Source organism: Podarcis melisellensis, assembly GCF_964234715.1.
Source record: "Podarcis melisellensis genome assembly, chromosome: 8".
NCBI lineage: Eukaryota > Metazoa > Chordata > Lepidosauria > Squamata > Lacertidae > Podarcis > Podarcis melisellensis.
This window is the reverse complement of record NC_138540.1, coordinates 13,187,275-13,317,149: the sequence shown is the minus strand read 5'-3', so window position 1 is coordinate 13,317,149 and position 129,875 is coordinate 13,187,275. Positions and strand designations below refer to the sequence as shown.

At 47.2% G+C, this 129,875-nt stretch overlaps 5 protein-coding genes across 6 annotated transcripts in view; 4 read left to right on the top strand and 1 right to left on the bottom strand.

Annotated features, from left to right (window-relative positions):
- LOC309375794 (protein-arginine deiminase type-2-like) overlaps positions 1 to 18,169 on the bottom strand; it is a 55,078-nt gene extending 36,909 nt beyond the window's left edge. The window contains exons 1-6 of the mRNA XM_081921719.1: positions 18,012 to 18,169; positions 7,486 to 7,669; positions 6,055 to 6,127; positions 3,299 to 3,360; positions 534 to 651; positions 6 to 61 (exon numbers count right to left, since the gene is read on the bottom strand). Coding sequence (XP_081777845.1) covers positions 6 to 61; positions 534 to 651; positions 3,299 to 3,360; positions 6,055 to 6,127; positions 7,486 to 7,669; positions 18,012 to 18,103 — 585 coding nt within the window. The 5' untranslated portion in view covers positions 18,104 to 18,169. The remainder of the gene's footprint in view (positions 1 to 5; positions 62 to 533; positions 652 to 3,298; positions 3,361 to 6,054; positions 6,128 to 7,485; positions 7,670 to 18,011) is intronic.
- Positions 18,170 to 53,464: 35,295 nt separating this feature from the next.
- LOC309375838 (protein-arginine deiminase type-1-like) lies at positions 53,465 to 79,590 on the top strand (the record flags this gene model as incomplete). The annotated part of the gene is made up of 16 exons (XM_081921756.1): positions 53,465 to 53,559; positions 60,002 to 60,242; positions 61,428 to 61,500; positions 62,233 to 62,294; positions 65,113 to 65,230; positions 66,061 to 66,186; positions 66,559 to 66,737; positions 66,918 to 67,021; positions 68,141 to 68,264; positions 68,686 to 68,793; positions 70,267 to 70,418; positions 72,190 to 72,334; positions 73,203 to 73,296; positions 73,509 to 73,588; positions 77,975 to 78,100; positions 78,753 to 79,590. The coding sequence occupies 16 exons, from the start codon at positions 53,465 to 53,467 to the stop codon at positions 78,984 to 78,986; spliced, it is 2,061 nt and encodes a 686-aa protein (XP_081777882.1). The 3' UTR covers positions 78,987 to 79,590.
- Positions 79,591 to 81,394: 1,804 nt separating this feature from the next.
- LOC309376873 (F-box only protein 44-like) lies at positions 81,395 to 109,854 on the top strand. 2 transcript variants are annotated; one of them, XM_081923787.1, is made up of 5 exons: positions 81,395 to 81,709; positions 83,282 to 83,462; positions 85,225 to 85,320; positions 85,874 to 85,988; positions 86,889 to 87,398. In XM_081923787.1, exons 1-5 carry the CDS (start codon positions 81,478 to 81,480, stop codon positions 87,363 to 87,365), a joined length of 1,101 nt encoding a protein of 366 aa, XP_081779913.1. In that variant the 5' UTR covers positions 81,395 to 81,477; the 3' UTR covers positions 87,366 to 87,398. The 2 variants fall into 2 exon arrangements, with proteins under 2 accessions (XP_081779913.1, XP_081779914.1); XM_081923788.1 differs by lacking the exon at positions 86,889 to 87,398 and adding an exon at positions 109,099 to 109,854 and having other exon boundaries at positions 81,402 to 81,709.
- Positions 95,112 to 109,092, top strand: LOC309376947 (F-box only protein 44-like). The gene is made up of 5 exons (XM_081923903.1): positions 95,112 to 95,269; positions 97,247 to 97,516; positions 99,104 to 99,269; positions 106,334 to 106,429; positions 108,557 to 109,092. Exons 2-5 carry the CDS (start codon positions 97,273 to 97,275, stop codon positions 108,675 to 108,677), a joined length of 627 nt encoding a protein of 208 aa, XP_081780029.1. The 5' UTR covers positions 95,112 to 95,269; positions 97,247 to 97,272; the 3' UTR covers positions 108,678 to 109,092.
- Positions 109,855 to 113,398: 3,544 nt separating the features above from the next.
- Positions 113,399 to 129,063, top strand: LOC309376970 (F-box only protein 6-like). The gene is made up of 6 exons (XM_081923931.1): positions 113,399 to 113,553; positions 116,661 to 116,944; positions 118,786 to 118,912; positions 124,367 to 124,462; positions 126,733 to 126,868; positions 128,836 to 129,063. Exons 2-6 carry the CDS (start codon positions 116,686 to 116,688, stop codon positions 128,980 to 128,982), a joined length of 765 nt encoding a protein of 254 aa, XP_081780057.1. The 5' UTR covers positions 113,399 to 113,553; positions 116,661 to 116,685; the 3' UTR covers positions 128,983 to 129,063.
- Positions 129,064 to 129,875: the final 812 nt, after the last annotated feature.

Here is a 129,875-nt window from a genome sequence, read left to right as displayed (position 1 = left end):
CCTGGAGGCAGCCGGTCGGGGCCTTTTGTTCTCAAGAACATACGGGACATGTCTTCCAGGTCTGTGGGGGTTCGATACCCGGGACAGAGAGAGGAAAGGGTGGAGAGGAAAAGAAAAGAGAAATGCACATCAGGATTTGGGAATTTGTGATGAAAATCTTGGAATACATAGAGGTGGCAAAACTGACGGCGCTGATACAAATCTAGACTCCTCTAAAGACCAGGAACCCTTTTCTAGCCTATATAAAATGTTATTTCCCAAATGCAAGGATCATTTTGAAGTGCAAGAAAATAACAGAATATAATAAGAAACATGTGAGAGAGGGTGAAATTAGGTAAGGCGGAACCTTAAGACACAATTGTATGTAATTTGAGTTACAAACATCAATGTCGGGTGAGCAGGAAGTCACTAGTTTTGTTGAATTAGAATGTAATTGCTGAGTCACAAACGTAACTTTCTAGATTGGAAAAAGAATAAAAAACTGTTACAAAAAAATTAAAAGGGATTTCGGGATTCAACAGACCCCCACCTACCATCCTTCGAGAAGACTTTGTCATCCTGGCAGTCCTCCTTTCCGGTGTACGGATTTTCCTTATCGCAGTTCACCAGCAGAACGGCACCCTGCCCATCTGGACCCCACGTCCACACCGCCTGGAATGGCAACACTTTCACTGCATTTCGATGGCACTTTCACCTCCAAGGAGCTCAAGGTGGCTCTCCCTCTCCTCATTTAATCCCCACGACAACCGTGCAAGGTAGGCTAGGCTGAGAGGGAGTGACTGGGCCCAGGGTTACTCCAGCATGTTTCATGGCCGAGTCCGGGGGGCCGGGGGCCAGATTTGAACCCTTGTCTCTCCTGGGTCCTAGTCCAACACTCTAACCACTACACCACCACCGCCTCTTGAGTTTAGCCAGCAGAATGGGGCAAAGGGTTCCCACTTTTTGCTTTTATCATTTGAACCAGTGCTGTGCCAATAAGATAAATTCTGTTCACCCACTGCCCGCTGGACATTCTCCATCAGTTAACTACAACCAATCTAGAATGGGACTGCCCAGACTGGTGACTGGGAGTGGCTGTCAGGACTGTCTAAACATTGGTCCTGAAAGACCTACATTGGCTCGCAGTAAGTTCCCCATTCAAAGTGTTGGCGTTGACCTTTAAAGCCCTAAACGGCCTGAAGGAGCGTCTCCACCCCCATCGTCCAGTCCAGACACTGAGGTCCAGCTCTGAGGGCCTTCTGGAGGTTCCCTCCCTGTAAGAAGCGAGGTTACAGGGAACCAGGCAAATGGCCTTCTTGGTGGTGGTGTCCTCCCTGTGGAACGCCCTCCCGTCAGATGTCAAGGGGATGAGTGACTATACAAAGCAGCACATTCCACTCTTGCAGATTTGTGACTCAATTACTGTGGGTTCGTCAATGACTTTCTGCATGCATTGGCCTTCAATGATTTTTTTATCATTATTCTTATGGATAATTGTATTGCTTTACCTTTGAGGTTTTTCCCCCCTTCTACAACCAAGCAATGTCCATTGTGAAATAAATAAGTAAATTTTAAAATTTTAATCAGTTGTCTCAGTGAGATTGACAATCATTTTGCAGACCCTCCAAGCGTCCCTATTTTCCAGGGACAGTCCTGGATTTACAGAAGCTGTCCCGGTTTCTGATTTGATCTCGGACTGTCCCCCTTTTCCTTAGGACATCCCTTTTTCCATCAGAGAGATGTTGGAGAGTATGGAGTTAATAAGTAACTATACAACCTTTAGAAGACATCTGAAGGCAGTGCCCTGTATATGGAAGTTTAAAAAATATTTATTGTTTTATTATGTTTGTGTATACAGTGGTACCTCGGTTCTCGAACGTAATCCGTTCCGGAAGATCGTTCAACTTCCAAAACATTTGAAAACCGAGGCGCAAAGAGTTGTCTGCCAATTCAGTTGAGAAAATTGAAAAACATGCAGCAGAAGCTATTGGACTTCCGAGGCGCGTTGGAAAACGGAAGTGTTTACTTCCGGGTTTTTGGCATTTGAAAACCAAAACGTTTGGCAACGGAGACATCCGAAAACCGAGGTACCACTGCATTTTGGAAGCTGCCCATAGTGGCTGAGGCTACCCAGTCAGATGAGCAGGGTACAAATAATAAAATTATTATTATTATTATTAGCCATTGGCCTGATCAGCATGGGGTTTTTCTGACGTTCTTCTCCTAAAGAGAGGCTGGGACACTCACAGCCACTTTTCCTTGGGAGTCAGATTCTAAGGAAGGCTCTGGGTTGCAGTTCTGTTGGGCACAGCATTCTGCCCCGATTGACCCCAGGGTAGCAAGAGGCTCTTTCCAGGGAGCGTTGCAGCCCAGAGGGATCACTGCCTTGCCTCAGCAGGGAGCCTGGAGGAATGGAGAGCCTCTGTGCCAAAGGACGGGTGGCAGGGCAGGGCAGAACAGAGCAGGAGGCTTCCCTTTCGTACAGAGTGTCCCAGCCTTTCCGTGGGAGCTTTTCATGGCAATTTAAATACCTCGCAGGGCAGAGGGCTAACCCCATTTGACTCCATCCTGCGCCCCCACCTCCCTGGGCGGCTGGTTGGAAAGGAGAGCTGTCCCGTTTCCGCAAGGCTTTGGGGACAGAAGCACAAAACCGGGATCAGGCATTGCAGGTGGGCACTAAGGAGGCAGATGACTCAGACCTGAAAGTTATGATATTACAAGGAAGCTGCCTTTCACCAGGTCAGACCACTGGTCCATGCATCTCAGCACAGTCTACTCTGACTGGCAGCAGCTCTCCAGGATTTCAGCATTCAGATTTCAGACAGGAGAGCTTAGTGTCACAAAGAAGAGTTTCAAATGATCTGCTCCCATCCTAGGAAGCCAGGGGCCAGCTCTATGCCAGGCCCAGCAAGTGACCTTAGTCCAGCTGTCACCCACCTGGGTGCCTCTCTAGCTGCAATGGACTACAACACCCATGCGCCACAGAGAGTGTGTTTCCGGTGGCACTGGATGATGGGAGTTGTGATTCCAAACAGGTGGAGAGCATCAGCCTCAGTGCTTTTTTTTCTGGGGGGACGCAGGGGTATGCAAACCCCTAAACATTTGGTAATCTAAGTTTGGCCTCATTGAGGGGCAGTAATTCAATATGAGTAGGAAAATGAGAGTACCCCATAACATTTCTTTAGGGGAAAAAGCACTGATCAGGCTGGTGAAGGGATTGAAAGCTGGGTTACCCGCCCCCCCCGACATTTTTTTAAAAAATCTCTTCACCACATCTTTGCAAATCTCTATGCAAACAAAAGCAGGAGGAAATGTTCACCTTTTTGGGGTGGTTCTTCTCCACCACCCCATCGCGGTCAGCATCGACATCCAGAGAAATCTCTAGAAAAATACAAAAGTCAAGTCAGCAAGCCCTTCCCACTTTGTGGCATATCCAGGACATTTCCTGAGCGCTGCAGCCCCAGAGCCTGCGACTGGACCTAATGGTCAGGGGTACCTTTACCTTTACTTTGAGAGAAAAGCCAGATATTGGGTAGTTTCCCAGTTTCCTGATCCATCTATAACAGTTCCATGCTACTACTGTGCTCTTTCCCTTAAGATGGGCTTATTTAAAAACCTAGGAAGCTGCCTTCTGCTGTGTCAGAGCTCTGGTCCACCTACCCCTGCAGTGTCTACACTGGCTGGCAGCAGCTTCTCCAGGGCTTCAGACAGGGAGTCTTTCTCCAGCTCTACCTGGAGATGCTGCTGGGGATTGAACCCAGAACCTTCTGCATGCAAAACAGGTGCTGCACCACCGAGCTACTGCCTCCTGCTAAAAATAATGCAAGGCGCTAGTCCTCAAGGAGCACGCAGAAGAGGGAGCAAGCTTGTTTTCTGCTGCTCCAGAGGGCAGGACCCAAATGGATGGATTCAAATGAGGATATTCCGACTAAACCTTAGCTGTGGAATGGACTCCCTCAGAAGGTGGTGGACTCTTCCACTGGAGGTTCTTAAGCAGAGGTTGGAAGGCCATCTGTCATGGATGCTTCAGTTGAGATTCCTGAATTGCAAGGGGTTGGACTAGATGACCCTTGGGGATCCCTTCCAACTCTACAATTCTATGATTCTAAAAGTAAGTAGGGACGCGGGTGGAACCGTGGTCTAAACCACAGAGCCTAGGACTTGCCAAACAGAAGATCAGCGGTTCGAATCCCACCGTTGCTCGGTCCCTGCTCCTGCCAAACTAGCAGTTCAAAAGCACGTCAAAGTGAAAGTAGATAAATAGGTACCACTCCGGCGGGAAGGTAAACGCCATTTCCGTGCGCTGCTCTGGTTTGCCAGAAGCAGCTTAGTCATGCCGGCCACATGACCTGGAAGCTGTACGCTGGCTCCCTCTGCCAATAAAGTGAGATGAGCGCCGCAACCCCAGAATCGGTCACAACTGGACTTAATGGTCATGGGTCCCTTTACTTTTAAGAGTAAGTAACAAAGCTTGTGTGTGTGTGGTAAGACAGTCCTCACTAGCCTGGTTCAAGAGTCCAGTAACATACACCCCACCCACCCATCCACCTTTCAAGGCGGGCCAACTATCCGGTTTCCCGACGGCATCCGGACCCATCATGTGAGACAACCCCGGCATTGCTGGAGAGCTGTTTTCGCTGCTGCCTTGGAGACCAGAGGGACAACGCTCACGGCTACGGTTTCTCTGGAGCGGCGGCCCCAAGAGCCAGCACAGCTGGGGTGGAAGGAGCTCCCTGCTTTCACAAAAAAGGCCAAAGCAAAATGAATGCAGCCGTACCTTGGTTTTCGAACTCCTTGTGACTCGAACGTTTTGGCTCCCGAACACCGCACACCCAGATGTGAGCGTTCCAGTGTGCAAACTTTTTCAGAAGCTGAATGTGCTCCTGCAGCCAATCGGAATCAGCGCCTTGGTTTTCGGAAGTCAAATGGACTTCCAGAACGGATTCCGTTCAAGAACCAAGGTATGGCTATAGATAAAAATTGCTCCACCGCCTCCACAACCAGCACTGGTAGGTTCTTCCAGATGCAGCCAGGAATTCCAGGGTGCCAGCTCAGAGTTGTTTTGTTTAGCAAGTGTTTAAAACCGCTTGATAGAAGCATAGCATAAGAAAGATCCTAAAAACAGCCTGCAGGATCAGGCCGATGACCCGTCTAACGCAGCATCCTGTTCTCACACTCGACGGCCAGATACCCCCATGGGAAGTCTGCAAACAGGACCCAAGCACAAGGGCCCTCTGCCCTCCAGCAACTGGGATTCAGAAGAATGGCAGCCTCTGACAGTGGAAGTTTCTTAGCTGTGTCAGATGACAATTCCTTGGTGGGGAGACAAAAGCTGCCTCTTTGCAGAGGACACCAAACTGGGAGGGGAGCTAATGCCGCAGAAGACAGAATCAGGATTCCAAATGACCGTAACAGATTGGAGAACTGGGCCCAAATTAACAAAATGAATTTCAACAGGGACAAATGTAAGGTTCTGCACTTAGGCAGGAAGAAGCAGATGCACAAATATAAGATAGGGAACACACCTGGCTTGCCAGTAGGACATGTGAAAAGGATCTAGCGGTCTTAGTGGACCACAAGCTTAACATGACAGTGTGATGCAGCAGCAAAAAAAGCTTATGCTATTCTGTTGCATCAACAGAAGTCTAGTGTCCCGATGTAATCGTACCACTCTGTTCTGCCTTGGTCAGACCACACCTGGAATACTGTATCCAATTCTGGGCACGGCAATTTAAGAAGGATATTGACAAACTGGAATGCGTGCAGAGGAGGGCAACCAAGATGATCAAGTGTCTGGAAACCAAGCCAGATGAGGAATGGTTGAAGGATCTGGGTATGTTTAGCACGGAAAAGAGGAGACAGAAGTGACAGGATAGCTGTCTCTCAAATATCTCAACATCAGGAAGAACTTTCTGACAGCAAAACCTTTAGAAAGTGAAACGGACTGAGGTTGTGGACACTCCTTCACTGGAGGTTTCTAAGCAGAGTTTGGAAGGCCATCTGGTCCTTCCCTACTCTATGATCCTAGGGGGAAAGACAGAGAAAGAGAGGGGGAGAGCACATCTTCATACTTACCAATTCCCGTCAGGAAAACGCCAGCTTGGTCAATGGGGTGGCCTCCATTCTCACCATAATAGCCCACAGTTACCTGAGGAAGGGAAGAACGTACAATGCAGAGTTAAAGTTTTGAAAGGCCAAAGAGACAATCTGGAACTATATTGACAAGCTGGAAGATTTGCAGAGGAGGGAGATGGTCTGGAAACCAAGCCTTATGAGGAATGGTTGAAGGAGTTGGGTATGTTTAGACTCAAGGAGACTGAGAGGAGATACAATAGCCATCTTCAGCTATCTTAAGGGCTGTCCCATGGAAGAGGGAACATGCTTGTTTTCTCCTGTTCTGGAGGGTAGGATCAGAACCAATAAATTCAAGTTACAAGAGCTGTTCGACAGTGCAATGGCCTCCTTTAGAAGGTGGCCGATTCCCCTTCCTTGGCGCTTTTAAAGCAAAGGTTGGGTGGCCACCTGTGATTCCTGCATTGCAGGGGGGTAGATGATCCTCAGGGTTCCTTCCAACGCTACAATCCTATGAAATGGAAAAGGGATCCAAGGATACGTTGTGCCAGGTAAGGGTCAGCTGCATCTTCACCGCCAGTCCTTCCGAGCTTAGAGCTCTCCAGTCTCTATGCCAGGAAAATAACTGCCCGCCTTGGTATTTTTGAGGATGCAGCTTGCAGCATTAGGGGACTGGCACAAAACCACAGCCCTTGCCACACACAGCCCCTTTAGAGACAGCAAGAGTGATTTCAGTTTTGCAATCAGCTGGAAGCAGAACTGAAACAATAGATTCACATGACCCTACCCGTTTGCCCCTCACAACTGCCAAGAAAACTGGTGCATGTTTACTCAGCGGCAGCTGATGCTCCCTAAAAGGTGAATTTAAACTGCAGTGTTTGCATTTGCAGTGTTTGCCCCCATCCCTGCCTCGCCATGTGCCTGGCTGCTTGGTACCTATCCTGATCAAGCTGTACATTTGTAAATAAAAATCCTGCAAGTCCTGATACTTGTGGAATACAGTGGTACCTCGGGTTAAGAACTTAATGCATTCTGGAGGTCCGTTCTTAACCTGAAGCACCACTTTAGCTAATGGGACCTCCTGCTGCTGCTGCCGCGCGATTTCTGTTCTCATCCTGAAGCAAAGTTCTTAACCCGGGGTACTATTTCTGTATTAGCGGAGTCTGTAACCTGAAGCACATGTAACCTGAGGTACCACTGTAACAGAATTGTACATTGGGTAGGGAATCCAAAGGGCCATCTAGTCAAAGCCTTTGCAGTGCAGTAATCACAGCTAAAGAATCATAGAACTGTATGGTTGGAAGGGACCCTGAGGGTCATCTAGTCTAACCCGCTGCAACGCAGGAACCACTGCTAAACGCTGCCCCTGCTTGGAATGCAAAACTGAGCCTACCAGGAGCTCAGGGAAGCAACGAGCGTGGGAACGTCTCTTACTTTGTTGTCGTTGGCCTCGGTGCTGGGACGCGTCATCTGTATACTCAAGGTGGTCTTGGGGTCCAGAGGCCACTGCTTCCCGCCATTGGCAGGGGCATGCTCAGATTGGCCGTCGCTGATGATTTCGACCTCAACATCATCCGAGTGCTTCACGGCAAAAGTGACTGCGTCGGCAGGAGCTGCTCTGTAAGGGAGCAGGCAGAAAGAGAGTGGTGATGTGAAACTGGGTGTTTGCAGATCCAGCACTGAACCCTGAAACTCCCCCAGTCTTTGCCCCAGAGAGCCTACAATCTACATTTGCATTGACTTCATTCTCTGGTCACAGCCACAACATTGTCCAAGCTTTGATTTTCCTCTTCTTCCTCCTCCATCCTTTTTCCCCGGGAAGCACCTGGTACCCCTGGAGTCTCTTGCTGCTTGCTGTGGTGCACAACAGGAAGACTCCGGTCCTCATGGTTTTTAAGGGTGAGTCAATTTAAATAAGAACAGAGGAAGCTGCCTTATTACTGAGCCAGCCCATCAGTCTACCTAGCACATGACTGACTTCACTGACTGGCAGAAACAGCTCTCTAGCTGGACTGGTGACTGGGAGCGGTCGCCAAGACCATATAACACTGGTCCTGAAAGACCTACATTGGCTCCCAGTACATATCTGAGCACAATTTAAAGTGTTGGTGCTGACCTTTAAAGCCCTAAACCATGGGTAGGCAAACTAAGGCCCGGGGGCCAGATCTGGCCCAATTGCCTTCTAAATCCGGCCTGCAGATTTAGCATGTTTTTACATGAGCAGAATGCATGTTTTTATTTAAAATGCATCTCTGGGTTATTTGTGGGACATAGGAATTCATTCATCCCCCCCCCCAAAAAAAATATAGTCTGCCCCCCCCCCACAAGGTCTGAGGAACAACCTCCCATCAGATGTCAAGGAAATAAACAACTATCTGACTTTTAGAAGACATTTGAAGGCAGCCCTGCTTAGGGAAGTTTTTAATGTTTGATGTTTTATTGTGTTTTAAATATTCTGTTGAGAGCCACTCAGAGTGGATGGGGAAACCCAGCCAGATGGGCAGGGTATAAATAATAAATTATTAGTTGTTGTTGTTATTATTGTTGTTGTTGTTGTTAGAGACAGGAAGTCTTTAGACCCTCTGAGGGGTCAAACCTGGGACCTTCCACATGCAAACCAGGTGCTCTCCCACTGAGCCATGGTCTTTTCTTTAAAAATAAAGCAAGCTTCTAGTCCTCATTGTTCTGACAGAAGGCTGATTTAAACAGGAGTATAGAAAGAGACTATTGGTCCATCTCATCTAGTGTTGTCTACGCTGACCGGCAGCTTTCCCCACTGCGCCTTTCATCCTCCACTCGCCAGCTCTGTCAGCTGGCATGGAAGGAGCAACCCTACTCTGGGAGAACTCAACCCTTGAAAGAGAGAGTGAATTTAATCTTGCACACATGTGCTGGAAAAGACTCCAAGCCAGGAGAGCCAAAGATGTCTCTGTTAGCGGGAGAGATTTACTGCCACCACAGCTGTACGGTCCGCGGCAGATTTCGCATGATGTGCAGAGCTCCGCCTCCTTCCTCGCCCTTTCCTATATATACCTGGCGGCAGTGTGAGAAACTCAGATACAGTATATAAGCTGGATGCCGAATGGCTCCTTAAACCAGAGTTACAGTTGCCAAAACAGAATGCCTAGTTGCCATTTTCTTCGGCCAGACGGCTCTAAAGTCACGTTTTTCAGTATGACTTTTTGGTTCTACACAATTGTGTTGCTAGTGTGAAAACAGGCAAGATCCAAGGATCCCCAGGCAGGCACCTCCAGATTGTGAAGATACTCGGGCGCTATCCTGGAGCCCTGGCATCTTCGCTTGGTTGCAAGTTGCCGATAGCCGGGTGCAAAATGCGCCTGGTGACTCCTGAAGCTTCAAGAGAGGCAGAATATGGACTCTAGCCCTCCCAACCGCAATAGAAACTGTAATAAATGAAAATCTGCCCTTGTTCCCTTATGGGGGACACAAGAGCCCTTATAGAGTCCTTTGTAGGTTCTCCATCGGTTGGAGAAAATAACAGAGGCCAACCAGAGAATATTGAGATGCAAAGCAGCAGAAATGTTGCAACAGGGTGCTCCCCTCAACTGCAGGAAAGGAGGAGGACCCAGAACAAAGGTGTGCTCGCCCTTATATAGACATTTTAAATTGCCCGCCCTGGAGTCCAAGACCACCCCCAGAAATATCATACCTACATCACAGAAGGGGTGTAGCGCAAGACCATCCCCCAGATACTTCATATCTACATCACAGAAGAGGCAGTCTACAACAGAAATCTGAGTGCAGAAATCTGAGTGTGTTGTTTATCTCCTGTCTGGCAGATTACCTGTTAATGGTCCCTTGATTGGATACCCTGGGGAGCCTGGCCAGTCTTTTGTAATGAGAAATACTTAGTTCCTGAGCCAGGTCACAGGCTCACCCTATTCATACACAGACATACCCTTAAGACAGGATTTGTGAAGGAAAAGACAATGGGGAGGCTTTTCCATTTTCCTTCGACCTTGCAGAGAAATTTTTGAGGTCAATGTGGGAGGGACAAAATGGTTTCAGGACTTTTTCAGACATGTGGTTTATATATGCAGTTATGAACATTTATTATATATATATAAGACCTTATTTTTTTTATTTCAAAACATACACCAACAACATAGAAATACCATATTGGCCCGAATATAAGCTGCACCTGAATATAAGCCACACCTTTAAAATTGGAGGGGGGGGGAAGAGAAAAGGAAAAAATACCCAAATATAAGCAGCTCCATTCCTCACTGCTCCTGACTGAATACTGGGGGGTGGGAGCCATGCTGCATTGCCGGCGCCCCACGCTCCTGGCTGCATACCGTAAGGTCATGAATATAAGCCGCACTTTAACTTTTCACAGTTGGAATTTGGGGGGAAAGTCAGGCTTATATTCGGGCCAATACGGTAATATTGAATTTTTTATCATACCTGGGGTGCTTTCCAACTCTACAATTATATGATTCCAATAATATGCCAGTTTCTTATTGTGTTTCTCTCTCTCTTTTTTTTAAAAAATAATATTTATTAAAGTTTCAGAGGTTACAAAAGGAAAAAGTAAAAACACCATATTAAACAAAAACAAAACAACACATCACAATAAAGAAAAAAAAGAAAAAGAAAAAGAAAAAAGAAAAATCAGAAAAATAAAATCCATTAAAAAAAACCACATCGAATCTTCCCATAACTTATCTTTCATTTGCTTGTTTCATTGACCTCCTCACACCTCCCTTTTTTGTATTCTAGTTCGGTTAACTATTTCAGCAAATCCTTTCCATCTTTTCCAATTTTTGTCCTGTAATTTATCTGAAAATAATGTAACTTTACTTTCCCTCCTTTCACCAATTGTCTGTTTTTTCCTAAACCTTGAAAACATTTCTGCTAAAACCACATAACTTCATTCCAACAACCTTCTAGCATTCATTAATTTTACAATGTTTCTGTAGATAGTCTTCTGCCAGTCATTTCTGCCAGTTCCATGTAGTCCATCTCTCTCTCTCTCTCCCCCACTCCCCCAGTTCTCCTGTGGATTGCTTTGAGGGACACATTCCTTGTCTGATAGACAGACTCTCCTTGCAAGACTTGAGATTTCAACTCTTCCTGGGCCCTGCCAAACCTGAGCTGCGACCCTCAAAGCAAGGACCCTGGCTCTGCTACAAATCAAGACAAGCTGTGTTGAACGTGAACCGCCAGACGACACCGGTTTAAGAAAATACGATCTCCGAAGAATGCGATTATCATTGTTAAGCATCCTGATTTCTACACACCCCAGCCTCAGGTTTGCTTTTGTAGTGCAGCCATGGGCTTCAAGGTCAGGGGAAGTAACCTGAACCCCTTCCTCTTTTGGATCTTTGGTGGCTGGCCAGCCGGCCCACCCACTTCACCCTTTTGGGAGCCATTGCATAACACCCCTAAGCTTCCCACATCTATTTTTAAATGCTGCGTCAACTAGACCCCTGACAGCGGCAGCTGGATTCTGCATTAGCAAGGGACCCGAGTGCCAGCACCTGCCCACTGCAACTCCTTGACGGGAGGAGAGGGGCAGCTGCAGCAGTTGACACAGCAGATTGAAGCTGATAATGAGAAACCCCAGGGCAGTTGGAACCCGCTGCTTGCAGCACACAGCTTCCTCCTTGGTTACACCCAGGACTGACGTCCTGTCGACATGCCCCAAAAGCTCTGGACAGTTGGCATCCTAGCCCTGCTCTCTGAAAAGCCAAAAAAAAAATGTAATTTCAGATGCCACCCAGAATCTTCCCCAATATATCACACATAAACAAAAGAAATTGGAGTATTTTTTTAAAAGGATTTGCATTCATTCAAGAACATTCCCAAACAGGCACCAAAACTATATTAAAGGTGCTCTTTGCACGACCTTCGATCTGACCTATGCAATCAAAGCAGTTCCTTTATGATTTGCACTCAATGCACAAACACATATAGGTAAAGGTAAAGAGACCCCTGACCATTAGGTCCAGTCATGGCCGACTCTGGGGCTGCAGCGCTCATCTCACTATATTGGCCGAGGGCGCCGGCGTACAGCTTCCAGGTCATGTGGCCAGCATGACTAAGCCGCTTCTGGCGAACCAGAGCAGCACACGGAAACGCCGCTTACCTTCCCGCCGGAGCGGTACCTATTTATCTACTTGCACTTTGACGTGTTTTTGAACTGCTAGATTGGCAGGAGCTGGGACCGAGCAACGGGAGCTCACCCCGTCACGGGGATTCAAACCGCCGACCTTCTGATCGGCCAGTCCTAGGCTCATTGGTTTAACCCACAGCGCCACCCATGTCCCACAAACACATATAAAATGCAATTTTTAAAATGCTGGAAATGCTGCCAGAGGGGATTGAAGCTGGGCGCACTGAGATGCAACCCTTGCCATAAAATTGAGCAAGATTCTAGTCCTCATGGTTCTGAACACAGGGCTCATGTAACTAAGAAGCTGCTTTTCAGTGAGTCAGGCTGTTGGTCCATCTAGCCCAGCACTGTCTTCTCTGGCAGGCAGTGGCGCTCCAGGGTTTCAGACTCAGGGGGTCTCTCTCAAGATGTGCCTGGAGATGCCAAGGATTGAACCTGGAACCTTCTGCATGCAAGGCAGATGTCCTGTCCCTGAGCTATGACCATGCCCCCGGCCAGCAAAACGTAATAAAGATTAACCACAGAAGTCTGGGTGTTTTTAGTATCGGAAAGGGAGAAAAATTATCCTGCAGAGACAAGCATTCTTTAAAGCCCTCTGAATTCCACTTTCAATGGCATAACTGACTTGGCAACTCCACTGCTTAAAACACACACACAGATCACACAAAGGGTGACGGTGCCATCTGCAAATGCCCCTGGCAGAAAGCCTGGCATAAACGCCTCATTCAGCGAGCAGGACAATGGACAATCAACTGCAAACAAGCATTTGCAGTGACAGGGGAGGCTTACAAAAGATTACTGGGTTCTCTCTGGGTGGATGACCGTTTAAAAATACAGACAGGCAATGGGTAAAGGGGCATCTCAATACAGCTCAGCCCCCAGAGCCAGTTTTCAAAGCAAGGGACGGAACCTCAAAACTGACAGCTAGTAAAACCGACCTCTGAACATGTGCAAACTGCCTGCTATTCTTAGCCACCAAGCAACCAGACTACCAGCTTCTACATCTAGGATTTGGGATGAGAGGTTACAGAGAATAGGTTTCAAGGCAACCTTGAGCCCCGATGTCTCTTCCCCAGTCTTAGAAACTTAGATATATAAGCTAGGCACCAAATGGTGCCTTAAACCAAGGTTGCAGTCGCCAAAATGGAATGTCTAGTTGCAAGTTTGGGGCAAGATGGCTCCTATTTTTCAAACGATGGACTGACTGTGATTGATTCTCAGTTAAACATCTGGCTAGTTAAGGTGACCATCTTGAGCTAGGTTAAGAACTTTGAGAATTTAAAAAAGAAAAGTCACCTGATCCAGGGACAGCCCACATATATATTAGCCAGTTCCGACCTCTTTTTCTTAATGGTGACACGGACCATTCATAACGTAGGGATACTCTTCACAACTGTGAGCAGGGCAGTGGAGCGGGGGAAGTGAAGACAAGCGGCAACAGTTAACTATAATGCCGTTCACTGCTCCTGCTCCAGCTGCACAGAAAAAGCATTTTGGTTCCTGAAATTCATTTTGACTGCGCAGATAAAATAGAACAGATAGAATTCTGCAGGAAAGAGCATTAGTGTGAGCAAACAGTCAAGATCCAAGGAACCCCAGGCATGCACCTCCAGGTGGTGGAGATGTCAGGCGCCATCCTGGCTTGGTTGCAAGTGGCCGACAGCCAGCTGCAAAATGCACCTGAAGTTCCCCACTTAGATGTAAGATGGTAATCTGAGCTTGTGCAAAACGCTTTTCTAGAGCCACTGAATGTTAAATGCTTTGAAGTCCTAGGACTGCAGGTTGCCCATCCTTGCATTAGAAGAAGGCATAGTGGTGATGGAGGTAGCTAGGGGCAGTGAAGACCAGCAAGGGCTTAGTTCAGGGATGGGGAGCTTGTGGTTTTCAAGGTGTTGCTAGACTCCCAACTCCTGCCAGCCTAGTCTATAGTCAGAGATGATGACAAGGATGGTGTAACTAGGGGCAGTAAAGGCAAGTGAGGGTCTAGTTTGCGGATGGGGAACCCAACACCCTTCAGGTGCTATTGGACCCCAGTTCCCAGCAGCCACTCTGGCCAACAGTAACCAGGGATGATGAGACATTAAAGTTGCCAACCTCTGCCTTTGGAAAGGCAGATTGGTGATGGAGGTAGCCAGAGGCAGTGAAGGCAAGTGGGAACCCGATGGCCCTGCAGACAATGCTGGTGGCGCTGTGGGTTAAACCACAGAGCCTAGGACTTGCCAATCAGAAGGTCAGCAGTTCGAATCCCCATGACGGGGTGAGCTCCCGTTGCTCGGTCCCTGCTCCTGGCAACCTAGCAGTTCGAAAGCACGTCAAAGTGCAAGTAGAAAAATAGGTACCGCTCTGGCAGGAAGGTGGATGGCGTTTCTGTGCGCTGCTCTGGTTCGCCAGAAGCGGCTTAGTCATGCTGGCCACATGACTCGTAAGCTGTACGCTGGCTCCCTTGGCCAATAAAGCGAGATGAGAACCGCAACCCCAGAGTTGGTCAGGACTGGACCTAATGGTCAGGGGTCCCTTTACCTTTATCTCTGATAAGCCTCAGCAACCAGTTTGGTTAATGGTCAGAGGATGGGAGGTGGAGGGCCACAGGTTGCCCATCGTTACGTTAGAAAATGGCAGAGCAGTGATGGAGGTAGCCAAGAGCATTGAAGGCAAGTGATGACCCTTCAGGTATTATTGCTGGATTTCAACTCCCAGCAGCCAGCCCAGTCAACAGTCAGGGATCGTGGGAGTTTTAGTCTAACAACAGTCATAGAATCATAGGAATGTAGAGTTGGGAGAGAACTCAAAGGTCATCTAATCCAACCCCCTATAAAGCAGGAATCTCAGCTAAAGCATCCATGACAGATGGCAACAAGTCCTCACAAGTCCTGCACTGGATGCATGCTGTGCTGGGAGTACGCCCCGCTGAACACAGTGGGATTTACTCAGGAGGAAAGCATGCACAGGATTGTGCTCCTTTGCATGTTAGAATTTAGCAGCGGAACCAAGCCCAAGGCTCTGTTCTGCTCCTGAAATGTACAACCTTACACCCTAAAGGAGGCGCACCCCTGAGCATATGCAGAGTGCTGCTCTCTCACCACTGACCCTCATACACCTGGAACCAACGGGCTGGTCATTTCCAGGTGGTTCAAAGACATGAAAAGCATCCTGGAGTCTGGAAAGTCTAAAGGGTTTTAAATATATATATATATATATATATATCCTGTATATATATTTGTCATTGAAAGCTCTGTGCTGAAGAGAGGGCTCTTGACAGCCCTCCCTCATCAGAGACAGAGATGACAGGTCACTCTCTCCATCTCTGGCACCCACTCAGGGCACCAAGAAACCCCTTACTTGAGCAGGAATTTGAAGGATTGAGATCTAATCTCAACACTCGCATGCTTGCTGGGGAAAGGATTCCCGGGTTGACCTCAAACAGCTGCTTGGCTTGGCTGAGCTGACCACAAGAGAAGTTTTGCCACAGGACAGGAGTAAAGGAAAGTGGATAATGGGGAAAAGATGTATGAGGAGCCTGTTGGATCAGGCCAGTGGCCCATCTAGACCAGCATCCTGTGGCCCAAACCCACAAGCAGGATTCAAACACATGAGCAACTCTCTCCTCCTGCCGTTACCAGTAACTGGGATTCAGAAGCTTGACTGCGTCTGAATGTGGAGGACAGAGCAAAACCATCGAGTATAGTAGTCATCAATAACCCCCTTTTCCATGAGGAGGGGGGGAAATCAGAGCCCCATTCTAGTATAGGAGGTATTCTGGTGCTGAGAACCACAGCTAAGAGTCCAAGGCAAAGCAGGCTCCAGTTTTTCAGGATGGATCACTCTTCTGTGGAAAAATACAGCAGGGGGATCTCCCCAATGAGGTGGAGGAATCAGCAGAACTGCAGGTTAACACAGGACGCTGCGTCACACCAGACATGAAGGTGGCTATCAAAAACCATAGGCTGTAACAAGTTCCATTCCTGCTCAAAGAGCAGACCAATTGAAGTTAATGGACATGGCCAACTCAGCTCCAACGGGCCTGTTCTGAGTAATACTTAACGGTAGTTGGCTAACAGCTGAACATACAAAGCGTCAGGTGTCAGCAAGGCATGCTCCGTTATTCACTTAAATTTATCATTGCACGTACAGCTCACCTTTCCTCAAGGTTTTCTCCTCCCTTGTGACCCTGCAACCTTGTGAGGTAGGCTAGGCTGAGAGACAGTGAGCAGCCTTTGAGGTCACCAGGTAAGCTTCACATGGCTGATCTGGATTTGAACTCAGGACACCCAGGTCCTAGCCCAACACTTGCTTTTGGCTACGTTAAGCCTCCTCTCCTACAGACACCTCATGGGGCTCCCAGTCATGTTAGTGTTTCATCAATGAGCCAAGTCACTTAAAGGAGCTGCAGACATTCCTAAGCACAGCTTCAAAGCTGCAAGGGAGAAATAGCTCTGTATAGCCAGAACCTTGCAGACCGCTTCACCAAAGACAGACTTTTCATACCACTACTCCTCAGCAAATAATTCTGAACAGTTTCCGAGAAGCCTTAAGGCTGCAGGGGTCAGCAAACTTTTTCAGCAGGAGGCTGGTCCACTGTCCCTCAGACCTTGTCAGGGTCGGACTATATTTTTTTTGGGGGGGGGGAATGAACGAATTCCTATGCCCCACAAATAACCCAGAGATGTATTTTAAATAAAAGCACACATTCTACTCATGTAAAAACACCAGGCAGGCCCCACAAATAACCCAGAGATGCATTTTAAATAAAAGGGCACATTCTACTAATGTAAAAACACGCTGATTCCCGGACTGTCCGCGGGCTGGATTTAGAAGGCGATTGGACTGGATCCGGCCCCCGGGCCTTAGTTTGCCTACCCATGCCTTAGAGGAAGGTGGAGGTCGAGGTTTCAAATGCAGCACATCGGAAGGGAGTTCCAGTGGCAAACCACCACCTTTGAAACATACATCTGTACTGAGCTCTCCAAGAATTTGGTGTAGGCAGTGGCGTAGCGTGGGTTGTCAGCACCCGGGGCAAGGCAAGTAACTTGCGCCCCCTAACCTGTGGATTTGCGCCCCCTAACCCTAACCTAACCCTAACCCCCAGATGTTGCGCCCGGTGCGGCCAGCCCCCCCTGCACCCCCCACGCTATGCCAATGGGTGTAGGGAGCCTCTCCCAGCCCTACCTGGGACCTTCTGCATGCAAGGCAGCTGCTCTGCCAATGAGCAGGGGGTTTCTCCAGACTCTGGAAATATCGGCAGCAGGGGGTGGGGTGCAGCTCCCAGATATAGGGAAATGGAAATTGGAGCACCGATATCTGGCAAGAACAGGTGATGCTAAAGGCTGTTTGCACCTAAGAAGATGGTGGAGAGACATTTTGCTGGGGGGGGGTGATTAGAAAGTGGGGGGGGGCATTGCCAGAACTAAAGAAATATGGGTGAGGATAGGCAGGTGTCAGCATGGGGTGGGTAATGGTGAGGGTCCGGCAGCAAAACCAATAGGTGGTTGGGGGTGTCAATATAGGAAGGGGTTGCTTTGAAAAGGATTTCTTGCTGGGGGGTGGCAGCAGATGCTGGGCTAAATAGAGGATGGGAATCGAAAAGAAAGGTGCTTTTCGGGAGGTGCTTTTATGCAGTGGCGGGGGTTCCCTTCGGACGATGCAATTTTGGGGGGTGGGCTATTTGGGAAGGAGAGATCCAAAGGACCTAAGACTTAGGACGCGCGCAGGAGAGTCCCCTGGAAAGTCGTGCTGAGTAGTGCGGCGCGGGGGGGGGGGTTCCCTTTCTGAAGATGCAAAACTTTTTTTGGGGGGGGGGAGATGGAAGTATAGGTGGCCTCACCCATAGACGTCGGTGCAGAGTCGGGTGCCCACCACGCAAACCACCTCGATCCGGTTCCCGAACTGCAGCCGAAGCGTCCGATCGCGCCCCATCGCGCCGGGAGGAACCGCCTCGGTTGGTCCCACAGGTGGCCACTGAGTCCCGCCGCCCGCCGGCCGCTGCCTGCCTAAGCCCGGCCCCGCCCCTCGGTGCGGGGAGGAGGAGGCTGTCAATCAAAGCCATTTGAAAAGAGAGAGAGAGCGCAAATCGCCCAGCTCTCCATTAAAGAGACCGAACTGTATTTTTAGCAAAGTCGGGGGCGGGGGTGTTAAGTTGTTTGCGGAGACAGAGAAGCGCCCGGCGTAGCGCCGCCTAGAGGTCACCTGGGGCTTAGCTCTCCCACCGTGCCTCTGAGCAAGTGCAGAGCGCATTTCTCTAGTTGCAAAAGCATTTATATACCGCTGCGTCGTAAAAAAAAAAAATGTGCCTCAGCGGTTTGCAACATGGTTTAAACATAGGAAAAGCTTTAAGCAGCAGGTTTGTTTTTAAGAAGGTGGGGGAGGTGAACAAATCCATGCAGGGGGAGAGGTTTATTTGTCAGGGACAACAGAGAAATAGATTCATTTTTGTCCCAAAAATATTTGCACTATTAAGTATGCTGACTGTGACATTTTATTATTTCTTTAACATTTGTTGTGTAAACAAACTGCCTGCTTTATTGCTCCCTATCCAAGAGAACCCTGTTTTTATATTCTTTCCAGGCATGCACAGATAAGGAATCACAGAATTGTAGGAGGGGCACCCAACGGTCATCTAGTCCAACCCCAAGTACAGTATAATATAGTTCGGAATGGATCAAGAGTTCCAAAGAAAAGTTACTTAGGCCTTAAAGCATTGCTGGTATTTACTGCTTAAGTCGAAAAAATGAATGTAAGTAAGAAATCAAACTGTGCTTTTGGGTAAGATGTAGACAATTTAAAAAAATAGATGCCAAGGGATGAATTCATACTTGGGCAAAGATGTGCATCTTGCTGGCCCTGTAGATGGCAAGATGCTTGGCCAAAAGGTTCTTCTGCAGGCCCATCCCTGGCTATAAGACATCGCAGAGAAGCAGAGCCTCCAAGTTCAGAAGAAGTCTACCTTGGACTGCCAAGCTCCTTGGGATGCTCAGCAAAGAGGAGGGCGGTTTCCTTCAGATGGAATCCTGGGAGATTCAGGAGCGCTAAAAGGAAGTCCATCTTTAGGCAATGGAGAGCTGAATGGGATTCGCTCCTGTAGGAGGGCAGTGAAGGCCATTGACTTTGATGTTTTCAAGAGAGCATTAGACAAATTCATGGAGGAGCTCTTGATAGTAGCTAATTCATCATGCGAAAGGCTGGGCTCGATAAATCCCAAACTGGAATTAAGATTGCCGGAAAAAATATCAACAACCTCAGATATGCAGATGACACAACCTTGATGGCAGAAAGTGAGGAGGAATTAAAGAACCTTTTAATGAGGGTGAAAGAGGAGAGTGCAAAATATGGTCTGAAGCTCAACATCAAAAAAAACCAAAGATCATGGCCACTGGTCCCATCACCTCCTGGCAAATAGAAGGGGAAGAAGTGGAGGCACTGAGCGATTTTAATTTCTTGGGCTCCATGATCACTGCAGATGGTGACAGCAGCCACAAAATTAAAAGACGCCTGCTTCTTGGGAGAAAAGCAATGACAAACCTAGATAGCATCTTAAAAAGCAGAGACATCACCTTGCCAACAAAGGTCCGTATAGTGAAAGCTATGGTTTTCCCAGTAGTGATGTATGGAAGTGAGAGCTGGACCATAAAGAAGGCTGATCGCCGAAGAATTGATGCTTTTGAATTATGGTGCTGGAGGAGACTCTTGAGAATCCCATGGACTGCAAGAAGATCAAACCTCTCCATTCTGAAGGAAATCAGCCCTGAGTGCTCACTGGAAGGACAGATCCTGAAGCTGAGGCTCCAATACTTTGGCCACCTCATGAGAAGACCCTGGAAAAGACCCTGATGTTGGGAAAGATGGAGGGCACAAGGAAAAGGGGACGACAGAGGACAAGATGGTTGGACAGTGTTCTCGAAGCTACTAGCATGAGTTTGACCAAACTGCGGGAGGCAGTGGAAGACAGGAGTGCCTGGCGTGCTCTGGTCCACGGGGTCACTAAACGACTAAACAACAACAACATTGATGTGGATATGCTCTTCCTCCACGGCCGGAGGCAGCAATGCTTCTTTTCTCCTAACTAAAATGAAACCAAATCATAGGGTTGTTGTAAATTCCTATAACAGGGTCGCCCCGTCCAACTCCCCCCAATGCAAGCATCACAACTAAATGAAGTGGGCGGGTGGGGGAAGAGGCAAGACCAGTCAGCTGGAAAATTCAATGAAAAAAGGAGGGAGCCCACCTAGAGTCTTTTAAGGTCGCTGTTGCCAGATATGCTTTAATTAAGATACGCAACTGAGGGTGGGCCTTTGCAAGCGGAGTGAGTGACAGGGTGGATTGCAGGAGAAAAATTCAGAGCTGGTGCCAGGGGATCTGGGGGAGAATAGCACATGCCACCGCTCAGCTGGGTATTCATCCACCTTGTCAACATTCTGGTGCAGTGAGCGTCTCCACTGGCAAGCCACAAATGTCACCATTAACTGTGCTAAATTGACAGCTGCCCTGAATAGAAATCTTTTGCCCCTGCCCCACCACCATCCAGTTCCCGCCCCACAAGTCTGTCTGTGGAGATTTGCAGGGTAACAAGAATTTCCCCAAATTTCCCATCAGTTCTAGTGTTATGAGAGAGGGAGAAAACCTATTATTTACCCACTTTCTCCATGCCAGGAATAATTTTATAAACTTCTGTCATGCTGTCTCTTATTCGCCTTTTCCCTAGGCTCAAAAAAATCCCAAATGCTGCAACCTTTCCAATCCTGAATTGGGTCCAGTTGCAGCGCCTTCGAGATCTGTGTTGGGTAATTCCATTTCACTATCCACACCTGCCGCCCCCCCCCCCCCAACAGCCAGGGAACCGCATTCTCTCCCAGGTATAGTTCCCTGGCTATCTTCAACGGAAGCCCCACACAGAGTGCATTGCAGTAATCTAACCACAATTGTTTGGAAGTTGATTTGGGCTCTTGAGAGAAGACAAACTCCTCTGGGAAATAGCTGCCCCCAGTGGACAGTCCTTCTCTGCAATTTGGGGAAATTTGGGGTACACTCCTGGAGTGCCCACCCATTGCAAATTTGTACAAGTTTTAGCTTCAGTTTAAATGCATTTGCTGTTTTTATGCTTTAAACCACCTCAGAAGGTGGTGGACTCTCCTTCATCGGAGGTTTCTAAACAGAAGCTGGATGACCATCTGCTAGGAATTCTGTAGCTACGATTCCTGCACTGCAAGGGGTTGGACTAGATGCTTGGGGGTCCTTTTCAACTCTACAATTATATGAACCTTAACTGTTTTTAGCCATCTGTTGTGTGCATTGCCTTGAGCCGGTTGTTGGAAAGGCGAAGAATAAATCAATGACAAGGAAATGTCAAGAAAGTGTGGGATGTAATCAGAGCCGTCTTTCCTATTGGTCTTACTGGCGCGTTGCGCCAGGGCACTGGCCTCTCAGGGGCGCCCCCAGTGAGTGGGGGAGCTGTGCGGCTTTGCCAGCGGCCTCCCCTTTCCCTGCACGCCCGCCAGCTGTGCCCAACCATATGGCTGTGTCAGCCATATGGCTGGCGGGCATGCAGCTTGCCTCCCAAGCCTCAGTGGGAGGAAAGCGATCCCTGCAGAGGCTTAGGATGGAAGCTGCGCCCCACCAAATATATGGCTGGCGGGAGTGCAACTTCCTTCCCAAGCCTCCACAGGAGGAGAGCAACTCTGGGAAATGGGTGTGTGTGTGCCGGAGGGTTCTTTGAACCATGGCGCCGGATATGCTTAAGACGGCCCTGGATGTAATCCACTGAGAGCAGTCAAGTACAACTTTCCTTGAAATGCTAGAGAAGACATGCGAGGGAATGTTTGGTCCAGCCAGTCAAAACTTCCTGTTCCTCCTGGCTGGAGCATCCTTCCTTTTGCATGTGATTGAAGGTAGGCGTGGCCTAACCTGTCCAGGTAACAAAAGGACAAGGCATGCTGCCACCCTCTCCCTCTTTTTCACTTCCTTCTTCATTTGACCAGCTTCTTAGCTAGGACTGCTCTGTTAGCTCTCAGCTAGCAGGAGCACTGGGATTATCCCCCCATATGGGGTAGATCCACATGCACATATTTGTGACTAAGTCTGCTTTCAGGGATTCAACTGTGAACTGATGTAAGTAAACTTCTTTTATTGACTTTGGCGTCTTTATTCTTTTAAGAGACATTCAAGGGAACTTACCAGGAACATACAATTCAGTCTGACACAATAGTGAGAAGCTCACACGAGCTTGCAACCAGCTATCTGCTGTGCATGTAAAAGGGGAATTTAAACTCTGCTAAGTAAAGAAAGTTGCTAGCGCAAATTAGGAAGGATATTAATAAATAATATATCCTCTCCGGCCACCCTGAACATTCCCACAGAAAGCTTGTTTGTTTCAAGATGTACAAAGCGGCATTCAGAAAGGCTTGTTTTCTTTTTGCAAAGTGCAGATTCTCGTGGGTTGGGTTGAAACAAACAAGACTGTTTATCTCTTCTAAGTGCTCCATTGTGGGGTTTTCGACGGTGCCAAAAAGGACTCAGGTTACCTCCTGCCGGGATTTGGAGGATCAAGCACCAGAATTTATAGGGACCTTGACTGTTCCTCTGAAGAGCTCATGGGGACAAGGGCTCCTAGGGACACTTGCAACGGGAACGCATTTGGGCTTCCAGAAGTCAGAGTCCCTGGGTGGCCCCAGCACAGCTGTGGGTAGGTTGCAAAGTTTTTAGGGCAGGGCTTGATTATCTGAGGCGGGTTTCACTCTGACAGCTGCTTAGAACACCCTGATGCAAACCCAGTACACATGGATCTATTTAAAAGCTGGTTGCCTCTGGGCATATGCAGAGTGTTTTTTTCCTTAGTGAGTTGCAGCTACATCAATGGATGGGTTTCTGGGTCTTTTGGGTCATTGTCCTGAAGTTTAGGACTAAAACTATATTTCAGATGGAGACTTCCTGTGGATTTCCTGCACAATATGGCTTTTGGATTCCCTTAAAAATGAAATGTTTCATAGAAATCATAGTATTGTAGAGTTGGAAGGGACCATGAGAGTCATCTAGTCAAACCCCCTGCAATGCAGGAATATTTAAGTGATACACTGGTTACATCTGCACCATACCTTTAAAACACTCTTATCTACCACTTTGGGCTTCCCCCAAATAATTCTGGGAACCATAGTTTGCTAAAGGTGCTGAGAGTTGCTAAGAGACCCTTAACGAACCATAGTTCCCAGGATTCTTTGGCTGATTTAAGGGTATGGTGTTGATTGTCTGGTGGCTTTTGTTATGCTACATGCAGTGGATAGGAATTTCCGTCCTCTTGTGCTAGAAACCTCCTCTCCTCTCCTGCAACTGCTCTGTTTACCTTCTAACCCAGGGGTCTCCAAACTAAGGCCTGCGGGCCAGATAAGGCCTGAGGGACTCGTTTATCCGGCCCATGGCAACCCCCACTGCCCGCTGCCAACGCCTGCTCTTACCAGCGCTGCGCTGCGGCTGCCCACTTCCGGTTCGGAGGAGCACCGGAAATAGCTTGTGTGCATGCGCAAGGGTTGTGTGCATGTGCAAGCATTGTTTCCCGTGCACATCCGGGTCGGAGGAGGCCCATGCACATGCGCACAAGCTATTTTCGGTGCTCCTCAACCCGGAAGTGCACCGGAAATAGTGTGTGTGCACGCGTATGGGCACGCGCTCCCCTGCCCTCCGGCCCTCTGCACGATCAGCGCTGGGGACACTGGCCCGAGGTGCAGTAAGTTTGCTGACCCCTGTTCTAACCTGATGAAGAGTTCTGGAGAATTCGAAAGCTTGCACAGCATTTCATGAAATTTCGGCTGATCCAATAAAGTCATTGCCCTAATGCATATACAGTAGTAGAATCTTTAAAATCTTACTTTTATGCAAGCCTCGTTTTACTGTATTTCATTTTTATAATTTTTTTCTGCTAGTTTATCTTCACTTCACTTACAGATCTACCCTCTGCTTGCCCCTGAAGGGCTAACAACTTACTTCCCTTTTCGCAGCAAGAGGCTGAGACCACGCCCTGATCCCTACCTACCCACAACACTTTGTGATTTCTAAACTTTGAAACGTTGCACTATGTGTTTTCATAAAAGCCAGAGCACTGCAAACCCAAGGGAAAGTTCTGAGGGTGGGTGCGGAATTTTGGAGGCCCCTTGAGCTCTCTTGGAAATGGATCCAGGTTTTTCTAAATAAATAAATAAATGGAATAGCATTGATGCTCAGTGAAGAACCTTAAAATAGAACAAGCACCTCAGCACCTTACTGCCTGTCAACGCCTCTGGCAGGGCTCACAAATCTTTTGTCCTGAAAAGGGTCATATGGCTTATTATTCCATAGATGGCTCCCTCTGTGGGGATTTATAGTACAGACCTCTGAGTATGTGCAGTTTTGCAGCTGAAACTCACTCACATCATTGCACCGTCACGACTGCAGGAGCAGAGCAGGGTGGCTGTGAGATTAAACACTGAAATAAATAAATTAAGGTCTTATGTAGATAATAAAGGTTCATAAATGTACCAAGCAAACACATACATAGATATATAAGCCACATGTCTGAAGCTGCACAGGAAAGCAGCCAATGGAGCCATTTTGACTCCCAGGCTGACCAGGTGTTTTCTCTGCAAGGTCAAATGGAAGAGCCTCCCCATTGTCTTTTCCTTCACAAATCCTGTTTTAAGGGTATGTCTGTGTATGAATAGGGTGAGCCTGTGACTTGGGCTCAGGAACTAAGTACTTAAGTACTTATCATTACAAAAGACTGGCCAGGCTCCCCAGGGTATCAATCCAGTAAACATCAACAGGTAACTTGCCAGACAGGAGGTAAACAACCCACTCAGATTTCTGCTTTAGCCCGCCCTTTCTGTGATGTAGGTATGATGTTTCTGGGGGTGGTCTTGGACTCCAAGGCGGGCAATTTAAAATGTCTATATAAGGGCGGACACACCTTGGTTCAGGCTCCTCCTCCTTCTCCTGCCTGTGAAGGGGACACCCTGTTGTAACAGATCAGGCTTACTAGCTGCTTTGCTTCTCAATATTCTCTGGTTGGCCTCTGTTTTTTTCCTCCGACCGATGGAGAACCTACAAAGGACTCTATAGGAAATGACTGGCAGAATCCGAGACCAGGGAGAAGAGTCGGTAGAAGAAGACTGGAAGAAATTTAAAGACTATCTACAGAAACATTGTAAAATTAAGGAATGTTAGAAGGATGCTGGAATGAAGTTATGTGGTTTTAGCAGTAATGTTATAAAGGATTAAGTAAAAATGGGTTGTCAACAGGTCAGAATGTAAGTTACAGTTACAGTAAGTTAAGATAAATTATTAAGATAGAAACAAAGATGGAAAGGATTTGCTGAAATAACTAATTGAACTAGAATACAAAAAAGGGAGGTGTGAGGAGGTCAAGGAAACAAGCAAATGAAAGATAAGCCATGGAAAGATTTACTTGTTTTTACTTGTTTTTATTTTTCTGTATTTTGTATTTTCTGTTTTTCTTTTTCTATTTTTGTATTTTTTTTGAAACTTCAATAAATATTATTTTTTAAAAAATTACAAAGGAATCTATAAGGGCTCTTGTGTCCCCCATAAGGGAATAAGGACAGATTTCCGTTTATTACAACACGTTTACTTGGAAATAAGCCCCATTTTGCACATAATGAATTAAAGAAGATATTTAAAATGACTGCTCCCAAGATGTCTAAAGGATTATAGGGGCAGAGATTCCAAAAGAGATGGTTAAGTTGTTTATGTATGCTACTGCTGCATCCAGAATCCTATATGTGCAGAAGTGGAAAAAAGATGTCCCAACGAAAGAAGTATGGATCTTAAAATTAATGGACTTTGCAGAGATGGCGAAGCTGACACCAAGAATAAGAGATCAAAAGGACAAGAACTTTGTCGAAGAGTGGAGGCTCTTTTCGGACTCTCTGAGAAAAAACTATATAGCCAAATAAAATCGCAAGCAGGACTTGAATAATGGGCAAGGGAAGGAGAATAAATAAATGATTGTTATAATTACAACAGAAAATAAATGGCAGTTATGGCAGCAGATAAAGGAATACAACAGGAACGTCACAGACATAAGGATGGGGAGTCAAAATGTAAAAAATGATTATATTGAAAATAAATTGAACAATGTCAAATGTTGCATAAAAAACTAAAACAAAGGAAAAAACCCCAATCTGCTAAAGTGAAGGTGTGTTTCTAAAGTCAAAACAAGAAAATGAGGACTTGCATCCATGTTAACTGACCATATGGCTTCTGAAAGATGCAGGCAATGAATCTTTGGACAAGAGAGTGGAATCTTTGGACAAGAAAGCGGATGAACAAACAGCCAAAATTGACCAAAATACAGCTTGCCTAAATAAAATAACTGGGCAGGTGGCACAGAACGTACAAGCAATTGGGCAGTTAACTGAGGCCACTGTAGAAAAGTTGAAAACTTAGAACAAAAGGTAAAACCATTCTGCAAACAAGTTGGAGAGCAGCAGATGTATTTGTCCATGTTAGAATTGCGGAATCGGGAAAATAACCTGTCAGGGAACTGCCATCGGAAAGAGAGGTGGTGCAGAGGCTCCAGCAGACTCGGAGAGATTCTGCAGCGGAGGAGGGAACCAGCAGGGGGAGAGCAGAAGCTCCGGCAGAAGGGGAGTCGGAGGAGGGAGGGCTCTGGGATACTTCTAGTGAGAATAGTGCAGAGGTAACAAGACCCCCGTTGGCAACTCCCAACCTTCGCCGGAAGCTGTCACGCAGAGAGTCACGAAGGCGCATGTCCGTGAAACAACTTTTATGTTGGCGTAAATTTCGTAGACGCCCACTGTCAGATTCTACCAGCGACTAGCGGAGTCACGCCTTGGGAGGCTCCGTTAGTGCCTCGGTTTGGTTGACCAGCCAAACACCAGAGGGATCAAGCTTTTACGCACAAGCAGCTCATTATCCCATCACAGCAATCTGACAGTCTTTGAAAGCAGCTTGTGCAAGCAGAGGGCATCATGAGCGAACCAGCCGGAACCGCAGGAGCTGGAGCTGGAGCAGGTCCATGCCTGGAGGAAAGGTACAGGGCGATGGAGGTCCAGCTCGCGCTGCAAACGGCGAGGCTTGAGGAGAGGAGGGCTCAAGATGCGGATAAGGGGAAAACCGCCCCACTTGCCAGAAAGGTGCCTGGATTGGTGCAGAGATTTGGGGGGGATCCCAGGAACTATCAAGCCTTTAGAACGGAGATGCAATATGCTCTCAATCTACTGTTTGATGACTTCACCGATGAGAACTCTAGAGTGGCGTACGTAATTAGCCATCTAGAGGGAGGGGTGAGGGACTGGGTTCGACCCCTGATGGCAGCCAATAATGATATCTTAAAGGACACGAGGAAGTTTTTTCGCGCCATGGACTTGATGTTTTCCAGCGAGATTGAGCAGGGGGTGGTGCGGAGGCAGTTGATGGGGTGCAAACAGGGGAGCCGATCTGTACGTGAGTACTGGACTGAGTTCACTATGCTTATTCATAGACTGGGGTGGGATCTAGCAAGTGAACCTATTCAAATGTTATTTGAAGAAGGGCTCTCTCCGACCGTGAAAGATGAACTTTCCCGGGCGCCCAGGGCGGAGTCTATGGATCAGCTGACTAAATCTGCACTGTCCATAGGAGCGCGCCAAGAAGCAAGAGCTTTGGAAAAGCGGGAAGGAAAGGGGGAACGTTGGAAGGACTTCCGCATTCCAGAGATTCCGGAGCAGTCTTTCCCGCCCGCAGAGCCGATGGAACTGGGAACAGCGCGCGCGCGCGCAGTTTCAAACACCAGTGAAGGGCGGAAGAAGGAGGGAAAGAGTGCCAAGAGATGTTATCTCTGCCAACAGCCAGGGCACTTTGCCAGAGTTTGTCCGCAAAGGAAGGAATGGCAGGGCATGGCGGGAACTGTTGGGGGAAAGGAGGAAGGAGAAATAGAGGAGCAAGTAAAAGCCAACGCCTGGTTGCCAACATCAGGGCACAGCAGCCAGGCCAGGGAGTAGTGAATGTGCCCACGCCGGAACCTCCAAGACCAGCGCTTGTGATAGAGGTGTTGCTGGAACTGTCAAACGGACACCCACTAAAGATAAAAGCGCTATTGGATTCAGGCAGCTCCTGTAATTTCATGAGTAAGGAGTTTGCTGCTGAACACCAGATACAAACTCTCCCATTAAGTAAGCCTTTGCAAGTAACCACGATTGATGGGAGGGAACTGTTGGGGGGAGAAGTGAGCCAACAGACTGTACCAATGATTATGAGGGTGGCAAGACACACAGAACTGATAGCGTTTAATGTAGCCACCTTGGGAGGAGCTCCCATCATTCTGGGAATGAGCTGGCTGGCACTACACGATCCGCTAGTAGGCTGGCATCAGAGGGTGGTTTCCTTTGGTTCAGCACATTGCCTAGAACACTGCAAGGAGGGAGAGGGTCAGGCAGGGGCCAGAGCCACTCTAGCAGGGATGGAAGTGACTGACAAGGGGAAGGTGCCACCACAATACGCTGATTTGATTGACGTCTTCAGTGAAAAGGAAGCAGATAAACTGCCCCCGCACAGACCCTTTGACTGTCAAATCACCTTACTCCCAGGAGCACAATTGCCAGTGGGCAAGCTGTATGCCATGTCAGACCGTGAGATGCAGGAGTTAAGGGAGTTCATTGACAAGAACCTCAAGCGAGGTTTCATCAGAGAGTCACGAGCGGTGGGGGGCAGCCCAGTGTTCTTTGTGGACAAAAAAAACACGGGCAAACCCAGGCTTGTGTGTGATTTCAGGGCCCTAAATGCTGTGTCAGAACCAGTGACTTTCCCTATGCCCAGAATTGATGACATTCTGACACGGGTGAGAAAAGGGAAGATTTTTACCAAGCTGGACCTTAGGGGGGCATATAACTTGATACGTGTGAGGAAGGGGGATGAGTGGAAAACCACTATGTTCACCCCCTTGGGGGCGTTTGAGTACCTAGTTATGCCTTTTGGATTACAAGCGGGCTCCGCCTGCTTTCAATCATTCATGAATCACGTCCTGGGGCCATTGCTTTACAAGAACTGCGTGGCGTTCTTAGATGACGTCCTGGTGTACTCAGAGAATGAGGAGCAGCATGTGCGAGATGTTAGAGAAGTACTGAGCAAACTGCGAGAAAATCGGCTGTGGGTGAAACTGGAGAAATGCCAGTTTCATAGCAGGGAGGTGGAATTCCTGGGGTACCGGTTGTCTGACAAGGGGTTGGCTATGGATCCCAGCAAGGTTCAAGCGGTACTGGAATGGAAAACACCAAAGACCAAGAAGGACGTGCAAAGGTTCCTGGGCTTCGGAAACTTCTATAGGAAGTTCATCAAGAACTTTGCCCATTTAACAGCGCCCATCACGGATTGTCTTAGCAGCAAGAAAAAATTTGCTTGGACGGAAGAAGCGCAAGGGGCATTCGAACGCTTAAAGGCAGCGTTTGCGTCGGAGGAGCAACTTTTGCACGTGGATCTACGGCAACCAATGCGAGTGGAGACTGACGCGTCAGACCGAGCGGTAGGGGCCGTGCTTCTCCAGCCGGGGAAAGATGCGTCTGAATGGAGACCGTGTGCATTCTTCTCGCGGAAGTTGAACAAATCCGAGAGGAACTACACAGTATATGACCGAGAACTGCTCGCCATTCATGAAGCATTCCGGAGATGGCGGCACTTGCTGATTGGGGCGCAGCACAAGGTTCAAGTCCGGACTGACCACAAAAATCTGGAGTACTGGAGAACAGCCCGAGTGCTGAACCAGAGACAAGTGAGATGGGCCCAGGAGTTCTCCAAATTCAATTTTGAGATTCGTTACGTGCCAGGGTCCGAGAACGTAAGGGCGGACGCTCTTTCCAGAAAGCCTGAGTACTTAGAGGGGGAGGGCGCGCCGGAAGCAAGGCACGTAATCCCTGAAGACCGCTGGGTGTGTGGGGCGGCTTTGGTGGGGCAGAAAGAACTGTTAGAGGGTACGGAGAACGACGAATACGCCCAAGAGAAACTCAGAGAACTCAGGAGGACAGAGGAGAACACAGGGGGGTTTGAAGAAAAGAGTGGGGCGTTGTATTACAAAGGGGCACTGTACATACCCGATGGGGAACTGAGGGGCAGAGTACTCAAGCAGTTGCATGATAGCCCCACAGCGGGGCATTTTGGACAGCACAAAACCATGTGGTTGGTTACCAGGGAGTTTTGGTGGCCCAAGGTGAGGGAGGATGTACGGGAATATGTCAGGGGTTGCGACAGGTGCCAGCGAGCGAAAGGGGAGAGGGTGGCGCCAGCGGGGCTCTTACAACCCTTACCCACACCAGAAAGGCCATGGGAGGCAGTCTCCATAGATTTTATGACGGACCTGCCAAAATCCAAGGGCAAAACGGCGGTCATGGTAGTGGTAGATCTATTAACTAAGATGTGTCATTTTATAGCCTGTTCACATGCGGTCACAGCGGAGGAAACCGCCAAGTTGTTCGTAGAGCATATTTTCCGGTTGCATGGCGCCCCCTTGAGGGTGGTCAGCGACAGAGGGAAACAGTTTACTTCCAGGTTCTGGAGGAAACTTATGAGCTTACTGCACGTGGAAATCAATTTCTCCACTGCCCGGCACCCGGAAACAAATGGGCAAGCGGAAAGGGCAAACGGGATTTTACAACAATACCTGAGGTGTTATGTAAAGGACCGAGAAAATGATTGGGTAGATAAGTTACCTCTGGCAGAATTTGCCTACAACAACGCTGAGAACGTGTCCACAGGGCTGAGTCCCTTTCTGGCAAATTATGGGTGTCATCCCAGGGCATTTCCAGGAGAAGGAGGGGAGAGGTGGAGTGTGCCGGCGGCGGAACATTTTGTTGAAGAGATGGAAGCCATCCACCGTCAGCTACAACTTAACTTAGAGAGAGCCAAGGAAGAATATAAAAAGCAAGCAGACAAAAATAGGAGGGAAGGTGAAACTATAAGGGTGGGAGACCGGGTGTGGCTATCCACCCAGGGACTACCTTTCAAGGGGGGTTGTAAGAAACTGAAACCCAAAAGATTGGGACCCTTTGAGGTCATACAGCAGGTGAACCCAGTAGCATTCAAACTCAGACTGCCCAGTCACATGAAATTGCACCCAGTATTTCACAGGTCATTACTGTCGCCGTACTGAGAGGGACGTGAATGGGGGGGGGAGCGTGAGAGAGAGGTCTCCCGAACGCCCGTGATAGAAGAGAGAGAACGCGACATGAACGTGGCAGGAATCATTGATTCCAGGTGGAAGGGGGATCAGGTGGAATATCTGGTAGAATGGGAGGGGGAAGTAGAGTCGGAAAACACTTGGGTACCCGCTGAGGTAGTCAATGACGAGGTTTTAATAGAAACATTTCATCGGCGTTTCCCAAAAAAACCGCAACCCGTGGCACGATTTAGAAGGGAACACTTTGGGACCACCGAGGAGGAAGGAGAGTTTGGAGGGTTCCCAGAGTCAGGGGTGGGTGAGGAAGCCGACTCCGACGAAGAAGAGGAAGACGGGGAGAGAGACGGTACGCCATGGTTAGAAGTGTTTGAATCCTCGGACGACGAGGAGAGTTCCTTTAGGGGCTTTCCGCCCTCACCGCCAGTGGGAGAGGAAGCGGGGGGTGAAGGGGGCCCTGAGGGGGAGGTGGATGTCAGGGAACTGCCATCGGAAAGAGAGATGGTGCAGAGGCTCCAGCAGACTCGGAGAGATTCTGCAGCGGAGGAGGGAACCAGCAGGGGGAGAGCAGAAGCTCCGGCAGAAGGGGAGTCGGAGGAGGGAGGGCTCTGGGATACTTCTAGTGAGAATAGTGCAGAGGTAACAAGACCCCCGTTGGCAACTCCCACCCTTCGCCGGAAGCTGTCACGCAGAGAGTCACGAAGGCGCATGTCCGTGAAACAACTTTTATGTTGGCGTAAATTTCGTAGACGCCCACTGTCAGATTCTACCAGCGACTAGCGGAGTCACGCCTTGGGAGGCTCCGTTAGTGCCTCGGTTTGGTTGACCAGCCAAACACCAGAGGGATCAAGCTTTTACGCACAAGCAGCTCATTATCCCATCACATAACCTAAGGTTAAGGTCAATACCAGAAGTTGAAGAAGGAAATTTAGTTGAGTTCCTGACTAAAGAATTTTCCAAGTTCTGGACTATTCAGGAGGAAAAGGACTTTAAAATTGTGTCGGCTTTCAGACTTGGAAAATTTGCAAAGAAAGACAAGCCCAGAGATTGTTTAATAATTTTGAGATCGAAGGAGGAAAGGGACAGGATATTGGGCCTACACTACGGAAAGTCACTGGACATTTTGGATAGAAGAGCTGAAATTTACAAAGATATCCTGAAACAGCTGCTGGACCTTAGATCCGCCTATTTTGAACTGGTTAGACTCTTAAGGAGCAATTCAATCATCTTTAGGTGGGAATTTCCTCAGGGATTATCCTTTACCTTCAGAGGGAAGAAGGTTAAAATCAAAACATTTGAAGATAGAGATAAATTTCTGACTGCCTACGGAGAGGACCTTCAGAAAGGAATTGAAACACCTTTGGGGCCTGAAGCTTCTGCTGTACCTTTACCCTCGGAACCTGAAGACTCAGAAAAAAAGATACCACCACCAGAACAATAACAGATTTACTCAGGATGTCTCTGCAACTTTTGAGTTGGAATATTCATGGTTGTAACTCCCCAGAAAAAAGGAGGAAGATATTTCACATATTGAAAAAAGAACAATTGGACATTATTTGCTTGCAAGAAACACATGTGACTAGGCTCCATAGAAAAGTGCTAATTAATAAAAGATTAGGCCAAGAATTTATTTCTTCGGATCAAGTGAAGAAGAGAGGAGTGGTGATTTATGCAAAGGAGAGCCTGTCACCTAAATTTTTATTTAAAGATGAGCAAGGAAGAATTGTGGCAATTGAGATACAACATCAAGGAGAGAAGTTCTTGATATTAGGAATATACGCACCAAATGAGGGGAAATCGGAATTTTATAAGAAGTTGCATGAAAGCATCCTGGACTATCTGGACTATGACAACATCATTACGATGGGAGATATGAATGGCGTGGTATCAACCAACATGGATAAGTCACAAAATCAAAATGTGTCAAAAGATGGCAGACTACCTAAGACTTTTTTTGAATTGACTGACAATATGGACTTGATTGACATCTGGAGGACAAAGAACCCCTTGGGAAGAGAAGGAACATTCTTTTCTGAAGCCCAGCTGACATGGACGAGAATCGACCAAATATGGATATCTAGAAGTCTGGCACCGAAGACCAGAAAAGTGGAAATCTGCCCAAAAACCTGCTCCGACCATAACGCAGTAAAGATGGATATGACGCTACTACCATCCGGCTCCTTTAGATGGAAGATGAATGACAATCTGTTTAGAGACCAGGAGATTACCAAAAAGGCCCAAAAAGCTTTGAAGGATTATTTCGAGATAAATTTGAACACTACGGTGGAAAAAAGAATTATCTGGGACGCAAGTAAGGCCGTGATGAGGGGGTTCTTGATACAACAGAATGCTGTTAAGAAAAGGACACAAAATGAGAAAAAAGATAAGATCTTGGAGAAAATTAAAGAATTGGAGAAGAGGTTAAGATTAAACCCGAAGTCACAGCCGATCCTGAGAGAAATTAAATTATATCAAGCACAATATTCTAAATTGATAAACCAGGAAATAGAGTGGAAAGTTAAACTAATGAAACAAAAAACATTTGAATCGGCAAACAAATGTGGGAAACTGCTAGCATGGCAGTTGAAGAAGAGACAGAAAATGAATACAGTTACAAATTTAGAGATTGAAGGAAGAAATGTTCAGAACCCTATGGAGATTAGAAAGTGTTTCCAGAGGTATTTTAAACAATTGTACACTCAAGGGCCGCAAGATGAGGCACAGATAGAAGAATTTTTGAAAAAGAATGGGCTACCAAAATTGTGATAAGAAAACAGATCAATCCTGAACTGTAAAATAACACGATTGGAGATTGAACAAGCCATTCAGAACATGAAATTGGGCAAATCTCCAGGGCCAGATGGGCTTACCTCCAAGTACTATAAGACACTGAGAGACTATCTGATACAACCATTGATGGAGGTTAGTAATGAAATTTTGGAAGGGAAGAAGGCGCCGGAATCGTGGAAAGAAGCCTTTATCACATTGATACCAAAATCGGAAACTGAAAAGACACAACTTAAGAACTACCGTCCCATCTCCCTTTTAAATGTGGATTACAAAATATTTGCAGATATTCTAGCAAACAGATTTTAAAAAGTTTTAAATGAAGTAATTCATAAGGACCAGGCAGGCTTTCTCCCAGGTAGGCATTTGTTTGCTAATACAAGGAATATTATTGACCTTTTGGAACTCTTGCAAACAAATATTAATACAAAAGCAGTATTAATTTTTATAGATGCGGAGAAGGCCTTTGACAATATTTCTTGGAAATTTATGAAGAAAAATCTGGAAGGAATGGGAGTGGGACGGGGTTTTGAAAACGGGATAGATGCAATTTATTCAGAACAAAAGGCCAAATTGATAGTTAACAATGTGATCACGGAAGAGTTCAAAATTGAAAAAGGAACATGACAAGGTTGCCCTATCTCCCCATTGTTATTTATTTCGGTCCTGGAGGTGCTCTTGAACATGATCAGAGGGGACCGGATGGTTGAAGGAATTCAGGTCGGAGCGAAACAATATAAACTTAAAGCGTTTGCAGATGACCTAGTTTTGACTTTACAGGAGCCAGAATCTAGCACGAAAAAAGTATTACAACTGATTCAAGAGTTTGGTCGGGTGGCGGGATTTAAATTAAATAAGCAGAAAACTAAGGTATTGGGGAAAAATTTGACAGTTACAGAGTCAGAAGGGTTTCAGATAGAGACAGAGTTAAATGTGGTGAAAAAAGTAAAATACCTAGGGGTAAACATAACATCAAAAAATCTGAGTCTATTTAAGGATAACTATGAGAAATGCTGGTTAGAAACTAAGAGAAACTTAGAAAGTTGGACAAGACTGAAACTTTCCTTGTTAGGCCGAATCGCCGCTGTAAAGATGAATGTATTGCCAGTAATGCTGTTTTTGTTTCAAACTCTGCAGATTGTGGACAAAACAGAGTGTTTTCAGAAGTGGCAGAGAGATATCTCTAAATTTGTCTGGCAGGGCAAAAAGCCCAGAATTAAGTTTAAGATATTAACTGATGCGAAAGAAAGAGGGGGCTTTGCCCTGCCAGACTTAAGGCTGTACTATGAAGCAGCAGCTTTCTGCTGGTTAAAAGACTGGCTGCTTCTCGAAGACACTGATGTACTAGATTTGGAAGGTTTTGACAATGCTTTTGGTTGGCATGCATATTTATGGTATGACAAGGTTAAGATTAATAAGGCTTTCAAGAATCATATTGTCAGAAAAGCAGTGTTTAATGTCTGGACAAAATACAAAGACTTATTGGAAAATAAAACTCCAAGGTGGCTATCACCTTTGGAAGCCAAGGCCCAGAAAAGGCTCAATATGGAAGCCAAATCGCCAAAGTATTGGGAAATATTAGAAAAGGATGGTGACAATTGGAAATTGCAGAGTCAGGAGAAAATGAAAGACAAAGTCCGAGATTGGTTACATTACGCTCAGATTAAAGAAGTCTTTAAACTTGACAAAAAGTTAGGTTTCCAGGTGGAAAAATCGAAGCTAGAAACGGAATTGTTAGAGCCCAAGACTAAGGTACTTTCAAGAATGTATAACTTGCTGTTGAAATGGAACACACAAGATGAAATGGTTAAATCGGCTATGATAAAGTGGGCACAGGACACTGGGTATAATATTATGTTTGAGGACTGGGAAAGGTTGTGGACTACTGGGTTGAATTTCACTGCATGTAATATGTTGAAAGAAAATGTAATGAAAATGATATATACCGTATTTTTCGCACCATAGGACGCACTTTTTCCCCTCCAAAAATGAAGGGGAAATGTGTGTGCGTCCTATGGTGCGAATGCAGGCTTTCGCTGAAGCCTGGAGAGTGAGAGGGGTCGGTGCGCACCGACCCCTCACGCTCTCCAGGCTTCGCGGACCTCTTCGCAAGGAGCGGGAGCACTCCGGCTCCTTGCGGAGAGTTGCCAGCATGCCGAAGCCTGCGCGCGCTGAGCTCAGCGCGCCCAGGCTTCGCGGACCTCTCCGCAAGGAGCCGGAGCGCTCCGGCTCCTTGCGGGGAGTTGCCAGCATGGCGAAGCCTGCGCGCGCTGAGCTCAGCGCGCCCAGGCTTCGCGGACCTCTCCGCAAGGAGCCGGAGCGCTCCGGCTCCTTGCGGGGAGTTGCCAGCATGGCGAAGCCTGCGCGCGCTGAGCTCAGCGCGCCCAGGCTTCGCGGACCTCTCCGCAAGGAGCCGGAGCGCTCCGGCTCCTTGCGGGGAGTTGCCAGCATGGCGAAGCCTGCGCGCGCTGAGCTCAGCGCGCCCAGGCTTCGCGGACCTCTCCGCAAGGAGCCGGAGCGCTCCGGCTCCTTGCGGGGAGTTGCCAGCATGGCGAAGCCTGCGCGCGCTGAGCTCAGCGCGCCCAGGCTTCGCGGACCTCTCCACAAGCAGCGGGAGTGCTCCCACGGCTTGCAGAGAGCTGCCTGTTTGCGGGCTGGGGTCGGGGGAAGCTCGAGCTTCCCCCGCCCCAGCCCCGCGCCTGGGGGGGGAAAATAATTTTTTTCCCTTTATTTCCCCCCCAAAAAATGGGTGCGCCCTATGGTCCGGTGCGCCCTATGGTGCGAAAAATACGGTAGATGGTACATGACCCCAGTCAAACTTGCAAAAATATACCACTTGTCTGATAACAAATGTTGGAAATGTAAGGAAAATGAAGGAACGTTCTTTCACCTTTGGTGGACTTGCCCTAGAGTGAAGGCTTTTTGGGAAATGATATATAATGAGCTGAAAAAGGTATTTAAGTATACCTTCCCTAAGAAACCAGAGGCCTTCCTTTTGGGTATTGTCGGCCAAGGGGTGTCAAAGAAGGACACAACTTTCTTTATGTATGCAACAACAGCAGCAAGGATACTTGTCGCTAAGCATTGGAAAACCCAAGATCTACCCACACTGGAAGAATGGCAGATGCAACTGATAAACTACATGGAACTGGCCGAGATGACTGGCAGAATCCGAGACCTGGGAGAGGAGACGGTAGAAGAAGACTGGAAGAAATTTAAGATTTATTTGCAAAAATATTGTAAATTGTATGAATGCTAAGCAGGATACTTGATTATAAACAATTTGGCACCATTAAAATAGATGAAGTAAATTATGAAGATAAGTTAAACTTAAGAAAAAACAATTTTTTTGATATTTATTTGGTTAAACTTAATTCTTTAAGGAGTGGAATAAATGTATCTAAAATTTGAAATATAACATCGGAGAATTAGACAGTAAGGATGGAGATAAGGTGATAAATTGCTGTTTTAATTTTAATAAACTGGAACGTAGGAGCGAAAGACGTGAGGAAGCCCAGAGGAGATAAAAAAACATGTTATGATATGTAATATTTTTATTTGTTTATTTATATTGTAATCAAAAAACCCTCAATAAACATTTATAAAAAAAAATGAAAGATGCAGGCAATGTTTTTTTTTCCAAAGGTCTGATTTCCATATAAGGTATATTTAAATCAGCCCTTAATTCAGAACCATGAGGACTAGAATCTTGCTCAGTTTTAAGAGAAAAGCTGTAGCTCCATGCATGCAGAATGCCCCAAGTTCAGTCCTCAGCATCTGGGAGGGCTGGGAGAGACCATCTGTCCAAAAGCCCTGGAGACCTGCTGCCAGTCAGTGTGGAAAATATTGAGCGAGATGGCCCCAGGGTGTGACCAGGTATAGGGCAGCTTCCTCCATTCTGTTAAGTTGTGGGCGAACATATGAGATGAGACAGTGATTCTTCAAACAGCTCTTCTTTATTCTGAGGCCAGAACTGAACTGAGCTGAAGGGCTCAGTCAGCCTGCTTATATAGAGCTCCAGTACCTTGTTACTGTAACAACCTTCTAAAACTATCCAATCACTGAATGTCACTTTTGATCCTTCATTTGCATACAAACTATCCAATCACTGAACACCACTTTCGATCCTTCATTTGCATAACTATCTACAGTATCCTCCTGCTGGCCCAGGGTGAGAACTTCAGTACATAACACGTTCCTCCTCAAATCAGCCCTTTATCCAGAACAAGGACTAGAATCTTGCTTCATTTTTAACAAAAAAGGACCCCAGCACAGTGCTAGAGCAGATGCTCAGCCTACAGAAGGACCCAGGTTCAATCCCTAGTGGCATTTCCAGGTGGGCGGGGAATTGTCCCTTGCCTGAAACCCTAGAGAGCCTTTGCTGCCAGTCAGTGTAGACAATTCTGGGCTAGATGGACCCATGGTCTGATTCACTATATATTTTTTTTTTTAATATAATTTTTATTAAGTTTATAATATACAAAATTCAAATTCCAAATACATGTTTCCATAAATCTAGTGGACTCCCCCCCTCTTCCGGACTCTGCATTCTCTGTAAAACCAAAACCTCAGCAATTTGTTGACTTATTTTAAACATAATATATATCTTCCATTTTATCGTGTTATCTGGTCTCTAGACATTTCAATCCGAACCCATTAATTTTTAGTTTCAACACAATAAAATTATTTCTTTACACCACTTCTGTCTTGTTGTACCTTATTTACCAATTCAAAGATTTACCGATACTGAAGCTATAATTTCCTAGAGAGAAGCATTTTTTAGCATTCATACAATTTATAATGTTTTTTCAAATAGTCCTTAAATTTTTCCCAAACTTCCTCCGTTTCTTCTTCTCCCGAGTCTCGAATTCTGCCAGTCATTTCAGCCAGTTCCATATAATCCATCAGCTGCGTCTGCCATTCTTCCAATGTGGGTAGATTTTGTGTCTTCCAGTGCTTTGCCATCAAGATCCTTGCTGCTGTAGTAGCGTACATAAAAAAAGTTCTATCTTTCTTGGCCACCCTCTGGTCTACCATGCCCAGGAGGAAGGCCTCCGGTTTCTTGGGTAAGGTAAGTCTAAGCACCTTTTTTAGTTCATTATGTATCATCTCCCAGAAGGCCTTCACCTTCGGGCAGGTCCACCAGAGGTGTAGAAATGTCCCTTCCTCCTCTTTACATTTCCAACATTTATTATCAGACAGGTGATATATCTTTGCAAGCTTGACTGGGGTCATGTACCACCGGTATGTCATTTTCATAATATTTTCCTTCAAGGCACTACATGCCGTGAATTTCATTCCGGTGTTCCATAACCTTTCCCAGTCTTCAAACAAAATGTTGTGCCCCAAGTCCTGCGCCCACTTTATCATGGAGGATTTAACAATCTCATCCTGTGTATTCCATTTAAGCAGCAAGTTGTACATTCTCGAAATTAACTTAGATTTTGGCTCAAGCAACTCTGTCTCTAGTTTCGATTTTTCCTCCTGGAAACCCACTTTTTTGTCCGCTTTAAAAACTTCCTGGATTTGAGCATAATGCAACCAATCTCGCACCTTGTTTTTTAACTTTTCCATACTCTGCAACCTCCATTTATCTCCAATTTTTTCAATTATTTCCCAATATTTAGGCCAGTGGGCCTCCATATTGAGTCTTTTACGTGCTTTGGCCTCCATCGGTGAGAGCCACCTCGGAGTTTTACTCTCCAATAAGTCTTTATATTTTGACCAGACCATAAAAATTGCCCTTCTGACGATATGGTTTTTAAACGATTTATGAACTTTAACCTTGTCGTACCACAAATATGCATGCCACCCAAAAGCATTATCAAATCCCTCCAGGTCGAGGACATCGGTGTTCTCCAACAAAATCCAATCCTTCAACCAGCAGAGGGCTGCAGATTCATAATATAACTTCAAGTCCGGCAGGGCAAACCCCCCTCTTTCTTTCGCATCTGTTAGTATTTTAAACTTTATTCGGGGCTTTTTGCCCTGCCAGACAAATTTAGACATATCCCTCTGCCATTTTCCAAAACATTCCACCTTATCCACGATCTGGAGGGCCTGAAACAAAAATAGCATTTTCGGCAATACATTCATCTTTATAGCAGCTATTCTACCCAACAAGGAAAGTTTCAGTCTTGACCATGTTTCCAAGTCTCTTTTGGTCTCTGACCAACATTTCTCATAATTGTCCTTAAACAAATTCAAATTTTTGGAGGTCAGGTACACCCCTAAGTACTTTACTTTTTTAACCACATTTAGTTCTGTTTCTTTTCTGAACTCCTCTATTTCAGTAGTTGTCAAGTTTTTTGCTAAAACTTTAGTTTTTTGTTTATTCAACTTGAATTCCGCCACCCGACCAAAGTCAGAAATTAATTCTAACGCTCTTTTAGTACTAGAGGCTGGCTCCTGTAATGTTAATACCAAGTCATCTGCAAATGCTTTCAGTTTATATTGTTTCTCTCCGACCACAATTCCCTGTGCCAACCGGTCATCATGGTCTGATTCACTATAAACCAGCTTTCTGTGCTCTGATGTCTTAAGGGAGGAGCCTAGCTTCAGCCTCCAAGGACTGGAGTTGCCCCCTGCCTGAAATCCTGGAGAGCCATTGCTGCCAGTCAGAGATGACAATACTGTACTGAGTTAGATGAACCCGTGGCCTGAACCAGACCTGTTTATCATGGAAACAGGAAGCTGGCCCTGCCCGCATATGTGTGCCTGGGCAGGTAGAATTCTGGGCTCACGCCTGGAGTATAAAGGTGAGTCAAACATCAATATCTTCGCTCTGCTTTCCTTTAAACCTATACTTGGAGGTCACAGACGGAGCATAGCTGTCAACTTACGGATCTGAAAATAAGGGACCAGCAGCCTCAAAAATAAGGGATCAGCAACCAAAATAAGGGATTTTCCAAGCACAGGTATGTTCAACTTCTGAGCCCCTCCAAGCCAAAGGCAGAAAGCCCAGCCAGCAGCCAAACGAAGCCTCAAGCGGTGGTTCCCACAGCACAGCAACCCGGCAAAGGGGATGCAGCAAGGAAAACCACCGTCACCTCTCCGCTGGGAAGCGCTGAGCAAAGACCAGTCCCCAGGCAATGTGGCCGATTTGATCGGCACAAGGCATGCAAGCTCCACCCCCAGTCATTCTTAGACTCCTTATTGGGTGAGCAATGCAGCCAAGCAACACAGTTGGAGCCTCCTTCCTCCCTGACCGGCAGAGAGGGAGGGAGAGGAGCTGCTTCCTTTGAAACCCGGGAAATTTAAGGGACATCATCAATAAGGGACAGCAGTGGGACATGATGCTGGGATAAGGGAGTTTCCCGCCAAATAAGGGACGGTTGACAGCTATACGACAGAGACATCCTTCTCCCCAGATTGGCGAAACCACCTGCAGTTTGGTGCTGGCTCCACTAGAGGTTGCCAGCTCACCACTTCCAGCCCCTGAAAACAGAACTGAGTTAGGACCATAGAACTGCAGAGTGGGAAAAGGATCCAACGGTCATCTAGTCTAACCCTCTGCTACTTTGCAGTTCCGGAGGAAGGTGTCCTGGGCCATTTTCTTTGCTGCCCGGATGGGAGATGTTTACTGGTCTGAGCACCGTAGCCCATATGAGGCAGGAGGACGTTCCTGGATGTCTCAGCAGCGCCAACAGTCCTGGAATAAGCAAATGATTTAGGTGTGCTGCAGAGCATGTGCAAAGTGCCTTTCTCTCAATGCTGAGTAATTGGGGTCTGCACACCAGTGCACACATCCTACCTAGGATTAAGAGACAGGGCTTCCGAATAACAAAGGCATGCTGCAGAGCATGTGCAGAGCGCCTTTCAGTACTGAGTAACCAGAGTCCATACACAAACACACATAAATCCCTAGGATTAAGAGACAGGGCTTCCACATAACAATGTGCCGCGGAGCATGTGCGAAGTACCTTTCTCTCATCCTTTTTCTCTCAATGCAAAAATTGACAGGAGTTGAAGGATTTGCAAGTGAAAAGAACCATTGGGAGAGGTTTCTCCAAGATAGTAACTTCTGCAGCGGAAATATTTGGGGACATTAAGAGTCAAGGATTGTTCTCCTGTACAAATTCAGATTGTTTATGTACTAATGTATGCAGTGCATTTTTTTCCTTAAAAAAATATGTTTAGGGGTACTCTCATTTTGACTGCTGAGACTTACTTCCGAGGAATCAGACCAGGGGATGGCTACAATCCAAAACAAACACACGCATGCACAAAAATGGAAACCGCTCCTTGGAGAGCTGAATCATCTCCTTGCCATTAACCCACGCCAAGCAAACAGCCTGTTCTCCTGCTCACGTCCCCGGGGCGAAGGCGGCAGAGTAGCCCAGGCTTATGGTGAGCGGGCACAGACTGAGGGAGGCACACAAGGGGTGACCCGGGTGTGGCCCAGGCAAGTAAAGGCAAATGATGGTCTAGTCCCCATCACGTTTGGCCTTCCAGATGGAGTTGGACTGCCAACTCCCATCAGCTGGCCAAAGCAAAAGTCAGGGAAGATGGTGGGAGTTGTCCAGTAACATTTCAAGGTCCACAGATCTGGGTCAGAGGGTGAGCAGCTCCTTGCAAGCCGTTCTGAATTATTTACCTCTCTGCACAAGGCAGGATTGGAACCTGTACTCTCTCTCAAGTGCCCGCTCTGTAACCCGAGGGATCACACCTCTCTCCCATCAAAAACTATCCATTAACAAATCCCTTGCAGAAACACCCAGAGGAGGGAAACAAAGGCACCCAACCAAACCAGTCCGGTTGTGAAATCGAGCCTTTCCCACACGCCCCTCGTCGGTTTTGTCATCAATTCCGCATGACAAATTGGCGGGTTGTTCTACAAAGCCGGGATTATGTTCCTGACGGCCCCAGTCCTGGCACGTGGGCAAGTGCGCCCAGGTTGCCAGCCACACTTTGCCTCCCACGCTTGGGCTGTGTGTGACTCCCCTACATCAAAGTTCAGCAGGTAGGCACAGTGGCACCCGGGGCAAGGCAAGTAATTTGTGCCCCCTAACCCGTGGATTTGCGCCCCCTAACCCTAACCCCCAGATGTTGCGCCCGGTGCGCCTGGCCCCCCCTGCACCCCCCACGCTACGCCACTGGGTAGGCAGCCTGGGGGTCATTTTGGACTCATGGCTGTCCATGGAGGCTCAGGTTAATTCTGCGTCCAGGGCAGCTGTCTACCAGCTCCATTTGGTACACCGGCTGAGATCCTACCTGCCCACGCACTGTCTCACCACGGTCGTCTATGCTCTGGTTATCTCCCACTTGGACTACTGCAAGGCGCTCTACCTGGGGCTACCCTTGAAGGGGACTCGGAAACTACAAACCATCCAGAATGCAGCAGATAGACAGGTGACTGGGAGCAGCGGCTGGGACCATATAACACTGGCCCTAAAGCATGGGTAGGCAAACTAAGGCCCGGGGGGGGGGGCAGATCCGGCCGAATAACCTTCTAAATCCAGCTTGTGGATGGTCTGGGAATCAGCATGTTTTTACATGTCCTTTTATTTAAAATGCATCTCTGGGTTATTTGTGGGGCAAAGGAATTCTTTCTCTCCCCACTCCCCGCAGAAAGAAAATATAGTCCGGCCCCCCACAAGGGACAGTGGACCCCTGCTGAACAAGTTTGCTGACCTCTGACCTAAAGGATCTACATTGGTTCCCAGTACATTTCTGAGCACAATTCAAAGTGTTGATGCTGACCTTTAAAGCCCTAAACGGCCTCGGCCCAGTACAGTCATGCCTCAGATTGAAGTTTCTTCAGGTTGAGTGTTTTTGGGTTACGCTCCACGGTGACCTGGAACTAACAGAATGGGTTACTTCTGGGTTTCGCTGCCCGTGCATGTGCAGACACTCAAAATGACGTCACGCACATGTGCAGACGCGGCGAATCGCTACCCGTGCACGTGCAGACTTGGGTTGCGTTCGCTTCAGGATGCGAACGGGGCTCTGGAACGGATCCCATTCGTATCCCGAGGTACCACTATATACCTGAAGGAGCGTCTCCACCCCCATCATTCAACCTGGACACTGAGGTCCATCTCTGAGGGTCTTCTGGTGGTCCCCTCACTGCAAGAAGTAAAATTACAGGGAACCAGGCAGAGGGCCTTCTTGATTGTAGTGTCTGCCCTGTGGAACACCCTCCCTTCAGATGTCAAGGAAAGAAAGAACTATACAGATTTTGGAAGACATCCGAACGCAGCCCTGTATCAGGAAGTTTTTGTTATTTTTTAATATGTGTTGGAAGCTGGGATACAAATAATAAAATTATTATTAAGTAAGAGGATATGCTGTATGTGTGCCAAATAGATACTGGGGATTACCAAGAAAAGAAAAGAAAAAAGGAATGTAGACTCATTGGGGCAGAGACCTATCTTCCTGCTCTTATTCTATAATGCTTCAAATGCTGTTATATTGTTATAACAATGTGTTATATTGTTACATACTTCATTGGTATTATTACTGATGACTAATAATGAGAAGCAGGGTGCACATACACTAAATCAGGGTTTTCCAAATGGTGGTTCATGAACCAGCAGCCTGTATGCTTCATTCAGGCAGCTGTAAAAATGCAATTAAAAGTCACACAGCATTTAGCAGAGCCCACTGCAATTGCTACACCAGGCAGGGAAATCATTTAGTGGGTCTACCAAGATACTCCATGAATTTCTCTTATCCCCCTTTACAGCCACCCAAGTTGGTGGCCACCCGTGCATGCTGTGGGAGGGAGTTCCGCAGTTTAACACTGTGCTGCATGAAGGACTTTCTTTTATCCATCCTGAATCTCCCAACATTCAGCTTCACTGAATGTCAACAAATTCAAGTGTTATGGGAGAGGGAGAAAAAAATTCTCTGCCCATTTTCTCCAGGCTATGCCTAATCCATCACAGAATCAGAGAATTATAGAGTCGGAAGGGACCCTGGGATCATCTAGTCAAACCCCCTGCAATGCAGGAAACTTCTTATTTTTCTCTGAATTAAAATATCCCAAACGCTGCAATATTTCTTCATGGGGAGCCGCTCCACCCCCTTGATAATTTTGCAGACCCTCCAAGTGTCCCTATTTTTCAAGGACAGTCCCAGATTTACAGAAGCTGCCCTGGTTTCGGATTTGAACCTGGAATGTCCCACTTTTCCTTAGTACACCCCTATTTTCATCAGAGAAATATTGGAGGGTATGGAGGGTATGGAGTTATGCAACCCCATGAGCCAAGGAGATAAGTAACTGTACAGTGGTTTGTTGTTGTTGTTGTTGTTTAGTCGTTTAGTCGTGTCCGACTCTTCGTGACCCCATGGACCAGAGCACGCCAGGCACTTCTGTCTTCCACTGCCTCCCACAGTTTGGTCAGACTCATGTTTGTAGCTTCGAAGACACTATCCAACCATCTCGTGTGGTACCTCGGGTTAAGTACTTAATTCGTTCCGGAGGTCTGTTCTTAACCTGAAACTGTTCTTAACCTGAAGCACCACTTTAGCTAATGGGGCCTCTTGCTGCCACTGCTGCACGATTTCTGTTCTCATCCTGAAGCAAAGTTCTTAACCCGAGGTACTATTTCTGGGCTAGCGGAGTCTGTAACCTGAAGCGTATGTAACCTGAAGCGTATGTAACCTGAAGCGTATGTAACCCGAGGTACCACTGTACAACCTTTAAAAGACATCTGAAAGTAGCCTGGTATCGGGAAGTTTTTATTATGTGTTATTATGTTTTATATATGTTGGAAGCCACCCAGAGTGGCTGGGGCAACATATGAATAATAAAATTATTATTATTATTATTATGGAATGGGATGTCCCTGTTTTCATTGGGAAAATGTTGGAAGGTATGGTTTTGGCTGCCCTTTTCTGAACATAAGTGGGCAAAGTTGGACAATTTCATGGAGTGTTTTAATGGCTACTAGCCAGGACTGCTCTTCTGCTCAGTTCCTGCTTAGGGGTTTCTCATGCGGTGCATCTGTGAGAAGAGGATGCTGGCCCAAATGGGCCACTGGCCTGATCCTGCAGAGCTTTTCTTCACTTCACAAGCAGAGGGACCCCTTCATCACCCTAAGCCACCAAGACCGGATTTGTGACATTCTTCTTGCTCTGCCCAGCAAAGACTGTTCCCTGCCAGGAAAGGTGAATTGTTTTACCAGAACTTTATACTACTAATAGTTTAAAGGGAGAGAAAAAGGGGGGGATGGACCTCTGAGTCAATGCAAGATTTCAGCATGCAAACCCAGGGCTTGTGCCAAAATAAATCATGCAGGACGACTCTGACAAACAGCATTAATCATAAGTTAATGCCCAGGTTTGGCTGAGGCTCCTTGGCGCTGGTCGTATATCTTGCCCCAGGATTTAAATGGAGAAAAAGAAGACATGCCTCAGTTAATTATACATATTACAGAAAATAGCCTGGGAATGGATTGTTCTGATCATTCTAGAGGGCTCTGGTGGGGGAACCCTAAGGAATGCATGAAATCATAGAATTGTAAAGTTGGAAAGGACCACAAGGGCCATCTAGTTCAACCCGCTGCACTATTTTTGCCCATGGGACTCGAACCCATGACCCTTTAATTAGGAGTCTCATGCTCTGCTAACGGAACTATCTAAAGAATCACGTACAGAATTAGGCCATGGTCCATCCAGCTTAATATTGTCTCCACGACTGGCAGCAATGGCTCTCCGAGGTTTCAGACAGGGCCCCCTTCCAGTGCTACCTGAGACCTGGGACCTTCTGCATGCCAAACAGGTGCTCTGCTGCTGAGTTACAGCCCTTTCCTTAAGACTTAAGAATATAGGGCACTGTGTTATACCAAGCCAGGCTCTTTGGTCCAGCTAGACTGACTGACAGGGGCTCTCCAGGATTCTTGGAGAAGCTCCAGGCTAGGGATTCAACCTCTCACCTTCTGATCTCCAATTTGACAGGGGAACAAGAAGCGCCACAGGCTGAAGAATAAGAAGGAATATGGGGGTGAGGGAAAGAGAAAGAAAGAGGGCACTTTGGTCTGTGGGGCAGATCCACATTTATGGTAAATTCTGTACACATTTAAAGCACATGATTTTACCCCCAAGAATCCTCCTCCCAGAGCCACAATGCCCAGCGCCCTTAGCAAACTGCGGTTCCCAGGATTCTCTGAAAGAAGCCATGCACTTTAAATGTGTGTTGAATGGGTTTTAAATGTAGGGTGTGGATCTAGAGGTGACGCTGTACGATTTCTTTTCGCCCAGCTATCCATTCTGTAGAGCTACATCTGCAGGACTGTCCTGCAAAACCAAACGCTTCCCTTTTTAGAGAGATTCCAAGGTGTTCAGGTGCAGAGGGGATATTCTCTCTCCCTCTCTCCCCACTGCCACCAAGTGGTCTTCCCTGGCTCTGCGACCTTGCGCCAGAGGTATGTAGACACCCCGACACCATATGGCCAATGCAATCAGACTAATTAAATAAATCCTCCCACAAACAAGAACTTGCTGTTGCTTCCTCCTTTCATTGCCTGCAATTAGCTGGTGAGGCTTCGTAGGTCAGTCAGCAATTATGCACGCTGGCATACTAATTAATGCATGCAATTAGCAACTTAAGGAGATGATTAAACTATCCTGGGTGGCGGCGCTGCATTTGGTTGTGGGCCTGATGAAAAGGAAGTGCAGTCCCTGCAAACGGGGACCCCACCATGCTGCCCTTAACAAGTTCTTCCATAGCAGCAATGGCCAGGTGGCGATCTAGTCACAGACTGTCTTCTTTCCATGGACTGCAAGAAGATCAAACCTATCCATTCTGAAGGAAATCAGCCCCGAGTGCTCACTGCAAGGACAGATCCTGAAGCTGAGGCTCCAATACTTTGGCCACCTCATGAGAAGAGAAGACTCCCTGGAAAAGACCCTGATGTTGGGAAAGATGGAGGGCACAAGCAGAAGGGGACGACAGAGGATGAGATGGTTGGACAGTGTTCTCAAAGCTACCAGCATGAGTTTGACCAAACTGCAGGAGGCAGTGGAAGACGGGAGTGCCTGGTGTGCTCTGGTCCATGGGGACACAAAGGGACATGACTAAATGACTAAACAACAACAACAACAAGCATCCTAGGCTTCTGAAAGGACCTTGAGTGTCATCTAGTACAGCTCCCTGCAATGCAGGAACTGCAGCTAATGAATATAAGCACAGAACCCTCCACAAACGCCTCTCTGATAGGTAAAGCAATAAAGCAATGCAACAGTCAAATAATATGAGTTTTTAAAACATAAACTAGGCATGATTCAACTTACTTAAAATGCTGGCTGGTCATCATCAAGCAGTTGATGCATGCCTTCCAACATTTCCTCGATGAAAATAGGGACGTCCTAAGGGGACGCGGGTGGCGCTGTGGGTTAAACCACAGAGCCTAGGACTTGCCGATCAGAAAGTCGGTGGTTCAAATCCCCGTGATCGGGTGAGCTCCCGTTGCTCGGTCCCTGCTCCTGCCAACCTAGCAGTTCGAAAGCACGTCAAAGTGCAAGTAGATAAATAGGTACCGCTCTGGCGGGAAGGTAAACAGCGTTTCTGTGCGCTGCTCTGGTTCGCCAGAAGCGGCTTATTCATGCTGGCCACATGACCCGGAAGCTGTACGCCGGCTCCCCTGGCCAAGAAAGCAAGATAAGCGCCGCAACCCCAGAGTCGGTCACGACTGGACCTAATGGTCAGGGGTCCCTTTACCTTTTTAAGGAAAAGCAAGACATTTCAGGATCAAATCACGGTTTGAGCATATTACACCAATCCTGGTCTGACTGCACTGGCTCCCACTTAGTTTCCAGGCCCAATTCTAAGTGCTGGTTTTGACCTATAAAGCCTTAAACAGCTCAGGACCGCAATACCTCAAGGACCACCTCTTTCCATATGAACCCTGAGATCATCTTCTGAGGCCCTCCTTCGTGTACCTCCTCTTTAAGAGGTCTGGAGGGTGGCAACATGAGAACGGGGCCTTCTCTGCAGTGGCTCCCCGTCTGTGGAATGTTCTCCCCAGGGAAGTTCACCTGGCGCCTTCATTACACACCTTTAGGCGCCAGGCAAAAATGTTCCTTTTAAACCAGGCCTTTGGTTGATCTGTTTGACATCCTATACCCTTTTAAAATGTGGCTCTTTTCTGGAAGGGGGGTGTTATTGGGTGGTTGTGTTTATTCTGATATATGTTGCGATCTTTTCTGTGAACCGCCCTGGATAAATAAATAAATAAGAAACCAGGACAGCTTCTGTATAAATCCAGGACCCTTGGAAAATAGGGGCACTTGGGGGAGCTGTTGATGTTCAGCAGGGAAGGTTGCCTGCCTGATATCAGGTGGGAGGGAGTTGCACACCTGGGCCTGAACGCACAGCAACATATGCATCTGAGCCATGGGGTGGGGGACACACTAGAACAGACATGAGGATATAACATGAGGCCTGCTGGATCCGGCCAATGGCCCATCTAGCCCAGCATCTTGTTCTCGCAGCGGCCAACTGGTGCCCCCAAAGGAAAACCTCAAACAGGACCCAGGCAAAAGTGCCCTCTCCCCTCCTGCACATTCCAGCAACTGGATACAGAAGCATTGCTGCATCTAACTGTGGAGGCAAAGCATCACTGCCTCCTGCAGGAGTGAGTTCCATAGATTAACCATGCACTGGAATCCCCAAAGATCACGGTGATCAGGCAGGGATTTAAGAAATCAGGTGTTCCTTAAAGTATTCTGGACCCAAGTTGATAAGGACCACACGAATTAATGAACTAAACCTGGCTCAGTAACCTATAGGCAGGCAGTATAATTTCTGTCTGTCCCACCAACAGTCTAGCTGCAGAATTTTGCTCCAAAAATGAACAGAATTACAAATAATGGGAATTACAAATAAAGTTGTGATCCATTCTGGAAAAATGAATCAACAGAAACTAGCACTGGTACCAGCCATATTTGTGAACAGGTTTGGGGAGATTTGATTCAGTTTGCATTTTGAGCCTAACCAATTTGCACGTTCTGGAACCATATGAGAACCAAAACAGAACAGACCTTCAAAATTCACACTTCTCTGAATTTTGCAACGCAGCTCTCCAGCCGGGCAACATGTACAGAAATGCATGTACTGGGGTGAACTGTGCATAAAACTGGACATATTAGTGAAATCAGCACCCCAAAATGTGTTACATCAGGGAAAACTGCAAGAATGTCCATACTAAGGGAATATGCATGCCAAACGCTGGTGGATCTTTAGGCTTATTCTTTTAAAAATCTGCAAATTGATGTGGAAGTGTGCAAAGCTGAATTTAAGACTGAAAAAATGGGGGGAAATGGAGAGAAACTGACATGGATAGATTTGCTGATCCATAGATGTGCAGAACATATTGGAGTATATTGAACGAAGTGCTAACCCACTAAAATTAATGATCTTAAGATACGTTATTCATTTGTTCATTGTATCTGTATCCCATCTCTCCTCTAAGGAGCTGAGGGTGACCTAACTGGTTCTCCTCTTCTTTCACTCCCCACAACATCCCTGCAAGGTAGTTTAGGCTGCGAGTGAGTGACTAGCCCACAAGGTTACACCTAGGAGGCTCTATGGCTGAGAGGAAGATTCAAACCCTGGTCTCTCCTATGTCCTAGTCTGCTATGCCACACAGTCTAATCAGAAGTATGCAGCTCAGTTACGTATAATGCCATATTATGTGTTCTGTTTTAATCCCAGTTAATTATAACATCTCAAATTATAGCATCCGCTCTCCTGGCTATGATGAAGCGGTGACTGTTGCCCTGTCAGATGGGCAAAATCTGACATCTGACCTGGGAAGGGAGCTGTGTCTCTCTTGGCTGATCAGCCTGAGGTCATGAAAAAGAGGAGAGACAGCGCCCTGAGCCATCGGGACAACCTGGCTCCTCTAGTGCCGTTTCAATTGCTCCTCCGGGATTGCAGGGGTGATCCAAGGGGAAAAGTCACAGGGGTTTCTTTTTTTCAAAAGGTGCTTCCAGACAGTCAGTTTTCAGACGGGATTCAACAAACCATAAAATTGGAGGGGTCATCTAGTCCGACCCCCTGCCAGGAAGGAACTGCAATTAAAGAATTCAATCACATGGGAGCAAACTCAGGTCACACAACTGAAGTTCGTATTCACAACATGCCTGCTCTCTGCCTGTCTGCCCAACCCTGCCCCCGCCCTCCAAATTGGTCTTTTTGTGATAAGAAAAGCAATAAGGAATTGGACTCTTTCTGATGAGGAAATGCACCGGGGAGAATGGGATCGCGCAACACCAGTGGTGTAGCGTGGGTTGGCAGTGCCCGGGTCTGCACAGAGGGAGGGGGTGGAAGGGAGGGAGGGAAATGGGCAGAGCATGCATGCACATTCAACTGCCTAATGGCGTCTGCGTCACCCAAGAGATCACAGCCACAGAGATAAGGAAAGAAAAGACATTCCTTTGTCTGGAGAAGTCACTTCCTGGTTTGCATGGAAAAGCCATTTTATTCGTACCCTTAATTGTTGCATTATACTTGTTGCTAACCCTCATCAGTGGCATAGCGTGGGATGTCAGCACCCAGTGCAAGGCAAGTAATTTGTGCCCCCTAACCAGTGGATTGCGCCCCCTAACCCTAACCCCCAGATGTTGCGCCCGGTGCGGCCGGCCCCCCCAGCACCCCCCACGCTATGCCACTGACCCTCATAACTCCATCTTATCTCTCCCCCCGTCCCCCATATCTTGAATCCTGCTTGTGATTTCATATCTCTAAAATACTTTGACAAATAGTAAACAAAAAAGCAAAAAAGGCCTCCATTTTCCATAAACAGTTCACAGTTTTGAGCTCTTAGTTTTACAGTCACATTTCACCATTTCAGCATAATCCATTAATATTATAAGTCGTTCTTCTTTGGTTGGAATTTCTCCCTCTTTCCATTTTTGCATGTAAAAGATTCCGGCTGCAGTTGTTGCATGCATACATAAAAAGATTAGTCAGCTTCTTCAGAACCTCCGTCCCCATTATCCCTAGCAAAAATGCTTCAGGAGGTTTTTTTGGGGGGGGGGAGGGGAATTACCAATTTAAACATATTTTTAAATTCATTATACCCCCCTGTTAAGTTGTAGGTGAACATATCAGACAACACAGCGATTCTTCAAACAGCTCTTGTTTATTCACAGGCCAGAACAGAACACAACAGTAACCATTTTCTGTAACTATCCAATCACTGAACGTCACTTTCAATCCCTTATTTGCATATGTGGACCTGAGTGAAAACTATCTACAGTATCCCACTGCTGGCCCAGGGTGAGAACTTCAGTACATAACACACACACACACACACGAATTCCTTGGCCGCCCAGGTTCCTGTGGGAAACCCACAAGCAACATTTGAGCACCAGAGCCCTGTTCCCTCCTGCGGTCCCCAGCAATTGGGATTATATGGCCGCCAGGACCATATAACACCGGTCCTGAAGTATTTCCACTGGCTCCCTGTACATTTCCAAGCACAATTCAAAGTGTTGGTGTTGACCTAAGTGGCCTTTGTATACCTGAAGGAGTGTCTCCACCCCCATCATTCTGCTTGGACACTGATGTCCACCTCTCAGGGCTTTCTGGAGGTTCCCTCACTTCGAGAAGTGAAGTTACAGGGAACCAGGCAAAGGTCCTTCTCGGCAGTGGCACCCTCCCTGTGGAACGTCCTCCCGTCAGATGTCAAGGAGATAAAGAACTACACAGCTTTTATAAGACATCTGAAAGCAGCCCTGTATCGGGAGCCTTTTAATATTTGATGTTTTATTATCTTTTTATATGTGCTGGCAGCCGCCCAGATGGATGGGGTTTAAATGTTGTTGTTGTTGTTAAGAATCATCACTGTCTCTGACTGCAGAGGAAAAGCATAGGCTTCAATAGCCCTCGCCAACCCCAAATCAATTTTCCCTGCCCAGGTGCCCTATTCCCCCGCTTGGTAACGAAACACAACATCTCCTAGCACCCTGAGTAATACGCAAAGAAAAGAACACATGAATAGCTAAATTATAGTATTCCTCGTAGCCAGGAGTCCTGCCCTTTCTGTCTCTCAGCGTGTGACCTCCCTGATGATCCAACACCCTTGCACACCCAGGTCCCTACCAAAGGACCCAGATTTTGAAGTCTTTTGGGGAGAGATTGGAACCTCCTCCCACTGTCCCTTCCCCAACTATATATTCCTCTCCATATATCTGTATATTTCAGATCCCAGCTGCACTCGAAGGCAAGGAGACAGCACCAACACACCAAAGAGGGAAAGGGAACAAGGTGGAGCAGAGGTCCCAGGGTTCCTTTTTGCCTTCCTAAGCCAGTCATGCTGGTTTCCCCGTGAAAACAGGACAATCCAGGCTCTCTGCAGAAGTGCTAATTTTGGCCACCTTTTCTCCCCGCTGAGACAATGACAGCCAGGCAGAGAGTAGTGCGGGTGTCCACCGAGCAGCCGAACTACATCGCCTGCGTGCTGGGGACAGAAATCTCGATAGACATTCATGGGTAAGTGATGGCGTTTCTGTGGGCAAGTGATGGCATTTCTGTGGGCAAGTGATGGCATTTTGCATGGGCTGGCGGTTGAGCGTTTTGTGAGAATAGGCAGCCCTGGGCGGTTAAAGGGCGTTGTGAGCTTGGTGCTGGGTTCGATCTTAGCTGTGTCTGGCAATAAGCAAGGTCATTTTTTTCTGGTCTCTGTCCTACAGCGCTGTTGTGAGTGGGACTGAGGTGATGCATGTGGGGCACTGAGGGAACGGTGTACCTTAAATCCTTATTTCTAAAAAATGTATTGGCACCAGCTTTCAATGGCATGAACCCACAAGACTCGTTGTTTAAAACAGGGTGTAATATATTTTAAGCAATACTTCCTTGAAGGGTCATCCCTGACAATAGACCTCTCCAATAGAATACCTGCTTTGCATGCAGAAGGTCCTGGGTTCAATCTCTGGCATCTCCAGGTAGGGTTGGGGAGGTCTCCCGGGGGAGCTGCTGCCAGTCAGTGTAGACATTACAGAGCTAGATGGATCTATGGTCTGACTTGCTAGAAGGCAACTTCCTACTAGCTATTAAAAAACTCAGAAACTATAGCTCACCAGGGGTTGACGCCCAGAAATCCCTGACCAGTGGCTATGATGGCTAGGATTCCATACCGTCCAACATTTGTCCAGTGAAAATAGGGACAATTCAACAACAACAACGTTTCTGAATAATAATGCTGGGCTCGATGGGCCGCTGGCTTGACCCAGCAGGCTCTTCTTGCATTATGCTTCTATGTTATTTATTTATCTATTTCATAAAATGTATACACCGCTTGATGGTAAAAAGCTAATAACCCTCAAATCACTTTACAAAAGATAAAACAGTAAAACCAGGAAAAATTTGCAGCCACACTTCAAAATATATAAAAAGTTAAAATACTAGAACAGATTAAAATCTGCACCAACTTTCTAAGAGTCTAGATTTGCTTGTTTAATCAATAATGTTTTAAGCAGGTGCTGAAAGGAGTACAGTGAAGGCAGCTGATTGCTATCAAGAGGCAGGGAGTTCCAAAGTTCCAGAGTTCTTACAAATGTGGAACATGTGTTATGTGGCACCTGTAGCGGTGGCAATTCCACTGATTAAAGTGGTTGAGTGGGCCTGTGTCAGGCAAGAGAATATTGTAGGTCAGCTGGTCACGTTATGTCACGTTAAGAAACCCTAGGAACACGAGTCCTTCTCTCTTCTGAGGAAGGAGAGGTGTGAAGGAGAATAGATTGAGCTTAGCCATGAGCCCTTACAGGTGGAGGGAGGGGGGTTGTCAGACAACGTTAGGCAAGCAAAGACTTGAAGGCCAGGTGTGCAAGCAGCCCACACCCCTGAGATTGAGGCGCTATTTCTGTACACTGTGACACCAGCAGCGTGCAGCTTCTGGTATGAGTAAGCCCTCAAGAACTGCGTTCTGCACAGGGAGAAGGAGGAGAAGGGTGTCAGGGACCTGAACACAGCTTTATTATTTTAGATTGGTTTCATGTACAGTGGTACCTCGGGATAAGAATTTCACACACACACACACACACACACACACACACACACTTTTATTAGTTTTTAACATATTAATTATCATTTATACATCAAAACTTCTCATCTTATACAATAAATTTTGGACTTCCGTCAACACCTCTGATGATTTTCCATTCTTATCACTTATTATGCATTTCTTAATTTCGTATTATCTTTAATTAACAATTCTCCTCATTATCTTTTTTGCAATATTTCAAATAATTCAACTTACAAAACTTATTGCAAACCTTCTAGCATAATCTGTTCATCACAATTACTTTTCAAATAGTCCGTAAATTTACTCCAGTCTTCTGAGAATCTCTGGTCCCGCAGGTTTCGAATTCTTCCTGTTAGTTTATCTAATTCTGCATAGTCCATCATTTTCATCCTCCATTCTTCTTTCGTCGGTAATTCTTCTTGCTTCCAATTTTGTGCCAAACCTTGGGTTAAGAACTTAATGCGTTCTGGAGGTCCGTTCTTAACCTGAAACTGTTCTTAACCTGAGGTACCACTTTAGCTAATGGGGCCTCCCGCTGCCACTGCATTGCCAGAGCATTATTTCTGTTCTCATCCTGAAGCAAAGTTCTTAACCTGAGGTACTATTTCTGGGTTAGCAGCGTCTGTAACCTGAAGCGTCTGTAACCTGAGGTACCATTGTACCTGCATGCCTGGCGGAGGGTGGTTCTGTGCCCTCTCTCCTCTTGTGCTTGGCATGCTGTCATGGAAGACAGAAGCGTGGGCTGGGTGTTCAGTCACAGAATTGGAAGGGACCCCAAGGGTCATCTAGTCCAACCCCCTGCAAGGCATGAATTGCAACTAAAGCATCCCTGACAGATCCAACCTTTGCTTTAAAAAACCCCTCCAAGGAAGGGGTGTCCACCACCTTCTGAGGGAGTCCAATCCACTCTTGAACAATTTTTGCCATCAGAATTTTTTTCCAGATGTTTAGTCAGAATCTTCTTTCCCGTAACTTGAAGCGATTGGTTCGTGTCCTACCCTCTGGAGGAGAAGAAAAAGATGGCTGTCATGTCACTTCTCAGTCTCCTCTTCTCCAGGCTTCTTCAACTGTTCCTCGTAAGGTTTGGTTTCCAGACCCTTCATCATCTTGGTTGCCCTCCTCTGCACACATTCCAGCTTGCCAATATCCTTCTTAAATTGTGGTGTCCAGAACTGGACACAGTATTCCAGGTGTGGTCTGAGCAAGGCAGAATAGAGTAGTACTATTACAGTGGTACCTCTGGTTACATACGCTTCAGGTTACATACGCTTCAGATTACACACTCCGCTAGCCCAGAAATAGTGCTTCAGGTTAAGAACTTCGCTTCAGGATAAGAACAGAAATTGGGTTCCGGCGGCGCGGCAGCAGCAGGAGGCCCCATTAAGCTAAAGTGGTGCTTCAGGTTAAGAACAGTTTCAGGTTAAGAACGGACCTCCAGAACGAATTAAGTACTTAACCTGAGGTACCACTGTACTTCCCTTGATCTGGACAGTAAACTTCATGCAGCTGAGAATAACATTCGCCCCTTTTTTTTGCTGCTCCATCACACTGTTGACACATGTTCAGCTTGTGGTCTACTAAGACCCCTGGATCATTTCCCTATGTCCTGCTGCCAAGCCAGGTGTCCCCTCATTTTACATTTGCACAGCTGGTTCCTACCTAAATGTAGAACCTCACTCCCGTTTACTCCCTGTCCAGTTCACTCCCAGTGTTGGTTTGGGAAGTGGTGCACACTCAGTGCTTAGGCACCATCCATAGCTTGGGACCAGTTTCCTTGTGGGATTGCCCTATTCTGTAAATAACAGCTCAGCCACTTCGATCAGCAGAACTGCCACTGCTACAGATGCCATATAAGACTCATTCTGCAGTTGCAAGGAATCCATATTTTAGTGTGTCAGCACCTGTGCTCTGGAACTCCCTGCCTAATAATAATTTTTTATTTATATCCCGCCCTCCCCAGCCGAAGCCGGGCTCAGGGCGGCTAACAACAATAAAATAATACAACATTGTATTATGACATTAGGCAGGCACCTTCACCATTCTCTTTTCGGCACCTGCTTAAAACATTTCCATTTAGGCAAACCTACCCAGACACGTACAACAGTGGATTGTTGTTGTTTTTTAATTCCTTGTTTTTAACTATTTACATCCATAATTTTAGCATCTGTTAGAAAAAGTTTGGCTGTTTTGCGGCAATCAAGTGGTACAGAAATCTTTTTAAATAAACAAAAAGCCGCTCTGCCCCTCTGTCTTTGCCTCCCCTGCAAAACTGATCCCACTGCATCAAACTCCAGAGATCCAGGTTTGCAGAGATTTGCAGCTTTACAGATTCTGCTGCATCAACTCTGATTGGGGATAATTCTGCTCAGAACCACCAAATCCACTAGCTGTACCCAACATACAACGTCAACATGACTGTGCGCTGACTAGGGGCTGATGGGAGTTTTAGGCCAACATGTCTGGAAGAAGCCAGGTTGCCAAAGGCAGCATCAGCAGAGAGACAGAAATTTGTGGGTGGGTGAGGGGAAGAACTTCATTTAAAAATTAGTCTGAATATCACATTACTGCATTCCTTTTCATTCCATATCCTTGTAGCCACCCTGTCAACTGTTTCTGCCAATGTATAGATATACCTGTCAACTAAGGATAACATGTTGCCCATCTGACAAAGCTGTCTTTCTAGTCCAAGACTGCTTGCACCTCAGGAAACCTGTTGGCCTTTCAATGTGTCACAGGGCTCTTTGTTCACCTTGCCGCTGTCAAAGGGTGTATTTGAAAGATTCTCTCTCTACGACCTCTTGAGTAGGTCACATACTTACATACTTGCTTTGATTGTTGTAGCTGAGGAAGAGTCTTTAGCCCGGGGGGGACATTTATTTATTTGTTTGTTTTCATTTATTTCATGAAATTTTCATGCCACTTGATTGTTAAAAACAACAAAGAAACAAAACAAACAAAACTCAAAGTGGTTCACAAAAAAACAAGGACATCATCAAGAAAAATCGTTTAAACGTACATAAAGTTCACACCAACTTTGTAAGCGACTGAGTAGGCTTGTTCAAACAACAATGTTTTTAGCAGGTCCTGAAAAGAATACAGTAAAGTTGCCCTGATTGGTATCAATAGGCAGGGAGTTCCAAAGTTTGGGTGATGCTGCACTAAATGATCAAGCTCTTACAAATGCGAAGCGTACCCTCCAACATTTCTCAAATGAAAATAGGACATCCTATCCTACATTGGGAAGCTTCTCCCTTGCAACATAAGCCACATAAGCGGAATGGGCTACAAGGAGAACAGGATGCTGGGCTACTGGGCCCTTTATGGTGTGATCCAGCAGGTATTTTATTATAAGGAGGAGGAGGTCCAGAGCGCCCTTGTCAACCGACCACTTGCTGAAAAGTGTGGTGAGAATTGCTCTCACACTCAGGACCTGCTATGGGGCTTCCTCTAGTGGGCTCAGGACTTTAACTGCTATGTGACCAGCCAGCCCAAACTCCCAGGATGACCTTTATAGGTGTATGCAGATTAAGAAATCGAAGGCGGTTGTTCCACCTGCATGGAAGACACTATTAAAATGATTGCTCTTATTTAGGGCCCATAAAGGAGGGTTTCATTCCCCCCTCCACCCTGCATTCCATCCTTCCTTTCTGCAACTAAAGATGACTAGCTCCAGGAGTCATGGTTAAAGGGTGTGCTTCTGCGGATCGTAAATCCAACAGAACCCAACTACAAGGAGCGATTAGACGGGTTTACGGCCAGATTTACTGCCTCCCTCGGCTTCCCTTTTAAATTCTGCATGTTGACAGATTAATATCTTTCTTTACAAGCTGCTGCAAGGCACAGACGGGGCTGGGTGGAGGAAGCACAGAGAGAAAGGTGGCAATGCATATGTGGAATATATATATATGTGTGTGTGTGTAAGGTTGTCATCAAGCAGCTCTCATTGAAGCTGTAGCGTTGCATCACAATCCTGGCTTTGGAATGCAGTCAGAATGCAGGGGAAGTTCTAGGGTAGGGGATCCCAAAGTGGCCAGCAGGATTCCCAGGCGCCAAGAGGCAAGAGGGAATCATGGGTGCGATGGAGGTGTCAATGTCTATCAGACTCTAAAAAGCCCCTATCAATGGATCAAGTTCAACAGCTTAGTTGGGTTCATTAAAATAAATAGTTTTAGCTGGCTTCGGAATAAATATGCCATTAATGGTTACTGTTTTGGATTGGATTGTGTTATTTTCTTCCTTAGTAGGTCGTGCAAAGCGCTATTCTGAATGATTCTTTATTTTAGAGTAGCAGGCACTAGGTATGAGTTTATGGAATCCAAGAGGGTGCCCCCCCCAAAAAAAATTGGAAACCACACTCCTTACTGAGCCTGCTTTGCACTAAAGTGTTTGGGGTTTGTTGCCTAGCTGGAATAGAGAACCAGTAGGCCCTAGTGGTTAGAGCATAAGAAATATTTAGAGATGCGGGTCAAATTTTGTCCTCGCTCAGGGTCACCATATTACCAAAATCCGCCCCTCGTTAGAATGTCAGGTTAAGACCTAGGAGACCAAGGTTCAAACCCCCATTTTGCCAGGGAGCTCCCTGGGTGTGACTTTGGGGATGAGGTCACTGCCTTCCCTCAGCCTAACCTACCTCACAAGGTTGCTGTGAGGATTAAATGATGAGGGGGAGAACCACGTGTGCCACCTGGTGTTCCTTGAAGGAAAAATATGTCATTCAAATGTAATCATAATAGTGATTGTAGAATCATAAAATCGCAGAGCTGGAAGGTATCTTTCTGGAATCCCAGCTCAACCATCCATGACTGATGGCCACCCAACTGCTGCTTTAAAACCTCCAGTCCACAACCTCCAGAGGAAGAGCGTTCCACTGTCAAACAGCTCTTACTGCCAGAAAGTTTTTCCAATTATCAGTGATGATAATGCCATGATAAAACTGAACACCCCCCACCCCAATTGTTTGCTCTGGCCCTATAGATCTATACCCAAAGGTGCCACGTCATTTGATGTCCGTGGAACTTCCGGGCTTCGAGTCTACGTCATCTACAACCCCAATGTTGCCACGGCATCTGAAGGTACAAGGTGGCTTCTCGACTCAGACGTGGAAGTGGTCGTGGCTCTAAACGGACCCAGCAGCGCCGTCAATGACAACAAGGTGAGCAGGGAGGAGCTGGGCTCTTCTGAGAGCCTGGCAACCATACCTGGGAGCCAGCCTTTGACCACGTTGCGGTGAGCAGCGCAGAGTGTCGCAACAAGGGAGGTGCGCTGCGTCCAAATGGATTTCAAACTCAGTCAGGCTGATTGTTGTATGGTGTTTTGAATTACTTTTGTAAAAGAAAAGAAAAGTGGCTAATAATAATACCCATTCTGCATTCGTAAGAATTCAGTATTTTTAGTATTTAAACTTTTGGGTATGCTTTAAACCAGGGGTGAGCAAACTTTTTCAGCAGGGGGGCCGGTCCACTGTCCCTCAGACCTTGGAGGGGCGGACTATATTTTGAAGGGAACAAATGAACGAATTCCTATGCCCCACAAATAACCCAGAGATGCATTTTAAATAAAAGCACACATTCTACTCATGTAAAAACACACTGATTCCCGGACTGTCCACGGGCCGGATTTAGAAGGCAATTGGGCCAGATCCACCCCTTGGGTCTTAGTTTGCCTACCCGTGTTTTAAACTATTGTTGTAAATTATTCTGGATAATTTTATTGTTTCAGCTTTTTGTAAGCCACTTGGTTTCCCCCCCTTACAATCAAGCGGTGTATAAAGTTTACAAAATATCTAACTAGCTAAATCAAACCTACCTTCTAGGGTTGTTGTAAGAGGTGATGAAAACAAAGTGCTCAAGGCACCATTATACCAACAGCCGTGCTCATCTTCTGAAAGCCTGTCCTTTTGGATACAAGCCTGGAGGGAACCATGAGACTTAGGGAATAAAAAGATGGAGGGGGGGGACGCTTACTTACTTTTCAGAGCATCCCTGTTATGAGAAAATCAAGATTGAGAGAGTGGTAAGGGTGGAAAGTCAATGGTTTAGAGGAGAACGTCACATCGACAGTGGAGAATTAACAGAGGTCCACATTAAACAGTGGGATGGAAGAGCCCATGTTGCTGCCATATAGGACTTGCCATTTTGTGTGCTATTTAAACCTCCCAAGAAAAAAACATTAGGTGTCACTGGCATTGTTGGGAGTGGCTGCTTGAGGGTTTCCCTTTGGGGCACCTGGTTGGGCCACTGTGAGAACAGGATGCTGAACTAGATCAGAGCTATTGGTCTGATCAAAACTGCAGGGCTCTTCTTATGTTCTTATGACTGGGTGCTGTGTCTTTTTGCAGGTTCGGGTTTCATATTACGGGCCAACGGGGGACACCCTCATTGCCAATGCTTGGTTGTACATCACTTGTATGGGTAAGTAATGACTAGTCCTTCCACATTCTCACTCGTATTTGGTATTCAGATCCTTATTCCTTACAGCTCTAGGCTTTTGGTCCAACACACACACACACACACACACACACACGAATTCCTGGATTCCAAGATCCAAGTCTGGGGCAAGTACTTTTGGCAAGAAAACCCCAGCAGAGATTTAAAATCACAAAATATGCAGCAAAGCACAGAGTGGAAATATAGGCTATTAGACCTGTACAGGCTCCTGTGGGTTCCAAATTTCCCCTTTCCCCCTGCATAGAAAAAGGCCACACATTTGGTAAGTTAAAAATAGTTTACTTACAAACACTCCAAAGGTCAGATTCATGTGCTTTTCCATATAGCATTCAGAAAAAGTTGCACAGGCACGTTACAGTGGTGCAAGTTCCTAAATCATTGGTATAGTGGCTCATGAGAGCCCTACAGTTGAGCTGGAGCAACTAGCTCAAACCTCTTTACATGTTGAACTTCTCAGGTAGACTGGGGGTGAGCAATAGGCTTCATTACCTATTTTCTCCCAAGGTAAGGGGAATTGACCTAGCTAAGCCTGGCATGGCAGCTTACTCTGTGGTATTAACCCACTGGGCCGCTTGGGGAGGAAGGATGGGATATAAATGCAATAAATTCAATAAAGTAAAAATATTCATGCACAGTATCAAATATGTAGCCTGAAGTACTAACATTATCCCCACCCCCATCCCAATATATTGTCAGCTATCTCTCTGGACGCTGATACTAGCCGAACTGGTAAGGTCGATGGCAAAGCAAACAACAAGGTAAGAATGGCAGAGTTTCCTATGTTTGTGTAAGTCCAGCCTCCTGTTCTCACAGTGCCTGAACAAATGCCCCAACGGAGAGAGCCAGTGTGGTGTAGTGGTTAAGAGTGGTAGTCTCGTAATCTGGGGAACCGGGTTCGCGTCTCCGCTCCTCCACATGCAGCTGCTGGGTGACCCTGAGCCAGTCACACTTCTGTGAAGTCTCTCAGCCCCACTCACCTCACAGAGTGTTTGTTGTGGGGGAGGAAGGGAAAGGAGAATGTTAGCCGCTTTGAGACTCCTTAAAGGGAGTGAAAGGCGGGATATCAAATCCAAATCCAAACGGGAAACCCGCAAGCAGGACCTGAGCACAACCGCAGCCCTCTGCCCTCTTGTGGCTTCTGGCTACAGGTGCTCAGAAGCATTGCTACCTCTGACCGTAAGGACAGAGCAGAGCCATGCTGGCTAGTATCCATCAATAGCTCTCTTCTCCATGAATTTGCCCAATCCTCTTTAAAAGCCATCCAAGTTGGTGGCCATCACTGTCTCCTGTGGGAAGGAGTTCCGCCGTTTAACTATGTGCTGCATAAAGAATTACGTCAACAGATATGCTAATAGATCCGTGTCTGCCAAGAACGGTCCCCACCACACCTTTTCTGCCCTCCAATTTACCTTGGCCAGGCGCGAGGCTCAACACTCCATGCTGTCTCTGATACTGTAGGTAGTACAAAGTCATCTTGATGATTAGTAGCCGTCAATAGCCTTGTCCTAGAATTGCAGAATTGTTGAAGGCTGATTGCCGAAGAATTGATGCTTTTGAATTATGGTGCTGGAGAAGACTCTTGAGAGTCCCATGGACTGCAAGAAGATCAAACCTCTCCATTCTGAAGGAAATCAGCCCTGAGTGCTCACTGGAAGGACAGATCCTGAAACTGAGGCTCCAATACTTTGGTCACCTCATGAGAAGAGAAGACTCCCTGGAAAAGACCCTGATGTTGGGAAAGATGGAGGGCACAAAGAGAAGGGGACGACAGAGGACAAGATGGTTGGACCGTGTTCTCGAAGCTACCAGCATGAGTTTGGCCAAACTGTGGGAGGCAGTGGAGGACAGGAGTGCCTGGCATGCTCTGGTCCATGGGTTCACTAAGAGTCGGACACGACTACACAACTACACGACTAAACAACAACAACAAGAGTTAGAGGGACGGCCTAAGGGGCACTGAGGTCAGGAATCACAGGAATCACAGCCAAAGCATCCCTGACAGGTGGCCATTCAACCTCCAACAAAGGATAGTCCACCACCTTCCGAGGGAGTCCATCCCACTGTTGAACAGCTCTCAGCATTAGGAGATTCTTCCTAAGGTTTAGCTGAGGAGCAGAAAACAAGCTTGCTCCATCTTTCACACGGCAGCCCTCCAAATATTTGAAGATGGCTATCCCATCACTTCTCATTCTTCTTCATGAATTTGTTTAAACCAGTTTTAGAGCCACCCAAGTTGGTGGTCAACACTTCATTTTGTCCTGAACATTCCAACATTCAGCTTTGTTAGATGACTCCTGTAGGGTCTACTATGGTGAGAAGGCAGGAAAATTCCTCTCTATTCTCTCCACATCATGTATGCACAATGCTAGTAGCAAATGACGGTCCTATCCCCTCTGGATTTGTCCGATAAGGATGCAACTTTCTTGGTATACTAGTTGGCTGAAGAATGCATGTGGCAGTATGGAATGGAGTAGAAAAAAGTGAGTTAGACCACTGGTTCATCTAGTGTCGTCTACACTGAATGGGAGCAGCTCTCTAGGGTTTCAGGCAAGAGTCTGTTCCCAGCCGTACAGTGGTACCTCCGTTTATGAACTTAATACATTCCGGAAGTCCGTTCTTACACTGAAAGCGTTCTTAAACCAAGGTGCGCTTTCCCCAATGAGGCTTCCTGCTGCCAGTCCACTGGTTGGCTTCTGTTCGTCTTCCGGGGCAAAGTTTGCTAGATAGAACACCTACTTCCGGTTTTGCGGAGTACATTGCCCAAATTGTTCATTAACAGGACTGTTCTTAGACCGAGGTACCACTGTACCTAGAAATGCCATTGGGAATTCAACCTGGGACCTTCTGCATGCCAGACAGGTGCTCTGCCACTTATACAGAAGAAGTCACCTGAAAACCGAATTAAGGTTCCAAGCGATAAAAATCTACCTACCAGGCATAAGGACAGTGATGCCACTTTTCAGACAGTCTTTTGTTGGACGAAGCTTTTGGGATCTTCCTCCCAAACAAACCAACTGCAAGAGACAGAGAGATTTTCGCATGACAAAATGGTCTTGCAAATGTTGGATTTACTTGCACAATTGCAGCTTTGCTCAGGTGGTGGGAAAATAAATGGAGAACGGAAAGGAAACAGTCAGAAAGAGATTTTGCAGGATCTTGCAAAGACCTCACGAGATCTTGCGTGACCTTCCGCAATATATTTGTGTGCAGACCCCCAGAACATAAACCCTGCATGATTTTTGTGCCTCCTCTTTTGCATCTTAATGGGGCCTGAAAAAAACCTTTATTGGAACAGGGTGGGGTTGGAGGGCTGTGTTGACTAACAATCCAGACTTAGCCGCTGGGTCAGTTGAACATGTGCATATCTACACCAGCAGATCCAAAACTTGTTGGCCTCCAAATGGGGGCAGGATCTGGTTGCATGGATCCACCTTGGAAAGGGGTCTGTCCACTGGAAGCAGAATGAAAGAGAGTAATGAGAGGCTCAACCCCCCCCTCCAAGGCACACAAGAGAGACCCTCTTATATATCATTTGAGAGGAAGCGATGAAATTCATTGTTGCTGTTTTCCCTGCAGACAAAATGGTCTTGGGGTCCCCAAGGTGAAGGAGCGGTTTTGCTGGTCAACTGCGACAGAGACGGCCCGAGCTTTGGAGACATGGACAATGCCTATCCGTACGTCCGATCCCACACAGGTACATGCTGGGGCCAAGCAGCCAGTGTGGTGTAGTGGTTAGAGTGTTGGACTAGGAGCTGGGAGAGTCCAGGATTCGATTCCCGCCACTTGGCCATGAAGCTCACTGGGTGTGCCCTTGGGCTAGTCACTGCCTCTCAGCCTGACCTACTTCACAGGGTTGTTGTGGGGATTAAATGGGGAGAGGGAGTTCCTTGGAGAAAAAGGTGGGGTGTAAATGCAATAAATAAATAAATACTCCTTGAACCCTGGCCCTGCAGCTTGATGGGAATAAGCTGGTGAAACCCGCATCCCTGCCCGCAAAGGCCTACAACTTGTTGTAATGGGCAAGAATGGTTCTAACAACAACAACAACAACAACAATAATAACCCACCACCCAGGGTGGGTTATTACAATGATTTAAAATACAAAATTTAAAAAAAAAAACTGCAAAAAATGCACAGGCTCAGCAACTCTTGTCTGATTAGCATTAATTTAGATTCTATAGCCAAATCCTGGAATTAAAAATAAGGAAAGAGTACAAACCAGTCCTTTGCATCTCTGCAGTGCTCATAGGCATAGCCAAGATTTTTGTTGGGGGGGGGGGCAGGCTTTTTGTTTTTGCAACAAAGCTCCGTACGTGCACCTCTCCTGAAGAGACCTTTGAGGCCATTTCCCAGAGTCAACAGTTCTGAAACATCAACCTCTAGTTTGCACAAACCTTTGGAGTGGGTTGATATATAACTGGAAAGGCAAACTCAGTCAGAACACCCCATCTATGGAGGCTGGAGGAGCACCTTGATGGTGACCTATTCTGACACCTAAATCCTTGTCCCTCCTGTTTTTCCAAGACCTGCAAGACTTGTCGCTTCTGATCCTGAACACCCATGGCCCTGCTGGCGTCTTTGACACCCACAAGCTGGTCCTTCACATCTCCCTGTTCGATGCAGCCAAAGTGAGAGTTTTCCACGCTAGAGGTGAGTCCCCAGTTCTTTGCTCTGCCCTCTGCTCTGACAGAATCAACAGGGGGATCCTCAGACCTGTTCACTGAGCATCCCTCCTGATTTGCTTGTGCAATGCTTATGCAGAGGTCAGACAACGCGCAGTCTTTATGGCGCATTTGTTCTGCTTCGTTTGCAGAAAACTCATGCGGATATTAGACTGCATCCAGTCTTTATCGTGCATTCATTCTGATTTGTCTGCAGGGAGGTTATACAACAGCACACTTCCATCCTGCATTTGTTCCAGTTTGCTTGCAGGATATTATTTGCATGACTTTCCCTGTAAATATTATAAATAAATACACCAAAATATGATAACAGATGTCACGTGGCTTACTTTCACTGCAGGCGATGAGTCATTCTCCAACTACGAGCATGTGTTGGGGGTGGACAAGCTCTCCTACACTGTGGGACGAACCGATGGGAAAGGGCAGCACACGTTCTACGTGGAGGGCTTGGCCTTCCCAGATGCCGACTTCAAAGGCCTAGTTTCTTTGAACGCGACACTGCTGGAGCTCTCAAATCAGGTACAATCCTGATGAGGATGGTGGGGGACACAGGAGGCCATAATTTCGAGCTGCACCCATGTTTCCAATAAGCATCTGGTTGGCTACTGTGAGAACAGGATGCTGGACGTGATCCCAATGGTCTGACCCTTCAGCCAGACTCTTCTGATGTTCTCTCCCCCCCCCCTTTACTTTCCACAGAATTCGCCAGCCACACCCGTTTTCACAGACACTGTGGTTTTCCGAGTGGCTCCCTGGATCATGACCCCCAACACACTGAAGCCATTGGAGATATTTGTCTGCAGGTTAAAAAAACCACCATGTTTTTGTGGGTGACGGCGGTGGGGTGTTGTGGGTGGAGAAGTGGGTAATGGTGTCATTTAGGATGCTAAAACCAAGCTGCTGGTTAATGTTCAGATGAGTATCACTTCCTAGGTTTCCAACCTTCAAATGGATTTTGGAGGTTTTCGAGCAGAGGTTGGATGCCCATCTGCCAGGGATTCCTCAGCTGTGATACCTGCATTGCGGGGGGTTGGACTAGATGACCCTTGGGGTCCCTTCCAACTCTATACGATTCTACATCTCATAGTTTCCTTAGAGTTGCACCTAGTGCTAATCCTGCTCAGGGTTGAGCTACTGAAGTGACTGAACATGGCCAATATAGGTCCATTCATTTCCTGCTTTGACTAGGACTTAGCTGAAGACAACCCTTTGCTCCCCAGCTAAACATCTCAGGGCTAGAGGAAACAAGTCCTGGGAAACATTTGTGTGTGTGTGTGTACCATAAGTACTAAGCTAATTTGAGAATGGTTCACTTCTGCAGTTGAGCCACAATGGCTTCCAGAATAAGGGAGTCAAGGGCTACTAGCCAGAATTCGACTATGCTCTACCTCCACAGTAATGCTTCTGAATGCCAGCTGCTGGGAATCACAAATAGGAAGAGATGCATACAGGATTCCTATTTGGCGGATCTGGTTGCTCGCTGCGAGAACAAGAGACTGGGCTAGATGGGACACTGGCCGGATCCAGCAGGCTCTTCTCATGCTCTTAATGGTCCTCCAGGGCCGTCTCTACCCAGGGGGGCAAGGGGTGCCGGGCGCCTGCTGCTGAAGCTGCTTAAGTTCTTAATCGCTGGGTCATTTCCATTTGTGTGTGTGTGTGTGTGGAAGAGCTGCAGAATCAATGTATCCAGTGGCGTACTCTAGTGGCGTTGTTCATTTTTGCATCTTCACAAAAATGGAAGCCGGAGCTATCGCTGCTGCTTTTTATTTTTTCATGTTAGCGGTTTTAACCTCCTTAAAAGCTGAACAACTTAGACTTGTGCCCCTAAAAAAAAGCTCACCAACTTTGACCTGGCTAAAGATGCCCCTGCTGTCCTAGTCTATGTAGTTTTCCTTCCCTTTGCATCTTTTTCTCCTTTCCAGCATTGAAAGAGGCACCAACCCCAACCAGACATTCCTGGAGGCTGTGAAAGCCCTGGCACAGAAAGCTGGCTGTAAGCTGACCATCTGCCCGGAGATTGAAAATCGGGGCGACCGCTGGATCCAGGTACCCTCCTTGAAGTTGCACATCCCTGAGGCCAGGTGGGACACCTGCTGTCACCAGGAGGTCTCTGCCTTCCCCATCACTGCCTTCCCCCAGGTCTCTCAATACACACTCCAGCAGTTAGGGAAGAGTGAATATTTGTTTGCTCACCTTAAGGCACAATTGCTAATTTGCTGTTTATTGGACCTGTTCATAGGATTTTTTAATTCTTGTATATTATTGTTTTCCTTTTATTATTTTCATTGGCTTTGTTCCCTGATCTGAAGAACAGGCTGCAAATGCTTTAAGTAACTAGTAAGTGTTAAACCCATTTGGGGAAAGAGGGAAGAGTGTTTTGCAAACAGATTTTTAAACTGGTCATTCCCAAAGGGATACAGCACCTTAACCAGTGGGGATCCTGATCCATTTCCCTCCCCTCTAACAGGATGAGATGGAGTTTGGTTATGTGGAGGCCCCCCACAAGTCCTTCCCCGTCGTCTTTGACTCCCCCAGGAACCGAGGGCTCAAGAAATTCCCTTTCAAAAGCATTTTGGTAAGCCAAGCTTCTTCAGCCCTCAGCACATCACTTCTGTTACTGAAAGCAGATGCTTCCATCAATAGCATTAGAAAAGAAATCTAAATATCATAGCTGTGTTTGCACGGAATGCTAAACTGGGGTTTGTTCAACAAACCACGCTTTGTCTCACGGATGAACAAGAAGCAATGACTTGTTTTCTCCATTTTCAGTGGACAAATAAAGTGAAAGAAATGAGGGGGGGATGAAAAGGTGCATAAAAGTCTACTATACTATACAGAGAGTATACAAGTCACTATAATTTCTATAAATGCATTGCAAATATCATTATATTTATCCATACACAATCTGTGACTAAAAGCAATCATTTCATATGTTGCAAGAGTTGTCTTAGCTTCTTGATTCCCAGTTTTTCTTGCCTCCTGCCTCTGTTGCTGGAAGAGATTATGGGCTAGGGTGGCCAAACAAACCATGGTTCAGTGAGGCTTCAGACAAAATGCCAAGCCACTTTGAAAATGAGCCATAGTTCCTAAGCAAAAAGGAAACAATGGCATGACATTTTGGTTTGCCACCAGAAAACAAACCACAGTTGGTCTGCTGGGCTGGGTTCATACAAAACACACTTTGGCTAAGCAAACCATGGTTTTGTGTTCCGTACAAACCAGGCCCACATCTTCCTTGAAAGAGCCCAGGATGGTTATGTTTCTCTCTCCATCCACTCTACTTTCCCCCTAACAATAGCCTTGTGTGGTAGGTTAGACTAGAGAGTGATCTAGGCCTGAGGTCACTTGAGGAAGTTTCATGGCTGAGAGTGGATTTGAACCCAACTTGGTCTACCACACTGGGCTAACATAAGAACATATGAAGAGTCTGCCAGTGACTCATTTATTGCAGCATCCTGTTCTCACAGTGGCCAACCATATGCCTGTGAGAAACCTACAAGCAGGATTTGGGCACAAGAGCCTTCTCCCTTCCTGTGGTTTCCAGCAATTCAGATGCATTGCTGCCTCCAACTATGACTCCATTGTGGCTCATAGTCATGGATAGCCTTATCTTATCCCATGACTTTGTCCAATTCTCTTTTAAAGCCAACCAAGTTGATGACCATCATTGCTTCCTGCGGAAGGGAGTTCCATAGTTTAACCATATATAGAAGGACTTATAGAAGGACTTCCTTTGATGCGTCCTGAACACTCAGCTCCATTGGATGTTCAAGTGTTACGAGAGAGGGAGAAACAGTAATGAATTTCTATGGGTCTACTCTGAGCAGAATTTTGTTGGCTGCAACTGACTTTATCTGTACACTGCCCCCTCAAAGCCAATTAATGAAAGCACATCTCTCCAGATTAAGTAAGATTTCTCACCTTCCTCTCTGGAAGCAGAGAACATTTTCCAGACACAGATTAGAAGTTAAAGGCACATCTTGTGCAACACCTTGCCTTCTGTATACTTGCCTATGCTCCTATTTCTCCTTGTTGTGTTTCCTTGGAGGGCCCTGATTTTGGGTACGTGACACGAGAACCCCGGTACGGACGCGTATCCAGCCTGGATTCATTCGGGAACCTGGACGTCAGCCCTGCCGTGACGGTCAAGGGGAAGGAGTACCCACTGGGAAGGATCCTCATTGGCAGCAGTTTCCCAGGGTAAACCACCAAGTTCAAAATAAAAATAATTACAGTTATAATTCCCCACCCTTGCTTGTAGAGGTGGGGGAACACTGCATTGCAGGGGAATGGTTTCAAGGTTTGCCATTCAATTGTTAACTGAAAATATTTGGGGGTGGGAGAAGGGTCATATCTCAGTGGTAGAGAATCTGCTTTGGGTGCAGAAGGTCCCAGAGTGAATCTTCAGCAGCATCTCCAGGTGGACCTGGGGAAAAGACTCCCTGCCTCATCTTATGTAGAGCAATTGCCAGTCGGGGAGCCTTTGGCCCTCCAGATATTGATTTATTCCTTACATTTATATCCTAACTTTTTCTCCCAGAGACTCAAGATGCCATACATGGTTCTCCCATTCTTCCTTTAATCCCCACACCAACCCTGTGAGATAGGTTGGGCTGAGAGGCAGGGATTGGCCCAAGGTCACACCCAAGAAGCTTCATGGCACAGTGGGGATTTGAACCCTGGACTCTCCCAGGTCCAAGTCCAACACTCTAACCACTATGCTATTCTGGCTAAACCACAACTTGTATCATCCCTGATCATTGGCCATGCTGCCTGAGGCTGATGGGAACTGGAGTCCAACGATATCTGGACCCCACCCCCCATGACCTAAGGTACCAAGGATGCTCCAGAGAGAGCAATGATGACATAAATCCAAGTCTTCATCAGGGGATGAATCAGAAAGTCAGGGCCTTGTTGCTGGATACCATTCAGATATTTTCTCTGGGAAACCCTGGTCTAGCAATTGTTTTGGGGGAGGCAAGTACTAGGAGTGGGTTGTCATGAGGCTAACAAAAGCTTTCCTGTGCTGTTCTGTGCTTGGTTAATAAAGGTAAAGGGACCCCTGACCATTAGGCCAGTCATGACCGACTCTGGGGTTGCGGCGCCCATCTCGCTTTATTGGCCGAGGGAGCCGGTGTACAGCTTCCAGGTCATGTGCCCAGCATGACTAAGCCGCTTCTGGCGAACCAGAGCAGTGCATGGAAATTTACCTTCCCACCAGAGTGGTACCTATTTATCTACTTGTACTTTGACGTGCTTACGAACTGCTAGGTTGGCAGGAGCAGGGACCGAGCAACGGGAGCTCACCCTGTCATGGGGATTCAAACCGCAACCTTCTGATCGGCAAGTCCTAGGCTCTGTGGTTTAACCCACAGCGCCACCCACATCCCTCGGTTGGTTAATAAGGAAGCCTTAATGTAGGAGGATCTCATGGTATGAGGCCACTTAGAGACCCAAGCACCTCCCAACTCAGACAGAGGCAGCTGGGGAGATGTTTGCTGGGAAGGCAATGCTGGCCTCTAGTTCTCAATGAGTTCCTCACCACCCTGATACTGCAAAGATGCATCTGGCTACTCATGAGAGCATAGGAAGCTGCCTCTTACTGAGCCAGGTCCCTGACTGGCAGCAGCTCTCCAGGGTTTCAGGCAGGGATGCTTTTTCTAACACAATGAATTTTTTGTAATTTATTTCACTATTAGATGCATTTATATGCATGCATTACCATAGTATAAGCATTTCTGTACACAATGTTTGACCAGAGAACAGTGTTGCAAAATTAAAAAGAAGTGCGAATTTCAGAAGGTGGCTGTGTTTTGGTTTGGACAGCTCAAATCATGTGAGAATCAAATGCAAAACAGGTTTATTTTCCCCCATCACTAGTTCTAATCCCACCTTCTATTCTCTTTCTCTCTCTCCTTCCTTCCATCCCTCCCTTTCTTAAAAAAAAACAAAACCCTGCCTCATCTCTTAGGTCTGGCAACAGGAAAATGGTCAAAATTGTCCGGGATTTCCTCTATGCTCAAAGAGTCCAGCCCCCTATTGAGCTCTATTCTGACTGGCTCACTGTAGGGCATGTGGATGAGTTCCTGACCTTTGTTCCGGCTTCCAACAGGAAGGTAGTGATCCTCAGGGAACTGCTTTGACCAGCTTCCTTTTCCATATTTGATGCTTTATACCTGATCATAGCTGTCAAGCGTCCCTTATTTGGTGGGACAGTCCCTTATTCCAGCGCCATGTCCCGCTGCTGTCCCTTATTGATGATGTCCCTTAAATTTCCCGGGTTTCGAAGGAAGCAGCTCCTCTCCCTCCCTCCCTGCCGGCCAGGGAGGAAGGAGGCTCCAACTGTGTTGCTTGGCTGCGTTGCTCACCCAATAAGGAGTCTAAGAACGACTGGGGGGTGGAGCTTGCATGCCTTGTGCCGATCAAATCGGCCGTGTTGCCTGGGGACTCGCCTTTGCTCAGCGCTTCCCAGCGGAGAATGGCATGGTTTTCCTTGCTGCATCCCCTTTGTCGGGTTGCTGCACTATGGGAACCACCACTTGGGGCTTTGTTTGGCTGCTGGTTGACTAAAATCCCTTATTTTGGCTGCTGATCCCTTATTTTCGAGGCTACTGGTCCCTTATTTTCAAATCTGTAAGTTGACAGCTATGTACCTGATTAGCTCTACACTGGAAAAGTCACTCTGCTGCCTTCTCTCACAGACCCCTAGGCCTGTCCCCAGTCTCTGTGGGAGAGCTGCAGCCTCCCAGAAAAGCTTTACAGGGGGATTAGACAAATTCAGGGAGGGCAAAGCCATCAGTGGTTGCTAGTCACAGTGTGTTACCTCTGCTGTTGGAATCGGTATGCCTCGGAATCACAGGAATCACAGGTGAGGAGAGTTGCTGTCTCACTCAAGGCCTGCTTGTGAGCTTCCCATAATGGGCACCTAAATGGACGACCCAAATTCTGCCCGGCAGTTTACCTTTCTCATTTCTCTCCCTGCAGGGTTTCCGGTTGCTCTTAGCCAGTCCCGCTGCTTGCCTGAAGCTGTTCAGAGAGAAGCAAAAAGAAGGTTTCGGAAATGCTGCCCTGTTCGAAGGTGAGGACAGAATCAAAGAATGGTAAAGTTGGAAGGGACCTTAAGGATCATCTAGCCCAACCCCCTGCAATGCCAGAATATGCAGCTGCCCCATACAGGATTTGAACCTGCAACATTGCTGTTGTCGGCACCATGCTGTTACTGCTCCCTTCCTGACGGGGCTCACGAAAGCCAGAATGTTTTAAAAATTGTGAAAACCATTTCCCTTGCAGGTCTCAGGAGAGTGGGGCGCATTACTCTGGATGAGCTCCTGGCAGACAGACTTTTGCACCGTGACAGCAAGTATGTGCAGGTAAACCGTTATCAGAGTGCAGGTGGATCTGGACCATTTCCATCCCACCCCACCCTGAATTTGCAGCGCGGTTTCCATTCCACCTCAGTTCACCTTTTGCAAAAAAAACTACATTATTTGTCCTGCTGTCCGCCATGGCACAATTATATAATGTCCATAATTAATCACATGATTGTATCATTGTTATGTTCTTCCACCCCATCATTTCAGTGCAAAGGAAACACAGTGCAAAGGAGGGGAAAGGTAGCAATCAATCATGTATCATTTGCAGATGGAAAGAAATGTAAATACCGTATTTTTCGCTCCATAAGACACACTTTTTTCATCCTAAAAAGTAAGGGGAAATGTTTGTGCGTCTTATGGAGCGAATGCGTGGTCTCTGGAGCTAAATTGCCTTCAACACCTGGAGGGCCACAGCTGTTCTCCATCTTCCTTCCTGGGCCAGCCTTTGCCAATTTGGTAACATCCAGGTCTTTTTTTTTTTACTTTGAAATATCGACAAAATACTGGCTGGGGCTGATAGGAGCCGTAGTCTGAAATATCTGAAGGATCGGCGAAGGCTATTAGGCGTAAGGATGGGTGAAACTGTCCATCTCTGTTTCTTTCATTTTTCCAATTTTCATTTCTCTGCATTGCCACATCAGTGTGCAAAGTGTGATGTGCGTCTTTAAAAAGCCTTCATGAAAATTTCAGCAGCAGTTCAGTGTGGATTTCTCCTAATACATACATTTGTGCATGCAGTCCCCCCACTTTTTTTGCAAAGCCTATGTTCCCTGATATTTAAATATCCCCAATATGTTTCTTTTTCCACGTTTTTCCACGTTTATTTAAATTTCATAAGACCATAGGGACAGGCCAAACAACCTCCTCTTCTCACAATCTCTGACCAGAAGCCCCAAAGGAAAATCCAAGCTCTCTCTTTTTTGTACACATGGCTGGAGATGTGCATTGCAAAATATGGAGAAATGCAAATTTGGAAAGGGGGCTGCATTTCGGTTCCTGTCTTGTTTCGGAAAGTAGATTTTTCTTTAAAGAATCAATCCCCCATTCATTAGTTAGGCTGACAGAAAACAGTCACTTTGCAAAACACAAATTTCCTTTTCACAGAGGCCAAATTTCACACTAAGAATCACAAACCCCAATAGCAATGTGGCCTAACACACCAGTCAACGCTCCTGTCGCCTCTTGGATTTTAAGAAGTCAGCTATGAACAATCGCTTAGTTGACTTGGATCAAGGTCCCTTCCTTTTGCTGTTCAGTCGTCTTAGTCATGTTCAACCTTCTGTGACCCCATAAAACCAGAACATGCCTTGGAAACTCTCACTTGCTTCTCAGAGCTTCTCCTTTTTATGTCCATGGAGTTTTCTTGGCAAAATACTGGAGTGGATTGCCAGTTCCTTCTTCAGGTGGATCACATTTAGTCTAAACTCTCGGCTATGACCTGTCTATCTTGGGTGGCCCTGCATGGCATAACTCATGGCTTCTTGGAGTTATTCAAGCACCTTCACCACGACAAAGCACTTCCTTTTACCCGCTAACAAAAACATGTTTTTTGTTTTTTTAAAAAAACCTGATCCTTTTAAAATAAAAGCTCACCACCTCTTTATAATCTTCCGGGAGATAATCGCAATAAGGAAAGAGGAAGATGTGGATTTATTTCTGGCTGACTGACAAGGGGAGCGCTGTTAGCGTGACCTGCGCCATAACACTCTGAGATAAAATGTGATGCCAAGCCAAACATTTATGGTCATTTCTCTCCTAACCACACAAGAGACCAAATTCCACAGCAATTATGAAAGAACAACTGCAGTTAGCTAAACTGAGGTGATCTGGAGATAAAATAAAAAGGCATGGCTAAGGTTTTTTGTTTTTTTACCTCAGACATGGATAGGGGGCATAGATTGCTCTCCTGACCTAAACAACAATCATGAAGTAAAATGGAAGAATTATGAAGTGCTTCAGCTAATGAGGCTGTTTTAAATGAACCACAAGATGGTAGTGGCAATTTCTACCACCACTGTTGATTAAGGTTATTTACTTTGCTTTATTTTTCAGAAAGTGGGTAGCCAAGATGGCACCCTCCTGGTGCTGAGGGACTACAACTCCTGCTATTCCCGATCCTTGGGCCTTGATGGCTGGGGATGAGGGGAGTTGGCGGCTACCTGCAGGACGCCATATTGGCTGTAGCTGTCGTAGAATATAGTAAAAGCCATGAGGAGAACCTGCTAGATCAGGCCAATGGTCCACCCAGCCCAGTGTCCTGGTCTCACAGCAGCCAACCAGGGGCCCATTTTGTGGGAACCCCACAAAAAGCACCCAAGCACAACAACAAAAGTCCCCACTCGTGATTCCTAGAAACTGGTATTCGGCAACGGGCGGAGGCAGAGCGGAAGAGCCATTGTGGCCAACAGCCTTCGATAGCCCTCTCCTCCATAAGTCTGTCTTTTAAAGCCTTTCAAGTGGGTGGCCATCACTGCAAACTGTGGCAGTGAGTTCCACAGTTTAGAAGTCCTTGATTTCATCTATCCCGAATCTTCCAACATGGATGTCCACAACGTCCGGTGTCCTAAGAGAAGGAAAACAAGCTTCTCTCCATCCACTTTCTCTGCACCACATGTAGTTTTATAAACTCTCATGTTGCCTCTCGCTCGCCTTTTCCCCTGGTCATTTGGGTCGCCCTTTTCTGGACTTTTTCCAATATCTTTTTTGAGGTGAGGCGACCAGAACGGTACACGGTATTTCAAATGTGGTTGTGCCATAGATTTGCATGGCTGCATTTATACACTACCCTGAGGCGAAAACCAGAGTGAAAGCTCTTGCTTGCTAAAGGTGCAGTTCCCACATCATGGGGAACATCAGGTCACAGTTTGCCCTGACTGTCCCTCTGAGGGCTCCTTCGATCCTTCCCAACTAATGTGCAAAGGAAACAAACTCTGCTCCCTGGCGTAACATTAAGCGTAACATTACATCTAGCATAAAAGCGTAGAATTGGAAGGGACCCCAACGGTCATCTAGTCCAACCCGCTGCAATGCAGGAATCTCAATGCAGATGGCCATCCAAGCTCTGATGTAAAACCTCCAAGGAAAGAGAGTCCACCATCTCCTGAGGGAGTCCGCTCTGCTGTCAAAACAGCTCTTACTGCCAGGAAGTTATTCCTGATGTTTGGTCAGAATCTCCTTTATTGTAACTTGAAGCCATGGGTTCGAGTCCTACCCTCCAGAGCAGGAGAAAACAAGCTTGCTCCATCTGTCATGTGACAGCCCTTCAGATAACGGAAGATGGTTATCCAATCTCCTCTCACTCTCCTCTTTTCCAGGCTAAATAGACCCAGCTCCTTCAAGCTTTCCTCATATGGCCTGGTTTGTTAAATGGGGGCTGGGATCTCGGCTGCAAACCGTGGCTCACTCCAATCAAGTCTAGTTGCTATCGGTTCACCAACCTTTGTTTTGAGTTTTCTTTCCTCCTGGCACAAGGCCTGCTGAGTCAAATTGATCAGAAAAACGCTGTCCCAGGAAACTATTTACGGTGGTTGTGTGAACAAGACTGATGCGAGGCAAAACAAAAACAAAAAACTACCCTGAAGTAGCACTGACACATAGGACCCCTCTGGAAGATCCATTTTATTGTGCATTTGTGATGGTTTGGGCTTGTGGCGGTATTGGGGCAGTCATAAACAATCCCAGTCTCCATTGCATTTGCACCTTGCTGTGTTTTGCTGTGTTTCCAGTCCATGCATATCCCATAACTTACAGCTGAAATCCTACACATTTTTATCCCAAAAGCATTCTGGGTATATTTTCACCCTGTTTCCATTGCACTAGAGCCCCTTGGACAACAATAATGTGGTAGCAGTTGGGGAAACATCGTAGAACAGCTAATAAAGCCAGTGTAGTATAGTGGCTAGAGTGTCAGACTGGGAGAGACCCGGGTTTGAATTCTCCACTCAGCCGTTAAGCTCATGTGGTGGCCTTGGGAGCCAGTCACTGCCTCTGGGCCAGACCTACCTTGCAGTGTTGCTATGGGGATAAAATGGGGAGGAGGGGAAGCATGTTTGCTACCTTGATCTCCTTGAAGCAAAGGTGGGATAGAAGAAATGATGATGATGATGGAGAATAAATCCACCAGTAATGCAATATTATTGTGTCAAGAGCATGTTGCAAAATATGCACACAATAAAACACCAATCTGAAGGGGCCTGTGATTTGTTTTTTAATATCTCAGGAACTTGTGGTTGTTGTTTTTTTAAAATTTAAAAACCTGTTACTTGCTATCCTGAGCTTAAAAATGCATGGCAGCTTTGCTGCCTTCAGGTGCAAATATTCAACATGAAACAAAAGCGGGTTTTACAAAAGCGGGAATATTCTGCATCTTCTTCTTTCTTCCAGAGTTGCATCGACTGGAACCGGAGCATTTTGAAGCGGGAGCTGGGCCTGAGCGAGAGAGATATCGTGGACATCCCTCAGCTGTTCACTCTGGAAGACTCTACGGCGACCGCCTTGTTTCCAGACATGGTGAGGGGCTTTCTTCCCTCCATCATTCCTTGGTGTTTGTGCAGGGGTGTCGAGCACAACTCAAACCATTCCTCTGGAAATCGGCTTCCAGAGCAGTAACCCCCAGAGAGCTGCTGCCAGTCAGTGTAGGCAGCACTGAGCTAGATGGGGAGGGGCCATAGCTCAGTCATGGAGCAGCTGCCATGCAAGCAGAAGGTCCCAGGTTCAATGGCATCTCCAGGTAGGGCTGGGAGAGGCTGCCTGTACCAAAATCCTGGAGAACCACTGCCAGTTAATGTAGACATACTGAGCCAAATGATTTGACTCGGTGCAAGACAGCTCCCTGTGTTCCTTTTGAAACCAGTCCTCGCTTCAGACCCATGAGGACTGGAAACTTATTTTATTTTTAAGCGGAGGCATAACTCAGTGGTGGAGCACCTGCCTTTCCTGCAGAAGGCCCCAAAATCCATCCCAATGGCATCTCTGGCTAAGACTGGGAGAGACCCTCTGTCTGAAACCTTGGAAAGGTGCTGCTGCCAGTCAGTCTAGTGAACTTTAGGCTGGATGGATGGTTAGACTCAGTAGAAGGCAGCTTTCTACATGCTGAACTTTAGCTAGGATGGCAGAAAAACCAACCCAGACTGTAGCATTTGGTTGCTTTTGCTCCGCCTAGGTGAACATGCTCGTCTTGGGGAAGCACCTGGGCATCCCAAAGCCATTTGGTCCCATCATCTATGGGCAGTGCTGCCTGGAAGAGAAAGTCCGCTCCTTGCTGGAACCGCTGGGGCTGAACTGTACCTTCATCGATGACTTTTTCTCCTACCACATCTTGTCTGGAGAGGTCCACTGCGGCACCAACGTCCTCCGGGAACCCTTCTCCTTCCACTGGTGGAACACAACACCCTGAAATTGGTGGGGGGAGCCTCCGGGCCCCCTCCCCACACTCTTATTTCTTCAGTACTTCTGGGCAGAGAAGATGACTGAAGGTTTCGAAAGAACAACATCTTCTCCAGCATGGTGGACTTCAAAAATGAGAATCGACTTGGGGTCAAAAACCCCACTTAAAAATGATGCACTAAACTTACCCAGACCACAAAATTATGTGAAAGATTGGCAGTGACGGGGTAGATGGGCAGAATTCTTTGGCAGAACAAGTATTTTAAAGGTTGCATGCAACTGTGACCTACTCAGAGGAGACCCACTGAAAGAAAGGGGCATGTTAGTTATGCATTGCAGGGGGTTGGACTGGGTGAGCCTTAGGGTCACTTCCACCTCTATAAATCCATGATTCTTTGTTGATTAGCTCCAGTGAGTCTACTCCTAGTAGGGCTGGCATTGGGTGGACTCTTACTCCGGGGGTAGGTCCTACTGGACGCATCAGGGATTACGTCTGAGTAAATATACACAGGACCACAACACGTTCTCTCCCCTTCCCATGAAGATTTTGCAGAGCAAGGGATGGCTGTTCTCTGCAAAGCCAGTTGTCTTAAAATAAATGCATTTCCAAAGAATTCTAAAATGTATCGCTCAGCTCATTTCTAAACTGAAGTCACATCTGATCAGGAATAACACCCTTTGGTCCAACATGACAGACGTTTAGAAAAAGAAAGTCTTCATTCAGTAGAATTTTAAACAGGAAATATCTTCATTGTTACTCATCTACAGTACTCCAAACCACTGCAATGCAGAAGTGACAGTTAAAGAATCCCTGACTGGTGGCCAGAAAACAAGCTTGCTCCATCTTCTTCTATGTGACAGCCCTTAAGATGACTCTCTCCTCTTATCTCAGTTTCCTCTTTCCCAGTTACAGATAGGTAGCCGTGTTGGTCTGCCATAGTCAAAACAAAAAAAATTCCTTCCAGTAGCACCTTAAAGACCAACTAAGTCAGTTCTTGGTATGAGCTTTCGTGTGCATGCACACTTCTGTATCTGAAGATACAGAATTCACTCATTTTCACCAATTCACTCATTTTCAGCAGAAGAATATGAGAAGAGACTCCTTCATTTATTCTTGAGATTTTGCAACAACAACAGCAAAAAAAAAAAAAGCCCAAACAACTTTTGTGTCCGGATGAATTTTCATGAGGACAGACACACACACACACACACACACACACACACACATCCTGATCTGAAAATGTGGAGAACTTGAAAAAATGAGAACCCGAAAGAAACCGAAATTGACATGGTTGGATACAACTAGGTTTTCCTCGACGTAGACCCATTGCATAGCAAGGGGTTGGGCTAGATGAACCTTCTATCTCTACAATTCTACAAATCTTAGGCATTAATAGATCTATGTCAATCATGGTCAGGGATTTCAATGGGTCTACTCTGTGTAGGACCAGCATTGGCTACTACCCAAAGGTTTGCCCATAGGATCTGCTGTGCCCATTCTTTTCAACTGTGCCTCCTAACTAAGCATAATTCAAAAAGTGGGCTGATTCTGGCCCACAAAAACTTGTCACACACAGTGAGCTTTGTGGCTATGTGGGGATTTGAACCTTGGGAGTCAGCTACATTGGCAAAGAAAAAGCGCTTTACAATATATGCGTTGTTTATGCATTATAACACTGTGACACCAGATGGTGCTGTGGAGTTCCACTTTTGCCAACCCGATTTTTCATACAAAGTTTACAATGTGTTTAACTGAAACGCTTCTCTGATGTGTCTAGATTCAGCCCTGATTCAACACTTACCACACTGGCTCTCAAAATATGTGTGTGTGTGTGTCTGTGTGTGTGTGTGTGTGTGCGCGCGCGCGCATCGGCTTAGTTTTACATAACTTACTTTTCTATGACTGTTGCTTGATGCCTCAATGTTGTAAATACCGGTTAATCGGGGCCTGTTATCCAGTCCCATAAAGAGGCTGGCAGTGTTGAACCCTTTGCGATATTGATCCCAAAGCAAGGAGATATTTTCCCGCCCCTTCTTTTTCAAGCCAGCATTTCCTTTGAAAAAAAAAATTCTTTGGTTTTTCAGATCAAAGTTTTACAATCACATATCACAATCCACATACAACAGAAAAACAAAATTCCAGAGAATCTCCGGGACTTCCCTCCTCCCCTTTGTAGGTCCTATTTTTAAATCATTTCCTCCTGCATCTTTTATGATCATCCAGATCTTTTACATCTCCATTATGTCCAAAATTCACCTTTAAACTACAAGCCAGTATTTTCATTGCAGATTTTATTGCCATTCTATTTCCTCTGTGCTTGCGTTCTCCTGGTCTTGTGACTCCCACCCTAAATTGCAAGGCAAATCCATGAGAGATGGGCGTGTGTGTGTGGAGTCTGCCAGCCTCCGATCGTCCTTATAGGAGGATGTTGGGCAACCCTTGAGTATCGTTGGTCATTTGACACAGGTGCTAACTCTCCTGAGGCAGGGAAAGTCTTGGGATGGAAAATTTGCCCGAAAACCTTCTGTTGGATATCTTGTCTCTGGTTCCAGCAAGAGACCTCATTTGCAATTGCCGGCTGGTCTGCTCTCAGTGGCGGGACTTGGTAGACCTGCCGGTCCTGTGGAAGCGCAAGTTCCGGAAAAGGGACCATGACTCTTCTCCAAAGCCATTGGCTTTCTACATTTTCTCCCGCCTAAAGAAGAACTTAATCAAGAACCCTGATGGCCAAGGTATGTCCTCATTTATCTGGTAGAATAAAACGCTCCTGGACAGAAATCTGAATAATAAAGCCTTTAGGAACATAGGAAGCTGATTTTCACTGTGTCTCAATATTGGTTCATCTAGCACAGTAATGTCTACACTAGGGCTGGGCAATATATCATTTAAGACCGGTTTGAAGTTCACCTGATGATATTTTTTTCATAATATTTGAGCTGGTTTTCAACATCGGGATAACTCACCAGCTAAGCACTGCAATGTTATCAGCAGCTAAACCTGACAATATCACCAGCTAAACATTTCAACCTACCACAATATCTGAAATGAGGATAGAACTATACAGAGGCAAACAGGACAATGTCCTGGGAACTGCTACTACGTAGGGGTCTGAAACAGATAAATGACAATATTATCAATCATCACACATTCAGTTTCATCAGCAGGCAAGCCAAAATGCATCCCAACAGGACTGTGGGCTTTGGGCTTGGCTACCATATGGTGAACGGGATGCGGGTGGCGCTGTGAGTTAAACCACAGAGCCTAGGGCTTGAAGATCAGAAGGTCGGCAGTTCAAATCCCCATGACGGGGTGAGCTCCCGTTGCTCGGTCCCTGCTCCTGCTAACCTAGCAGTTCGAAAGCACATCAAAAGTACAAGTAGATAAATAGGTACCACTCCGGCGGGAAGGTAAACGGCGTTTCTGTACGCTGCTTTGGTTCGCCAGAAGTGGCTTAGTCATGTTGGCCACATGACCCGGAAGCTGTACGCCGGCTCCCTCGGCCAATAAAGCGAGATGAGCGCCGCAACCCCAGAGTCGTCCACGACTGGACCTAATGGTCAGGGGTCCCTTTACCTTTACCATATGGTGGTATTCAGGACAATCCAAAGTACAGCAATGAGTCATAGTGAATACAAATAATCTGGGACAGACAGACAGCCAGCAGGCCTGCTAGGAGGCAGAAGAAGCAGGAGTGGCAGAGATTACATATACATAATTACATATTCTAAATAGCCAAGAACCTTGTTTTTCCAGGTGTGAGAACCTAGAGGTTGCTGAACTATAACTCCCATCTACCCCAGCAATCAAAAAAGGATTAGCAATATCTGGAGGGCCAAAGTTTCCCTACACCTGCTCCTCAGAGTAGACCTGTTGGAATTAATGGACCCAATATAATAATGTCAGTTAACTTCTGGGTGTCTACTACTTAATTACGCAAACCAAGGGTGATAACTAAACTATGTTCATTTCCCGACTGCCTGTTTTTTGCCCCTTCATCCTGATTGTTTGCCCCACATTTAAGGATACTGGCTATTTATCAAGAAAATTCATTTGTGGGGAGGTTTTATGGCATTGTGTCAAGAAGTCTGATTTTGTTGTGATGCAGGTTGCTTGCCACCATCGCAAAACCAGCCTAAATCTGAGACCCTGAACTTGCCATTATGCAATTGAGTCCTTCTTGGAAACAGGGACAGTCTGAAAGTGGCCTAAGTCATTCTTGTTTTCTTTCTAACCCACGGTCTGCTTCCATGCACTCAAAGCCTCTCCCTTCATTTTCTGTCTCCCCGTCACACACACTGCGTCAGATGGCCTGGACTCCTGGGAAATCCAGACACCTGCCAAGGGCCACTGGGAAACTGAGGAACTGTCCATAGAAGACTCAAAAAGCGTCGGTGAGACGCTCAGCCCTTATAAAATGGGCTATTTTGGGGAGAATGATGAAGATGCTCCTGTTCAGCTCTACAAATGCTTTGCTGCACGTAACGGGTGAGGAACCTATCATTGTCCAAACTCAAGGGAGTTTTCATTTGCCCTGGTGCGAGTTCTTGTGCTTCACACTGTATTCTGCATAAGGAAAGCAGCCCCCCCCCCCAATAAATATAACCCATAAAAATGCAATGGTCATAAAAAGGTGAAGCAAATTGCATCACCAAATCCTATCAAATGAGCTGTTCTTTTTTTTGTATGGACTAAAGAAATGTGTGTTGTGGAGAGTGGTGAGAGCCAGGCCCCCAGTGGCTTTCCCATAAAAAGGTTGCTAGCAGACCATAATTCCTTGCCTCTGCATGGGGGGGGGGACTTTATTTCCAGGGAGCTAGAGGTTGCCCACAATAGCCAGTTGCTGAGCCTTTTAGAACACGTGGTCCAAAAGCTGTGGGTAAAAGGTAAAGGTCAAGGACCCCTGGATGGTTAAGTACAGTCAAAGGCAACTATGGGGTTGCAAAGCTTATCTGGCTTTCATGTTGAGGGAGCCAGTGTTTGTCCACAGCTTTCTTTCTTTTTTTAATTTTTTATTGGTTTTTTCAACACAGATTTAAAAACAAAACAACACACAATACATAAACAGACAAAACATATAAACATGTATAATTTCAAACCTCTTTTTCATAACCTTACTTCTCAGACTTCCCCTTACCTCCCCTTTTCTGCATCCCTGTTTTGAGATTTTTTCAACAACTCCTCACACCAATTGTCTAATTACTTATTTTCTTTTTTTTAGCTTCTTCTCATACTTAATCAATTACAGCTATAATTCAATATTTTCTTTTCCCTTGACATTTTAGCACTCTTCAATTTTACAACAATTCTTAAGATATACTTTAAATTTCTTCCAGTCTTCCACCGTCTCTTTTTTTTGGTCACAGATTCTGCCGGTCATCTCCGCAAGTCCCATGTAATCAATCACCTTTGTCTGGCATTCTTCCAATGTGGGTAGTTCTTGTGTCTTCCAATACTTTGCTAAGAGAATCCTTGCTGCTGTAGTGGCATACATAAAAAACGTCCTGTCCTTCTTAGGCACCAGTTGGCCGACCATGCCCAGGAGAAATGCCTCTGGTTTCTTATGAAAAGTACATTTAAGTACCTTCTTAATTTCATTATAAATCATTTCCCAGAAGGCCTTAATCCTCGGGCAAGTCCACCAAAGGTGGTAGAAGGTACCTTCAGTCTCATTACATTTCCAACATTTATTATTGGGCAGATGATAAATTTTTGCAAGCTTGACTGGGGTCATGTACCACCTGTAAATCATTTTCATAATATTTTCTCTTAAGGCATTACATGCCGTAAATTTTATGCCGGTGGTCCATAACTGTTCCCAGTCAGCAAACATAATATCATGACCAATGTCTTGTGCCCACTTAATCATAGCTGATTTAACTGTCTCATCTAGTGTATTCCATTTCAACAGCAGGTTATACATTCTTGACATGTCCACAGCTTTCTGGGTCATGTGGCCAGCAGAACTAGACCGTTTCTGGTACAACGGGACACTGTGACGGAAGCCAAAGCACACAGAAACACCGTTTATCTTCCCGCCACTGCAGTACCTATTTATCTACCTGCACTGGCATGCTTTCGAACTGCTAGGTTGGCAGGAGCTGGGACAGAGCTGGGAGCTCACCCTGTCATAGGGATTCGAACCGCCAGCCTTCTGATGGGCATGCTCAAGAAGCTCAGTGGTTTAGACAGCAGCGCCACCCGCATCCCCAATGTGGTGGGGTAGTGATGGTGTCCCTTAATGTCTCAGGCCCTGCAGCAAGTCTCAGCTCATCACCTTGAAGGACGAGGGCTACTGGGATGAACTGATGGATGAAGCCAGACCCATGATTGAGGTGAAGGACTGGTGAGTGCCAAGTGTCCTGTCCCAGCTGGGGTGCAGGGAGGGTGGACACCCCAAACCAAGTTCTCAGCATGTGTGATATTCCAAGAATAGATGTGGTCAGTGAATTGGAGGCACAGGGGAAGGTCTGCTTGGACCTAGGCTTCAGCCCCAGGAGCAGTTGTCTAGAGCAGGCATGTCCAACAGGTAGATCGTGATCTACTGGTAGATCACTGGACGTCTGCGGTAGATCACTGGTAGATCATTGGCTCCCCCCAAAGAAGCTGAACAACTGTGATTCCTCTAAAAAAAGCTCAAAATTTTACATCCTCTTTCTTTGTACTTTTGTCCATTTACTGTATTTATTTTCCCCCATTTGAAGTATAACATGGTGATTTTATTGAGTAAAAATGAGAGTACCCCTAAACATTTTTTTAGGAAAAAAGCACTGCCAAGATCTCTCTCAATCACCATGTTGTAGTGGAAGAAACAGTGGCGGTTGACGTGCCCAGCTGGACCTCAATTTGTCCCAGGCTCATATAATTTCTCTCTCTTCCTCCCCCCCCCAAAAAAACAGCTTTTCAAGTGGGTATGATTCATGCTATAAACTGACCGTGAAGCTGTTGTCTGCAGACTCTGAAGTCCTTAAAGAACATCAATATGAAGAACCTCGTGTGTCAACGTGGTTTCCGGTGAGCTGAGCCTGAGTAGAAAATGCAAGCTTTGTTAAATTCGTGGAGGGTTGTCTATGGGGGTGAAAGGGGTCACACCAACCTCCGTCTGCTACAATGTGCAGGCCTTCTTGTGTAAATATTTCATAAAAGATATACAGTGGAATCTTGGGTTGAGAACATGATCCGTGTTCGCAACCTGCAGTGTTCGCAACCCGCAGCGCCGCATCTGTCTCAGCGCATGACGTGATTTGGCGCTTCTCCACATACGCAAACCATGATTTAGTGCTTCTGCACATGCCCGAGCGCCGAAAGCCGGAAGTAACCCGTTCCGGTACTTCCGGGTTTGGGCGCATCTGTAACCTGAAAACACGTAACCCAAAGCATCTGTAACCTGAGGTACCACTGTATACTAGATCATGGGTAGGCAAACTAAGGCCCGGGGGCCGAATCTGGCCCAATCACCTTCTCAATCTGGCCCGCCGACGGTCCAGGAATCAGCGTGTTTTTACATGAGTAAAATGTGTCCTTTTATTTAAAATGCATCTCTGGGTTATTTATGGGGCATAGGAATTCGTTCTTTCCCCCCGCAAAATATAGTCTGGCCCCCCACAGGGTGCTGAGGGACAGTGGACCCCTGCTAGATTGTAGAAAACCTCAAAGTGTCTTACTGACAAGCAGCTCATCTCGTTGACTACCTGCGAGCTTCCTCTTCTTTAACATCAGGCAAGAGGAGAATGGGGACAAAACTAGTCTGCCTCTGTCTCTCCTTGACTCTGGCTCCCCCTACTGTTGGCTTCCCCCCTTCCGCCCCCTCCAGCCACCGATGTGGGGGGAGAGGTTGCATCCTGGAAGGGGTAGTTTCTTCTCTGCATCCTTCCCCAGACCCAGCAGCCTCCTCCCTTTCTCTATCCTCTCCAGGTTTCACGCACTATTTACGACTACCCTCAAGGTGTCCGTCATATCCTCTTTGAACACAAAAGGCACATGGAAGGCTGTCATCCCAACTTCCATAAGTACATCTTCCCAGAGCAAGGCCCAAGTGAAGACGGGGAGCCATTCTGGCGTAGGATGAGGGTGTTGCAAAGCAGCATCAAACTTCACCCACCACCAAAGGCAGTAGTGGATGACTATTACTTTCCCTCAATGACGCGTTGTAGTTTTTTTTCACGGTGCATAATAAGGAAAGCTCGGAAAAGGGGTAGGAGGCAGGGGGATACAGAGAGCCTCGGACTCAGCGCCTTGTCCAGCGGTGGGGAAAGCCACACCTCCAGTGGAACAGAGGGGGAAGGGGGCAGCAGAGCAAGAGGAGGGCTTGAGGATGCTACTGAGAGCCCAAGTGCGGCTAGCCAGGAAGCTGTTTCTATCACCCAGCCTGCACAAAGGGGTGAAATGTAAGGAGGAGAGATTTGGGGTGTCTAAGTTCTTATGTTGGGGGAGAAACCGGAAGGGGCCACTCCCAGAATCTGCAACTGACTAACAACAAACAACATAAACAGTCAGTCATTTCTTATGCAGTTCATGTTCATTTAGCTAGAAACTAGCCCAAGGCGAACAAAATAACAAATAGACCGGAACTTGTAGGAAATAAACAATGGGGCAAATGAATAAAGGCGCCATGACACACTCCTGCCCAAAAGACTCCTCCTCCCTTCTCCATAAGGTAACTGTTATGGGAAAAGGGGGCTGCTCGTGCGTAAGCGTTTAAGCCTTCCAAGTTTTGACATCAGTTCCTAAACTCTCCCAATCCGCGGAGCCATGGGTGCATGGCTACCTCAATCGCTGGCAGAATCCGTCAGTGGGCGCTTCCGGAATTTACGCCAACATAAGAGTTCCTTGACGGAAACTCTCCTTCTGGATTCTCTGCGTGACAGTTTCCTCCGCGGAGTGGGCGTCCCCAGCGGAGGTCCTGAGCCCTCCCCGCTGTTCTCACTGGAAACATCTTGGAGCCATTCCTCCGATTGAGTTTCTGCAGGAACTCTCCCTCTCCCCCTACTGGTTCCTTCCTCAGCATCCGAAGGTCTCCTAGCCTCCTTGAGCCCTTCCACCACCTGACTCTCCGATGGCAGTTCCCTGACATCCACCTCCCCTCCAGGACCCCCCTCACCCCCCATTTCCCCCTCTTCTCTGGGTGGTGAGGCTGGGAACCCCCGGAAAGAATCCTCCTCATCTTCGGATGACTCGAAAACCGCTCTCCACCTACTACTGTCCCTTCTTCCCCCACATTCTTCCCCATCTGATTCTTCTTCCTCTTCCTGTCCTGATTCTGGGAACCCTTCGAACTCCTCTTCCTCATCAGTGGTGCCGAAGTGTTCCTCCCAGAACCTAGCCAAGGGCTGGGGCTTCCTTGGGAACCGGCAATGAAACGTTCGTACTAAGACCTCATCCTTGACCGTTTCTGCCAGTAACCAGGTATTTTCGGACTCCGGTTCCCCTTCCCATGCCACTAAGTACTCCACCTGTTTCCCCTTCCACCGAGAGTCGAGTATTTCTGCTATATGACTGCTCCGCTCCCTCTCTTCTACTTGCGGTGCCGCGGGAACCTCACCTTCACGTCCCCAAAATTCCCGCCCCTCCCGGTATGGTGATAGTAATGACCTATGGAATACTGGATGCAGTTTCATGTTGTTTGGCAGCCTGAGTTTAAAGGCCACCGGATTGACCTGCTGTATAACCTCGAAGGGTCCCAGTCATTTTGGCCGCAATTTTTTGCAACCCCCCTTGAACGGTAACCCTTGTGTTGACAACCACACCCGGTCCCCCACCCTTATGGTCTCTCCTCCCCTTCTGCTCCTATCTGCCTGCTTCTTGTATTCTACCTTGGCTCTATCCAAATTCATTTTGAGCTGTTGATGTATTGCTTCCATTTCTTCCACAAAATGTTCCGCTGCCGGTACGCTCCATCTTTCCCCTCCTTCCCCTGGAAAGGCCCTGGGGTGACACCCATAATTAGCCATAAATGGACTCATGCCCGTGGACACATTTTCTGCATTATTGTAGGCGAATTCGGCCAGGGCTAATTTCTCTACCCAATCATTCTCTCTGTCATTTACATAACACCTCAGATATTGTTGCAGAATACTGTTTGCCCTTTCCGCCTGCCCATTAGTTTCTGGGTGTCTGGCGGTTGAGAAATTGACTTCCACGTGCAGTAAGCTCATGAGCTTCCTCCAGAACCTGGACATAAATTGTTTCCCTCTGTCTGAGACCACCCTCAAGGTTTCTGTAGATCCACGTGCAATGAGAGTGGCAAGGCAGACGGAAGTCATTGCATTTCATGTAGCCACACTAGCGGGACCTCCCATCATCTTGGGAATGAGCTGGCTGGCGCTACATGACCCGCTAGTGGGATGGCACCAGCGGACAGTCTCTTTTGGGTCAGCTCATTGCCTAGAGCACTGCAGTCTGTTGGTTTACTTCCCCTCCCAGCAGTTCCCTCCCGTCAATCGTTGTCACCTGCAAGGAAGGACTTAAGGGCAGCGTCTGTATCTGGTGTTCTGACGCAAACTCCTTACTCATGAAATTGCAGGAGCTGCCTGAGTCTAAGAGGGCTTTTATCGTGAGTGGATGTCCGTTGGGTAGCTCTAGCAGCACCTCTATGACCAGTGCAGCTCTTGGGGGTTCAGGCTTGGGCACGTTCACTGATCCTTGGCCTGACTGATGTGCCCTGTCGCTGGCAGCCAGGCGTTGGCTTTTACCTGCTCCTTAGCCCCCTCCTCCTCACTCCCAACAGCCCCCACCATTCCTTGCCATCCCTTCCTTTGCGGGCAGACCCTGGCAAAATGTCCTGGCTGTTGACAAAGGAAACATTTCTTGGCGCTCTTCCCCTCCTTCTTTCGCCCTTCGTTAACATTTGAAGTTCTGCGTGCACTTGCCCCTCCAATCTCCATCGGTTCCACTGGCGGGGAAGGTTGCGCCGGCATCTCAGGAATGCGGAAATCATTCCAACGCTCTCCTCTCCCTTCCCGCTTCTCCAGAGCTCTCGCCTCCTGGCGCGCTCCAATCGCAAGCGCTGCCTTGGTCAGCTGATCCATGGACTCCAGACGGGGCACGCAGGAAAGTTCATCTTTCACCGCTGGGGCTAGGCCTTCTTCAAACAGCATTTGTATCGGGTCCGAAGACAGGCCCCACCCCAATTTATGTATAAGCATGGTAAACTGTGTCCAATACTCTCGGACTGATTGATTTCCCTGTTTGCATGCCATTAACTGTCTGCGTACCACGCCCTGTTCAATCTGGCTGGAAAACATCAAGTCCATCGCAATAAAGAATTTCCTCAAGTCTTTTAAGGCGCTATTATTGTTTGCCATCAGGGGCCTCACCCAATCTCTAGCCCCTCCCTCGAGGTGCCCAATCACAAAAGCCACTCTCGATTCCTCATCGGCAAAGTCATCGTGTTGCAGGTTCAGTGCATACTGCATCTCTGTCTTAAAGGCTTGGTAGTTCCTTGGATCACCCCCAAATTTCTGTACCAACCCCGGTACCTTCCTTGCGATGGGGGTGGGTTTCCCCTGTGCATCCTGCGCCCTCCTTTCCTCGAGCCGCGCCGTTAGCAGTGCCAGCTGGTGCTCCAAAGCTCTGTTTCTCTCCTCCAGAGTTGGTCCCCCTCCAGCTCCTCCTGCTCCTCCGGCTCCGGTTGGGTTGCTCATGATGCCTCTCCTTCGCACAAGCAGCGTCAAGGACTGACGGATTGCTGTTATGGGAAAAGGGGGCTGCTCATGCGTAAGCGTTTAAGTCCTCCAAGTTTTACCATCAGTTCCTAAACTCTCCCAATCCGCGGAGCCATGGGTGCATGGCTACCTCAATCGCTGGCAGAATCCGTCAGTGGGCGCTTCCGGAAATTACGCCAACATAAGAGTTCCTTGACGGAAACTCTCCTTCTGGATTCTCTGCGTGACAGTTTCCTGCGCAGAGTAGGCGTCCCCAGCGGAGGTCCTGAGCCCTCCCCGCTGTTCTCACCGGAAACATCTTGGAGCCATTCCTCCGATTGAGTTTCTGCAGGAACTCTCCCTCTCCCCCTACTGGTTCCTTCCTCAGCATCCGAAGGTCTCCTAGCCTCCTTGAGCCCTTCCACCACCTGACTCTCCGATGGCAGTTCCCTGACAGTAACCTTGGCCCAAAATCATACAGGGAAATCGTCACTTCTGATCTCGGTGGCTGTGAGGATAAAAGGAGGAGGGAGAGAATCACAGACGCCTCCGTGAGCTCCTTGGAGAAAAAGATTGGCAGCTACAAATGTCATTCATTCAGGCTGCGCCATCTCTCCAGGCTTTCAGAATAGGGAGGTGTCCTTTTTACTCTTGGGATCAAGGTGTGTGATTTGCTGCCCGCTTATATTGTGACCTTTCCGCTTGGAAAAAGCATGCATGCAGTCTTGTCACTTTTATCCCAAGGAATAAACTAACCTGTAATCCTCTGGGGTGTGAAGTTATTGTGGGTGTAAGGTTATGGGTATAAACACATATTCACAACAGATACACAGTTCAACTCCAGTAGATCATAAACGTCTTGGGTGGTGCACATATCCTGACAACTTACCTATCTAAAAGTGAAGATTTCCTCTTCTAGGCTGCAATGAACAGAGCAGAAGGTATACTGCAGGGGTCAGCAAACTTTTTCAGCAGGGGGCCGGTCCACTGTCCCTCAGACCTTGTGGGGGGGCCAGACTATATTGGGGGGGGGAATGAACGAATTCCTACGCCCCACAAATAACCCAGAGATGCCTTTTAAATAAAAGGACACAGTCTACTCATGTAAAAACACGCTGATTCCCGGACCGTCTGCGGGCTGGATTTAAAAGGCGATTGGGCCGGATCCGGCCCCTGGGCCTTAGTTAGCCTATCCATGCTCTACTACATCCAGCCAATCAAGCTGGATCTGACAGAATTTGGGGGATGTGGGAGTGCCTGAAATGCAGCCCCCCCCCATTGGCTCACTCACTTGCCATCTTTCTCCTCATGTAAGTTGGACCAGCACACCACAAATCAATAGTCCTTTCCCAACATGAGCTCATCCCTGCTTACGTGGTGTTCACATGAGCTTGCTGAGACGCATCCTGGTTCCAGTGATTTGAAATAGCTGCCGGATGTTCCAACCCAAACCCTTCTTGACTTTCCTGCCTGTGTCCTGTATCTGTTTAGCAAAGTGCCCCTTGTTCTTCTGGTCTGCTCCTTGCATGGTCCACGAACGCCTCTCTTCCTGTTCTCCCTCCAGCCTTCCTGCAGGCCTAAACCCAGCATCCTTTTCTATTGTAGCCAGATGTTAAGTATGAGATAGATATGGGACAGAAGCCTCAGTACAGTAGTACCTCAGGTTACATACCCTAATTCTTTCCGGAGGTCCGTTCTTAACCTGAAACTGTTCTTAACCTGAAGCACCACTTTAGCTAATGGGGCCTCCTGCTGCCGCCGGAGCCCGATTTCTGTTCTCATCCTGAAGCAAAGTTTCTGGGTTAGCGGAGTGTGTAACCTGACTGGTGGCCATGCTACCTCTGCAGAAAACAAGCTTACTCCATCTTCTGTGTGACAGCCCTTAAGATATTTGAAGATGGCTATCTACTCTTATCTCAGTCCCCTCTTTCCCAGGCTAAACATAACCAACTCCCTCAAACATTCCTCATAAGGCTTGGTTTCCATGCTCTTGATAATCTCAATCACCCTCCTCTGCACATATTCCAACTTGTTAATAGTCTTAAATTGTGGCACCCAGAACAGGACACAGAATCCCAGGTGTGGTCTGACCAAGGCAGAATAGAGCAGTACTGTTATTTCCCTTGCCCTGGACAATAGACTTCTGTTGACGCAGCCTAGAATCGCATTGGCAAACCTCCTCAGAGGAAAGGCGACAGACCTGTGAAGATTAAAGTGTTTTTATCTATGCAAGCGATGATATGCGGAAACCGTCTGGATATGGCTCTTGGACGAACGGAAAAAACCACACAGGATTACATTTTGTCTTAACCCGCTTGTGGAGACTATCAGAGGTCACAAAGAGAAAGGAAAAATATATGAAAACAACAAGAAGAGATGTGGAAAACAACAAGAAAGGACTGGATAGAATTGTGAACATTATTTGGACAGATTTATGGACATTAAAGCAGCAGCAAGAAGATGATTGGATGCCCTTCGGAACTTGAAATATGGGTACCCCCAACAAAATTTTAAATTCGGCTTTGTAATTTGGAATTTATGTGATTTGATTTGATTGGTCGGTTAATAAAAATTATTTTTAAAAAAACAGAATCGCATTAGCATTATTTGCTGCTTGCTGCATGGCCTTTTGACTTGTGTTAAGCTTGAGGTCTACTAAGACTCCTAGATCCTTTTCATTCTTTTCTTTCCTGTCTAATTTATGCCCAACAGGATATGCCTGAACACTGGAAAGTATCCCTTCTTGCCCATAAGGATGATGACTCTAGTCATCCAAAGGGAAATCAAATGGCAAGTATCTGAGGAGATAGGATTCTGAGCATATGCAGACTTGCATACATCTGGGTATGGCTGGGGTTGTAGATCAGACCACCGATTCATTAATTTTCAGCATAAGAATATGAGAAGAGCCCCAGAATAAACTTTGTTTATTCTTGAGATTTTGCCCCCAAAAAAGCTGAACTTTTGTCTCTGGAATTTGTGTGCGGATGAATTTTCATGAGGAAAACAAACACATACTGTATCCTGATCTTGAAATGTGGAGAACTGAACTTTGGTCATGGATTTCAATGGGTCTACTCTGTGTAGGACCAGCATTGGCTACTACCCAAAGGTTTGCCCACAGGACCTGCTATGCCCATTTTTTTCACCTGCGCCTACATGCCTCCTAACTGAGCATAATTCAAAAAGTGGACTGACTCTGGCCCACAAAAACTTGTCACACACATTGAGCTTCATGGCTGTGTGGGGATTTTAGCCCTGGGACTCAGCTACACTGGCAAAGAAAAAGCGCTTTATATGCGTTGTTTATAACACTGTGACACCAGATGGCACTGTGGAGTTCCGCTTTTCCCATACAAAGTTTAGAACGTGTTTAACTGAAATGCTTCTTTGGTGTGTCCAGATCCAGCCCTGGTCTCCCAGGTCCTAATCCAACACGAACCAGTCCACCACACTGTCTCTCAGAATATGTGTGTGTGTGTGTGTGTGTGTACATATTCATAGTTTTACATAGCTTACTTTTCTGTGACTGTGGCTTGATGCCTCGACGTCGTAGATAACAGTTAATCAGGGTTATCTAGTCCCATTAAGAGGCTGGCAGCGTTGAACCCTTTGCAATATTGATCCCAAAGCAAGGACACCTTTCTGCTCTGGGGGCATAGACAGGCAGTATTTCCTGTGCAGATTTTATTGCCAATCTATTATATTTCCTCTGTACTCGCGTTCTTCTGGTCTTGTGACTCCGGCCCCAAATTGCAAGGCAAATCCATGGGAGATGGGCATGTGTTTGGAGTTTGCCAGCCTCCAGTCCCTGATTAGATGACATCCTCATCTCCATAGATCTCCATCATCCTTATAGCAGGATGCTGGGCAACCCTTCAGTACTATTGATCATTTGTCACAGATGCCAACTCTCCTGAGCCAAGTAAAGGCTTGGGATGAGGTGTGTATGGTTCACATTCGCCACTAACCCTTATCCATTTGCAATGGTTTTGTTTTACTAGACGGAGCCTCTGGCCACGCTGCTCTTGCCTTTGCAAAGTTGGGTTCGAGATGCGCATTGGCTAGATATTTTTTTTAAAGTAATTTTTATTAAGTTTTGCAATTTTCTATTCAACACAATCATCATTATCACGAAAAGAATATATAAATCCCAATCTCTCCCCACCCGCGACTTCCCTCAACCTTCTTTCCTGGTTCTTTAAGTATTTGCTTCTCCTGCCTGTTTTATTCTACCTTAGTTTTGTAATCATTTAGCTAAATATTGTTGTATTCTTATCAATTTTCTACCATATGTTTTCAAATGTACCTCTTACACTTTGTTGTTTTCCCGATTGTTGCATCTTGACTTTTATATTTGTTTTCTTAATTGTAAGTGTTTACTCAAACCCTGCTAATGAGTCCACTTCTTTACAATATTTTTGTAAATACGCGTTGACTCGCTAGAAGCGCGTCATCTGATGCAAATACGCCCCGGCGGGGATTCCACTCCCGACGAGAGGAATTGATGGCGATGGGCGGGTCGTTTCTCGGAATTGAGAGCCCTGATTAGGATCGCTTTCGTTTTCTCCCTGCTGCCTGGCGGTGGAGCGGGGCGGAGATCAGACTTGCTCTCGGAGGCGCCGTGAGGCTCTTGCGCTCGTTCCAGACCAGGTAAGCCTCGGAAGGGATGGTGGGGGGAGAGAAGCGTATCCAAGAGGATGGATCTTTTTTTTTTTGAAAAAAAAATACAGATAACATTTGTATTTAAACATAATCAATTTTATACATCACGGGATTCCCTGAATCCCTCGGCTCCCCCCCCCCCATGTCTTCCAATATATATAATATATATATTCCCCCCCCTTACTGTATCTAATTATATTTATCCAAATTGGTTTATATCCACTTTTAACCCTACTAAATTACATTACAAGTCCTCCTAACATCTTCAAGTGCTTACAGTGTTCTTTAAGATATTCTATAAACTTTTTCCATTTCTTAAATTTCTTATCACCTTGGTGTCTGATCTTCCCGGTCAATTTTGCCATTTTGGCGAAGTCCACCATCTTGATTATCCATTCTTCTTTGGTTGGAGTTTTCTCTTATTTCCACCCCTGGGCAAAAAGCATCTTTGCAGCTGTCACATACATAAAGAGTCTTTCCAGGTCCTTTGGTATTTCTTCAAAGGGTGGGTCTTTACAATGGGGCAGGATCTGGGAAGGGCAGCCGACAGGAGTCCATTTGCACTTGGGCTCTCAGATAGAACTCTGCACATGCTCAAAGTGTCTATCTTCACAAAGAGGCAGGTTCTGTGGAACGACACCCCTGTAAGGTAGACTAGTATGAGTGAAGATCGAACCCACACATGGCCTTTTTTAAAAAAATGTATTGAGCCGGACAGGGGTGCCAAATTGAATAAAATGTGGGGGGAGGGGCAGGTAAGCCCTGCCCTGCATAATCAGTCACATGATTCAATACCTCAAGGACCACCTTTTTTCCATATGGCCCTACCTGGACCCTGAGATCATCTTCTGAGGCCTCCTCCTTGAGAGGTCCGGAGGGTGGCAACACGAGAACGGGGCCTTCTCTGCAGTGGCTCCCCGTCTGTGGAATGTGCTCCCCAGGGAAGTTCCCCTGGCGCCTTCATTATACACCTTTAGTCGCCAGCCAAAAAGTTCCTTTTTAACCAGGCCTTTGGTTGACCTGATCAACATCCCATACCCTTTTAAAATTTGGCTATTTTTAAGGAGGTATTATTGGGCTCTTGCTTTTATTTTTAATTTATATATTGTGATCTTTCGATGTGAACCGCCCTGAGACCTTTTGGTATAGGGCGGTATATAAATGCAATAAATAATTATGATGATGATGATGATGATGCACACCAAATGGCAATGCCCATCAACTTGATGGGGCATCTGTCAAACATTCTATGGGGTGGCGAAGCCCCATAACCCCTGGAAGATAGGGGGGAAGGAGAAGCGCATCCAAGACGGTGGATCTTTCTTTTTTTAAAAAAATTTACAGACAAGATTTGTATTTAAACATAATCGATTTTATACATTTATGGGATTCACTGAATCCCCAGGCTTCCCCCGCCCCTCCATGGTTTCCAATATATATCTTTTTTTTTCTTAACAATGATGATGATGATGATGATGATAATGATGTGGCACATGCACACCATTTGAATGGCAATGCGAATCAACATTTTGCGGGCGGGGGGGGGCCTCCCTCAAACATTCTATGGGGAAGTGAAGCCCAATCAACCCCTGGAAATTGGCTCCTAGTATGGACACGGAGCCAGAGAGATTTGTGCTGGCTGCTCATTATTAAACAGGGAGGTACATAAATTTCTCCAACTGAACCAGGAACAGGAGATACAGGTCTTAATGGCATGGCATAGCTTTCCACTTCCTGCACCCATCTCGGGGAGCGGGTCATGAATCAATGGACAGCAGGGTTGGGAAATGCTAAGCTAGATGGATCAATAGGGGGGCTGACTAGGTATAAAGCAGCTGAACTGAAGCATTTAACACTGCAACATTTTGTTGCCGTACCCCGCTTTATCTTGCCTATGGCCCACTCACAGATCTTGTATGTTTGCTCCTTCCCCTTGCTCCCCTCTCTCGTGGTTCATCTCTTCAGGCGGCTGAGACCTCATTGAAGGGGAGATGGCAGCGAACATGGAAAATTTGCCCGAACACCTTCTGTTGGATATCTTGTCTCTGGTTCCAGCAAGAGACCTCATTTGCAATTGCCGGCTGGTCTGCTCTCAGTGGCGGGACTTGGTAGACCTGCCGGTCCTGTGGAAGCGCAAGTTCCAGAAAAGGGACCACGACTCTTCTCCAAAGCCATTGGCTTTCTACATTTTCTCCCACCTAAAAAAGAACTTAATCAAGAACCCTGATGGTCAAGGTATGTCCCCGTTTATCTGGGAGAATAAAACGTTCCTGGACAGAAATCTGAATTATAAAGCCTTTAGGAACATAGGAAGCTGTCGTACACTGAGTCCCAATATTGGTTCATCTAGCACAGTAATGTCTACACTCGGGCTGGGCAATATATCGTCCAAAACCGGTTTGAAGTTCCCCTGATGATAATTTTTTCATAATATTTGAGCTGGTAATATATCATAAATCACAGTGCGTATAAAGGCTAAGCGATATCTGGTTTTCAATATCACAATAACTCACCAGCTAAACACTGCAATGTTATCAGCGGCTAAAGCTCACAATGTCACCAGCTAAACGCTGCAGTCTTGACACCAGTTAAACATTGCAATCTACCATTGTGTCTGAAATAAGGATGGAACTATAAAGAGGCGAACAGGACAATGTCCTGGCAACTGCTACTACTCAGGGGTCTAAAACGGATAAATGACAATATTATCAATCATCAGCAGGCAACCCACAATGCATCCCAACAGGAGTTATGGTCTTGGGCTTGGCTACCAAATGGAGGTATTCAGGACAATTCAAAGTGCGGCGGTGAGTCATAGTGAATACAAATAATCTTGGACTGCCAGACCGCCAGCAGACCTGCTAGGAGACAGAAGAAGCAGCAGTGGCAGAAACACCTTGCCATGACCACGATACAGGTTGCCAGTAGCAGCGACAATCTGCGAGGCCTCGTGGTGGCCTTGAAAACCAGTTATCGCCCAGCCAATATATATATCTTTATATACACACAGACATGCACACACATTGTCTCATATATATATATATATATATATATATATATATATATATATGCAGGTTTTGGTGTCCTCGGGTGTCTTCCCGTGTAAGACACGGGAAGACACCCGAGGACACCAAAACCTGCATTCCTGTACCCGTGAAAATCTACGAAAGCATATATATATATATATATATATATATATATATATATATATATATAAAATTGCATATTCTAAATAGCCAAGCACCTTGTGGGAACCTAGAGGTTGTGGAACTACAGTTCCCATCCACCCCAGCAATCGAGAAATGACCCAGGGTGATGGAAACAGTAGTTTAGCAACATCTCGGGGGCCAAAGATTCCCTACACCTGCTCCTCAGAGTAGATCTATTAGAATTAATTGACCCAATGTAATAATGTCAGTTACGGTAACTTCTGGGTGTCTACTACTTAATCATGTAAACCAAGGGTGATAATTTAACTACGGTCATTTCCAGGCTGCCTGTTTTTTGCCCCTTCATCCTGATTATTTGCCCCACATTTAAGGATACTGGCTATTTATAGAGCAAATTCATTTGTGGGAAGGTTTTATGGCATTGCGTCAAGAAGTCTGATTTGTTGAGATGCGGGTTTCTTGCACACGATCATCAGACCAGCCTAAATCTGAGACCCTGAACTTTCCATTATGCAACTGGGTCCCTCTTGGAAAGAGTGACAGTCTGAAAGTGGCCTAAGTCATTCTTGTTTTCTTTCTAACCCATGGGCTGCTTCCATGCACTCAAAGCTTCTCCCTTCATTTTCTGTCTCCCCATCACACACTGCGTCAGATGGCCTGGACTCCTGGGAAATCCAGACACCTGCCGAGGGCCACTGGGAAACTGAGGAACTGTCCATAGAAGACTCAAAAATCATCTGTAGGATAATCGGCATTTATTGGAAGAATGATGAAGATGCTCCTGTTCAGCTCTACAAATGCTTTGCTGCACGTAACGGGTGAGGAACCTATCATTGTCCAAACTCAAATCCACTTAAAGATGAGGAAAGGGAGTTTTCATTTGCCCTGGTGCGGGTTCTTGTGCTTCACACTGTATTCTGCATAAGGAGAGTCCCCCCAATAAATATAACCCATAAAAATGCAATGGTCATAAAAAGGTGAAGCAAATTGCATCACCAAATCCTATCAAATGAGCTGTTCTTTTTTGTTGTGGTGGAGACTAGTAAGAGCCAGGCCCCAATGCAGGGGCGCCGACTTATAAAAAATATTGGGGGGGCCCATACCGACTTATAAAAAATATTGGGGGGGGGCCAAGACCTCCAAACCGCTCCTGCTGGGGGAACGAAAGGGGCGAGCCCCGGGCTGCCCCGACCTTAAGTGAACCTGTGAGGTTGGCTGCCGCCGTGGGCGGTGAATATTAATGATGTATCATTTTTGTGCTTCATGCTGTGGCCACAGACATGTGATCTGATGGTGAATTTGGGGTGACCCAATGCAAAAATCCTGAGAATCCCTGTGGATCCATGCTTTTTAACCACATTTTTGCACCACTGCAGCCCCAGGCAACAGTGGGTGCGTGATTTTGGGGGGGCAGGCTGTAGCCATGGACATGCTATGTGCTCTGATGGTGAATTTGGGGTGACCCAATGCAAAGATCCTGAGGATCCCTGTGGATCCATGTTTTGTAACCACGTTTTTGCACCATTGCAGCCCCAGGCAACAGTGGGTGTGTGATTTTTGGGGGGCAGGCTGTAGCCATGGACATGCTATGTGCTCTGATGGTGAATTTGGGGTGACCCAATGCAAAGATCCTGAGGATCCCTGTGGATCCATGTTTTGTAACCACGTTTTTGCACCATTGCAGCCCCAGGCAACAGTGGGTGTGTGATTTTTGGGGGGCAGGCTGTAGCCATGGACATACTATGTGATCTGATGGTGAATTTGGGGTGACCCAATGCAAAGATCCTGAGGACCCATGTGGATCCATGCTTTTAAACCACATTTTTGCACCACTGCAGCCCCAGGCAACAGTGGGTGCGTGATTTTTGGGGGGCATGCTGTAGCCATGGACATGCTATGTGATCTGTTGGTGAATTTGGGGTGACCCAATGCAAAGATCCTGAGGATCCATGTGGATCCATGCTTTTAAACCACATTTTAAGTGGGGAGGGAAGGAAAAACACAGAACGGACAAGGAGCACGAGAGGGGTGTGCAGAGAAGCAGCTGGCTCTCTCTCTCTCTCTCTCTCTCTCCCCCCCCCCCCTCCTGGAGCACAGAGACGACACTCTGCTTGCCTGGAGGGGAGGGACTTTCCCTGCTCTTTGTTCCTATTAAGTAGTGGGTTGACATAGCAGCCGGCACAGCGATTTCTTCAAGTAGCTCTTTATTTTGTAAGCTGGAATAGAACTGACTCCAAACAGCTCAGCCGGCCTGCTTTTATAGGCAGCCGGCTGTCAACATTGTAACAACAACAGCCCAGAGTTCCCGCCTAAAATAACTGATGCGGACCTGAGTGAAAACTATCTACAGACCTGAGTGAAAACTATATACAGTATCCCCCTGTTGGCCCAGGGTGAAACTACACTACATAACACCCCTCCCCACCGAGATAAGGCGTTAGTTACAATCGTAATGGTTTCCTTATATACAGCACTACGCGTAATGGTTCAATTAGGCACAAAAGCATATCGTTTACATTTCCCATACTTAGACCAACAGTGATACATGTCCAACGACATAGTCCTTTAAATAAGTTGGGCGCTTGGAAACTCTGCCAGACCGCCGGGGACTGGTAGCCAAGTCCGGAGGGCCACACAGTTCTCGCTGAGGCTGTGGTGCGACCCTAGGTGGCGTTGGAACCAACTCCCCTGGATCCGCTGCTGTGGGTGGAGCCTCCGCAAGTGGAGTGGTCTGAGTCTGTTCTGAAGCGGCTTGGTTCGGCTCCACGCTGGCAGTTTGCGAGGGAGGTGTAGGTGGGGCCTCGCCATCTGTACGTGTCTCTTCTGGAGCCGCAAGCGCAGTTGGGGGCACCTCGGTAGTGTCCAAGTCCCCAACCCTGCGCCTAAGCTGGTCTATGTGCCGTCGCCACAAGCGTCCGTCTTCGAGTGCCACCTGGTACGAGCGAGGTCCAGTGACTCCCACTACTGTGGCTGGCACCCAAGGAATGTCCCCCACATAGTTCCGGGCAAAGACCTGGTTTCCTGGGACAAATGACCGTGGCGCATTGGCACAGCCTGGGGGTTCAGCCACGGCAAAGTCCGGGTGTAGCCGGTCGAGTGGTGACCTGAGGCGGTGGCCCATAAGCAGTTCAGCAGGACTCCTCTCTGTGGCCGCATGAGGGGTGATGTGTTGCACGAACAAGTATTCGGCGACCCGCTCATGCCAGTCTCCCCGGTCCAGGCGCGCCAGTGCCTCTTTTGCCGAGCGCACCATTCTTTCCGCTTGCCCGTTGCTGGATGGATGAAAGGGTGCCATTAGGGCATGGCGGATGCCCAGTCCCAAAAGATACCGCTCAAACGTGCCTGACGTGAACTGCGGTCCGTTGTCAGAGACAAGGACATCAGGACACCCATGCGTTGCAAACAGGCCTCGCAGCACCCGGATGACAGCTTCGGTAGTGGTGGAGGGCATCAGGGCGACCTCCAGCCATTTGGAATAGGCGTCCACCACTACCATAAAGGTCCGGCCGTGAAAGGGGCCAGCCAGATCGATGTGCATCCTCGACCAGGGTGTCTTTGGCGTCTCCCAGGTGTGTCCCTTAGCTGCCGGTGGTGCAGGCCTCGACTCTTGGCACGCTTGACAGGCGGACACCCAGGCAGTGATGGCATCGTCCATATTAGGCCACCAGACGTAACACCGAGCCAACGCCTTCATTTTGACAATTCCCAGGTGGCCAACGTGCAGGGCCTCCAGGACGCGCTGACGGAGTCCCTGGGGAATCACGACGCGGTCTCCCCACAGCAGACAGCCGCAATGAGCTGAGAGTTCATGTTGTCTGGTTGCGAAGGGCTGGAACTCCGATGCAAAAGGCCCTTGTGGCCACCCCCTCCACACCCAGTTGAGCACCCGGCTGATGGTGCGATCCTGGGCAGATGCGGAGGCCACAGTGGCAGCCGATACAGGCGCTGCCGGAAGATCCTCAATCAGAAGGAGCGATAAAGCTGGAGCCGGGTCTTCCACAAATGCTGGAAGAGGGCAACGGCTGAGGGCGTCGGCATGGCCCATCGATTTCCCCGGGCGATGGATGAGCCGGTAGTGGTAGGCAGCCAGGAAAACAGTCCATCGCAGCATGCGTGGCGAGAGGACCGGTGGAGTTGGACGATCACCGGCGAGGAGGCCCAGGAGTGGCTTGTGGTCAGTGATGAGGTCAAAAGTCCTGCCATAGAGGTATTCATGGAACCTCTTCACTCCAGCCACAAGTGCCAATGCCTCCTTGTCGAGCTGGCTGTAATTCCGTTCCGTCGGAGATAGTGTCCTGGAAAAGTAGGCGAGCGGTGCTTCTCTTCCATCTGGAAAACGGTGACTAAGGACAGCACCGATGCCAAAAGGTGAGGCGTCGCAGGCAAGGACCAGCGGCCTGGATTCACTGTACTGTACCAGCACACTGTCTGAAGAAAGGAGAGCCTTGACCGCGTTGAAGGCCGCCGTCTCCCGATGACCCCAGGCCCAAGGCGTCTTAGTGCTAAGGAGTCGGTGAAGAGGCTCAGCCACTGTGGCTTTGTGGGGCAGGAACATGTTATAAAAGTTCAGCAGCCCCAGGAATGCCTGCAACTCCGTTTTGTTCTTTGGGGTGGGGGCCTGCTGGATAGCGCGGATCTTGGATGTGGTTGGGTGAAGGCCGGAGGCATCAATAAGATAGCCCAGGAACTCTACCTGTGGAACGGCGATCTGGCACTTCTCCCTCTTTACCTTGAGCCCAGCCTCTTGGAACCTGGTCAGCACGGCACGGAGGCGCTTGAACAGCTGCTGGTGTGAGTCTGCAGACACCAAGACGTCATCAAAATATGGTACCACGCCCGGAAGCCCTTGCAGGAGACGCTCTATAAGGCTTTGGAAGATGCCAGGAGCCACACTCACCCCGAACTGCAACCGGCGGCAACGGAATGCCCCCCGGTGGGTGACGATCGTCTGGGCTTCAGCAGTGGCATCATCGACTGGCAGTTGTTGATATGCTTGGGCAAGGTCCAGCTTAGCGAAGACCTTACCCTCACCCAGGGAATGCAGCAGGTGTTGGACAACAGGAACCGGATAAGCGTGCTGCTGAAGTGCCTTGTTGATCGTGCACTTATAGTCGGCGCAGATTCTCACCGACCCATCTGGCTTGACAGGCGTGACGATGGGGGTTTCCCACTTGGCGTGGTCAACCGGCTCCAAAACTCCTTGGGCGATCAGTTTGTCCAGTTGTTCGTCCACCTTAGCCTTGAGAGCAAAGGGAACCCGGCGTGGCTTTAGCTTGATGGGGGCGACTTGTGGATCAAGGCTAAAGGAGATGGGCGTACCTGTATATTGCCCCAAGGTGCCGTCAAAAACCTCGGCAAAGTCTTTGACCAGACCCTCAGTCTCTGCGTTAGAGATGCAGTTGATACCGGTGACTTCCAGGCCGAGGGCATCAAACCAGTCTAGCCCTAGGAGGCTTGGCCGCTGACCTTCGACCACCACCAACCGGAGCAGGCCCGAAAAATCCTTGAAGGCGATCCGGAACCGGCCAACGCCTACCACGGGAATGTCGTTTCCCTGGTAGTCTCTCAGGTGTACACGGTGAGAGTCGAGTTGCCTTTTGGACACTCTGGGTACCAGTCTTTTGATGGTGCTCCATGACACGATGGACAGGGCAGACCCGGTGTCGATCTCCATGTCACATGGAGCTCCTTCAATGAGCACCGTGACGTTCAGCTTGCGACGCGTAGGCGAGTCGGTTTGGCCAATCGTGGTTCCAGACGGGCAGCGGCAGTTGGTGAGAGCGAAACAACTTTCCTTGGCAGACTGGAGTGAAGACTTGGACTTGCGAGTCGATGAAGGGGGGGTGTCAGACGGAGCCGATCGGCAGACCTTAGCGATGTGGCCCCTTCTGGAACACTTCCTACAGATGGTGTCTCTGAATCGACACTTGGCACGGGAATGGTTGCCTCTGCAGCCGGCACATTCCGGTTGGCCCTTGGACTTCTGTTGGAACTTCCTGCGCTCCCGCTTTGTCTGGTGCACGTCATCGTCTTCACTGGAGGATGCCTCATCACTGCTGGCCTCTTCATGATGCACCGGAACTGGCTCCCTAGCAAGACGCGGGCTGCTGGACTTGCGGATCTCCTGGGCGGAGCGTTCAGCAGCTTCTGAGACCACAGCCTCCTCAATGGCTTTCTGTAGCGTGAGGTCTGGCTTGGCTAGGAGACGCCGTTGCAGATGGATGTCCCGGACCCCGCAGACGATTCGATCCATCAGGGCATCGTCTAAGTCTCGGAACTCACAGTGCATTGCAGCCTGTCGCAGGGCGGTGGTGTAGTTGTTGATTGACTCCCCCTCTGCCTGGTTCCAGTGGTAGAACGCATGGCGGGCAGCAATCTTGGACGGCTTTGGTGCGTAGTGGTTGCGGAGCTTCTCTTGGATCGTGTCCCATGGTGTTGCCTGGACTGCTTCAGGCGCAACCAATGCTCGGGCCGTCTCAAACACCTCAGGCCCACAGAGGCTGAGGAATAGGCCCCGCTTCCGATCCTTTGATACTGCTGTCAGCTCGTTGGCTTGGAGGTAGCAGTCGAACCGAGCGAGGTAGGAGTTCCATGATTCAGAGGCTGGCGCAAACGGCAGTAGAGGCACAAGTGAAGCCATGATTCCGATGCCAGCCTGAAGGGTGATGGATGGAACACAGTGCTCTAGCCAGAACAGTCAGCTCTGAATTGGTTCTGCCCAGTGATTTCGCTCAGTGATTTCGCTCTGTGATTCAGCTCAGTGATTCAGCTCAGTTCAGAGGCTGGCCGCATCTGGCTGTGCTCTGATGTCCATCCATCCCATCCTCGTCGCCAGTATTAAGTAGTGGGTTGACATAGCAGCCGGCACAGCGATTTCTTCAAGTAGCTCTTTATTTTGTAAGCTGGAATAGAACTGACTCCAAACAGCTCAGCCGGCCTGCTTTTATAGGCAGCCGGCTGTCAACATTGTAACAACAACAGCCCAGAGTTCCCGCCTAAAATAACTGATGCGGACCTGAGTGAAAACTATCTACAGACCTGAGTGAAAACTATATACAGTATCCCCCTGTTGGCCCAGGGTGAAACTACACTACATAACAGTTCCGTTTGAGCAAACACAGCAAGGAACCAGAGGAGGGTGGGCAGTCAGTCCCTGAGGCAGAATGCAGGAAAGCAGCCGCTTCCTCTTTTTGAGGGAAAAATACGGTAATAATTTTCTTAAATTATTGGGGGGGCAGAGCCCCAACAAACGAATTTTTGAGGGGGCTCGGGCCCCCTCAGGCCCCATGGAGTCGGCGCCTATGCCCCAATGGCTTTCCCTACAATGGGTTGCTAGCAGACCATCATTCCTTGCCTCTGCATAGGAGGGGGCAAACTTTCTATCCAGGGAGCTAGAGGTTGCCCACAATAGCCAGTTGCTGAGCCTTTTGGAACACGTGGTCCAAAAGCTGTGGGTAAAAGGTAAAAGTCAAGGACCACTGGACGGTTAAGTCCAGTCAAAGGCAACTATGGGGTTGTAGCACTCGTCTCGCTTTCAGGCTGAGGGGGCCGGCGTTTGTCCACAGACAGCATTCCGGGTCATGTGGTCAGCAGGACTAGACTGCTTCTGGCACAACGGGACACCGTGACAGGAGCCAGAGTTCATGGAAACACTGTTTACCTTCCCACCACAGCGGCACCTATTTATCTACTTGCACTGGCGTGCTTTCGAACTGCTAGGTTGGCAGGAGCTGGAACAGAGCAATGGGAGCTCACCCCGTTGCAGGGATTCAAACAGCCAACCTTCTGATGGGCATGCCCAAGAGGCTCAGTGGTTTAGACCACAGCGCCACCTACATCCCCCAATGCTGTGAGGTAGTGATGGTGTTGCTTAATGTCTCAGGCCCTGCAGCAAGTCTCAGCTCATCACCTTGAAGGACGAGGGCTACTGGGATGAACTGATGGATGAAGCCAGACCCATGATTGAGGTGAAGGACTGGTGAGTGCCAAGTGTCCTGTCCCGGCTGGGGCTCAGGGAGGGTGGACACCCCAAATCAAGTTCTCGGTATCTGTGAGATCCCAAGGATAGATGAGGTCAGTGGGTTGGAGGCAGAGGGGAGGGTCTGCTTGGACCTAGGCTTCAGCCCCAGGGGCAGTTGTCTAGAGGAATGAAGGCTGCCATTGGCCATCACTTCCATGGTGGCACAGAGAGGGCAGTGGTTCTCAAGGGTTTCAGTCTTATCTGGAGATGCCAAGGATTGAACAAGAGACCTTCAGTATGCAAAGCAGATGCTCCAACCACTGAGCTACTGCCAATTAGGGATTGCAGTTTGTCTCCGCTTATTTAGAGTGGCACCCAGTCCAAATTAGTTACCACATGTGTTCATCAGGAAGGCACTGGAACCCATCTTTTAGTTTTATTTTGAATGTTAATGAGACACTTCTCTTTTTTTATATATAAGATATTTATTAAGATTTTTTAGAAAGATACATAAGAACATATAAAAAATAAAACAATACAAAACATAAAACAAAGAAGATGAAGAATACATAAAAGAAGAAAGAATAAACATTTTCCCCTTTAAAGTTCTGAATTTCTTAACCCTGTTTCTTGGCTTCCCCACACCTCCCTTCCTTGCGTTCCTGTTTATACCATCAGATTCAGCAAATCCCTATCCTCTTTCAAATCTCGTTATCTATTAAAATATTTAAGTAAGTCTTATTTCTAAACTTTCATCCCTATTACATTCCTTATTGCATAATCATAACTTATTCACTAATGCCATATTATTTTATATCTCACATCATTTTAACATTCATGGATTTTACAATGTGTCTGCAGGTAGTCTTTAAATTTCTTCCAGTCCTTTTCCACCAAGTCTTCTCCCTGGTCTCGGATTCTGCCAGTCATTTCTGCTATCTCCATATAGTCAATTACTTGCATCTGCCATTCTTCCACGGTGGGTAGATCTTGCGTCTTCCAATGCTTTGCGATAAGTATTCTTGCTGCTGCTGTTGCATACATAAAAAAAGTTCTATCCTTTTTTAACACCGATTGGCCGACTATGCCCAGGAGAAAGGCCTCTGGTTTCTTCAAAAAAGTATATTTAAATACCTTCTTCATTTCATTATATTTCATTTCCCAAAAGGCCTTAATCCTTGGGCATGTCCACCAAAGGTGAAAGAAGGTACCTTCAGTCTCTTTACATTTCCAACATTTGTTATCAGGCAGATGATAGATTTTTGCAAGCTTGACTGGGGTCATGTACCACCTGTTTACCATTTTCATAATATTCTCTCTTAGGGCATTACATGCCGTAAATTTCATACCGGTGGTCCACAACTGCTCCCAGTCCGCCGCCATAATGTTATGTCCAATGTCTTGTGCGCATTTAATCATAGCTGACTTAACCATTTCATCCTGCGTGTTCCATTCTAACAGCAAGTTATACATTCTTGATAATATTTTAGCTTTTGGATCTAGCAGTTCCGTTTCCAATTTTGATTTCTCCACCTGGAAGCCAATTTTTTTATCCAGATTATAAGCCTCTCTTATTTGAAAATAATGTAACCAGTCTCACACTTTATCTTTTAATTTCTCGAAACTCTGCAATTTTAGTTTGTCTCCTTCTTGCTCTAAAATTTCCCAATATTTCGGCCAATATTTCGGTCTCTTTACTTCCCTGACCAAAGATACCCAGAAATATAAAAATGCCGGCACCAAGATCCAGTGCTTTTTTTCTGGGGAAATGCAGGGGTACACATACCCCTAAACATTTTGTGAATCTAATGGGAGAAGAAACTTAAAAAATGTAATTTCTTCTCTAGCACGGTAAATCATCAGCTGTGTCATATGAAGTAATCCAAATGAAAAAAAGTTTCTTTGTACTTTTTTCCACTTACTGTATTTATTTCCCCTGATTTGAACCATAACATGGTGATTTTATTGAGTCAAAATGAGAGTACCCCTAAACATTTTTTTAGGGAAAAGCACTGCCAAGATCTCTCTCAATCACCATGTTGTAGTGGCAGAAATAGTGGTGGTTGATGTGCCCAGCTGGACCTCAATTTGTCCCAGGCTCATATAATTTCTCTCTCTTCCTTCCCCCCCCCCCACCAAAAACAGCATTTCAAGAGAGCCTGGTTCATGCTATAAACTGAGCGTGAAGCTGTTGTCTGCAGACTCTGAAGTCCTTGAAGAACATATTGAAGAACCTGGTGTGCCAACGTGGTGTCCGGTGAGCTGAGCCTGAGTAGAAAATGCACGCTTTTTAAAATTAGTGGAGGGTGGTCTATGGGGGTGAAAGGGGTCCCACCAACCTCCGTCTGCTACAACATGCAGGCCTTCTTGTGTAAATATTTCATAAAAGATATATACCACTAGATTGTAGAAAACCTTAAAGTGTCTTACTGACAAGCAGCTCAGTGGTTGACTACCTGCGAGCTTCCTCTTGCTTAACATCAGGCAAGAGGAGAATGGGGACAAAACTAGACTTTGTTGACTGCCTCTGCCTCTCCTTGGGTCTGGCTCCCCCTACTGTTGGCTTCCGCCCTTCTGCCCCTCCAGCCACTGCTGTGGGGTGAAGGTTCCATCCTGGAAGGGGTAGTTTCCTCTCTGCAACCTCCCCCAGGCCCACCAGCCCCGTCCCTTTTTTCTCTCCTCTCCAGGTTTCACACACTTTTGTAAACTACCCTCAAGGTGTCCGTCATATCCTCTTTGAACACAAAGCGGACAAGAAAATCAGCCTCCTTAAGTTCCTCTACCCGGAGCACTGCCCAAGTGAAGACAGGGAGCCATCCTGGGCTGGGATGAAGGTATTGCAAAGCAGAATCACACTTCACCCACCACCAGTGGCAGAAGAGGATGACGATTACTACGACTACAGGGATTACCCCGATCCACATTCCAGCGATGACGAAATGCCTTATTGGCTTTATTATAGTGCGTCCAATTATGATTCCTGGTACAATGATGACTGGTACAGTGATGACCGCTCCTCTCCTTAACGCCATCATCCCTTCTCTCATCTGCGCTAAATTTTGCACCCAGTTGTAGCTTCGATTTTGCGTTCTCTTTGCTTCTCTCAACTTGTATCTTATGCAGATGCTCTGCTTCTACATATCTGTGATCCAGAAGCATGTCTGAATATGAAAGCAAGGCAAGAGATGGGATGGCAAGGAGGTTGGTGAAAACCAACTACGTACCTCTTTTTTATTTTTTAAGTGAGATGGTTTTGGGATAGCAAGGCGTCCTCTTCCCCCACCCCCATTGGATAGGGCACATCACAACAATGGGTGGTAATCTGAACTTCTTTTTTATGGTTTAATGCTGCAGATCATGGCATCAGTGACACTGGCATAGATCTAAAAAGAGACCTCCTATTTTAACCCTATGTGTTGAACCAAAGGTGAATGGTTCCGGAAACTCTGTGAAATATACTCAGTCGCAAAGTGATTTCATGCTCTTTATTCAGCTCATAGTGGTGAGGAGGAATGAATGGTAAAAGTTCAAGAGTCCCAAGAAGGCCTGAAGTTCAGTCTTGCTCTTGGGTGCTGGGGCATCACAAATGGCCCGTACCTTGTCCCCAGTCGGGTGGACCCCTTCTGCGTCCACCATAAATCCCAGAAAGTCCACCTGAGGCACTCCTAGTAGAGATTTTTCCCGCTTCACCTTGAGACCCGCCGTCTGGAAATGGTGCAGAACGGTGCGGAGGCGGTCCTCAAACTCCTCTGGTGTGGGCCCGGCAATCAACACATCATCGAAGAAAGGGGTGACGCCAGGAATCCCTTTAAGGAGAGAGTCCATTAGATTCTGGAATATGCCTAGTGCCACACTGACACCGAACTGCAGCCGCTTTACCCTGAACGCTCTGTGCCTCTGCTGTGGCCTCATCTACTGGCAGCTGTTGATATGCTTGGGCCAATCAGACTGCTGCATTTTGGATCCTATTGTTCTAGGACCAATCAGACTGCTGCAGTTTGGATCCTATTCAACTCAGTACATAACACCCTGCCAATGCCATCTTGGTAGTCAAGATAACACCACAATTAATTGGTAGCTGTTGTAGCAACGAGCTCATATATGCTTATATTCGCTTGCTTTGATACAAGCTTGGGGCTTGGGGTGCTAGGCTCTGAGTCCACAAAGGGGAACTATCTATAAGATTAGGTATTGGCCACCCAAGCCCTCATCTGGGCAGGTGAAGCAATGGGATGTCCTAGGCAATGTAATGTATGCTACTTTGCATATGCAGAATGTATTCACTTTTGCTTGGGTGTGGACAGACCATCTCCTTGCTGCAGTGTCTGTCCTGCATCTCTGCAAGAGAAGGCCAGGAGATCTGGATTCCTGTAAGCCTATACATTTCTTAATAAAGCACCAGAATGAATCATTCTCGCGTCTTTGGCCTCCTTCTTTGTCATACCTGCTCCCAGCCACTCCTCTGGGTCTACGGTTCAAAACACCCTGGTACCAGACTTTACCTTAAACATGACTTGGAAGGCATAAGCAAAGATCCCGGCCTCTTAATGGCTAATATCATGTGCCAGCAAAGTTTGATTATCGCCTCCTGTTGGGAAGAATGGAGTTCTGCACAGACAGGGAATGAATCTTCCTGCAAAAGTGAAGCTATGAATCAGGAAATAGATGACATAAACAGTCAGTCATTTCTTATGCAGTTCATGTTCATTTAGCTAGAAACTAGCCCAAGGCGAACAAAATAACAAATAGACCGGAATAAAGGTGCTATGACACACTCCTGCCCAAAAGACTCTTCCTCCCTTCTCCATAAGGTAACCTTGGCCCAAAATCATACAGGGAAATCGTCACTTCTGATCTTGGTGGCTGTGAGGATAAAAGGAGGAGGGAGAGAATCACAGACGCCTCCGTGAGCTCCTTGGAGAAGAAGATTGGTAGCTACAAATGTCATTCATTCAGGCTGCGCCATCTCTCCAGGCTTTCAGAATAGGGAGGTGTCCTTTTTACTCTCGGGATCAAGGTGTATGATTTGCTGCCCGCTTATATTGTGACCTTTCTGCTTGGAAAAAGCATGCATGCAGTCTTGTCACTTTTATCCCAAGGAATAAACTAACCTGTAATCCTCTGGGGTGTGAAGTTATTGTGGGTGTAAGGTTATGGGTATAAACACATATTCACAACAGATACACAGTTCAACTCCAGTAGAAGATCCTAATCTTCTTGGGTGGTGCACGTAGCCTGACAACGTACCTATCTAAAAGTAAAGATTTCCTCTTCTAGGCAACAAGGAACAGAGCAGAAGCTCTACTGCAGGGGTCAGCAAACTTTTTCAGCAGGGGGCCGGTCCACTGTCCCTCAGACCTTGTGGGGGGCCGGACTATAAGGGAGGGGTGAACGAATTCCTACGCCCCACAAATAACTCAGAGATGCCTTTTAAATAAAAGGATGCATTCTACTCATGTAAAAACACTCTGATTCCCAGACCATCAGCGGGCTGGATTTAAAAGGCGATTGGGCCGGATCTGGCCCCTGGGCCTTAGTTAACCCATCCATGCTCTACTACTTCCAGCCAACCAAGTTGGATCTGACAGAATTTCGGGGATGTGGGGGTGCCTGAAATGCAGTCCCCCATTGGCTCACTCACTTGCCGTGTTTCTCCTCAGGTAAGTTGGACCAGCACACCATAAATCAATAGTCCTTTCCCAACATGAGCTCATCCCTGCTTACATGTTGTTCACATGAGCTTGCTGAGACGCATCCTGGTTACAGTGATTTGAAATAGCCGCCGGATGTTCCACTCCAACCCTGCTTGACTTTCCTGCCTGTGTCCTGTATCTGTTTAGCAAAGTGGGCAAAGTGCCCCTTGCTCTTCTGGTCTGCTCCTTGCATGGTCCACGAACGCCTCTCTTCCTGTTCTCCCTCCAGCCTTCCTGCAGGCCTAAACCCAGCATCCTTTTCTATTGTAGCCAGCACTGTGATGTTAAGTGTGAGATAGATATGGGACAGAAGCCCCAGTACTATGCATGAACAAAGAAAAGGACTTACAGTGGTACCTAAGGTTAAGTACTTAATTCGTTCTGGAGGTCCATACTTAACCTGAAACTGTTCTTAACCTGAAGCACAACTTTAGCTAATGGGGCCTCCTGCTGCTGCCGCGCCGCCGGAGCACGATTTCTGTTCTCATCCTGAAGCAAAGTTCTTAACCTGAAGCACTATTTCTGGGTTAGCAGAGTCTGTAACCTGAAGCGTATGTAACCTGAAGTGTATGTAACCCGAGGTACCACTGTAGTTTGTTGGTCTGAAGTTCCTCAAGTTGCAGTTCCTTGTTAGGGGTGGATGCTGTTATAAGAATTTTAAGGCCTCAAATACAGTGGTACCTCGGGTTAAGAACGTAATTTGTTCTGGAGGTCCGGTCTTAACCTGAAACTGTTCTTAACCTGAGGTACCACTTATCTAATGGGGCCTCCCACTGCTGCTGTGCCGCTGCCACGCGATTTCTGTTCTCATCCTGAAGCGAAGTTCTTAACCTGAAGCACTATTTCTGGGCTAGCGGAGTGTGTAACCTGAAGCGTATGTAACCCGAGGTACCACTGTAATAGTACTGCTCTATTCTGCCTTGCTCAGACCACACCTGGAATACTGTGTCCGGTTCTGGACACCACAATTTAAGAAGGATATTGGCAAGCTGGAATGTGTGCAGAGGAGGGCAACCAAGATGATGGTCTGGAAACCAAACCTTACGAGGAACAGTTGAAGAAGCCTGGAGAAGACCACCTTAAAAAAATATTTTAAAACAGCAACGACAGGAGGTTCGGGTTGAGACAGCAAACGGAACTGAATGGCTTCCTGGAAGCGAACCTGGAAATCCCCAACTGGTGATTGACGACAGTGGCACTACTCTACACTTTTCTCAGCTCTGTGTGGCGCCTGGGATTTCCCTTCTTCTGGGAGCAGAAGCAGAGGCCGTTTGGTTGGTGGAGGAGAAGCACCGGGCGGGACTTCCCCCGGCTTGTCATTTTAATATTTCCTCCTGCATACTTTCTGTTTCTCCCTTTCTCCCCTCCCCACATTTTTTGCATTCTCTCCGTTTTGCAACTGGGTGCTGCTCGGGGCAGAGACTCCTTTTCCATTGCTCCGCTGGAAAGGTAAAAATCCAGTTGTTGTTGTTTTTTTAAAAGGGATGGGGACCTCGCGCAAGGCAGCCAAGGGGGTGGGTTGGTTGTTGTCGGATGTGTCCTTTTTTTTGCGCGAGTGTGTTTCGCGAGAGTTTTTTGCACGTGAGAACGCAAAAGGGGTCTGTAGGATGGAGTCGGTGGACAACCCCCTCTCCCGGGTGCATTCCGCAAAAAATAATAATCTCCCCTTAAGCCATGCAAAGCTTACCGATACCAGCATAGAGGCAGTACTACAACCGGGGGGTGGGTGGAGATCTTGAGACTTCTGTGTGTAGTTTTGGGGCAGGGGTCGGGGGGGGGGAGAGTTGTTGCTGCTTTTGGGGGTCTTGCTTTTGAGCAGCCTGTTGGGGCAGCTGGTTGACCACAGTGAGAACAGGATACTGGCCTGATCCAATGTTTTTACATTAAATAACCAAGCGAAATATTATTATTATTATTATTATTGTTTCACTTTACGATGTATCTAAAACAGAACAGTTGCAGATGGGTTAAAACAAGAAAGTCCGGGTAAAGAATATGAGCGTTATCCGATTATCAAGTATACTTCCAGATTTGTGATGAAAAGGTTGTCTGTTTGTTTTTAAAGTGTTGGATAATAAACAGCGGTGCTGAAAAGTGGCCGTATTTTGGTTCTCCTCGAGGAGTAAAAACTTCAGGTCTGCACCGCAAGGCTGTGGCGAGTTTCGTTTGCTCAGAAATCGGAAATGGGAACTGGACCACACCTCAAGAATTGCCCCAATGCATTCTCTCTCTAACTTTGCCTTGATTTGATTGCAAAAAGAGATTAGACAAAATGGGCTGATTTGCTTGCAGGGAGGTGATACAGTGGTACCTCAGGTTACATACGCTTCAGGTTACAGATTCCGCTAACCCAGAAATAGTGCTTCAGGTTAAGAACTTTGCTTCAGGATGAGAACAGAAATCGTGTTCCAGCGGTGCGGCGGCAGCGGGAGGTCCCATTAGTTAAAGTGGTGCTTCTGATTAAGAACAGTTTCAGGTTAAGAACGGGCCTCCGGAATGAATTAAGTACTTAACCCCAGGTACCACTGTATTGGCGTTGCGTCAAAGCAAGTGTTGCGTCCACACATTCGATTTTATTTTCTTATCTTATCACTTTCCTCCTTGCAAAAAAAACCCCACCCTGATCTTTTTGGGAAGCAGGTTTGTTGCACAAGAGACCATTCAAATAATTTAGAATGGGACAAGCGGTTATCATATTTCGAAAAGAAATCCACTTGGACAGCCCCCCCCCCCCGAGTCCCCCCCCCAGGCCTCTCCATCCCTTGATGATTGACCTCGCTTCCAACTTGCAGTAAACAGCAGGGTTATTGTAGAATCCTCTCCCTGTTAACCGTGGACTACATGACAGGGTGGGACGCGGGTGGTGCTGGGGGTTAAACTACAGAGCCTAGGACTTTCCGATCAGAAGGTCAGCAGTTCGCATCCCCGCGACGGGGTGAGCTCCCGTTGCTCAGTTCCTGCTCCTGCCAACCTAGCAGTTTGAAAGCACATCAAAGTGCAAGTAGATAAATAGGTACCACTCTGGCGGGAAGGTAAACGGCATTTCCGTGCGCTGCTCTGGTTCGCCAGATGCGGCTTAGTCATGCTTGCCACTTGACCTGGAAGCTGTACGCCGGCTCCCTCAGCCAATAAAGCAAGATGAGTGCCGCAACCCCAGAGTCGGCCACAACTGTCCCCTTACCTTTACATCACAGGGTTGTTGCGTAGGCCTCTTCTTGTTAATAGTGGGGTACACACTGCAGGGTTCTTGTATAAGCCTGCTCTTCTCTCTCTCTCTCTCTCTCTGTCGTACACAAACACCAAACACCATTGAGGTGTGTAGTTTATTAACAATGAATTAAATTGCTGAACTAGCATAACCCTTTCCCTGCCACCGCCCAAACCATGTGGCTGTCATGACATTGGGATGTTTTAAACCTTTAAAGCCACACCCAAAATGAAAAATGAGTTACATAAATCAGGAACTGGAACTCCTGTTGTTAGTCCTTTCTGTTTCGTTGGGGCAGAATTTATAGGGGCTGCTTTCACAGCTCTGATAACAGTCTTCATATGCATAGAGATAGATACCGGTAGGTATTAAAACCGCTAAATAAAGACTGGTTTATTCCAACAGGCCTTCGGGAACTGATTTATTTATTTTTATTTTTAAAGAAAGGGCTTTTAAATAGTGCAGGCCTGTATTTATTATCTGTATATTAATATTTTTTAAAAAAATATTGTTTCAATTCTAGTAGTGGCTTTAATGATTACCTTTTATGAGTTCTCAGCTTTCAGGTTTTTAATCTCTGTTGTTATAATTTTTGTAAGCTGCCTTCAGTCCTGGTCTGGAAAGAAGGCGGGTTATAAAATATAACGATAACAGTTAATGGTAATGAATTCATATTACAAATATTGCTGTTATTATTTATATCCCACCTTTCTTCCAAGGTTCCCTGCCCTGCCAATCCCACCATTTTTTCCTCACAACATCCCTGTGAGGGAGGTTAGGGCTGAGTTTAATGACCGAATTGCGATTTGAACCCTGGTCTCTTCCAGGTCCTCTAACCACCTTGCCAGACTTTTTGTGTGTGAATAGCCATCAGTTTTATCCTTCAAGCAGGTGGTGAGGGTGGCAAAATGGTGTCAAGAACAAACCAGGAAATTCTGTTTTTATGCCATGAAATTTTGTCAGAACTGTTGGGGAACTGCCAGGCATAGTAGGAGAGCAGGCGCTGCCCCCCCCCCCCCAGCAGATTTCCCACAGATTTTGACACTCAGATAGACACTCTCAGTTTGCGGAGGCTCCAAAAATCCATTTAGCCCATAATTCCGTTTCCAGTGACAACCGGGTAGAAGCTTCTAAGGACGTTCATAAGATGCAGTAGGAAAGGTTTAATAATAGGACCCATGGAGGAGAAGTCCAGAGATTCAGAGGAATCTTTTAATTGTTGATGTGTATGGTTGTATTGTTATGATTTTATATTCAAAGAAAAATTATTTCAAAAATAAATAAATAAAAGTGGTCCTTCCCTCAACAGCCCTTTTACCGATTTATTTATTTTTTTCCTTTTTTGCAGACAGCTGAGAACACCCCAGAGTAAGATGGTGAACATCGGAGATTTGCCGGAAGACATCCTGATCGACGTGCTGTGCCTGGTCCCTGCCAGGGAGCTAGTTCTCCGCTGCCGCCTCGTTTGCGTGCTGTGGCGCGACTTGGTGGACCTCCCTTCGCTGTGGAAGCGAAAGTGTCACCTTGAAGGGTTCCACCCCCGTGCGCCGGACAGGAACGTTCCCGACTGGAGGATATTCTACTTCCTCTCCACCCTGCGGAAAAACTTAATTCAGAACCCTTGTGCCGAAGGTTTGTTCTTGTCTTGTCAAGACAGAAGTACTGTTCTTGGGGTACAGGCGGCGGGCAGGTGTGGAGGACTCCCTGGTCCTGAATGGGGTAATTGTCCCCCTGAAGGACCAGGTGCACAGCCTGGGAGTCATTCTGGACTCACAGTTATCCATGGAGGCGCAGGTCAATTCTGTGTCCAGGGTAGCTGTCTACCAGCTCCACCTGGTACGCAGGCTAAGACCCTACCTGCCCGCGGACTGTCTCGCCAGAGTGGTGCATGCTCTGATTATCTCTCGCTTGGACTACTGCAATGCGCTCTACATGGGGCTACCTTTGAAGGTGACCCGGAAACTACAACTAATCCAGAATGCGGCAGCAAGACTGGTGACTGGGAGCAGTCGCCAAGACCATATAACACTGGTCCTGAAAGACCTACATTGGCTCCCAGTACGTTTCCGAGCACAATTCAAAGTGTTGGTGCTGATCTTTAAAGCCCTAAACGGCCTTGGTCCAGTATACCTGAAGGAGCGTCTCCACCTCCATCGTTCTACCCGGACACTGAGGTCCAGTGCCAAGGGCCTTCTGGTGGTTCCCTCACTACGAGAAGCAAAGTTACAGGGAACCAGGCAGAGGGCCTTCTCGGAACGCCCTCATCATATGTCAAAGAGAAAAATAACTACCAAACTTTTAGAAGGCATCTGAAGGCAGCCCTGTTTAGGGAAGCTTTTAATGTTTAAAAGGTTATTGCATTTTAGTGTTTTGTTGGAAGCCACCCAGAGTGGCTGGGGAAACCAAGGCAGATGGGCGGGGTATAAATAATAAATTGATGTTGTTGTTTGGCGCAGATTTCGATCTGATTTTGAGCACCTTTCCTTCAAATGTTGGTGGGGTGCGGGTGGCGTTGAGCTGGGCCTCAAAAGTTTGGAGGATGGGACGTGGCCCTCGAGGCCTTTCTGACTGGCCCTCAGGAGCCCCCTTCTCCACAAGCCAGGCCCTTCGCTCTTCCTGCTTCCCGACCTGAGCGCTTGTCCCTGGATGGGATGTAAAAAGGAGGCGGGTGGTGCTGTGGTCTAAACCACTGAGCCTCTTGGGCTTGCCGAACAGAAGGTCGGCGGTTCGAATCCCCGCGACAGAGTAAGCTCTGTCCCAGCTCCTGCCAACGTAGCAGTTCGAAAGCACACCAGCACAAGTAGATAAATAGCTACTGCTTTAGTGGGAAGGTAAACAGTGTTTCCATGCGCTCTGGTTTCTGTCACGGTGTCAAATTGTTGAAAACCTTTGAAACTCAATAAAAAACAATGGGCAAAAAATAAAGAGAAAAGAACAGCCGTGATGATCACTGTCATGGGATCATAGAATGGTAGACTTGGAAGGGATCACGACATAGCTGTCAACATTCCCTTTTTCTGCGGGGAAATTCCCTTATTCCAGCGCTGCTTCCCGCTGCTATCCTGGATGGTTAGATATCCTGTAGACTGTCCCTGGGACACGTGAGGCTGCTGATCCCTTATTTTCGAGGCTGCTGATCCCTTACTTTCAAATCTGAAAGTTGACAGCTACGGACCACAAGGGTTATCTAGTTAAACCCGCTGCAATGAGGGAATCTTTCGCCCCACGTGGGGCTCAAACCCACAACCCTGAGGTTAAAGAGTCTCATGCTCTGCTGACTGAGCTATGGAAGGATCTGGTAAAATGCCAAGAGCGGTCAGAGGAAAAGAGGAAGTGGAAATGAGTGCCTCTCTTTCAGTTTCCTCCTTCAGCTCTGTGTACTTGTCAAGGGACTTGGAAAAGGTCACTGCCAATTGGACAGTGACAGTGTCCTCTGCTTTCATTATATCTTCTCTTCCTGCTTTCACCTACAGCGGGCTTCAACTCCTGGAAAATTGAACAGAATGGAGGGGACGAGTGGAAGATTGAGGACCTTCCTGGCAACCATGGGAGGGAATTTCCTGACCCGCACGTCCACAAATACTTTGTGACATCTTACGGGTGAGGATTGTGGGTCTTACGTGAAAGATCTTAGCGGTGTACCCGACATACTTCTTCCTTTTCGGGTGTGCCAGTTTGCACCCAGAAGCCATCTTCTGGGTTGTCTCCAGCCAAGTCCTACTGAGAGACAGGCCAGCTGAAATTCCTGGACCTAAATCAGTCTTGAGGACTAGTAACTTCCATTTTTTATTTATTTTTTAAATGAAATGAGATTCCTAGGGTGCGCCCGTTTTCATCCAGATACTGTAGCAGGAAACCCCCCCACCCAATCATTCAGTTTACCGACAAGGTTCCCTTCGAGAGTTGACCCATTGAGGGGGGAAATGGACCCTAGTCAGTCATGTCCCTTGACTGCAGTGGGCCTACTCTGAGTAGGACTAGTATTGGAAGCAACCCATGCTGAAAGGTGAGATCAGATTGGCCCCATTGTCTGGTTGCCAAAGAGAGCAGGAGGTAGGGTCATCGTGGGTGCCTGTCAGGTGCGGGTGGGGAATCTGTGGCTTTGAGAAGTTGTTGGGCTCCAAGTAGCCATGCTCCAGGATGATGGGAGTTGGAGTCCAGCAAAACCTAGAGGGCCACAGGTCCCTCATCTCTGTGTTACGTAATAAACTAAAATCTGCCCTTATTCCCTTATGAGGGACACAAGAGCCCTTATAGAGTCCTTTGTAGGTTCTCCATCGGTCAGAGGAAAGAACAGAGGCCAACCAGAGAATATTGAGAAGCAAAGCGGCTTGTAAGCCTGATCTTTATTGAACTGTTGCAACAGGGTGCCCCCTTCACACACAGGAGAAGGAGGAGGACCCAGAACCAAGGTGTGTCCCCCCTTATATAGACATTTTAAATTGCCAGCCCTGGAGTCCAAGCCCACCCCCAGAAACATCATATCTACACCACAGAAGGGGTTAAGACCATCCCCCAGATACATCATACCTACATCACAGAAATGGCGGTCTACAGCAGAAATCTGAGTGCTTTGTTTACCTCCTGTCGTTGTTTATCTCCTGTCTGGCAAATTACCTGTTAATGCTTACTGGATTGATACCCTGGGGAGCCTGGCCAGTCTTTTGTAATAATAAATACTTAGTTCCTGAGCCAGATCACAGGCTCACCCTATTCATACACAGATAAGACAGGATTTGTGAAGGAAAAGACAATGGGGAGGCTTTTCCATTTGACTTTGCAGAAAAACACTCCTGGACAGTTTGGGAGTCAAAATGGCAACATGGCTGTTCTCCTGTGCAGCTTCAGACATGTGGTTTATATATTTATGTACGTGTTTGCTTAGTACATTTATGTACCTTTATTATATAGATAAGACCTTATTTTTTTATTTCAGTTAAAAGAAGGCAGTGTGGTTATTGTCATGGAATTCTACTCAATATTGATCCAGAGCAGAACTCCGACGTATAGTTAGCAGAGTAAAAACTTAAACGTTGCAAGATTCCAAAAAAATAGACCAGAGGCAGTTGTATTTCATCCAGCAGAGCTTTACTGCTACTGAAGACAAATGAGTGTAATGGTCACAAATAAAATACATACAGGGTTGGCACTGTCCATAAGAAATCCAGTTGCAGCAGACTTAACTTAAACTTATAATAAGTCTAAACCTTAGCACTAAGCATACTATGGGCAGAACACCACACCAAAAGGAAAAGAGATAGAAATAGGAAGTGAAACCCAGGCTCCTTCTGGCCCTACTTTTATAGACAGCATGACCTTGACTGAAAGTGATAACAGAACCAGTTTAAGCCAGCTGTACTCAGCTTCTCTGAAGGAATAACCCAAAGATCATGAACCTTCTGCTTGTTTCTGTCACATGGAGAAGCTTGAGGCGTTCCCAAAGCAAAGGAAGGATTGAACTCTGATTAATAAGAATACACACAGAGGCTTGAACCAGCAAGACTCTGGGAAGGGTGCGTATAATAATCTCTGTCTCCACCCTCTAGCCCAGGTCGTTTTATTCACAAAAGAACTTTTTACAGAGTGTTCGTAAGAACCAATCAGATTTCTTCTGAGCATTTCAACAAACCCCAAGTGGGGACAAAGTTAAACTACCAAAACTAATTGAGCACACATATTTCTGGGGTAAACAAAACAGAACTACAAAGGAGTGCATTGGGCAACCCCTGAGGTCATAAACAAGCAATACACATGATAAGAAGGATGGCCAGGAGGACAGCGATCATTATCACCTTCAGGTGAGATCTGTTTCCTGGCCCTAAGATTAACATCCTGAGATTAACATATCAGAAAAGCTACATCAAAGAAACTTGCCCACTTTCTTTATGGCCCAGGATGCATGCCTGGTGAAGCAACTGGGCTGTGTACGTGACTGGTCAAGAAAGAGAAATGGAACAGGGATGCAGAGGTGTGGATTGATCAAAAATCATATCAAAATAGTTAAAACCCAGTCAACGCAATGTTTTCATTGCTGACACAGATGACTTACTCTATATTTGTTAAAACAAAAAAAAAATTTCTTCCAGTAGCACCTTAAAGACCAACTAAGTTAGTTCTTGGTATGAGCTTTCGTGTGCATGCACACTTCTTCAGATACACTGAAACAGAAGTTTCCATATTTGTTGTTCTATATTTGTTGTAATTCCTCATAGCAATCCCACCTGATCACTACAAAGCTTCCAGAATAAGTAGAATAGGAAAGATCTCTACATATCAGAGCAATGCTTTTTGCACTAAGAAATGGAAACTGACAGTTATGGTGGTAGCCAGGGGCAGTGAAGGCAAGTGATGGTTGAATTCAGGGATAAGGAACCTGTAGTCTTTGAGGACTCCCATCAGCCCCAGTCAGCATGGGATAATGGGAGATGCTGTCATACAACATCTGGAGCTTCTCCAGCTCACATTAAAAGGAAGCGGAGTTCTGACGGTGTTAGCTAGGGGAAGCAAAGGCAAGTAACAGTTTAGTAAAGTTCAAGGGTGGAGAATGTGTGGCCTTCAGGATGTTTTGGACCTTCCCCCTCAGCCAGCAGAGCCGATGACTGGAGATGATGAGAATTGTGTCCCAGAGCGACGCAGCTTCCTCATTCCTCCCGTAAAATTGGGTTGACGCGTTTGTTTGCCCCATTAGTCCTTCTGCCCCCCCCCCCTAAATTTAATTTGAATTCAGCCTGATCTTTTATTTCCCCTTTCTTCCCTCCCCCGCCCCTTTTATGAAGATTACCCACTCTGAGACACCACAGCTAATTCTCCTCTGGCCTCCTCACTGGCCCAAGTAGAACCCAGCTAGCCCTGGGGATTATCTAATGCTGATTTCCCCTAAATTGATTTTTGAATTTTATTGTTATTCATGTTTTTATACTGTATTTCATGCTGTTTTTACAATTAAGTGTTTTTGAAGGAAGGTGAGGACAGGTGACCTCACCTGGGCCCGAAATCACCCCCCACCAAAGCAGGCTCAAAGCTTCTCAGAGCTTTTCAAAATCATTTTTCTCAGCAGCTAAAAGGCATTAGCTAAGCATCAGAAACATTCCGCTTGCTGTAACTAAAAAGATTGCAACAAAGGTAGGGAACACAGTCCATTGTTTCTCATGCCTTTCTCATGCCTTCTGGCCTTGCTAAAGAACCACATTGCAACTTGTCCGAGAACCATGCCAGAACAAGAGATTGAAGCATATCTGAACATGCTGAAAACCCCTTGGCTTCTCATTCCCCCTTTCCTGGGAAGGGTGCTAAGAGTCCAATAGTCCCAAGACAGCTTTCTGTTCATGCTCAGAGAAACTCATGGGGCAGGACTCTGGAAGGAGGAGAAAGGAGGAGGGAACTGGAATGGGTATATATGCTTGTGCACATGACTGTGAATTTCGTGCATGCTTTTTGTGACTTATCACACTTGCTCCTTCTACCAGTTCATGGATGGTAGAAATAAAAGCCTTTTCTCTGAAACTACCGTATTTTTTGCTCCATAAGACTCACTTTTTCCCTCCTAAAAAGTAAGGGGAAATGTGTGCGCATCTTATGGAGCGAATGCAGGCTGCGCAGCTATCCCAGAAACCAGAACAGCAAGAGGGATTGCTGCTTGCACTGCGCAGCGATCCCTCTTGCTGTTCTGGCTTCTGAGATTCAGAATATTTTTTCCCTTGTTTTCCTCCTTCAAAAACTAGGTGCGTCTTGTGGTCTGGTGTGTCTTATAGAGCGAAAAATACGGTATTCCTTGAGTGTCTGTTGACTCCCACTTCCCTTTCCCAGGCACAATATTTTTCCCACCCAAGGGCAAAGCCTCATAAGGCTACATTTTAAATTTGTTGTTAGCTGCCCTGAGCCCTGTTTTTGAACCGGGAAGGGTGGGGTATAAATAAAAAATTGATTATTAAATCTGCACGGAGACTTTCCAGTCCCGGGGGCTGTTTTCAGTGCTTCGGCTCAGCTCCGGAAGAGACCATGTGGAAAAAATCCTTAGCGGTTTCCTAGAGCTTTTTCTCTGGCAGTGTGCAGTACTGACACCTTTTGCGGGGGAGACTGGAGGGCTCCAAAATCCTGTCAGAGTCTTGTGCATACTTCCCCATGCCTGGGGAAGCGCTTGCCCAGCTTTGGGAAGGATGCACGATGCTCTGACAGGATTTTGGAGCCCTCCTGCCTCCTTCCCAAAGCCAGGCAGGGGAGGCCTCTTCACATGGGCAGGAGCCAAGCAGCTAACCCGCCCTCACTCTCCAGCCTTGGCGTCAGGCTACGCCCCTCCCCTATGCACTGCCCCACTTGCTGGTGAATACCGGCACTTTTTCCCTCTACAAGAAAAGCATTGGCATATGGCCTTGGCCTGGTATACCTGAAGGAGCGTCTCCACCCCCATCGTTCTGCCCAGGCACTGAGGTCCAGCGCCAAGGGCCTTCTGGTGGTTCCCTCACTGCGAGAAGCAAAGCTACAGGGAACCAGGCAGAGGGCCTTCTCGGTGGTGGCACCCGCCCTGTAGAACGCACTCCCATCAGATGTCAAAGAGATAAACAACTACCTGACATTTAGAAGACATCTGAAGGCAGCCCTGTTCAGGGAAGTTTTTAATGTGTGACATTTTGATGTATTTTTAATCTTTGTTGGAAGCCGCCCAGAATGGCTGGGGAATCCCAGCCAGATGGGCGGGGTACAAATAATAAATTATTATTATTATTATGGCCCCATGGAGAAGAGATCAAAATGTCTCAACAGTGGCGTTGTCAGCACCCGGGGCAAGGCAAGTAATTTGCACCCCCTAACCCATGGATTTGTGCCCCCTAACCCTAACCCCCAGATGTTGCGCCCGGTGTGGCCGGGCCCCCCTGCACCCCCCACGCTACGCCACTGTGTCTCAGTGGGAATCTCAGTGGTGTGGTCTCCCTCCCTCTCAAGAAAGTGACTCTGAAGGTGTTTGTTTGCTTGTTGCAAACCTCCCCTCCCTGCCACACTCACTCCCCCCCTTTTGAATCACTGGTACTTTTGAACACCTCCAATGTTCCTTCGCAGGCTCTGTCTCAAAAACCAGCTTGTTACCTTAAAGAATCACGGCTACTGGGATGAGCTGATGGACGAGGTCAAGCCAGCTATTGTGGTGAAGGATTGGTAAGTAAATTGGGGTGGGCGCGGGCAGAGAACTCAGAGAAAGGAGGGCACAAAAATGGGAGGAAGGGGTATGAGCATTGAAAGCCCACTTTATTTGCTATAGAATGAGGCACACTTAATTCCTTGCAGGGGTAACTTTCTGCAAATGTATGTTCACCGTTAATCTCCTCCAATGGGGTAGTGGCCCTGGGTCTAGATTACTATTTCTGCAACAGGGTCTCTGCCTCCAGCATCCCAGAGCTGACAAATCAGCACAAAAGTGGAGCTTTCTAGCCACTGAGAAGGAGTCTTCTAACCCTCTGTGCCAACGGGAGCCAATTGGAGTGAAAGGAGGCAAGTCACTGAGAACGGACTTCTAGGGTCCCACTGGAGAAGGCATGTGGGAAACAAGTTGTTCTGTGTGCTTCAAAGCTATAAACTGTAAACAGGTTGATACAGTGGCAGGATTTTAAGTGAACACTTGCAACTAGTAGATTAGATAAAATTAAAGGTAAAGGGTGAAGGGACCCCTGACCATTAGGTCCAGTCGTGGCCGACTCTGGGGTTGCGGCGCTCATCTTGCTTTATTGGCCGAGGGAGCCGGCATACAGCTTCCAGGTCATGAGGCCAGCATGACTAAGCCGCTTCCGGCGAACCAGAGCAGCACACGGAAACGCCGTTTACCTTCCTGCCAGAGTGGTACCTATTTATCTACTTGCACTTTGATGTGCTTTCGAACTGCCAGGTTGGCAGGAGCAGGGACTGAGCAACAGGAGCTCACCCCGTCGCGGGGATTCGAACTGCCGACCTCCTGATCGGCAAGTCCTAGGCTCTGTGGTTTAACCCACAGCTCCACCTGCATCCCAGATAAAAGTAAGGGAAGTAATAATTGGATAAGTATAAGTATGGAAATGCAGCAGAGTCTTGTTTATATAAGGAGCCAGAAGAGGGTATGGAGGGAAGTCTAGAGATTCAAAGAATCTCAAAGAGAAGGTTCGTGAAAATGTATCTGTATAAATCTAGATCTGGTAGAAACGTGAGTTAACTTTTGTTTTTAATTGTGGAAATGTAACTGTGGAAAATAAATAAATTTACAAAAGAAAAAATGCTAAGCATTTAGGAACACTGAAACACAAGGTTTCAAGGGTATGGTGTGCAAGCTTTTATTACGTACAGTGGAACTTCTAAAGTCACCCTGAAAATTGATAGTGCAGCACTCCAAATAATTTCCCCGTGAAAGTAGTAGATCCAGGCAACTTGTGGAGATCTGCACTGATAGTTGCAATGCATCCCTTGTTATTAGTATTATATAATTATAAAATAATTGCATACTCTTAGAAGCCAGCTGTGAGCAGATAGGGTGGCCTTGGAGGAAGGGCCCCAGAACTTCCAAATTTGACACCACACTACCTACCTCCAGTGCCGTATTTACGCATAAGCTAAACAAGCTATAGCTTAGGGCCCCACTATCTTGGGGGCCCCAAAAAAATTAAAGGGAAAAAACCCTGGATGTACATTTCCAAAATATAAGATAAAAAACAAATAAAATAAAACCTACATACAGCAACAGTGTTTTGTGTTGTGTAGGCTCCTATGATGTACCGTATTTTTCACTCTATAAGACGCACTTTTCCCCTCCTAAAATGTAAGGGGAAATGTGTGTGCGTCTTATGGAGCGAATGCAGGTGGGAGGCTCTTTCAGCGCTCCCTTTAAAGAGCCGTGTGGAGTGTGTGTGCGGCTCTTGGGGGCTTTTCCCGAGGAGGGAGAAGGGAAAAGCCCTCTTTAAAGGGAGTGCAGCTCTTGGGGGAGCCTTAGCCATGCACAGCCTCTCCCGGGCAGGGGATGAAGGCTCCCCTTGCCTGTGAGAGGCTGCACGCCGCTATCCCATAAGCCAGCATAGCCAGCGGGATCGCTACGCTGCGATCCCACTGGCTGTCCTGGCTTCTGGGATTCAGAATTTTTTTTTTCTTTTCCTCTTCCAAAAACTAGGTGTGTCTTATGGTCTGGTGCGTCTTATAGAGCGAAAACTACGGGACTTCTTTTGTTATGTGCAAATGGCTTTAGTTCCATAAATTACCATATAGCATATATTCAACAACAAAAACAGCGGCAATTTGTTGTTGACAAAGGACAGCTGGACATAGAAAGGGCCCCATTACCTTCAGTAGCTTAGGGCCTCATCAAACCTAAATCCGGCCCTGGATGCTGCAAAGACGCAAAGTTAGAGCTGGGGTCTGCGCCCACCTGTCCAGTTGTGACATCCTTCTATTCCTCGTGTTCCACATCCTAGGTATGCCGCCCGATACGACTGCGGCTGTCACTACCAGCTCCGGGTGGAGCTTCTTTCCGCAGACTACATCGTCCTGCAAGAATTTCACCCCGAAGACGTGGTCATTGAAGCGTGGAGCGATGCAACATGGCACGAGGTGAAGGCATCAGGGTGGGGCGGGGCAGTGGGGTGGGCCTGGCATGGCTCTGCCTTCCCCCAGAGCACAACTGCAAGCTGGGCATTTGTTTTTCCCCGGTTTCTGGTCCTCGTGGGGCTCGTGTAGTCCAGCATCCTACAAAGTGGCCAGTTCGAGGGCAGAAACAGCGATCTCCCTACCTATGATCTCCATTAACTGATATTCAAGTACACCAGTTGATTTATTTATAGAAATATATTTGTAGACCACTATTTGTTTAAAATAAAAAACCCCACCAGAGTGGCTTACAACATATAGAAAACCATATACAGCGGTACCTCGTGTTGTGTAACCTGCAGGTTATGGAATCTTTGGGTTATGGCTGCCGCAAACCTGGAAACACTTCCAGGTTTCGCCGCTCATGCATGCGCAGAAGGGCTCTATCGTGCCATGTGTGTGCACAGAAGCTGTGCCTCTAGTTACGGATTTTTTGGGTTGTGCACAGCACCCCGAAACAAATCCGTAACCAGAGGTACCACTGTAGTTAAAATCAGAAACTCTGGAAAAACATATTCTTAAAATTTGCATAGGCCTGGAGGAATAGAAAAGTTCAGCAGGTGTCTAAATGTCAGCACAAAAGGCGCACCTGCCAAACCTCTAGTGGCAGAGAGTTCCACAGGACTGGGCCGATGACACTAAAGGCTCGCTTTCTTGTTGTCAAGTGAGTTGTCAAATAACGCTCCTGCGGAGGATGTCAGTGATTGAGCCGGGAGATAAGGTTTCAGGTGATGCTTGAGGTAGCCTGGACCTAAAGTTGTTCAAGGCTTTGTAAATTAGTGCAAGGAACTTGAACCTGGCTTGGCAGTAGACAGGCAGGCAGGGGAGATGCTTTAACAACGGTGTCATGTGGTCGTGACCCATCAGCAATCTGGCCGCAGCATTCTGCACCAGCTGGAGTTTCCAAACCACACCCAAGGGCAGCCCCACGTAGAGCGCATTGCAGTAATCTTGCCCATGGACTGCAGTGGTCAGGTAACTTTGGTAGGTCTACTCTGAGCAGGTGTACAGCCTTAAAAGATCAGCAGAGGGCTGCTGCCTCTATGCCTCGCGAGGTTCCTGATGTTGCGACGTACGATTGGCTACCTGGAGAAGAGGATGCTGGGATGTTCGGACCTTTCACTTCTTTATCCCGCGAAGGTGGCCTTATGATGCGATCAGGCTCAGAAACTTCACAGCATCCAAACCTCTTCCTCTGTGCAGCCTGGGAGTCATTTTGGACTCACAGCTGTCCATGGAGGTGCAGGTTAATTCTGTGTCCAGGGCGGCTGTCTACCAGCTCTATCTGGTACGCAGGCTGAGACCCTACCTGCCCACAGACTGTCTCACCAGAGTGGTACATGCTCTAGTTATCTCCCGCTTGGACTACTGCAATGCGCTCTACGTGGGGCTACCTTTGAAGGTAACCCGGAAACTACAACTAATCCAGAATGTGGCAGCTAGACTGCTGACTGGAAGTGGCTGCTGAGACCACATAACACCGGTCCTGAGAGATCTGCATTGGCTCCCAGTACATTTCCGAGCACAATTCAAAGTGTTGGTGCTGACCTTGAAAGCCCTAAACAGCCTCAGTCCTGTATACCCGAAGGAGTGTCTTCACCCCCATCGTTCAGCCCAAGGGCCTTCTGGCGGTTCCCTCATTGCGAGAAGTGAGGTTACAGGGATCCAGGCAGAGGGCCTTATCGGTAGTGGCGCCCGCCCTGTGGAATGCCCTCTCATCAGATGTCAAAGAGATAAACAACTACCTGACATTCAGAAGACATCTTAAGGCAGCCCTGTTTAGGGAAGTTTTTAATATTTAATGCTGTACTGTTTTTAATACTTGATTGGGAGCCGCCCAGAGTGGCTGGGGAGACTCAGCCAGATGGGCGGCGTATAAATAAATTATTATTATTATTTATTTATTATTATTATTCCATCTCTCTCTCCAGGTCTCGCACACGTTTCACGATTACCCTCGTGGAGTCCGCCATGTCATCCTTCACCACGGAGGCAGGGACACCCAGTACTGGGCTGGCTGGTACGGCATCAGAGTCACCAACAGCAGTATAACCATTGAGCCGGAGGTGGCAGAGTGAAAGCTTGTGGTGCCGCGAGGCTTGGCTGGATTTTTTAGAGAGACATATATACATATATCTATAAAACCTCCCTTTCCAGCACTTTCTTTCTTTCGCATGGTTGATGGGCGAAACATCCCTTCCTGGCCCCTCTAAATTTGCACAGCCGATAATCCTCTTCCATCGCTGCCCTTGAGAAGGATCCCTTTTTTTGAAGACAACCTGTTTTGCCAGTTTATTTAGAGCAAGCGCTGATTGGCTAGCCCTTGTGTCGGTCATGGCTGCGTGCAACACTGATTGGCTGGCCTGTGTGTCCGCAGTTAGAACGCTGCTTCCTTTACGTCTTGAGAGCAGAGTTAGCGTTTATGTCAGTCATAAAGCCAGCTTTTTTAATTTTAAAAATATCTCCCAGAGGACCAAATAAATGCCCACACTTGAAAAAGAAAGTAATCAGCCAGCTTAAAATAAAGTTGGGGGCTTCTTAGTGGTGGGGAGAGAAGAGGGGCAACAGCCCAGTCAGTTTGGAGGCAGGCCTGCAAAAAAGTTGCAGTAGTTCTGTAGGAGCACACCTGCTCAGGTAAGGCTGGGGGACACTCCTGCCTGAAGCCCAGAGAACCACTGCCAGTCAGTGTAGGAAGCACTGACCTAGATGGAGCAACAGGAAAAGGCACCTTCCCTTTTAAACCAGCTCTTTATTCTAATCATGAGGGACATGGGTGGCACTGTGGGTTAAACCACAGAGCCTGGGACTTGCCGATCAGAAGGTCGGCAGTTTGAATCCCCGCCACGGGGTGAGTTCCCGTTGCTCGGTCCCAGCTCCTGCCCACCTAGCAGTTCGAAAGCACGTCAAAGTGCAAGTAGATAAATAGGTACTGCTCCGGCGGGAAGGTAAATGGCATTTCTGTGCACTGCTC

Coding starts and splice junctions, on each gene's coding strand:
- LOC309376873 (XM_081923787.1), top strand. CDS start 81,478: ATGGAAAATTTGCCCGAAAACCTTCTGTTGGATATCTTGTCTCTGGTT. Junction 83,463..85,224: donor TGCTTTGCTGCACGTAACGG/GTGAGGAACCTA, acceptor TTAATGTCTCAG/GCCCTGCAGCAAGTCTCAGC. Junction 85,989..86,888: donor GTGTGTCAACGTGGTTTCCG/GTGAGCTGAGCC, acceptor TATCCTCTCCAG/GTTTCACGCACTATTTACGA.
- LOC309376947 (XM_081923903.1), top strand. CDS start 97,273: ATGGCAGCGAACATGGAAAATTTGCCCGAACACCTTCTGTTGGATATC. Junction 97,517..99,103: donor CAAGAACCCTGATGGTCAAG/GTATGTCCCCGT, acceptor ACACTGCGTCAG/ATGGCCTGGACTCCTGGGAA. Junction 106,430..108,556: donor ATGATTGAGGTGAAGGACTG/GTGAGTGCCAAG, acceptor CACCAAAAACAG/CATTTCAAGAGAGCCTGGTT.
- LOC309376970 (XM_081923931.1), top strand. CDS start 116,686: ATGGTGAACATCGGAGATTTGCCGGAAGACATCCTGATCGACGTGCTG. Junction 118,913..124,366: donor TACTTTGTGACATCTTACGG/GTGAGGATTGTG, acceptor GTTCCTTCGCAG/GCTCTGTCTCAAAAACCAGC. Junction 124,463..126,732: donor GCTATTGTGGTGAAGGATTG/GTAAGTAAATTG, acceptor TCCACATCCTAG/GTATGCCGCCCGATACGACT.